At 46.5% G+C, this 124,384-nt stretch overlaps 8 protein-coding genes across 13 annotated transcripts; 4 read left to right on the top strand and 4 right to left on the bottom strand.

The window, feature by feature from the left end:
* Positions 1 to 12,231: 12,231 nt before the first annotated feature.
* Positions 12,232 to 26,235, top strand: tcf20 (transcription factor 20). 2 transcript variants are annotated; one of them, XM_062407664.1, is made up of 6 exons: positions 12,232 to 12,739; positions 15,249 to 23,485; positions 23,711 to 23,804; positions 23,916 to 23,965; positions 24,088 to 24,188; positions 24,629 to 26,235. In XM_062407664.1, exons 2-5 carry the CDS (start codon positions 16,415 to 16,417, stop codon positions 24,145 to 24,147), a joined length of 7,275 nt encoding a protein of 2,424 aa, XP_062263648.1. In that variant the 5' UTR covers positions 12,232 to 12,739; positions 15,249 to 16,414; the 3' UTR covers positions 24,148 to 24,188; positions 24,629 to 26,235. The 2 variants fall into 2 exon arrangements, with proteins under 2 accessions (XP_062263648.1, XP_062263647.1); XM_062407663.1 differs by having other exon boundaries at positions 12,233 to 12,739; positions 23,916 to 23,979.
* A 2,499-nt stretch (positions 26,236 to 28,734) lies between these two features.
* LOC133970755 (germ cell-specific gene 1-like protein) lies at positions 28,735 to 33,084 on the top strand. Its single transcript, XM_062407802.1, has 5 exons — positions 28,735 to 29,030; positions 30,839 to 30,886; positions 30,977 to 31,141; positions 31,240 to 31,351; positions 32,209 to 33,084. Exons 1-5 carry the CDS (start codon positions 28,739 to 28,741, stop codon positions 32,675 to 32,677), a joined length of 1,086 nt encoding a protein of 361 aa, XP_062263786.1. The 5' UTR covers positions 28,735 to 28,738; the 3' UTR covers positions 32,678 to 33,084.
* A 458-nt stretch (positions 33,085 to 33,542) lies between these two features.
* Positions 33,543 to 37,630, bottom strand: LOC133970788 (epithelial membrane protein 2-like). 2 transcript variants are annotated; one of them, XM_062407842.1, is made up of 5 exons: positions 37,507 to 37,630; positions 35,924 to 36,011; positions 35,137 to 35,245; positions 34,466 to 34,606; positions 33,543 to 34,361 (listed from the first exon to the last, which is right to left on the bottom strand). In XM_062407842.1, exons 2-5 carry the CDS (start codon positions 35,999 to 36,001, stop codon positions 34,201 to 34,203), a joined length of 489 nt encoding a protein of 162 aa, XP_062263826.1. In that variant the 5' UTR covers positions 36,002 to 36,011; positions 37,507 to 37,630; the 3' UTR covers positions 33,543 to 34,200. The 2 variants fall into 2 exon arrangements, with proteins under 2 accessions (XP_062263826.1, XP_062263827.1); XM_062407843.1 differs by lacking the exon at positions 37,507 to 37,630 and adding an exon at positions 37,449 to 37,467.
* An 8,579-nt stretch (positions 37,631 to 46,209) lies between these two features.
* On the top strand, positions 46,210 to 53,355 carry LOC133970684 (uncharacterized). Of its 2 annotated transcripts, none has more exons than XM_062407688.1 (14): positions 46,210 to 46,686; positions 47,402 to 47,557; positions 47,642 to 47,760; positions 48,012 to 48,183; positions 48,253 to 48,371; positions 48,586 to 50,188; positions 50,418 to 50,516; positions 50,768 to 50,883; positions 50,981 to 51,075; positions 51,324 to 51,478; positions 51,702 to 51,882; positions 52,243 to 52,390; positions 52,931 to 53,000; positions 53,303 to 53,355. In XM_062407688.1, the coding sequence occupies exons 1-14, from the start codon at positions 46,260 to 46,262 to the stop codon at positions 53,329 to 53,331; spliced, it is 3,489 nt and encodes a 1,162-aa protein (XP_062263672.1). In that variant the 5' UTR covers positions 46,210 to 46,259; the 3' UTR covers positions 53,332 to 53,355. The 2 variants fall into 2 exon arrangements, with proteins under 2 accessions (XP_062263672.1, XP_062263671.1); XM_062407687.1 differs by having other exon boundaries at positions 50,708 to 50,883.
* A 1-nt stretch (position 53,356) lies between these two features.
* Positions 53,357 to 57,784, bottom strand: LOC133970769 (CD9 antigen-like). The gene is made up of 9 exons (XM_062407820.1): positions 57,652 to 57,784; positions 57,458 to 57,533; positions 56,600 to 56,705; positions 56,201 to 56,298; positions 55,933 to 56,007; positions 55,746 to 55,844; positions 55,426 to 55,512; positions 54,843 to 54,923; positions 53,357 to 54,301 (listed from the first exon to the last, which is right to left on the bottom strand). The coding sequence occupies exons 2-9, from the start codon at positions 57,515 to 57,517 to the stop codon at positions 54,086 to 54,088; spliced, it is 822 nt and encodes a 273-aa protein (XP_062263804.1). The 5' UTR covers positions 57,518 to 57,533; positions 57,652 to 57,784; the 3' UTR covers positions 53,357 to 54,085.
* Positions 57,785 to 60,300: 2,516 nt separating this feature from the next.
* LOC133970738 (RNA binding protein fox-1 homolog 2-like) lies at positions 60,301 to 101,489 on the top strand. 3 transcript variants are annotated; one of them, XM_062407778.1, is made up of 13 exons: positions 60,301 to 61,332; positions 71,123 to 71,173; positions 82,731 to 82,937; positions 83,645 to 83,818; positions 84,157 to 84,210; positions 84,414 to 84,506; positions 93,032 to 93,119; positions 93,586 to 93,642; positions 93,854 to 94,001; positions 95,448 to 95,490; positions 96,972 to 97,078; positions 97,804 to 97,879; positions 98,053 to 101,489. In XM_062407778.1, the coding sequence occupies exons 1-13, from the start codon at positions 61,084 to 61,086 to the stop codon at positions 98,095 to 98,097; spliced, it is 1,392 nt and encodes a 463-aa protein (XP_062263762.1). In that variant the 5' UTR covers positions 60,301 to 61,083; the 3' UTR covers positions 98,098 to 101,489. The 3 variants fall into 3 exon arrangements, 2 of the variants coding, with proteins under 2 accessions (XP_062263762.1, XP_062263761.1); XM_062407777.1 differs by lacking the exon at positions 95,448 to 95,490 and adding an exon at positions 94,968 to 95,010 and having other exon boundaries at positions 60,303 to 61,332; XR_009924331.1 differs by lacking the exon at positions 95,448 to 95,490.
* A 1,497-nt stretch (positions 101,490 to 102,986) lies between these two features.
* LOC133970743 (retinoic acid-induced protein 3) lies at positions 102,987 to 106,706 on the bottom strand. The gene is made up of 4 exons (XM_062407786.1): positions 106,515 to 106,706; positions 104,741 to 105,945; positions 103,723 to 103,778; positions 102,987 to 103,564 (listed from the first exon to the last, which is right to left on the bottom strand). The coding sequence occupies exons 2-4, from the start codon at positions 105,870 to 105,872 to the stop codon at positions 103,478 to 103,480; spliced, it is 1,275 nt and encodes a 424-aa protein (XP_062263770.1). The 5' UTR covers positions 105,873 to 105,945; positions 106,515 to 106,706; the 3' UTR covers positions 102,987 to 103,477.
* Positions 106,707 to 108,237: 1,531 nt separating this feature from the next.
* LOC133970806 (retinal cone rhodopsin-sensitive cGMP 3',5'-cyclic phosphodiesterase subunit gamma-like) lies at positions 108,238 to 110,497 on the bottom strand. Its single transcript, XM_062407864.1, has 3 exons — positions 110,384 to 110,497; positions 109,253 to 109,410; positions 108,238 to 109,151 (listed from the first exon to the last, which is right to left on the bottom strand). The coding sequence occupies exons 2-3, from the start codon at positions 109,393 to 109,395 to the stop codon at positions 109,034 to 109,036; spliced, it is 261 nt and encodes an 86-aa protein (XP_062263848.1). The 5' UTR covers positions 109,396 to 109,410; positions 110,384 to 110,497; the 3' UTR covers positions 108,238 to 109,033.
* Positions 110,498 to 124,384: the final 13,887 nt, after the last annotated feature.

Here is a 124,384-nt window from a genome sequence, read left to right as displayed (position 1 = left end):
GATGTAAATATCACCTCAGCTGACTCGGTGTGTTTTTCTGTCAGGAGATCTGACACATGGGACCAAATACCAGCGTGACACGGTCGGCTGCAGCGTCCACACTACCGGACTCGTGAAAGTGGGTTTTTGTTTTGGTATTTGACACGTTTGTTCACGGTGACTGAGTCGAGCTGCTAATTTCTATCAATGAGTCACTGGTGTGATTTCATCTCATGCAGACAGGAGGAATTATACTGTGAATCTGATTGTTTTATTGTGAAGGGCAATGAAATTTAGCGGCGAACAACTTTCCAGCTCACTCTGATTCATTACGGAACTTGTTTACTAATATTTCAAAGGTTTTTCTGTGTGTTTGTGTATGGACATGTACCGATATCGCTTTATATTGATGCATTCAAACTTTTTATTAAATTGTGTACAGTTTTGTTTGTTAATATTTCTGTTTTCCATCTTTATCGTTCATAACTCCAATGGATTCATGGATTAACAACATAAGGGGTTGCTCCGAAATGTATTTCACCAGGTTGTGGAAACCGATTAACACTGAAACAGCCTGATTCAATTTACTGTGGGTTGACAAAAATGTAACATATGAATAGTATGAATTGTATACATAATGATATACATAATATTATTCTTGGCCATTCTTTTCTCTTTTTGTGGCCCTTTTCTTTGAAATAATACCAAACTTTTTACACCATACAAACAGAAAACCACACAAAAACAAATAATTGTACAGGATGTGTAAATACTGAATATTGGGGACAACATTTACCTTCTTTTTTTTGTATGGAAACGATCAACGTAATCTCAATAACTAAATTAACCACGTCATGACGAAAATTGCAAAAAAATCCCATCGTTAAGGTACTTCTAATAAGGATAATACGGATATCTGCAATTATAAGTGCTCAAATAAGATTATTCTTTCTCTTTGTACATGATGAACAAGATGAAGTGTTGAGTATTAATAATAAAAAACTATAAGTTTCACGCCGATGGTATTCAGAGTCTTTTTAATGGTTTGGAATCTTTGACACACGTCGACACACTTTCTCTGGACGGTGAGTTTATGTGTCCGAGAAGTTTCCTCCTTCTTGAGTCTCTGGTGCTTTTCTGCGTCTCAGTAGTTTTGATTGAGTGTCTGAACGCCCAGAACACACTGCCTGACTCTGAACCCGCATTCTCATGTTCCTCTCACTGAACACACACACACACACATAGACGAACACACACACACACACACACACCTTCGTAGGGTCTTCACTCGTGTGTGTCAAACATGTCCATTGTCATATCCTCAAATACAAGATCCGGCCGTCACACACGAGCTGCCTCCCTCCCTCCTGACTGGCACGAATTCTTGGGGGAGGAAGAGGAGGAGGAGGAGGAGGAGGAGGAGGTCTGCCTGAGAAGCCAGGGCCATATGGCGAGTGTATGGTGGAATGGTTGAGTCTGGGTCTGTCCCCTCCACAACCCATAATGCTACTGGCGCTGTACGCTCGTCCTCATGGCTTCCGGCCCCCTCAGGGTTCTCTCAGGCTGCTCTCTGAGGTTCAACCCGCCACACACACACACACACACACACACACACACACACACACACTAACACACACACACACACACAGCACCTTTACGCATCATCGCCACTCCTGCTGGATTGTGCAGCAGTACAGTGAACCTGCCTGAGACCTTGTCAAGTGAGATATCCCATTAGACTCTTCTTCTGCTGCGCCCTCAAGCACAACCGCTCCAAAATTGAAAAAGAGGGTTTGGATCAGGGAACTGTTTCCTGAGTTCAGCTGCGCTCGCTGCTCTTTATTCAAATCTGTATTTATCAGTGAGATTATGCATGATGGAGATCTGAGGTCAGGGAAGTGGCACAGGTTGGAAAAATCTGAATTTCGGTGTTAATGAAGAGAAGCCTCCCTTGTCAAAGCACTAGCCATCAAACGGTCACAGAGAAGGTCGTTCCTCTTCCAGCAGCTCCTGGAGTCCAATTATACTGCGCTTGAGCAAATGTATTCAAATGTATGGATAAAGAGCGGGTGGCACTGTAAAGGACCATTCAGGCAAATACTCATATCACAGGAAATCAAAGCTACAAATCATGTGCATTGTGTTTGACTGCTAACGTCACATAGAGCCGTTGTCTAGCAGGATTCCTGGTGGAAGTTGTGCACATACAAAAATCAGATCAGCTGAATCTGAATCACGAGGCCTCGCGGAGATGGAGGGCGAGAATCAATATGCAAATAATATTGTAGGCGTGTGATTAGCGTTTTTTTTTACCTCAAATCCACCAAACAGCTCCGTGTTGTTTTTCTCCCTGTTGCACTGAGCCGACCTGTGGAGGCTGTAACTTTTACATCTTGGCATTTTAACAAGCACATCTTCTCTGGATCGACTTAAAGACACATTAAGATTTACAGATTTACACCGGCCCATCGCACGAAATGAGAACAATATATCTGCAGGGGTTTGATGTGAGTTGTTGATCGAGACCGATGACTCAACGGTTCCTTGGCCAGGTCGACTCAGGAGACGCTCTCCTCCTGTGTCCCCATCACCCGGGAGCTGGCCTTATCAGAGAGGGACGACAGGGACATGGTTCTGAAAGACAGACGTGACCACGCTGACCATGCATCAGCGTAACGTCCTCCAGGCACAGCTTCCACCGACTGGAATGGGATGAGAGATCAGGTGTGGGAACCAGAACGTATGAACGTAGTCAACCCCTCAAGAAACCATGTTTAAATTCACTAGATCAGGATTTTTGTTTGCTTCTGCGGTCCCTTAAATATTCCTCGTTTTAAATCAAGATGCGTTAAAACATATTCTCTGGGAAATCAAGGACAAACGGATGCACCCGCTGCTCTGGATTTGCAGCTAAATTTAATGGGTTCCTCCTCGGCCCAGTTCACATCCTTCCACCAAGTTTAAGTAAGTAATAATCCCTCTGGAAGTTTTTTTGCATAATCCTGCTAAATAACAAACAACCAAACGCAGATGAAACCTGATGGGGCCTGTGGAGAGGAGAGAAGCAGGGAGTGGGGGGGGGGGGGGGGGGGGGGACTCGGAAGAGAGAGTCTTGACAGATAACAAGAGAAGTGAGAGATGAAGAGAGAGAGTCACCTCTAAGACCTTCAGCGTCACTTCAGCTACTTCACAGAACATTGACGATGAGGTGAAGTGAACGCTGCAGCTTCTCCTGCAGAGTCTCAGCTGCGCTCGGCAAACCCCCCCGGGGCCCGAGAACCAGCGGGTCGACCCAGTCAGAACCAGTCAGACCCAGTCAGACCCAGTCAGACGCTGTCAGAGCTGAGGGCAGAACCTGAGTCTGCAGGAGTTACACCTCAGTGCAACACGTTAACTGGCTCCTGCTCTGTATGCAAACTGTCTGAGCCTCTCCCCCTGTACCTGAACGCAGCGTCCCCTCCACCCAGCCAGGATGACACCCACCTCCTCATCCATCATCCATGGAACAGCACACACACACACACACACACACACACACACACACAAACACACACACACACACACACAAACGTCACATTAATTTTTCAGTCACACAGGCAAGGAAGACTTTTTAAATTATTGATGGAGGGAGTGAGGTGTGAGGAAGAAAGGATGAGATCTATTAGTAAGATGGAGGGTCGCGTGCAGTGACCTCTCCACCTCCACCTCCAGTGTGACATGCACTGTCAACGCCACTGGTTTGTTACTGTTCAGGTTTAACTGGATGATAATGGTTTCACTGGACAGGATCGAGACCAGTGGGAGCCTGAAACCTCGGACGACTCTGATTCACCAACTTTCAGAGGATAAATCTTTCCCTCCGTCTGCGTATCACCCTCTCTGTCTGCATCTCACCCTCTCTGTCTCACCCTCTCTGACTGTGTCTCACCCTCTCTGACTGTGTCTCACCCTCTAAATGTGTGCAGGGTCTGTCCAGCTCTCATTAACTGGACCTGAACACACACTCACAGACTGGCGAAGGACAAATGTGAAGCGAATGCTTCGGGTCAAAGTTCACCACAAGCTGAACTCCACGTGAAGCCACCCTGAGGATTTGCTCGGCCACAGGAAGCGAATGTTTTATTCACCTCCTCACTCACACATTCATGTGTGTGTGTGACTGGGTCCTGATGTAGTTCAGCTTGTTTAATACAGGCAGGTTAAGACGACTAAACTCAGGTGGAAGGCTCATGGAGAAAAGGTATGAAGCATAAACAGATGAGGAGCTGGTAGGTGGAAGCTCAGGCGCCTGCAGATGGGAAACAGGTGAGCGGGTGGAAGTGAAGCCAGGAAGACAGTCCAGGGACATCTGGTGGGCGGACTAAGAACGACAGGTGAGGCGACAACGAGGAGTGAGACGAGGGGCCGAGGAGCCGAGGAGCCGAAAGGACGAGGAGCCAAGGGGACGAGGAGCCGAGGGGAGCTGAGGGGACGAGGAGCCGAGGAGCCGAGGGGACGAGGAGCCAAGGGGACGAGGAGCCGAGGGGAGCTGAGGGGACGAGGAGCCAAGGAGCCAAGGGGACGAGGAGCCGAGGGGACGAGGAGCCGAGGGGAGCTGGGGTGCCGACTGTGACACTTATACTGTGCATCAAGTTGAATTATTGGGACGAAGGGAAAGGTGCGTGTGTGTGTGTGTGTGTGTGTGCGTGTGTGTGTGTGTGTGTGTGTGTGTGTGTGTGTGGGTGTGTGTGGGTGTGTGTGTGTGTGGGTGTGTGTGGGTGATAAAGGGCTCTGTGAGTTATGGATCAGAGTTCACTGGATTATGGAGAATGAGAGAGAGAGAGCGAGAGAGAGAGAGAGAGAAGGAGGGAGGGAGAGGACGAGTTAGAAGGACAGACGACAGAGAAGTGCTGCAGTTCTGTTTTTCCATGAATCCAATAAACTGATCTTTTTATTCTGTGGAACATTTCGCTCTGAGCTTGAGAGATGTGACCTTAAGAGACTCGTTGCCTGGCAGACAATTGCTCTGATATTTATTTTTTTACCGTCTGTCTGTTTCTAACCAACATTTACAGAAGCACTCACTTCTCTCTCTCTCCTGTCGACCCCCCCCCCCTCTGTTATCCCTACATTTTAACAATTAACAGTTACCTAGCAACAAGATATATATATATATCATGTCAGAACCATAGAGGCGGCGATGAAAGGTAAAGAATATATTTGACAGTACAGAGAAACAGTACCAATGCATTTTTTTCATTACATGTGAGAAAGGATTCAGCTGAATTATTTATTTTAATGCTTGGTTGAAATATAAGATGTGTGTTGGACACCTGCTGATGTTATACAGAGACGGATCCAGAAGGTGATCATAACCGAGTCAGGAGAAGATCTGGGTGGGCCTTGATTTTTATTAAAGCGTAGATATGTGAAAGAAAACGGAAGCAGTATTAAAGTGTGCTTACTGCTAATATCACAAAACCATGAAGTTATATATAGCCATGTTTCCTTCAAAGTAGGTAGCGAGCATTTGATGCTGCGTTCCAAAGCATCACACCGGAATAACCTGAGTTGATAGCGGAACACTAAGCCAGCTAACCCTCATTAGCAAAACCGGTTCATAATAACGCATTACGCCTCATTTCATGCATATCAACACGACCACATTGAAAACTACAGCTTTCACTTATCATCGTTACACGGAGCGGCAATCTTAGATTTCAAAGTTAGGGGGAGGAGAGGTTCCCTCTGACCTTCCGAACGTTCCAACTGCAACTTCCGACTCGGGGGGGTCGGTATCATCGAGCTCCTAGGAGGCGGTGGACTAGTGGCAGAAACTTGGACTATGGGCAGAAAAGGTCTCTGGTTCAACTCCATGGAGAAACAACAGTAAGACGAACCTGGATTGATCTGACGAAGAGGATTCTCCCTACCCTGTCTAGTGCCCCTGAGCAAGGCACCTTACTCCCCCAACATCTGCAGTGAGCGCCGTACATGGTCGCTCACTGGTCTGTGTGTCCTGCACCAGATGGGTTAAGGTTAAATTTCCCTTCCTGCATGAGTGTGCCTGGGCATGTGTTTGGGACTAATAAATGTATCTTAATCTTAATCTTAATCTTAATCTTAATGGAACCTGGCCTCTGCTTGGGCCAGTAGACACAAGTTGTGACACTGACACCTGACACATGTTTATGATACGATGATCTTAGTCAGCAAACGACATCGAGAACGTTGAGCTTGATATTATGATGACAAAGCGATTTGTCGTAGACTCGTCCTGCTGACACCACATGCTTTCCTCAGATGGACTGAACCCCCGAGCGTCATCAGGAAATAAAATGTAGACCGAGTGTAGAACCTCCATCTTCTGAATCACTGGAATCTGTGCTGGTTGTCGTGTTGTGTCACATTTTTGGAAATCATCATGTGTTTAGCACAAATTCTCTCTCACACAGAATGAATCAGAGCTAACAAAACACACGTGTGTAGACAGAACAACCGGTGAATAACCACGATGAGGCCGAGTTTTGTGATGTGAGGATGACGGACCACAGATGGAGTGACAGGACTGCAGCAAGTGAGAGAACGCTGCGATGGCTGAAGACTGGAGGTGGAGAGGAAGTGATGAGGAGGAGAAAGGGTTAAAGAGGAGAGGAGAGGAGAGATGGTTGCCTCGGCAACAGCAGCCAGCATTTTCTCTCTTTATCAATCCCTCTTGCATACACACACACACACACACACACACACACACATATGTTCTTTTCTCCTCTCCCTCCTTCATATCTTCTGTGGCTCAGAGATACAGTTTTGCAGACGTATATTAACGGACTGTTGTTCCTGGAATAGAATCTTCAAAGGATGATGTGTTTGTCTGATGCTGTGGCAGCGAAGCACAGGATGTTCATCACTTTAACCAAAGACTTGTGTCGTATCGTGTATTCATCTTATCGTATTGTTTTGTATCGTATGGTATCCTGTTGTTTTAACAGGTTATATAAATGTAGAGATGTAATCCAAACAGATTTTCTTTCGATACAATCTTCATTATTTGAATCTCCTTCTGAGATAAAGTCAAATGCTGGATTAGATGAACAGCTACCACCAGTTGTGTTTGATAATAACACAATCATAACAGTTTATTTGTGGAGCTTCAGGTTTTCTATTTCCAGTCACACACTTCAACACATGTTCTCAGTGACGTACACATCATGAACATTGAAGTGTGGTATTGTATCTGCTCCCATCAGCTCCCAGTCCACTGACTGCTGGTGTGTATCAACCTGCCCAGTTGTCCTGACTAAGCTCTGTCATGCACATTTCTGTTTGGCGCCTCCCTGCATGACAGCCGCCACGGGGGGGGGGGTCTGGTGTATAAGGTCACTGTCCCATTACACAGGGAGCATATGAAAGCTTGCATGTTGTGACTTTGAGTGACGAGTGTGTGTTTGTGTGTGTGTGTGTGTTGGTTCTACATACATGACAAAGAAGCCTATGTACACAGAACCTAATAGAGGCTTGTTGTGTGACGGGTGAGGCATCATACCGGCGTACATGTATGTGACACGTGTGTGATGTCATGTAGGATTAAGCTGTATATATAGAGAGAGAGATACGTGTGTGTACATTGTGTCCTGCGTGTGTGAGAGTAACACATATCACTGGGGAGAGGGGGAGCGAGCGCAGACCCCCGAGGAGGAGGAGAGGAGTAATAAAGCACCGCGGCCCGCCATGAGTCACAAGGACAGAGCAGAGATGATGATGGTACCATCAAATTTAATGGGCTGCAGGTATGGCTGGGTGAGAGTGGAAGGGGGGGAGGGGGGGTGGGGGGCATATGGGGACACTCACTCAAGACAGAAGGCCTTAACTCTCCTCTCCCTCCTTTTCACATTCCATCATACAGGCTGATTTGAATTATGATTGTAATATGTGCTCCTGGGAACCTTGGCTCCATGACCCCCCCCCCCCCCCCCCCCCCCCCCAAACACACACACACACACCGCCCGACATCATAAACCTCTTCGATCATCTTGTTACCAGTCCTGCTGTTAAAGATGCTGATGCTGAAGCCTCGTCAAGTCTCTCCTCCTCCTCCTCCTCCACCTCTTCCTCCCCCTCTACCTCTTTCACCCCCCCCCCCCATCCCTCCCGGTATCCGTAGTGATTGGAGGCAGGGTTCTGAGGTTGCTAGGAGACGGGAGGAGTGCGGTGTATGAGAGAGAGTGATGTGAGATGGGTGAGGGACATTAGGGGAGAGCGCCCCCTGCTGGCCATTGATACCTACAATCAAACTGGATCCGCTCAGTGCCTCATGCCACCTCTCATCTCTGGTGAACAGGCACAAGGATCACACACAGGTGAGTGTGTATGTGTTTGTGTGTTAGAGTGGGACAGTGTGCATAGAGCCGGAGTGCGTGGTGTGTGTTTTTTTGTCATGTGATATCCGGATCTGGTACATTCGGTCAATTCCTCTAACGATGGTGGACAGAGCAAATACTGATTACGTCCCTATGAGGAAAAAATACATCTTTAAATAATCACCGCTGAGGTCACAGATTCAGAGACGGAGCTGCTACAAGTGTATTTCAGCATAGCTACATCATGTCCTTTGATGTGTGAGAGTTTCACTGAGATTGGGAGAGAGGCGCCGCACCTAGTGGCAATCAAAGTTCAACATCTCATTTCTCCCATGTATTCACAATTACGTTTTCAAAGCTGCTGCCCTTCTACTGATCTAACACTCAATGTCCGTGGAACACTAATTGTGATATTGTAGGACACTGGAAGAAGAAGAAGGAGATCAAAGCCTGGGAAATTGTACCAAAGCACGAGTTTAGAAGAGCACACTTCAAAGGGACGGATTGATTGGGGGATTTCTGACAAAATAATATGAGGGTTATTTTTAATGCTTTAATGCCAAGGCAGATTCTGAGCAGTTCATCACTGAGGCACTGTTTGTTGTATGACTCTGACGCCCTGTGGTCATCAAGGAAACTGCAAATCACTGCTTCTTTATAGGCATGCCATCGGTTGTTGCTGTGTGAACTGGATGCTGCAGGATGCCAGCACCAAACAAATATGCCGAGCATTTCATTAAGGAAAGGGTTGTAAATATATATAGGAATATACTTATATGTCCTCCAACGAATATCAAGTTTAAACAATTGTGAGCATATCTATATGGTGTTTTTATACATTAGATCAAAGCCACATCATCTGCAAAATAAAGATACGTTATCTAAGTCAAAGCAGGTGATTGAGACCAAGCTTTATCTGACTAGTTTTGATATCTAGCTGAAGACTCATCTTATCTATTACTTCAACATCGATTTGTAGGCAATCCTGCACAATTAGCTCTCAGTCATCGTCTTCAGAGTCAGTCTCTTGTTCTGATTCGTCCGCCTGAACCTCTCCGACATTCCCAATGGCCATTGTGTAATGAACATTCGTAAGTAAACCAGAAAACAAGCAGAGGTTTGTGTGTTTGATGAACAAAGTAATAGCTAGGGGTCAGAGGCTGAAACAGTAGTTTTGTTTAAAGGTCCCTCTACATGTTTTTCTGGTCCCTGTTGCAGAGATGCATCAGATTCTGTGGATTCTGTAGATTCTCTGTCTCATAATGCAAACGGATTAGTCAGGCGTCTCTCTGAATTCCTTTCTGAGAAATGGCCGCATGTTAAAACCTGCTCTAATGTTCAAAACCTATTATTTTCAGACAGAAAAAACTGTGAACTTCTTCTTTGAGTGCCCATGTCCCCCCCAGTGGTGATTGTTCCTCTGTAGGAACAAGTGATTCATGGAAATGTTATCAAATCATCAGCACTCAGAATGGAGTCCTTATTGATTGTGTCCTCGGGTGTAATCAGGGACAGAAAGAGCCTCACACCTTCACACGAGAACGACTCCTTCACGGTGTATTGTGTTCAGAGTGAGCAGCGAGCGCCATGGAGCCACTTATCCAACGTTTCTCTCAACGCACTCAGGTTAGAGAACAAGGCTCCAGCTGAGTCTTAATTGCCCATTCACCTGCCTCTGTGACATGTAGCTCGCCTGCGTCTTGGACCTCTGGACATTCTGGACCTTTTGTGCATGAAAACAGATAGACACATTCAACATGTCGCAATTAATTCTATGTAAATGTTTGCACTGGTGTCCCCTCTTTCAGTTTTGGCACGTCAAGGACATTTTACATATTCACTGTCGGTACCCGGTGCAGATATTTGCGCAGATTTCTGTCTAATTGTCAAAATGGAAATGGCCTGGGCTCTCTCAAGCAATATCTCTTATCACAAATTTACATGGATTTTGTTGGGTATTATAAATATGAAGCTCTTTTACGTAAAGTAGTCGACACATCATTGTTATCATATTTATTCAAGGTAATGTCAAATGTAAATCCCTGTGAGCAGATGAGGTGGAGACAATATCTAACGTTACACAATGCAGTGCAGCCTTGTGTTTTCTCCTTTAATGAAAATATGGTGATTCTTTTATTTTATATTTCATAATTATCTAGAAACTGAAAAACTATCCAGGGCTGCATTGACATGCTCTTCAACTCTCTGCACACGGACAATAAAAACATGAACGAAGCTTGAATCCTTAAAAAAAACAATATTACACTAATAAATACAAAAATATGAACCGGCTGCCTCGAGGGGAAGAAAAACTCTTTTTTGATTTACATAAATGTACTTGTGTCAGTAGAGGAGGTCTATCTTTTGACTTTATGGTTGTATAACTGTAATTTAGGTGAACTGTAGGACACATAAGAGAAAGGACGTTGTGTTCATCTACCTGGTTGTGTGCGTGTCACATGCATGTGGAGCGAAGGATGTGTGTTAAAAAATGGCAGCTTCCTCGACAGCTGTGCGCTCTGAGCCTCCTCTGCTTGACGGTTTTTGTGACCTTGTCCGTGATGGAGAAGAGGACGTGTGTGTATCCCAGCAGGCGCCCCTGTTGATTGGACAAGCCTGGCTGGCTGACTTGCTGGCCCGGAGTATCAATGCCCTTTATCTCGCCTCTCAGCATTTTCACCTCAACTTTAGCGGCAACACAAGCACAACAAACCGCTGAAGACCGGCAAACACGAGCTCCAGTGTGAGATTGCACATGTAAAAAGCAGAATGTAGATATGAAGCCGTAGAATTATCCACAGTTAAGGCTCTGTGATGCAGTTGCTATGGCAACTATGATAGAAATAGACGTGTATCTGCCCGGGAATGAAACGTATTGAACTGTTGTTTAGAAACTGAGGGAGATTTTTTTTTTTTTTTACGCATGTGATTGACAGGGTAAGTGAGTGACTGAATGCAGATGTGCAGGATTGTGTGTTGACTTTGTGTCTGTGCACGTCAGACTGGATTTTTGTGAGGGTTGTTTTTTTTTGGTTGCTTGTGTGGTTTCGATGTACGCATGCATGTCCTGGAGAATGTGTGTGTGTTTGACTCACTGCAGTAAAGTGAAGCAGCATGCATGGGGGGGGGGGGGGGGGGGGGGGGCATAGGCCACATCATAATGATGGTGGGAGAGTGGGTCTGCGCTGAACTCACTGGCCCCTATGTGAGATCAGATAAGCTCCGGCAGAGACCGAGACAATGCATTTTAATGGGAAATAGATTCCGTTTGTGGCACCTCAATTGTTGTTGTGGCCGTGATGGGGTTGTGAGCATGTCCTGTCAAACATTAACTGATGACTGGGTATCAGCGGTGATGATTTAAGTGGCTTCTCTTTGTGCGGAGAGGACAAAAACAACAGAGCACCGGTGCAAACTCAAGCTTCATCCCTCCATTGCACCGCAGTCTTCCTCTGAGTCAGCCGGGTTGGCTCACAAATGGCCTTTTACACAAATCCCACTATTGCATTCAACCCTGTCTCCTCTCCATATTGCCTTTGTAACCCCCCCCGGTACAGCCTTCATTAGGCTTTTTCCACTTTCACTGGAGGGATGGAATAAGAACAAAGGGGCTGTGTCACCAAGGCTCGGCCCAATGCAGGCATTGAGAAAACTGCAATTTGCAACAGCCCCTCTGTAATCTGTGGACTTCTCCTCCTGTGCAGATGTAGGTGAAAATGAGAGAAATTGCAAAAGCTTGAAGGGGGAGAGAGGGAAAGGGAGAGGGAGGGGGAGATGGAGGGATGTGATGGAGAGAGAGGAGGAGGGGGTGCAGGAATATGAGTGTGTGTGCATTTTCAAGGCGGTCTCTCTCTCTCTCTCCCTGTGTGTGTGTGTATATGTGTGTGTGTATGTGTGTTGCAAAGAAGAAGAAGAAGAAAAACAGTAGTGGAACGAGGAGGTCGAGCTGCAGATGAAGACACATGTGAGCCAGTGACCGCAGCGGATTGTGAGTGGTTTCCAGCGGGAGATCTGTGGGATCACCTCAGCTGTGTGTGTGTGTCTGTGTGAGTGTGTGTGTGTGAGGGTGAGGGAACCGGAGGGTGAGGAGGGGGGCGGGGGTGTGTGTGGACCTCACCGCTGACGGGACCCACAGGCTCCCCCCGATCGCGCCGCTCCGCTCCCATCATTTTCTGGAGGTGAGGGACAATAGAGACGAGAAGCGAGAGAGAGGGGGGAATCGGAGAAGAAAGGCCCCGGGATCCGAGTGTCGTGACGGGCCCCCTCCTCCTCCTCCCTTCGCCGCCGCCGCTGCTCCGCGGTTGTCTGGACGCAGGAGGGCTGAAGACGGGGGAGAAAAGGCGGCGGAGCGCTGCACCCGAGGCGGCTGGGCTTGTCACAGGAACGCGGCTCCTCGACGGGGCCTTGTGTCGCGACGGTGTCAGGTACGTGTGTTAGCTAGCCTGCCCCCCCCTCCCCCGGATCTCCCCTCCGCACCGCCGCCGCTCCCCGCCGATCGCTAGCCGCTTATTCAACGCAGGAAAAAATTATTTATCCAGACTGCGTGATGATGAGTTTTTTCAGATGCGGCGCTGGGGAGCTAGGTACCGAGGCTAGCTAACCCCGCCGTGCCCCCCCCCCCCCCCCCCGCTGCCCCGGTGCATGTCCGAGGGGGGGAACATCTGTACCTAATCACCCCGCTTCGGTAGCTGCCCGCTGCCTTTAGCCCGCCGGAGCTACGTTGTCATGAAGTACCTGCAAATTAGCTTCCCCAGCTAAGATGCTAACTAGCCTGGCTAGCTAACCCCCAACTAGCTGGCATTTTTAATTAGCAGTACGTCGGGTGGAGGTAGTGCTGGTGTTGTGTGTTTTTTTTGTGGAGGGGTGCTAACGCTAAACCCCACAAGCTAACAGCAGCACGGAGCTAACTGTGATATTGCGTATGCTACACGCTAAATGTAGCTGCTGGGGCTATTGTACAGAAGCCCCGGTGTTGTTGTGTTCCGTGACAGATGAGGAGAAAACGAACCGGAGCCTCTCGTGTTGGCTGCGGGAGAAAAGGCTCCGTGCCGCGGACACACAAGCTGCATCGAGTCAGATCCCCTCCACCGCTGCACAGTGAGCTGCAGTGATTAATCAGGCATCAGGATCCGAGGCTCACGCACTGATGGAGATTAATTGTGTCCTGTGCATCCCCAGTACATTCCTCTGACTGGGACCAGCTCGCGAGGTGTGAGGTCTTACTGGTTTGTGTTGTGCTCCCAGTCCTGGTCTGGGTCTTCTCATCCAGATGCTCGTCACTCTCACTTATAGAAAAACACTCAATACACATGATAAATAACACAGGGTTGATGCTAACAACACAGGTAGCTGCGAGGAGGCTAAGGGACACAACTGCAGACACGTCCCTGACATCTGTTAACATCTGGTGGTAGGCTTTCATTAGTACAGAAGAATCTACAGGGGATGTTCTCCATCTTGTTCTGTGTTCTAAAAGAGGACATTGGCTATTTACCTCTTTGTCTTTTAAAATAAACAGTCAGATTCACCTTCAGACTCAAGTTCAGCCTGTATCATTGATCACAAGCCCTCACACACTTGATGACGCTGAAGACATGTCCCTAACATCCACTGCTGGTCACTAACATCTGGATTAATTAGTGCTGTTGAACATACAAGGGCTATTCTCCATTTTGTGCTACATTATTAAAGGGGACATTGTTTAGTGTAAAAAAGAAATAGAGGTAATTATGTCTGATCCACTGAGCGGCCACATGGTAATTGTATTACTTTCATATGAGCCAGATTTACCTTTATCCTCAGCTCACCCTCAAGTTCGGCCAGAGCACGAGGCTTAAAACACTCAATGACGCCAAGTTCCGCAACTGAGGTCATGTCCCTAAACCTCAACTGGTAGTTGGTAACTTAAATTGTGCCAAAGACCTTAAATTGTACACAGGAACGTTCACCGTCTTGTCCCAAAATAGAATAATCATAAACATTGTGGCTCAGATTACTTCTACATAAAAAGACCCGTCTCCCAAAGTTGTTGTCGTGTCATTAACCACTTTACAGTGTTTATGAAGCAGACAATAGAGGCTTGTGTCACACATGCTAATTATGGGCTCTGACCTCATAAAGCTGCCATCATCCCCTTTTAAGTGACACCCGTAACAATTAAAGACCATTAAAACAAGTTAAATGCTCCTTTAAGTTAACGGTTTAGTCTGATTGTAAAAAGAGGCGGGAGATGCCGATGCTCTGTGTCGGCTCCACATGGTTGTTTGTTTGTTTACAAGAGAGGAAGTGTTTGGGACCTTGTCTGCTCTGGTGCCGCTGCCAGCCCTCTTCTCTCTCCGTCATCGTTATCAGTCAGAAGAGGCAGCGTGGGCTTGTATTGTGAAAGGGCCGAACGCAGTAAAGGCTATGCTCACGGTGCATATTAAAAGAGGAGTGTTGAGATGAGGCCAGCAAACCTCTCAAGGTAGTGAAGCGAGGAGGGACTTGAGTAGTGAGGATTGTTAACGTCATTATTGGTTTGGTTTATGTATCTGTGATCGACCTGTGTGATTATTTTGATGTCGCAGTAAAGACTGGTGCACTGAAAGGCAGATTTAATACTCTTTTTTTTTTGCAGCGAGAGCAGCTGCAGTAATTTAGAACTGAAATGAAGGCCTGAACAAAGATTAAATAGTAATTGTGTTAATTTGGTTTGAAGCGGCATTGGTAAATATGTCACGTTTATGACTGAAATGTTTAAATCAATTTGATGAATAGAAAAAAAAATGGACCATTAAAACTGTCTTTATTCCAAAAGACATTTTAAACTACGGCTCATTTCTCTTGATAATTATTTAGCAAGGACGACAGAGCTTAAGCAAAATGTATGATAAACAAAAAAGGCCTTTTTATCTTTGCAAAGCAAAATTTCTAATTCATCTTTTGTGATTGCAGAGTTGCGAAGGCTTCTGGTCGGTGCCTCCCGGAGAACGAACGTATCCGCATGGAAATACGGACGAGAAAGAGAGAGAGAACTGAGCTTGAACCGACTCAGCTTGAAGAGGAATAAATGGATTACTCTCCTTTTGGACAATTGTTGCCATGGAACTTGCTAGAATTATATTATGGTTGACACAGAAAAACAAAACAAAGGTAAGACCGCTTCGTGCTGAAGGTACAGGAGTGCACCAAGAAGAATCTGAGGAGCAGAACGATCTCTGAATAGGGACCAACGACCTCTCCAGTCCAGGTGCACGCATGCAGCAGCAAAATAACTAACGAGAAAATGTTATTTAAGAGGGAATGACCAAGAAAAAAAAAACCTCTGTGAAAGAATTAGACTCTGCATCCACCAGTTAATGAGAATATCAATGGAGTGCTTGCCTCCGGGAGCGTTCAGTGAGGGTCTGTATCCAGACCTCTTGATTCTGGTACTGCAGGCTCACACAGCGGTGGGTCCGGTCACACACGTGGACAAACTGAAAGATCGCTCTGACGGAACACAGCCTCAATAGATTTCTGTTTTTCATTCAAGATGCTATTGGATTTTAACTCGGTTTGATCCAAACGTAGCTCTGCTTTGCTTGAGCTGTTGTAACAGCGGAGTGTGTGTTCATGTAAAGACATTCGAAGCACATCTCTCTCGCTGGTGTGTCAGTTGTCCGTGATATTGTTGCCTGCTTAGTGCCAAACTGTCTCAACGCCATGGGAATGACTGCATTCTTTTGATCTTGGACTCCTCTGCAGTAGAAACCTGCTTCACTACGCATATCTTTCTTTAAGACCCTCCTGTATGTAAACATTTTTAAGCAAAAAGGAACCACCACCTTGAAGAAGAAAGATTTTTACCTTTTTCTATATTGATAAAATCATCTATTCAACCTCCCGGGAACTCTCCGCAACAACAAAAGGGATTACAGCATCTGTGATATCTGCTGCAGCTCTTTGGTGGATTTCAAAAGCATTTCCTTGTTTTACTGCCAGGCCAGAGACTCTCTCTTTGTCATTTATGGTTACTGCCATAAGCCTTCCAGTTTCTGATCAGAAACATTCCCTGATATAGACAGTGACAGATATTTCAGTTTTTTTTTATTCCATAAAACCAAAAAAAAAAAAAGAAAATGCAGAATTTTCCGAACAGTCCAGCTCCTACTTCTCTCCCCCATGGGTTCAGTGGGAGGGGTGGAGGCGGACCCCCGTATCCCCCTCAGCCAGCAGAACCCCAGATCTCCCCAAGGATGACAGACGAGTATGCAGGCATGCAGCAACAGAGCCTGCTCAGAGGCCATCACCACCCCAGTCAAGCCAGCCACATGCTCGCTTACAGTGCTAGAAACAGAGCAGCTGTGGAGCAACCGCCAACACAGGGTAACATTCACAGTGGCAATAGTACCAACCCTTACAGGAAGGATGCCATGGACTATTATTTTTCAATGGGCGGGAAGGAGAGGCAGAGAAGGGGAGGTATTGGTTACGGGGCAGGCTTTGGTTACCCTAATATTGAAGGACATGTACCTCACCAGTACCGACACGCTGGATCTGGCTCTGCCCCATCATCTGGCCTGATGTCACCGTATCCAGTAGAATACGGCTCTAGTGCTGGTTCTGGTGGAGGTGCTGGTCCTGGAGCCTTCTCTCCTACCCAGCAGTACAATATGAACCAGAACCCTGCAATGCAGTCAGTGTCCGTCTCTCAGATGCAGCACCGGCAGCATGGGCAAACCTTCCCAGCTGTCCACCATGGACAGCAGCATCGGAGCTACCCCCTCTCTGGGCACAGAATGACCCCACAGTACGCACACTACTCGCCACAGAGTGGAGCATCCAGGGGGTCATCAGGAATGTACAGCCCTCCGCCGCAGAGATATCTTGATGGGGCTGCGAGCACTGGATTTGATCCCAAAGTCAACAGCTCTCCCAGTGTCAACCCCACTTCAAACTCGGTCTCCAGTTCAGTTGCTGCTAACAATGTGGGGCCAATGGAGAATGTTCAGCAGAGCTACCATGCTTCAAGTTATCCTGGATATTCCCCACAGACGCATTCTCTTCACAAGCAGTCCACACTACAGCACCGCAACTCGCAGCACAATTTAGGGGTCGGTTACGACAACTCTCTCAAGATGCAGCACCAGGGCCTGTCTCCAGGGTCTGTGTATGCTAAACAACCCTCCAATCCCAGTATACCTCAAGCAGCATCTCAAGAAATAGCCAAATCCCCAATGCACCCCAACGCTCAGCAAACTCAAATCAACCAAAACTTCAGCCCGATATCGAACCCCTCTCCCGCTGCCTCAGCAGTTCATTCTCCCAGCTGTAGCTCCTCTCCTTCCCCTTTGATGGGTGTATCAGAGGCACATGGAAACCCCTCAGGTCATGGTCCTTCACAACCTCCTCCATCAAACCCCCGTAGCAGCCATGGTCATGGCAGATTACTGCAGACTATGCCACAGTTAAGTCCCACTCCTAACTCAAATAGCAGCATCAGTAGTTGTGGAAGCAGCGGCAGTCATAAAGCTCACAGCATGAGTTCAGTTGCAGGTCGCAGCAAAACAGGTCTAGGAGCAGGAATTGGATCCCGAGAGGAAGCATCCTCTGTTTATTCATCTTCTCTGCTTGATAAGATGCAGGACGCCGGCCTGAATAGTCTTAATGCCTTGAGCTCACAAGTAGCCAATTTACCAAACACAGTTCAGCACATGCTCCTCACTGACACCGTACTTTCACACAAGAAGAGAGAAGCTGGACCGATGCAACAGGCTTTACACAACATGCCCCACTCACATCCTAGGAGTCGAAATGCAAGTGCAGCCTCAAGTACAAGCACGGTCAAAGATGGAAGTGCTGATGGTGCCAGTTTAGATGCTGGCGCAGATGAAGACTCCTCATTCATGTCAGTAGGAGGCTCATCAGGGACCAAGGTGGAGCGCGAGGAACAGTTTTCTGAGGGGGAACACGGCAGAGTGAGACAGATGAGTGGTGCAAGCAGTGGATCCGAAACAACAGGCTATCATCCTCCACCTCAGAATCAAACCCAACCACAGTCTGTACAAGCAGCAATTGCTAAAACAGTCTCAGATTCACTGGCAAAAGAGCAGCGTGTTTCCGAGCTAAAAGCAAATGAAGCTCGTGTTCCCTCCTTGTCATCATCTCCATCCTTGGGCTGTCAGTCATCAGACGCTGGCCCGATTTCACATTCAACGCCTCCAGTTTCCTCGTCCCCCTCCTCCAGCATTCCTCCTCCCCCGCCAAACTGTGTCTCAGAACCTGTTTTAACGTATAACGACAACAGAGGTGGTCGCAAGAAAACAACAGAGGTTAAAAATGAAGTAATCAAAAACGAAAGTGAAGGCGTAGTTGAAAAAAGAGAGAGAGGCAGTAGCCAGATGCAGCGAGATGTAGAAAACACACAAAATGGGCAGGACAAAGAAAATAAGTTGCACACTGCATCCAGATTACACAATAGTGAGAGGGAAGAGAAGCACATTTCAGAAGAACAGCTAAGTGGTGTTGGAGTGATTGTTTCAGCTCGATCTGAGGGAAGTCACAGTGAAAAAACCAAGCACCCCCAAGACAACTGTGGGGAAGAGAAACAGTCACACTCTTACCTAAGAGAGTCAAGCAGCCATAATGGAGAGGAGGGAATAGATCTCAGTCTGTATTCATCACAGAAATCAAATTTTGGACGGCCTCAGAATCCCCCCCAGTCTGCCTCACATAAATATGGCTACCCAGAATCGACATATGGCTCAGATTTGTCAGTGAAAAAGAGAGGGAGGGCTGGTGCTGCGAGTGTAATGGAATCAAATTCCAGATACTTAGGCTACCAACAATCTCAGTCTGGTTCTGTAGCTGAGGCTTTGGTGAAGCGAGGGCAAGGGGCAGGAGGTAAAGTTCACGAGGATAATTCTCAAATGCAGCAGTTTCCCAGCCTTTTACAAGAAGTCCTTCAAGGTTATAATTTAGATCGACGTTATGGCAGACCAGAGCAGGCATTTCCTGCCCATCTCCAAGCTCAACAACACATTCAAGGCAGAACCCCGTATGAAAACATGAGGATGCAGGGTGGAGGAACAGAGGCTGGAAAGCCCACACATCTGAGCCTGAGGCATGGAAGTGAGCAGGATTTCACCACGGATCCACAGATTGCAGTGAAGTCAGAGGTGTCCACTGCTAACATTTTGCAAAATGCTGACAAACTGGAATTAGGTGTGTCCCAGAGTCATTTACAACAGGCTACAGAGTCCCAGCAACGCCCACCCAAACACATCAACTTAGCTGACTACTCCCTGCCACAGAGAAAAGTGTTATCTAATGTGTCCACTCCATCATCTGCTGTTCAGGAGCTCCTTTTGCAAGAGCCAGAGCCGCTAACTGGCACCATTGGTCAAAGTGAGTCTCAAAAGTCATCAGGCTCCATATTGGCCCCATCAGAGCGGCGCTCCGTCATCTGTGATGTGTCGCCAAACCGGCGCGGTACTCCAGAGAGGGACAGGGAGAGTGACCGAGAGAGAGAGAAAAGTCAGATTGGAGCCTCTGTGATCCAACAGCCATTTTCCTCTCCAGCAGCAGCCCCTGATCTGAGTAAAAGAGACACGGGAGAGAAACAAGTGATGAAAATGGAAACAATATCAAAAGACCCTGGTCCAGACATTGTAAATTTACAAACTGATCGTCATGGCAGAGGTGGAGCAAACGAGGCAGATATGGAGTATCATCCCAAGTCTGTCCATTCATCTGTGGTCATGAATGCTGACCCCTATAGGCGTGGTAATGTGGACATGTCCCCCGTGCCTTCTCACCCCATGGGCACTAATCCTTTAGCGTCACCCTCAAGGCATCAGTCCTATCTTCACAGTGTTGATTTATCAGCTGGCAGCGGCAGCAGTTTTCCTGGTTATAGATATGGGGAAACGAGAGAAGGCAATACGATGCCCCGCGGCAATCCCCATTTCCCCTCCCACCATCCGTACCACAACTTAGCCCACCAGGCTCAGTCCACAAATAAGCTTCAAATGTATCCTCACCCTCGTCTCCCTCATCACCCGCATGAGATGAGTGACTGGGTGAAAGCCATGAACAGGTCATCCAAGGAGTTGATGATGCAGCCTGGTTCCTCCCCAGGAAGACACAAGGTCGGCCAATCAGAGCAGAGACAGAGGATGATCCCTCAAACTGACATGCCTGGTGAACAACACGCAGCCAAAACTTCGCTGCATCATCAAGGCGCCTACTTTGATATGAAAATGTGGGAGTCGGCGCACCCTGGAAGAGAAGGCCCGAGGATGATGGAGGGAGAGGCCTTCTACAGAACACAGCCGCCCCCTCCCCCTCCTCCAGTAGCCTCACATGGCCCTGCTCCCCCACAGATGATACATGGCCAAAATGCTGCTGAGCCCGAGGTCCCCAGAGGAGCCACAGGGGAAGCCAAGCACCCCGGCCCCCCTCCTCCATCCAACCCTGCTAAGCCACCTGCCGACATGAACTCCGGGCCCCCGAAGGTGCGTCAGTCTAAAGCTGGTGGTTCCGGAGACACGAATCCACTGATATTGAGGAGGAGGGTTCGTTCTTTTATCTCTCCAATTCCCGCCAAGAGGCAGCTCCAGGATGTGACCCAGCAGAGAGCTGCCACAAATTCACATCACTCCCCTGGGGCTCACTCTGAGTCAAGCCACCACAATGAAGAGGACTCCACCGGTTCAGATATCCCGTGTCCCAGGCTGTCATCGCCCATGTCCGGAGAGAACACGTACTCACAGCCCCAATCTCCATCAAGTGCTAATACCAAGGTTTTGCCTCCCAAGAAAGGAAGGGGTTTGAAACTAGAGGCAATCGTGCAGAAAATCACACCAAATATTAAAAAGCCAGGCGGCCATGTTGAGGATGAGTCGAATCATTACCCAGGATTCTCTCACTCAGATGCATTCAATGATTCACAGGACCAAGACCTAGTACACTTCCCCAGAGTCACAGGAGGGAATGATAGTTACATGGATGACAGTCACTCATTAAACAACATTAATCCCTTCAGAGGAGTTGATGAGACCGGACCTTTACCTCCATCTGCTTATCCATGTGATCCCCTTCAGACATCCCAGGCCCTCAAACAACAAGACTTTGACTTTGGATTGGGGTCTTCTGTGGCCTCAGCATCTGATGACAAGGAGGACTATGCCTTGCTCGGACCTTTGCCCCCTCCTCCTCCTCTTCCTCGTCCAGTCCAGGGTTCGCCACCTCCGTCCTCCTCAGCCCTATCAGATATTCAGCATTTCACCAACACTTACCAGGAGCTCGAGACAAGACGAGGAGAGCAATCTGCGGCTAATCTTCTCCGACAGAAACTTCAAGAATCTGGCATGGGATTCGATGATTATCCTGGAAGTGACTACTACGGAACCACCCCGCCCCATCACAGCCAGGGTCAAGGACATATGCTGAGCAGACATCAGATGTCCTCTGGGAGGTCCAGTCTGTCTCCAGATTCTAAGAACTCGGATAGTCTTGTGCCCAAAGGCTATTTCCCATCTGGCAAAAAGAAGGGCCGGCCCGTAGGGAGTGTGAACAAACAGAAACGGGCCCAGAACCAGGCCGGACTCCCGACCCAGGGCCAATCTCAAGGCCAGACACCGAACACAGCACTGAGTACTGCTCCATCCTCCCCCACTCCTTCTACAGGTGCTGCTTCAGCTCCACAGACAGAGCTGAGTCCCAGCAGCACACCAGCCCCTGCAGAGCATCCGCTGTCAGATGATAAAATCACCCCCCCACTCGACCCCCCAGTTTTAACCCAGGTAGTGAAAGTGGATGTGGAGAGTGAGGACACACAGCCAGAGACTGAGGTCAAACCTGTGAGACGGAGACGCCGAGGCGTCAAAGACGAAGACGGGCCCCTGGAAGCAAGAGGGAGACAGAGGAGGAGGAGAAGAGGGGGGGCAGCGGCGGCACCATCAGTGGCCAAAGATGACCCGGATACACCTTCAGGGGCAGGAGGGGGCAGAGCCTTCACAGATTCAAACAGAAAAGGCCCGTTTGCTCCACACATACACGTGGAGAATAAAGTTCCAGAGATTGGGGCGGTGTGCACCATCGTTAATGCTGAGGAGGAGAAGATGAAAGGGGAGCGAAGTGCTGCCGCAGGGAAAGCAGGCGGCAGTGGACTTGATTGTCTCCTGACCTCAGCTCTGTCCTCCCATGTATCTAAGAGAGACAAAGAATCTGAGAGAAGGTCGTCAGACGAGGAGGAAACGACACTTCAGTCAGGAAAAGCCCTTCCTCCTTCTGGCTTTGTTGTTTCAGGCCCCGTGATGACAGAGACCGATCACTCCGGACGCCTGCTCTGTTGCCTGTGTCAGAAATGGGCAAATTACAAACACCTCGGAGATCTCTACGGGCCTTTCTACCGGGCTGAGTACGCTGCAAAGCTCCCTAAGAACCAGCCTCAGGTCAGACAGGGTCAAGCCACCACAGGCACAAACAAAACAGGAGCAAATCCAGACATGAGCTCAAATTATCTGAGCACGATCCAAGACTCACAAACACCAGAGGCTCAGTTTCCCAAGCCTGTAACTGAGAGCGACTACACCATCAGCCTCGACTCGAACCCAGCGTCCCTCAGCACTCCAGTCAGAACTGCCTCCCCTGCTGGAAGAGAGGACATGATGATGCACGTGGCTGGAAAGCTCAGTAACGCCGCCTCCTCCTACTCCTGCTCCTCCTCTTCCTCCTCCTCCTACTCCTCCGCTACCACCACCACCACAACCAGTAAAACAAAATTTCTAACCTGGGACATGAATCCAGATACCCGACCTATTCCCCAGCTCAAGAGAGAGCTGGACCTTGAGACCGACCCGCAGCAGGTGCAGAAACAGCTGCAGCCGCCGCCCGACGAAGCTCTGCAGCGACCTCAACACAGAAAGCTGACCTCGCACCCCCGCTTCAAGAGGAGGCACAAATCCAGCGAGGACTCTCCCAGGATGGTGCCGTCCAACAGCAAGGCGTCTCTGCCCTTCCAGCCCCCTCCGCCGGCCCTGGACTCCCTGGGACCGTTGGCACAGCTCGCCCAGCTCCCTCAGATGCCCCTGGACCCGGAGGAGCTGTGGGTCCACGAATGTTGCATAGTCTGGACCAGTGGAGTGTACCTGGTCAATGGGAGGCTCTATGGCCTGCAGGAGGCACTAGATGGCGCCAGAGAAACAGTGAGTGTCTTTTTTTTCTGTTATGGGATGACTTCATGTTTGCAGTTTATTTCTGTCGTGGCGTGTTTTGAAAGGCAGTTTGTGAATCACGGTGCTACGCAGAGAGGTCTGTGCTTTAACAGAAGTTATGTGTTTATTGATTTTTACCATTTTTCCAGGCTCTCCACTGTCTTGCACAGTTTTGAGTTGTATTGATTTCTTTCTTTTTGCCGTCTCTGTGCTCAGAGCTGCTCTTACTGTGAGATGGTCGGCTCAACGCTGGGCTGCCACAGCAAAGGCTGCACACTGCGCTATCATTACATGTGTGCAATCGAAGCAGGTGAGTGGATGCATTGAATACAAGTTGTGAGTCGGTGTAAAAACAGTAATATTGTGTTTAGAATCTGTGTGGGAATCTGTGCAGTGTTGAAAGTTCCTCTCCTCCGTCCAGATTGCTCTCTGAATGAAGATAACTACTCCCTGCGGTGTCCGAAGCACAAGGTAAAGAAGGAGAGGTTGGTTTCCACTATATTTCTGAGGACATTTTCAGTCAGTGTGAAATCCCGTCTCCCTGTCAAACACAAACAAGCAGCTCAACAAGTGAATTCTCTCTCTTTCCTCAGTCTACCCAGAGCATCCGGCCCGCCAAGTCAGTTTACCTGGAGCAGTCAGAGAGAGGCTGAGAGAGACGGAGAGGAAGAGGAGACACAAGAGTCCGGGAGCTGTAAGTTCACACTCAGCTGTGTGTGTGTGCGTGTGTGTCTGTGTGTGTGTGTTTAATTTGTTTATGAAATGATTCACTGTTCCCCACATGATAAAGTCTTTCATGCAGTCTGTCCCGACCAAAAACATGTTGAATTTTATTTCATTATAAGTTTGGAATTATAACTTCGAGGTTTACATCAGAATATGTTGTTGTGCGGTGGATTAACCAACTTTTCCTCTCATAACAGTAGATTCCTGACTAGAACTAATATTTAACTGGTAACAGCTGTTTGTTTTGCTTTTGACTGAAGTAGAAACTAATCGGAAATGAGTTTTCAGGCCTCAACTACAGGCCTCTCCACTAATGAACAGAATGTTTATTCCTGCTCGGGCTGAAGACTGTGATCTAAAGTTGGTGATGAGTCTCACTTCCTGTGTGTCTGTGTTTTCCTTTCTCAGGTTAGTTTGGACAAAAGAAGACTTGAGAATCTTGTTTGTGAAGCAGCCCCCCCTGAATGTGAAAGGACAGAACTGGCGTCTGTGATGGAGAACAACAAAAGGGAATGTACAATTTCTCTACGGGAATCAGCATTATTTACATTTTAGACAATGGGGGGGGTTGGGGAATTATTGCTCTTTACTTTAAAGCAGAAAAAAAAGAAAAAAAACGTGGACATGCAACGTACGGGAGCAGAGCTGCAAGCAACATAAAAAAATTCACAGATGGAAGTGGAATAAAATGAGATGTCAGGACTGACGGAGGAACAAAAGGAACTTTACTTTCCAGAAGAACAGAAACGCTTCCTCCCCGGGCTCACTTTGATTTTTCCTCAGACACCGTCACAAGTGTTAAACATTTCTTTTTCATCCTTTGTATCATCATTTACCTTTTCATTTTCTTCCAGGTTTGTTTTATTGTTCTGTTTCCTTTGGAGACGCATATTGGGAGCAAGCTGGGCGTCGAACCCAGAACAGCAAATGTATCCTCTCGCAAGTAGTATTTTATCTTATGATATCAGGACGGCCACAGTTATTATTTTAGTCCTCATTATTATTTTCCTCGTTAGTATTTACTCATGAAAATGAAATGGATGTATCTCACTCTTTATTCAGTCAACGCATACTTTTTTTAATTTTGTTTTCCCATTCCTGGAGAGGGAGGATCCAGAGTGTTATGGTCTGGATTGTCAGGGTCGAGTTTGCCACAAAGACATTATTGCCTTGGAGAAACGGACATCTGTTGCCTTTCAAAGTCACGTGTATGAGTGAGACAGAGTGTGTGTGTGTGTGTGTGTGAGAGCGAGAGAGAGAAACTGAAAAATATGCCGATATCTGGGTCTTTGATTCCATTTTGGTCCTTTTGAAAAGTGTTCTTATTTTTCATCACTGGGGTTTTTACGGTACAGATAGTATTCATGAGAAATCAGATGGACAGTCTTATTTTTCAAGTACAAAAATGTTTGTAATGTGCAAAGAGGAGGTCAGAACAGAGGAGGAGGAGATAACACTACGGACTAATGCGTGTCTGCCATCTTTAACCGTGCTGACTGGAAGAAGATGAAGGACGGGACACGGAACTCTTTTCATTGCTGTGGGACTTTGTGCTGGGAGCACTGGTTTCGTATGTTCTACATAGGAAGTTCTGTTTGACTGACGGGGTGTCGGTTCCCCCCCGCACAGCGATGAAAAACATCGTATGGAACTATAAAACTTTGGAGAAGGTGTCACGCGAGTGGTTGTGATTGGCTGACTGTCCTGGCCATTGGGGGGATGGGGTGGGGTGGGTGGGGGGAGCGAGCCGAACCAAACCAAGTACTTCAGGATGGTTTCATCCTTGAGCAGCGATATGATCGGGAGATGCAAAATCCATTCAGAAGAAGCATTGCCATAAAATTCAGAAGTGAGTCGTACATGGTGTTGTCTTTATCATTTTTTATTGTTATTCTTGTAAAAAAAAAAAAAAAAAGTCAAACTGAGAAGAAGACAGTTACACTATCAGAACCATGCTGTATTAGAAACCTGTCAATATGTATATGAAATATGAATACACTTAAAAAATGCTTCAACTATGCTCCTCTGCTTATTACTGAGACACGTCTTTGTTACTTTCACTGGTTGATACCCCCCCCCCGCTCTCTATTCCTACACTCATTCAGCTTTTACCTTCACGTGTGCAACACTCTCTCCATTCTCCATCAAGACATTGGACCAGCTCAACGTGTCTTTAGATAAACAAACTGTGAACGGCATTAATATAAAAATGGAAAAGTTATAACCTAATTTTCAGATTTTAAATAGATGATGAAAGTTTGACGGTCGTAAACAATGAAAGCGGATTTTTCATACTGGTATTTACATGATCAGGGAAGATTTTATGCAAAAATGAAGCTGCTGGTTGCTTCTTGTTATCGACCAGAGTTTAATATATTGTGCTACAATGGCTCAAAATAGAAAACTAGTAGAGTAAAGCTTTATTAATGTATCACATTATGCTCCAGGTACAGGAACGAGTTACCCTGGAAAGTTGCTGCCACAAAACTGTTTTACAAAATGTAAAGATAAACATTTGACACAGATTCAAACAAAGGAATAATAATAAAATGTTAAATTAAAAGTAGTCTATAGACAGTCGCAGCTGAAAAGGAATGTTTTAAAACATACACACCATATTCACTGGGATTCTGTTCTTTTCATGGAGACTCTGGGAATAACCAGACGTCCTGTTTCATTAAATGCTTTTCATAAATATATTGATTCAGCCGAACACCATCTCTCTAAAGTATGAAAACTAGGCAATAATAAAATAGTATAAATAATTGTTTGGAATAGCAACATTTGTTAGTTTGTGGTAGGAAAAGTAATTGTTATACGTGTTTAAATAGTTGAGAAATTAACTTAAAGTAAAAAAAGTTGTTAATAAATGGTTGAAAATGTGATGTAATGTTTGAAAGAGTAGAACCAGTTTTATAGAAACAGATCAAATAGTCAGCTAAAGAAGAAACTGGTTCCTCTTAAGCCTCCAGGCCTTAACTTAACCAAATCCACTTAAACACTAACAGTACAATTTAAGGTTTTAAACCGAATCCAGATTAATTAAAAAAGGGACGGACAGAAAACATAAACACAGAGAAGATGGGACTCACTGGTTCAGGATTATCTTCCTCTGAAAACAACATGAAACCTTCACAGTGATTGCAGCCGACTTGAGTTATTAAATAACCCCATGCCCCCCCCCCCCCCATGGCCCCCTCTCGTAGGGCCACTGCTGCACATGCATGGGGCTGCAGAGCAATACTGTGGATGTAATAGTTTGCATCTGTCATGTTTATTCATCGTGTCAAGGTCACCTCGAGGTCGTTTACACATCTGATCAGAGCTGCTTGTTTTTTTTTTGTTCGGCTGAAGTCATTGGACGAGGGAGATAAAGAGGTGGAGAGATGAATAAGTCGAGGAATCAAAATGAAAACAGATGGAGCAGAGTTGCCTGTTTTGGATTTATACAGATGGATTAAAGAGGAGCAGTGTGTGTGTGTTTGTGTGTGTGTTTGTGTGACCGCTGGGGTCGGATCATAAAGACTGAGGTCAGTGTGGACGGCCCCAAATCCTCCGTCACTCCCGCCATCAGGAGGAGTGAGAGGGAGCAGCGGCGGCCGGAGGAGCAGGGTCGGAGGTTTCCCTTCCACCTGGAGGACGGAGCGGAGAACACAGTGAGACGTTGAACAGCCTGAGGGGGTGAGTGGAGGTTGGAGTCGTTCAAATTCATTTCACTTCCTGATGCCGAGTGTGGAGGTTTGAGTGAACGACTCGTGTGGAGTCAGTCGCTCACGTCTTCCTGGGATTTCACTTCCTCCCACTCATTATTATTAATTTGCTTATTTTCTAGCACAGTCTTTTTTTTTTGTTCTTTAAATGTGATTAGTCGTTTGGCTCCAGAGCTGCTTCTCCTGCTCGGAATGGAATAACGAGAGTGGAGGTGACGCCTGATGTCCGGCAGAGGAAGAAGGAAAAACTTGAGCTTATCATTTCATATTTAAAATACATAACTTTTTGTTTGTTTGAGTGTAGAAGCTCATATCCACCCTGGAGCATGACGGTTAAAAGGGAATATCAGTGTTTTTCTATAAATGAATGTAGATCACAGAGACTTTTGGCTGAAGTGTCATCTAATGGGGCAACTGCGACAACATTGTTATTCTGGGTCTTCTCATCGATTCTGACTCGTCCCTCGTCCTCCCTTCGTCTCTCGTTCTCTCTCTTTCGTTCGCTCTTCACTTTGTTGAAGCTCTTTGTTCAGATTCTCTGGATCAGACAAATATTAACGTCCCTCGACGTTGAATCCTTCATTGACATTCTCCTGATAAAGAAAGATTCATCCGTGACAGTTTCTCTCAGTGAAATTCAAACTCCTCTCTCGTGCAGTTGCCCCATGAGATTACATCGAACCCTCTGCTGGGGTCAATTCCCCTTTCAGAGTTTACACATTTGACCATTTCTCTCTGTCTCCTTCCCGTCCCTGCACCAGTCCATATCCTCCGTCAACCCCTCCCCCCCCCCCTCCCTGTCTGCAGGATGGAGCTGCTGCAGCGGATGCGTTCCCCTCGCCTGTCCTTCGTCCAGACGCTGGTGTCCCTCTTCCTGGGCGGCACGGCCCTCATGTCCTCCTACTGGTGCGAGGGGAAGCAGAAGGTGCCCAAGCCGCTGTGCACGGCCACCAAGCACACCAGCTGCATCCCGGTCCCCGGGGTCTCCAACTCCAACATCCAGTTCTCCTGGGAGACGGGGGACGACCGCTTCGTCTTCCCCACCTTCCACACGGGCCTGTTCGTCACCTGTGAGGAGAACATCTACGCAGACTCGTGGGGTGAGAGGACCAAAGACACATCTCAGTACACTCCGTGCTGTTTAGATGCAGCTGTGCCTAATAAACTGAAGATGTGAGTGTTCAGTGGTTTGTTTCTCGTGAAAGAATAAAAGCACCGACCCGTCCCCAGTGACCCTGAAGGGGATTGAGCAGATAGAGGAAACTAATAAGTGAGAGAACAGCACATGTGGCCACGGGTGGAATAAACAATCAGTATCATGGCAAAGGATTTCATGAGCATGCCTATGGTTGTGTGTGCGTGTCTGTGTGTGTCTGTTTGTGTGTGTGTGTGGTAGAGGATGAACCCAAGGTGAGATAAGGATCCACAGTCAAACAATTTGTGTCATAAGTGCGGCACTAGTGTGACAGACACAGAAATAGGCCACAGAGGGGAAGTGAGTTAATATCATGACTTCAGCTCTCAGGTGTGTTCATTTATATGTGTCTGTGAGTGTTTTTGTGAGTGTGTGTGTGCTTGTGTGTGTTTGTGTGTGTGGCCATGTGATCAGCCCAAAGAGGATTATCATCAGTGTGTGTTCGGCTGGCTGAGATTTAGACTCCAGCAGCATGACTCAATTAGGGATTAGAAACCCAGAGAGAAGGTTAATGGGATTCTCAAACATCAGCTGCTTTGCATCGTTTGCAGCTGATTTGAAGGATTTGTATTTAAATGTTGGTGACGTCCGTCCAAACGTTTTTAGAACTGACCCACGTGGTCAGTTCTAAAAAACACACAGAAAAACATCTAATGTCAATATTGGATTTGCTATAAAAGCATATTTTAATGTGTTGAATTCAAATATTCAACAAATATCCTTAAAGTGGCTTCAATAAAAAGAACTACAGCAATGAACCAGCTGCTCAGTTTCCCTTCAGCAAAGTTCATCTCTTTTCACACATTTTTCCCAATTTTCATTTAATTCTTTTAATTAATAGGGTTTTAAAAACAACTCTGACTAACCTGCTCAACACAAAGTTAGTAACAAATAAGCTCAAATTAACACAATAGAGAAGTTATAGGCTTTAAAGTTTCCTCAGGAGGAGGTGGAGAACAAAAACTGAGCTAAAAACGAGATGCATCAGTTGAACTTTCGCAGCCGGCCCAAAATGATTCCAGAGCAGCTTCTAGAGTCGTCCCTGAAAACGATTAATGACATGTTCATATTTTTCTGTAATTGTTAATTGTGGCGTTTCAAGTCATTTCCATAAGTCAGTCAGTGAAACTGTTTAAATCTCATCTGTGTCTTTTCTTCTGCTGCTGGTTCGTCTGTGCGATCCCGTCTCATGTGATGAGCTTCCTCTGTAACCCAGAGCCCAACAGGAAGCTCTGATTACTGCATCTGTCGTGTAAACACGCTGGTAAACAAGTCACAAAGAGGATTAACAGCAGAAACAGCTTCTTTCTGCTTTTTATCTCGTCCTTCTTTTTCAATACCGCTGGAAGCAGTGAGGCGAAATGAAGAAGTCTCATTTTGCCGTGGCACAGATTCGGTCCCTCCAGATCCTGATCTCCCATCAGGTCACTTCAGGCCACGTCAACTCTTTGTGTTACCTCCGGCTGCTTGTTCTCAGTAATCAGACGCAGTGTTCATTGAAATGTGCGACGTGCCCCTCGTGCACAGGCGGGAGGATTCCTGAACCCAGGGAGCAGATTGATGGGGGGTGCAGTGAAATGTCGCAGCTGTGGTTTGTTACTTTTACAAATCACAGACGACAAGATGCAAATAGACTCGTTTCCTGTTTCTGAGCTGATTAACTGTCATGGAGGAGATTCTCTAACCACCCTGATGATTCTGTTCTGTTCCCAGAGGAGAAGTGTCGAGGGTTTTACACTCTCACCCCCCGGTCGGAGAAAGGTGAGCGGCTCGATCACGTTCTGACTGATTTAAGTCTTCCTCTGTCTCTGTGCTCAGCCTCCTCCTCTTCCTCTTCTTCTTCCTCTGCAGCCATGATGTGGCTGTCTCTGTCCCTGGAGCTGCTGTACGTCGGCCTGCTGCTGATCAGCTGCACTCTGCTGTCGGTACAGCTGGGCATGAGGGCCTGGGGCCCCTCCACTCAGCGCTGGGGCCAGCTGCTCAACTCTTTTGCGGCTGTTTTCACAGTCCTGGGAGGTACCGCCGTTAATCAAAGATACATTAATATGACAATGACCTATCACAATCAGTGTTGGTGATTATTGAGCCAACACATCTGGTGTGTGTCTCCCCAGGTCTGCTCGGGATGGTGGGTCACATGATGTTCATGCAGGTGTTTCAGACGACGGCCACGATGGGACCCGAGGATTTCAAACCTCACAGCTACGGCTACTCCTGGGCGTTCTAGTGAGTTCACTGCACACACTCTCCTCTCACTTCATCTCACTGCATTCGAAGGAGCCCATGAATTCCGACAGTCTATAGTCATGTCACTGTGATGCAACCGGCTCCCAGACTTCACAGTGGTCAGCTCTGTTGCCTCAGACGGTTCCTGGTTCAGCTGTGCTCAGAGTTTGCCAGCTTCCCCCCCCCCCCCCCCCCCCGTTTCACCCCCAGTTTGAGGTGAGGTTGAGTGGAGACGTGAAATAGACCGAAGGTGTGGTCGTGAGTGTGAATGGTTGTTTGACCCTGTGTGCACTTGTGACACGTCCAGGATGTGACCCGCCTCTCACCCAGAGTCAGCTGGGATTAGCTCTAGCCCCCCCCCCCCCCCCCCCACCTCAGAGAATAAGCTGTACAGATGATGGAAGGATCGGCTTCACTCTCACACACACGCAGAGGGACTGAGTGAAGGATCCATGATCACTAATCCTCAGTCCACCGGGCTTCTCTCTTTCAGACCTGGACTTCATGATCTTACAGTTTCTCTTGTGCCTTCACTTGAAATGCGAATATATAAAAAAAAACGTCTTTTATGGTAAATTTACCTTCAGTCTGTTGCAAGAGAAGAATATCACACAGTTACAGATGATATCTCTCTGCTCACTTACGTTACGCTAGTTTGTTTCTTACAATCCAGATGATTCCACATGTGTACAGCTGTGTTCTCTTGAGTAAACTGGACTTGATGCATGTTTATGCCAATCATACTCTTTCCAGTTTTCTATGTTTGTGCTTTGTCCGTTAATTAAATGGAGAAACGAGCCGAACATATCATTTCTTGCACAAACACCTTCTGCTCCTCTGTTTCTGTCTGTCCCCAGCGTGGCCTGGTTTGCCTTCACCGTCTGCATGTCCGCCGGCGTCTCCACCCTCAACAACTACACCAAGAAGGTCCTGATGGAGGGCCCCCGGCCGCTCTTCAACGCCTGGACCTTCAGCTCTGTGGGGCTCCTGCCGCCGGCTCCTCACTACGCCCCCCCCAACGCCGCCATCACCCTGGCCTCCCCCCCGTCACCTCCCCGGATCTCCCACCTGTCTCCCTACTACGCGCCCGCCTCCACCAAGCTGCCGGCCTCCGTGTCGAGGCTCACGTACTCCCGCTCGCTTCCTCTCCCCCACTCTGAGTCCTTCCCTCCTCACCCCTCCAGCCCCGCCCCCGCGTCCCCGTTCCACCGCCTGTCCCTCCCGTCAACGTCTCCATCCCCCGTGGCGTCCGTCTCCGTGCGCATGGCGCTGCCGGCTCACAGGGAGCACCCCTTCGAGCCCGGGGACGACTACAGCCCGCTTTGACCTTGTGATCCAGGCTGACCTCTTCAGTCTTGGCATTGGAGGTCAATGTTTGTCATGGACTTGTCATGTGCTCTTGATCCACATTCCAGTCTCCAGACTCAACGAAGTAATTAGATTTGATCATAATCATCCTGATCTAATAAAGAAGGAGAATTATTGAAATGTGTTCTTTGTTAAATCCAGTGGAACCAAAGGGCTCAATATAACAACAACTCAAACTCATAAATAAAAGTATAATATTCTGAATCAGCGACTGAGTGATTGTTTTTCATCGTCTGAGGCTCTGCACTCGGCCCCAGAAAGGCTGGATACGCCCCTGCTGAAGAGAGACAATCAGACTGAACACTCTTCACAATTGATCAAATTAATATTAAATAAATGTGATCATCAGAACGATCTCATCTGACACTGGAGCCACTGTAACATTACAGAAGAATTAACTTTAAAATAGTCGAGTAAACGCTTCAGTAACTGGCTGAAAATCAAGTTTTTAATATCGGAAATTCATTGTCATTCACGTTGAGAAGTAACAGTCGCAGAAATTCAATTCAATTATTTGACATGTGGAACATCATATTAACACATTAAATCTCCCACTCTAAGAGTCGAAGCAGTTTTCTTTCTGCATCGAAAGGAGCTGGTTTGGCTGAAAGTGTCTGAAAGTGATATGTTACTGGTATGTTTGTATTTACTTCAAGTTTTGGTAATTTTATTTGTGTTAAATGTTGAGTTTCATACGTAAGCGTGTGTAAGTCGACACGTTTCATAAATGTATTGGTGTGAAAGGACCAGAGAGACATCATGGTGGATTATCTCACATTAAAACCAGTTTGTTTTCTTCCAGGATACAAATAAATAGAAGATATCATTTTGGGTTTTTTCACTTTATGTCATTGCATAGTTTCACGGTGAGGATACACACAGATCAGCACGTGACATGGAGATGGAACCAACACAGATTCACCGAGCATCGTGTGGTTTGTGAACTAGTGGCACGTTATACAAAGTCAGAACAGAGCAGGTAACAGTACGAACAATATAATATCCAAAGAAAAACAAAAACAAGATGCTAAAATCTTAAAGTCGCGTCTCTTTATCCAGCAGTCGTATCCATATATAAATGTACATTACTAAAAAAAGAAAGACCACAGATTTCACTCTCTGGCTTCTGATGCAAGCCAGACACAATGTTAGATTTTAATTTATCATCTTATAAACATCAAAGGCCTTTTTTTGTTCAGATAACTACAAAAATAATATTCTCGATCCTCAGACGCCCACAAGGAAAAACCGGCTCCAACTCTCAAATTGAAACAAAATCCTGATTATCTGGAACAGACTCAGTAAAACACCTGGTGTGAATCTGAGAGGATCCACACGTCTGTTCCGTCTGCAGCTGGATTTACACCCGCAGCTCAAATCTGCAAAAATCGAACGAAACCCAGATTTCAGCTGAAGGAGTCGATCCGGCCAAGAGGAGCAGGGGCCGGTTGGGGGGGGGGGGGGGGGCTCCAGTGTCCTTCTCATGCCGTCTTCTTGCGTAGCACAAAGTAAGTGATGGAGGAGATGAGCGTGAGCGCGAAGGAGATCCACGCCAGGATGAAGCAGTGGCCGTACCAGCCGTCCTGCTCGTCCAGGTGGAAGCGGTCTGTGTAGATGGAGGCAGCGATCATGATGCACAGGCCTGGAGGGAAGCAAAGGGTCAGTGAGGGGGAGTGGGCGAGGGAAGAGAGAGAAAAGATGGGATGATGTACAGAGAGAGAGAGAGAGAGAGAGAGAGAGACTCACAGGCGAGGAACTGGAAGACGCCGGAGATGGTGAACCTCTTCCCTTTGTCCAGGGTGAAGAGCTGAGCCACGAACACGAAGATGCCCAGGATGGAGAAGATGCAGGCGAGGATGGAGCTGGCCTGTACTGCCTGGAGGTAATCTGCAGGGGGAGCCAGAGGTGGAGCGACACAGTGAGTGTGTGTGTGTGTGGGGGGGGGGGGGGGGGTCGCAGTGACACTGAATCTGCTCATTTCTGAGCCGCAGGAATGTTTCGTTGAGTCATCCCAAATATTCAAAGGATTTGGAAAAATCTCGAAATCAGCTACTGTTTTCTGAAGATCACGTGTTGTGGTGATAGTACGAACAAAACCAGAAGCATCACTGTGCACGAGAAGAGAGATAAACACCAGGTGGTGCTTTCTGATTTCCTAAATACAGAGTTTAAACATAAAGACGGGATGTGAACCAAACTTTGTGGGTTTTCTGTCATTACAATATAGATTTTTAGAGTTTTTGTACACAACGCTTGATCGATTACTTCTAAAATTACCTTTTCTTTTACTCAGATTTATACATAACTATTTCACATGTTAAGAATGGTGGAAGTTTTATGGTTTGGCCGAAAATCGATGAAACATTTATGGCAAACTTCTGTTTTATTGGAAGTTAATCCGACCTGTCAGGTCTTACCTTGTGGGTAGTGTGATCCTACGGGAAGATCGGTGAAGTTCCATTTGCCACCTTGCAGGAGCCACCGGCCCCACACGTCGGTGGCCATGGTGTCAGTCATCCACCAGGCCTGGGGGGGGAGGGGGGAGGGGGGGGAGAGAGAGAGAGAGCAGTGAGATCAATCAACTGTTGTGTGAATATGAACGACACTCTTTGGAAAATGGACGAATCATTGAGAAATGGAAATGTGGGGAATTCAAACTATGTCCTGTTGTGAACACAGCAGAGTGTGTGTGTGTGTGTGTGTGTGTGTGTGTGTGTGTGTGCGTGTGTGTGTGTTATGGCATGATTGTGGAGGGGAGCTGCAGACAGAGCGAGGAGCGATCACAGGGAGGGAAACTGATCTTCTGGTCACTGAGGCATTCCACAACTCTCACTCAGGCACGCAGCAGGAATGCCACAGATGTGATTGTGCGTGTGCAGCATGTTGTCGTCTGTCCGTCTGACTGACACCTTGACTGCACACGCACACACACAGTGACACCCAGAAATGTGGAATATGCTGCACCCAAGAAGAACAGAGGACCGTTGACAGGCAGGTGGGGGAGGGGGCGGGGGGGATGACAGACAGGTGAGCAGCCCTCAACTGTCATCTAAATAAATGGGAGGAAGTCGGGGATTAGTTGTGCCTTCGGGTGTCGGGCCACAGATACCTGGGTTTATGGAAGTGTGTGTGTTTATGTATGTGTGTGTGTGTGTGTGTGTGTGTGTGCAAGGGGGGGGGGGGGTGATGCAGTGTCTCACTTACATTGTCGATAGTAGCCACCAGGAGGAGGACGATGCCAATGATGTGAACGGCAAAGATGCCAGCGAGGAGGATCAGCATGATGACTGTGCTGCAGGGAGAGAGAGAGAGAGAGGGAGAGAGAGGGGGGGAGGGACAAAGAGAAAACTTGTAACTCCACTTTTCAAACTTTTTTTACGCACTTTGGAGAAATGACTCACAAACACAGTGAGCAGTAAAAATGAAATATGGCTTTAAAACAAAGGCTCCCCACTTCCTGCCTGGTTTAACCCTGGAGACATTAATGAAAGCCCCCCCCCACCCCACACACACACACACACACACACACACCCATGCACACACACTCATGCACCAACACCCATCTTCATAAACACACTGAAAACAAAGCCAAACCCTGGCACCAGCTCAGGGCGTGGCTTCACAACTTCTAATTACTGTGAGTCCCACACTCTGCAGTGAAACTCCTGCAAACAGACGCCTCACATGTTCGCGCCCAAAGGGGGGGGGGGGGGGGGGTTCTGAGTATTAGCCCCCCCCGGATCAGTTCAACCCCGGCAGGGTGTCGGTGGGAGCACAGGGGAGCGTTCTGGTTCCTGGCAGGCAGATGGGTTCGGGCTTGTCTTGTGCTCACAACCCGCCACTCCTTAAAATAACTGTGGAGAGAAGCTGCTGCTCCTCCGCCGCCTGGAGAGATCTGCCTCGGAGCTCGTTCCTCTATATGAATCATTACTGTAACTGTACCTCGTCAGTGCAGGTGGCTCAGCCCTGAGATACCAGTCGGACCAGAGACCTACTGGTTCTCCTCAGTATTCACAGTGTGGAGGCTGCTGGGTGTGAACAGAAGAAGAGGAACATCTGGAATGTGCTGGTTCTCTCCACGTTAAAGGAGTGGTCAAGGGCTGGGTCCTCACAAACACAAAAAACACACACACACAAGCACACACACACACGCACTTGGCAGCTCCCTGACTCTCTCACACAAAACCACACTCGCACACAGACCCACAGCGCCAAGGGCATGCAGATACACATGTGACCCTGTCTGACACACAAAAAGTGTTTCCCTGTGTCACAGACACGCAGCTTCTGTTTCCTGCCACACGACCAAACTTCAATACACAACTTTCGGACGCTTTAATTCAAAACACACGCGTGGAACGGTTTCATTGAGTGTCCTCCGATGTCTCAAACGTGTCAAACGTCCCTGCTGGGATTCTGGAAGAGGCAAGTTTCCATCACAACTAATTAAAAAACATGTTGCTGAGGATGAAAAGGAAGAAAACAACACGAGAGCAGAGCGGAGACTAAACAGAGTTAAATCTAAAGATCACAAACTGCTGCAGGATCAGCCTCACCTGCCACAGAGCGGAGCGAGTGGAACTCAGAAGCAAAGCAGCTCAACAGGTATCAGGTGCACACACACAGACACACACACGCACACACAAACACACTGTTTCCAATGATTTGCCTTTTTCTTGTATATAAATCACACAACCCTGAAGTATACCTGGAGATTCACACATCTCACCGTGAACCCACCGACTGTGGAGAAGTAGAAACGACTGAAAGCAGAATGGGAGACTTACTGGTGACTGTGGTCCGGCTGTGTCTTCAAAGTGTAATTCCTCCTTCACTCAGGGACACTGGTTTCAAACCCAGCGTCTAAATGCACAAGCACCAGGAGCGAGCGGCCCCGCCCACTTCTGCCCTGCCCCTCTTTTTCGGAGTCCACACCCCAGACAAGCCTCCCTCCTGCCTGATCTCATAATCTCTGTCTCCCCCTCTCTCTCTCCTCCTCCCCCCCCCCCTTGCTCCAGACTTCCCTCCCAGTCCCACCCTCCTCTCTCTCTCTCTCTCTCTCTCTGTGTTTATTCAACAAATATGCAACAGGCTGACAACCGGCCACAGTTTCAACAGCTTCTGCGGCCGGGGCCTAGATTTCTCCTTGTGTGCTTTGGTGTCTCATGAGTTTGTCACCGGGCTGATGATGGTGATTCTCACCGGGAGGGCGGCCCGTGACTCACTGGTGTTTGAGGGGGAAACTCCCACAACACTGGGCCTTGTTGACTGGTTCTGCACACGCTGCCATGGAGACAGGCTTCAGCCGAGGCCCAGTCACCGAGCTGCTGCTGCCCGGTGCATCAACCACCACCCCCCACCACCACCACCACCACCACCACCAGCAGAGTGGCGTCTCTTTCCTGATCGCCACCCTGCGTCTTTTCCCGCCTTTGTTACGGAGGAAGAGGTTTCAGGATGAAGGAATGTTGTTGGCGGCGAGGGAAAGAGGGAGGTGGGGGCAAACGAGTACAAGCTTGAGTGAGAAAGGAGGAGGGGAAGAAGAGGGAGGGAGCGAGGATGGAAAGAGGCACGGAGGAGTAACTGTGGGGAGCTGGGGGGGGGAGGGGGGGTTGGAGCCATTTCTCAGTTCAGTTGTCGTTATTATTACTCACCGTCATTGTGTGATTGCTGCTCGTGATCGACGTGCTCCTCAAAGTCTGATCCGCTCTCTGTGGATTTGGTTTAGATTGAGAAAGAAGTTTTTCAAATCTGCCAATATCTCATCTCATAAACTCATAATGACACAATAACACATAATAACATTGAACTTGTTTGCTCATTTCTAATCACGTCGGATCATCTGAGATGTTCCAGTAACGATGTGAGACTGATTTGACTTTTCAACGCCTTTTAGAATCTTACTTAGTAATAATACTAAGACAAAGAGTCGACTGTGTCTCGATCCAGTTGCTGCAGCTGAAGGATCCGTTCATGTGATGACAACGGCAAACGAATCGCACACCTCAGCTGAACCACACAACAACAACGGCACACATATTAAAAAAACAAACACATTAATTAAAGCTTTATCGTCATGTCCAACCTCAGCTCTGTAACTAGGCAACAGCAGTGAGAGGCGGGACAAGCTGGTGACACCGATCACAGCATCCCCCCCCCCCCCCCCCCCGGCCCTGGATAGAGACGTTTTTCCAGACGCTCAGAAAACGATGTGGACACAAACAGTTAAAAACAAACTCATAGAACAGCAGGAAAGTATTTTGGGCACAAAGCAAATGTGTTTGATTTAAAGGTTATAGATATATGTATAAGGCACTTCAGGATATATATTTGGATTGTGCAGTATGTATATAATTTGCTCAGCCCACAGTTTGTAGTACAATAATATTTATAGTAAGCAGGGCCAAACCCGGGTAAAGGAAATACCTGCGATTATTGGAAAATCCAGAAAATCCAGCATTTTTTTAAGTCACAAGCTCACAGGTGAAAAATTGCGGCTGAAAAATGCGTGTTGTGAAGAACATGAAGCGTCAGGTTAAATCCAATCAGCCTGTTGAAACCAGCTGAGATCTTGGTTTAAGGATAAGAATTAAAAGAAGGAGAAGTTGTTGCATGTGTGCGTGTGGAAAGAGGGTGTGTCTTGAAGAGCGGGAGAGAAAAGCAGTTGAAGTGTCAATTATCATTTATTCCCTGAGAGAGTTTGCCGAGATGAGGAGTAAAAGATTACACGCAAATGTCAGTTAATGTGTTGGGGGGGGGGGGGGGGGGTCGTCTGACATTTCAGTCTAAGTGGAAATCAGTGTGAAGTGTAAAATGTAAGTGTCAGTGATTAAATCTCAGTTTAAAGCAGAAGTGAGGAAGCAGAAGTGAGGAAACTAAAACAGGTCATTTCCATTTTTTATAACATCTGTGAAGGGCCACACCCACACTGACCTGTGTGAGAGATGATGCCTCTGATGTCAGATGGTATTGATGATACTACTCTCAGCTCGTTGTAGCCAAAACAACTCGGTCAAACAAACTCTCGCCTCTGGTAAAGAGCCACGCATGAAGGCAACATTTCTCCCTCAAACCAAACTCAGCAGGGACACAACTCAAATATCTGGGACAGTTCTTCAAATCAAACTTTGTGGACTTTTGGTAAAACGTAAGTTTGTATGGTGGAAGCAGTGTTTAGAGCAAACATTAATATTACTGACTTAGTAACGTATATATCGTCAGATACAGAATAAGACTTCAAGCGTCATGAAATATCGGTGAAAGCAGTTTAAGTGTCTGTGAAATTTAAAGTATTCATGTCAAACCACTCTTTGTTTGAAAGAGAATAATAAAAAGGTGAACTTAAGTCTTATTACCTTGTCACATTTCAAGTCCCCAGGAATCAGTATGAGGAAGAGTCTGTGAGGAAGAGTCTGCGAGGAAGAGTCTGTGAGGGAGAGTCTGTGAGGAAGAGTCTGTGAGGAAGAGTCTGTGAGGGAGAGTCTGCGAGGAAGAGTCTGCGAGGAAGAGTCTGTGAGGAAGAGTCTGTGAGGGAGAGTCTGTGAGGAAGAGTCTGTGAGGAAGAGTCTGCGTAGAAGAGTCTGTGAGGAAGAGTCTGTGAGGAAGAGTCTGTGAGGAAGAGCCTGTGAGAGAGAGTCTGCGAGGAAGAGTCTGTGAGGAAGAGTCTGTGAGGAAGAGTCTGTGAGGAAGAGCCTGTGAGAGAGAGTCCTAGAGGAAGAGTCTGCGAAGAAGAGTCCTAGAGGAAGAGTCTGTGAGGAAGAGTCTGCGAAGAAGAGTCTGCGAGGAAGAGACTGCGATGAAGAGTCTGCGAGCAAGAGTCTGTGAGGAACTGTCCCTGAAGAAGAGTCCGTGAGGAAGAGTCTGTGAGGAAGAGTCCGTGAGGAAGAGTCTGTGAGGAAGAGTCTGCGAGGAAGAGTCTGCGAGGAAGAGACTGTGAGGAACTGTCCCTGAAGAAGAGTCTGTGAGGAAGAGTTTGTGAGAAAGTATCTGAGTTAAGAATTCTGTGAGGAAGAGTCTGGGTGAAAGACTCTGTGAGGAAGAGTCTGCGTGGAAGAGTCTGTGAGGAAGAGTCTGCGAGGGAGAATCTGTGAGGAAGAGTCTGTGAGGAAGAGTCTGTGAGGAAGAGTCTGTGAGGGAGAGTCTGTGAGGAAGAGTCTGTGAGGGAGAGTCTGCGAGGAAAAGTCTGTGAGGAAGAGTCTGAGGGAGAGTCTGCGAGGAAGAGTCTGTGAGGGAGAGTCTGCGAGGAAGAGTCTGTGAGGAAGAGTCTGTGAGGAAGAGTCTGTGAGGAAGAGTCTGTGAGGGAGAGTCTGCGAGGAAGAGTCTGTGAGGAAGAGTCTGTGAGGGAGAGTCTGCGAGGAAGAGTCTGTGAGGAAAAGTCTGTGTGGAAGAGTCCTAGAGGAAGAGTCTGCGAAGAAGAGTCTGCGAGGAAGAGTCTGCAAGGAAGAGTTTGCGTGGAAGAGTCTGTGTGGAAGAGTCTGTGAGGAAGAGTCTGTGAGGAAGAGTCTGTGTGGAGGAGTCCTAGAGGAAGAGTCCTAGAGGAAGAGTCTGTGAGGAAGAGTCCTAGAGGAAGAGTTTGTGAGGAAGAGTCTGTGAGGAAGAGTCTGTGAGGAAGAGTCTGTGAGGAAGAGGAAGCAGGATAACGAGAATAATAATAAGTATACGAGCGGCGGACAGCTCACTAGTAGAAACCAGGGAGGAAAGTCAGATACTCAGAAGTGGATAGACTGATAAACACTCCGGGTGTTGACTGGGACACTGAGGTCACTTGTTTTGCTCCTGGTGAGGATAAAAATAAGCCGACAGGCTCAGAGGAGAACCTGGTCACCTGGTCAGTGTCGTGTGGACCTGCCCCGGCCTCAGGTCCGAGATAATAACTGGCTTCACAGATCCTCCACCCGCTCGTGTTTGAAGCGCGGTGCCTCGTGTGGCCACATTCTGCCGGGGTCACGAGGTTACACACAAATCAAGGACACAAACTATTGTCTGACATCTGTCTTAGGAATGAACCTTCATCTTCATCTTCTTCTTTGATGAAACATTTCAGTGTTTCAATGCAGTTGTCATAATAAACCTTTTCATGTGTCGGCAGAGGGGCTGAGGAAAAGCAGGAATGCTAAACAGAGCCAGTGTTTATTTGGACGACTCTTCCGTCATGGTTAAAACTGATCATCACTTTTTTCCATGACAATCAGATCACAACTCCCCGGAGGAATCTGTAAACACACAACACGTCTCTCCACCGGGGGAAGGAGAGTCACACCTTCTTCCTAACGTCCTCAGCGTCCCACCCAAATCCCCATGGGAAAGAATGAGTCTATTGAAATTCTGCAATTCAGGTTTTGGAATAAACTTCCCTAATCTCCTCAGACTCTACACTGCATCCGTCACATGGAGCCAGAAACCTTTCACCATCACCCAAAGCTCCGCCCGAGCCGACGGGCACCTCCCACCGGGGCGAGTGGGGCAAAGATGGTGGACGTGATGGTATCAGGATCTGCACGGTTTGATTTGAGATCTACAGATAAACAGACGAGCGTTGATGCATCTGTGCAGAAGAACACAAGAGAGAGAGGCCTTAATGGAGAATGTGGTCGGACCTGATTCTGTTCAGGGCGCGGTGACCCCACCCTGCAGGTGAGGGAAGCCACGGTTTGTACTTTACCATTCAGCTGCACATGGCACTCCTTCCTTCCATATGCAGAATGCACGGAGGGTTTATGAGTGAAACCACCGTGCGGGCCTGAGGAGCAAAAAAAATGCGTTATGCAAGAATTTTGCCTATTTTTTCGGTTCCTGGTTTATTCTCAGGAGAGGAAATACCATGAGTCATGCATCAGTCATTCATCGTCTTTCAGAGTAAAATAAAAAAAGAGCGTGGGTTTGACCACGCCGCTGTCTACCGCTGTGTGTAGCACGTGTTGTGTTACCCACAACACGTTTTTTTATAAGATCCAAACACAAGCGCACTAATCACATGTCAGCGCAACTACGGGAGAGGACCAATCGGGAGGCTTGCTCAACAAACAGCTCTTTGTTGAGTGGCGGCCGCAGAAGATCAGTACTGGAAAAACCAGAGACAGGAAGGATCACTCAGAACAGTTGTGATATTGTCTGAGCGGCAAAGTGTGTGAACAAATACTAATGATGATTATGAAATACTTGCTGGGGTTTGGCTGGTTCCGGGTGGCTCTATTAGTTCCAGTGTGTAGTTTACTGTGCAAACGTTACACCTCTTACATGATGGAAACTTTTCTGATCACCTCTACCCCAGATGACTTGTTGCATCTTCTGAGTGTTGCCTGCGTCTCCTGGAGGTTTAAGTCGGTCATATTGGGCTTTAATCTGTCTGACACGTTAAATTCCCCTGAAGAAGAACAGGGGCTAAACGCCGCTCACGTAAAAGTGGTGCAATTAGAAGAACGAGGCTTTTATAGCCGGACAAATCGCTATTTCTGGTGGAGTCACGTCAAAATCTCTTAATTAGGGTGTTTGTGAGGTGAGGGAGCATTTCAACACGACTGTGTGAAACAGATCCAGCAGAGCGGTGCCAACATGCCGGAGGAGTGAGTCTCACCGCAACCAAGTCACTGCTGCTTTGCACAATAGTAAAGCTCCCCCGGTCGGTGGATGCCTGTCTCGCTCGGCTCATTCCATCTCTGCCTTACACAACGTGGCTCCCTGCCCTAGGATTTCTTAACCCCTGTAACGGAAACAGCCTGAATGTGAACTGTACTGTCAAAGACTTTGGATGTGAGTTTATCTTTGAAGGCAGACAAAGTCCACGAGTCGCACCAGGCTGCTTGGAAAGTTGAACCGTGGCCCACCTTCCTGCTGCTGGTGTCACTGGGGCTGGTTTTGATAATGAGACACAAACACACGTGGTTCACAGATAGACAGATAAATGTTCCTATCCTCATCTCAAAATGTCCAAAAACAAGAGAACCATGGTCTCGGTTTCTGGAGAAGAACAAACACACATTTACATAAATTCTGCATGCTCATCAACTTCTGAGGGAGTGACACATCGCCACGGGCGCATGAGACAAAAACATGTCCTCAGTTCCCCCCCGAAACAGACGATCATCAGTTTCTTTTTCTGGGAATGACCACTGCATTAGTGCGTGTCCCTGTTGTGCGTGTCTCTGGATACTGAGAGACGTGTCTTATTGAATATTCATCTGCACATTCAAAATGTTTTTGAAGTTGTGGATGTACAAGTCACATCATAGCAATGCTGCTGTCATGACGCCCACAACAGGTTCAACTTTTTTGTGTGTTTCAAATTCCTATAACATTCCGAATGTTGTTCCCCAGGGTGCAATACTCGGTTTCTACTTGTTTGAAACGTGTGTTTCTGCTCTGCTAAATTATACAACAACACACTAAACAACACACAACCGTACACATTGTTAGCATCCGATGAACCTAACATTTGATTTGAACAACCTTTTTTAAAATTCTTTAAATAATAACAAATTCTATTTGGATTTAATTCTGATTATTCTACCTCTCTGACGTGTAAATTCACATTTATTTAAATTTGTTCAAATATTTTGAATTGTTTTCATGTGAACTGTACAATTTGATGTAAATTACTTTATTTTGTTTAAATGCTAAACAAAGGATAACCTTATTTAAAAAAAGTACGTTCTTTATACACAAGCTACTATGAAAGAATAACATTTTTACATACAGTGTTTTTTGGAGTAAGTCAACATGGACTCACAACCATGTTGATTGAATGGTATACAGCGGTAAACGTATAGTAAAGGGCCAATCAAAATCAAATCAGGACTTTTAAACATAAGCCTGACAAGCAGACAAAGAGAGTTTCCCTCTAAATATTAGCATGTGTCCTGCTGCCGGCCTGCGGTTCAGCTTCAGGGGAATCGAACCAGACCCGGTGGATTCAGGCTCTTCTGAAGCTGCAGCCTCCAGCAGGGTTAGGGTTGTAGAGCCCTATCTACCGTAATACATGTAATAAAAGAAGATGTCCTCCTATTTAGTGGAGCCAGCCCGTCTCCATGGTCACTGGCCAGGTTTTTTTTTGTATTCTTGATTCACTTCCTCTCTCTCTCTCGCTCTCTCTCTCTTTCTCCCCCCCCCCCCCCCTTTCCTCGCTGACATTACTACATTTAATTCAAGTTTCTCTCCACGTGATTTCTTCTCCTCTCTGGAAACATTGCTCTGCTCCTCCTGTTTCCTGCTCGGAGCCGCCCCTGCATGCACGCCGCCCCCACAATGCCTTGCTCTCTCTCTCTCTCTCTCTCTCTCTCTCTCTCTCTCTCAATGAAATCCAGACGTACACACTGTACTCACGCTCGGGGTCGAAAGAAAACAACTCCAAGCTGTAGCTAGGCAACTCCAAATATGAGTCATCCCACTGCCGCGCCCATCATCAACTGATCAACCCCCCCCCCCCCCCCTTCCCCACACACACACACACGAAGTGCAATTGTTCATTCACACCGTGCAGATGTGTGGTTGATCTTCTAACCCAGAGGTGGATAAACCGGCCTGGTGAGTGAGCCACTGTGGGAAAATGACCGGTCTGGCCTCGGTTGATCCCATCACGACCACAGTGTGAAGACCGGTCACAGCCTGGCAGAGCTGCCTGGCTGACCCACTGGTTGTCAGCTGATGGAGCTGGCAGCAAACCAGTAGTGATCTTGTTTGTTGGTTAGTTAAATGCAGAGGTTCATAGATAATGTCACTTAAAAGCTCAATAAAAGATTAAACATATCCTATAATTATACTGATCTATTATTATAATCTGTATTGAATGTTGTTAGTCACGTTGAGGCCGGATGAGAAGAACGCTGCTAATTAGAGGTTTCATGTATTTAAGTAATATACATGACTTTATATTTATATAGATAGATAGATAGATAGATAGATAGATAGATAGATAGATAGATAGAGAGATAGAGAGATAGAGAGATAGAGATAGAGAGATAGAGAGATAGAGAGAGAGATAGTAGTATTCATTCTGAAAAAGTGTGCGCGCTCTTGCTGACTTTGTGCTATGCAGTAACGCCCTCTAGTGGACAGTAGCTGGAGCAAAGACGTCTGTTGCTCTGGCTAATACGACAATACAACTGACTAATTTATATATCACTACAATATAAAATAAATTAAAATACAGAGCCATTGCATTAGAAACACAATATTGTATTTCTGCATTCTTATGTAGAACATTATATAACTCATAACTTCATACTTATACATAGTTAGGTTTATGAAGAGCACATATCGATGTCTGTGTGTGTGCTTGTGTGTCATCTTCTAAGTATGATGCAGAAAAACAACAAAATAAAGTTATGATATCTTATTCTAAAGCTGAAACAACAGTAACAGAAGGAAACATTTCAAACCTGTGGTGAAATAAAAACTGATCATTTGATTAATCCTGCACCTTCTGATCACGTGTCACCTCAGTGCATTAGCCGGAAGTGTGTCCGTGCACAGGTGCTTTAGCCGGAAGTGTACAAAGACAGCACGTCGATTCAGTGTTCAAGTGCACGTGAGACTAACATTTAAAATGCATGTGAAACAAACAGCAAACTGGTTGAGTTTCCTCCTCAGCGTCACAATAATAACTTTACCTTCAGTGAGCTGGAGTGAAGCCGCTCATCCTGCAGGAGCACGACCCCCCGCGGCGCCTCGTGGGGCCGGGAGCCGCGCTGCGACCCCCCGGGGCCCGCAGCAGCTCCATCAGCAGCTCCTCCACCTCCTCCACAGCTCGGACCGGAGACCCGGAGCCGGGACCACTTCCCCGGACAAACGGTTCAGACCCACACCGACACAGAGCGAGGGGCCGCGGGTCTCCTCTTCACCTCGGGCCCGTGATGAAGACTGTGCCACTGCGCAGATACACCGCTCGGCTCCAGGGAGGTTTTCCATCGTTGGTCAGCTGGAAGCAAACATCCCCAGCGCGGGCTACCAGGCCGATTCTGCTGCTGCTGCAGGTACACGCGTGAGGCTGGAGCCCGAGGAGAGGAAGACAAATGAAATGTCTTTTCTTAAAATAACCTTTTTATAAGTTATAGGGTGTTTTGTGCACAAAGCTCAGTTAACTGTTTGTTTTTCTATTTGTTTTATTTTGTATGTAGTTGTTTTGGTTTTTAATGATTTTATATATGTTTCTATTATATGTTAATATTGTTGGGTCAGGTTTTTATATGATTTAATGATCCAGTTTTAATTCAGTTATTTATCCTTTAACTAGAAACATCACATCAAGGTGTAATATCTCTTCTGAGACCCACGAGTGACCAGGTTGAGAAATAAAGACGTATTAGATATACAGAAATCAATATCAGAAATAAATGATGAATGAGATAAAAAGCACATATTAAAAGCACTGACTTTGTTCTATGAAATCAGATGTTTAAAAATGTCCAGAAGAGACAGGAACATTTCCAAGTCTCTGATGACCTGCAGCTCAGATTCAAGCAGCTCTGGTTGAGTCAGTGGGCGTTGGCTGTGAAACAAGAGGCTGGACCCTGTATTTCAGAAGTTGTTCCCAAATGAATCCAATTGAACATTAAAATTCAAACCTCAACACGAGAAAACAAAGTTCCAGTCACTGAGACCCGATTTCTCAGGCACCATCCTCTAAAAACAGGATGTAGCTGGTCTGTCTTGACTCTCACTCTCTGGTGCTCTGTGTCTGTTAACCAGTCCAAGCTGAGGGAGACCAGGAGAAGGTCAGAGGTCAGGGGCTCAGCAGCTCAGAGGAGAGCTGGCAGAAGCTCTCGCCGGTGGTGGAGTGCGGGGACGATGCCATGTTCCTCGTTGTCCGGAGGAGACGAGCTGGAAATCTGCTGCTGGACCGAGGTGATGCTGCTGCTCCAGGGACACTGATTATGTCCTATCACGAGATGTATTCAAGTTTGCTCTTTGTGTTTGTTTGTGTCCCAGTGAACCAGTCGTCGGTGCCTCTGTCCCAGCTGAAGCCTCAGTGTGGTTACTCCGTTCAGACCACATGGAGAGACCTCAGTCTGATGGCCCAGTACGACGCCTGCCACGTCACACAGGAGGTATGGGATCATAGAACCACGTGCACAGGGAAAAACGTCCATTTAATCCACTTCTCTTCCAGCTGTGCTTCTTGTAGGCCTCGCTGATGTGACAGCTTCTTCCATGGAGTAAAGTACAAGTCAATTCCAGCAGCTGTGAACAGATGTTTTCCTTTTTATTTAGCTCAGTTGAACCGATTCGGCTGTAAAAATGCCTGAATCTTGAACCATGAAGTTATTTTTTGAAATGCTGTTAAAATGCGTGTGTTCAGGACGACAGCTACATGCTGCCTCTGCTGTGGAGGGGGGCCCCGGTCAAGATGTCCTGTCCCGTCCCTCAGGTTGAGCCTCATGCCCCGGGGCAGTACTCCGTGTGCTGCTCCCCCTATGGGATGACCATCAACCTGCAAGGGCCGACTCCGGCAGAGCAGCTGAGTATAAATGGTAAAAACACCAACTACTTCATTCGTGACCTTTGACCCTGACTCTACAGCTGAGGCCTTTTCCCCTCAGTGAGAGGAGAGTGGAGCCCCCTGGTGTCGTTGGCTGAGCAGTGCGGCTTCACCGTGGAAAGAGGTGATGCACAGATCGTCATCACTGCTCCATATCTGACATGTGGCATGACGGTGAAGGTGAGGTGAACTTCAGAAGAAACTGATCATATTATTATCAAGTCTCACTTTGCATGAGATATAATAAACACAATTGAACTCTACTGGAAGGAAGATGCTTCAAAAGATACTTGATGATTGTGGTGAAGAGCCAAAATCCAAAATCTGGTGTTTGTTTGAATTGAGATCTGGTGAATGTAAAGACCATCTCTTACTGGTCTTGTTTTATTTTCAGGATGGAAAATACACCCTTTATCTTCAAATAGGAGAAAACCGACTGTTGCTGTCCTGTCCTGTCTCGTCCCTCGAGGAGCAGCCGGGAGCCCGTCTGCTCGACGCTCATCATCTCAGCAGGATCAGGACAGAACCTCCATCAGAGCCTTTTCCATGGGCCGCCCCTTTTTACCTGGCCCCGCTTCACTACCCCCACCCCACATATCAGAAAGAGTTTGAACCTGATGCTCCTGATGCACACGACCCTCTTACTCCCTCGTTCCCCACCCCTGACCCCAAGTTTGGTCCACAGCCTCTCCCTACTGTTGATTCCCAGTATCAAGAATACTACTCCCACCAGATTCCTGACTGGGATTCCAATAATCCACAAGCCGTGCATGTTCCTCCATCATCTACACATCAAATGGAGGATTTAAGTCTGGTGCATCCAGACCAACAGCAAAAACAGGGACCTCCTGTCTGGGATCTCTCTGAGACTCACGCTCCCTCCACAGCTGCAGCTTCTCCATCTCAAGCCGAAGCTCCCTCTCTCCAGCCTCCTAACCACGCCTTCAACCCGTACTACCATTACTACCATCACCCAAAAATCCCTCTTTCACACCCACCTCAAGACCCTGATGCAGCTCCTGAGGTTCCTGAACAACCGTCTCCAACAAATACCTACGAGTTCCTGGTGTGGCCCCCCAAAGTGCAGCAGACCGAGGCTACGTCAGACCCCGCTCCTCCGCCTCAGGTTACCTCTCATCCTTACATCCCTCCAAGTCCTGAGGTTGATCAGAAAGCCCTTGTATCTTACCCGTACCCTTATCCCCACCACTACTTTCATTACTTTCCACATATGGCGAGGGGTGAGGCGAAAAGGTTGACGCCTCCACATGGCGACATGGAAACAGATGTGCCTGATGCTCCGCCTCTTCCTGAGTCCTCGGAGCGTCCGGTCCACGAAGAACACAACGTGAAACCCTATGATACTGAAACCTACAGACCAGACTGGATCAGAAATCCACTTCTGTCTGAGGATGATGGTGTTAATGAAGAGCTGAATGATGAAGAGGGACACTCTGCACCTGCGACTCCTGCTCCCCCACCCAGTAACACTCCAGAACCAGACCCGGTTCCCCCTCCTCCCCCTCACCTCTACGCCCCTTACTATCACTACTATCAGATGTATTCGGGACCTGATGAAGACCGTGCGTCTCCGACTTCCTCCAAAGACGCTGCAGACCCTCTGCTTCAGGCCTCCTCCTCTCCAGCGCAGCATCAATCCACTTCACCCACCGAATCCACCTATCCTGCTCCAAATGGCCACTTGAATCCTTACTACTACTATTACCACCACCTGTACCAGCCTGAAGAGTCCAAAGACGAGCAGGAACAGCATCCTGCAGGCAGCAAGGACCAACCCACCTCAGAGCCAGAATCTCTGCTTCCCTCGGACTCCGACCACAGCAGGACGGATCTTAACCATGAAGCAGGAAATCCCAGTGTCCCTCAGCCAACGCACAGACCAGTCCACGACTTGTACTCCCAGCAACATCTGTACTATGCTGTGGGGCCTCCTGGTGGAGGGGAAGCAGAGGAGACGCTGGATTCTGACACGACGGGTAAAGGGTTTTATATTTCTGTCGCTGTGGATTGGCTGATATGTGCCATGTTGGTGTCTGGACCTCAGATCACCACGGGGGGGCAGAAAGCTCAGTCCTGGCTCTCGATGTAACCAGACACCTCTACGGCAGATCGACTGACTCATCGCCAGATTGATCCAAAGTCTCTCACGCTGCTGAACTGAAACAAGCCTAACTGTCGTCTCTTTTGTTTACTCCACGACCTCAGATCACCCCGAGGCCAACACGCCCTCGCCCTGTGGCCTCCGCCCTGCCTCTACCACCAACTGCACTCACTCTCTGGGCTGCTGCTCGTACCCTGTGGAGGGTGAGCCTCTCCGAACAGAAAGCGTGTCAGCACTTGTCGGAGATAGATTAATTCACATTTAAGACAAATCTGAAGCCTACGCCCCAGCCACAGGATTTAAGAAAGTAAATCCTACTCATCTTGAGGGTTGATTTTAAACTCTGATCTTTGTGTGTTTGTGTTTTTGTGTGTTTTTATGTGTGAGCCTACAGATTGTACAATGGGGCAACATTTTGTGTTTGTGGTGCCTGACTGTGTGTTGGAGCCCACAGTGCCCCCTGATGCTCATCCCTCTGAGGACAGTGAGGCCTCCTGCGTCCTGCGGAGGTTGACCTCTGACCCCGATGTCTACCTGGTGCCCCTGGACGGCTGCGGAGTAAACAAACTTGTGAGGCTCACTTGTGTGTCTACGACTCGCCTGGAGGAGTTTTGCTTTGTGTAAAGACGAAACCTAAACTGTGAACTCTTCATCACTTCCTCGTTAGATGTTTGGTCAGACCGTGGTTCATCTGTTGGAGGTCCAGGGAATCTATTCTCCTCCAGACGACCACACCTCGGACACTGAGGACAATCCTGTCAGGTTTGTGAAATTCAATTTGTGAAATTGAATTCAATGGGACTGTTGGGGCCTTGGTGGAGGTGTGCTCTCTACTGGAGTGTCCTTCTGGTTTCAGGACAGGCGTCCACCCCAGGGCAAGTGAAGAAAGAACAGCTACAACGCTCAGATGCACCATTTACACAATAAAACAAGTTCAGTTGTTCAGTTTGTTTATTTGCTCCACACACTCCACTGTGTTGATATACTGTATCTATGGTGTTGATCTGCAGGTTGATGGTGGAGTGCAGCTCCTCCCCAGGTTCTCCAGATGAGGTGAGGCTGCATGTGATGGATCAACCTCCTCCACCTCCTCCTCCTCCACCTCCTCCACCTCCCGTGCAGTCGTCAGCAGCCACAGTCTCAGTGCAGCTGAGGCTCTCAACAGGTGAGCAGTTCTGTGTCTTCATCCAGAGCCACACATGGCCACGTTGAAGGAGCATCTACTCAAACATGGTGGTAACAGCCCTCCGAAGTTTTACTGAGCTTCTTTTCTTTAAACGTCATTTTGACCTCGACTTTTCAACAATCTGTGAGGCATTAAACCCTCTCATGTAGACGTCTGAGAAACAGTGGAAAAGGAACAACATCTTTCTTCTTCCTCTTTTCAGACGAGTCGTTCAGCAGCTTCCACCCCGAGGCTAACCTGCCTCTCAGCCTGGTGCGAGGCAGACCTCTTTACCTGGAGGTGAGTCTGCTGGAGCCTCCGCAGGAGAACCTGGTGCTGCTGGTTCAGTCCTGCGTGGCTCACACTGCAGCTCCGTCCACCGGCTGGATGCACATCTACGACGGGTTCGTTTCACACAGAGATAATGGAGATAAATGCAGTTGACAGAATCTAATGTAGATGTTTGTATTGTACTGTCTTGGCAGATTGACTGTGGGTGTTAAGTGAATCTGTACAGATTCCATGTCACTGCAGCTGCAGGAGGAAACTGGACATATCTGCATATCATCATCTGTTCTTCATATATTTGTTTTCATTGACTCTAAATTAAATCTGTATTTAATATCATGGACAAATTTTACACTTGTACGACCTTTGCACTTTTTAGTCCTAAATCCTCAACATCCCATGATGCAAATGACGATTCCCCCCTGTAGGAATGTTCTGATGTAACGTTCCTCTCACTACTACTGTGTGTTGTCTAGCTGCCCCGGCCGCCATGATTCACAGCTGCTTCCTTCTCCTGAGCCGCAGCGGACCCGGAGGATCATGATCTCCAGCTTCCTCTTCCTGCCCTCACACAGCCCCTCGTACATGGCTGCAGGAGGACACTCTCTCCTGGGCGATCCAGAGGTACGTCCCACTTAACAGACCCACTCCAATGTAAACACCTTCATTTTCTGAATAGAGGTTTTTATTGAGGAAGCCACAGGTCAGATAAATATCTACTGGCTATTGAGAAAAAACTATTTTATTCGTGATGTCAAGGATAAAATACTCTACTACCCACAATCCTCAGATGATGGAGAGTCCAAAGGGGAAAATCAACACAAAGTTAAAATCAGGAATAAGCGTCTGGAAGTCACTGGAAAGGATCATTTGCAATGGTTTATGGGATGTCGAGTTCCTTCACTCTTAGAGAAATATGTATAGTCTTTTAACTTTGAGTTTTTTCCACCTTTTTCAACATTTGTTTTGCTCTGAATCAAATGTTTTATGATCATGATTAATCTCATACCTGGATCCAAAATTAAAACTGTTTTATAATGATTTTCAATGTCACTGGAGAAAATGAAATTGGCTAAGACATTTTAAAAGTGGTGCAAACAAGGATTCCAACTTTAAACTAAAATAATCTATGTTTTTCCCGTTTCTATTTTTTGGCTCCCTCAGATCTTCATCTTCTGCTGGACAGAGGTTTGCTCTGCTGCAGATGGTGACTGCACATCTGGCTGCATCAACAGTAAGTTGAACACGGCACAAACACACCAGAGGATCAGGAGCTCAGCGTGACGCTAACACACGGTTGTCGTTTATCTGTTTTTATAATGTGAAGATATGAGGGTTAGAGATTTGAGGTCTGTCTCTGCCTCACACAAACCTCACACACAACCAACAACAATCCAACTGTTATGATCCTTCCCAGTTTTCCAGTCTGAGAGCTTTAATAACTAATGCTTGGAAACAAGACAACGTGTGGGTAGAATTTGATTTAATCTGTTTTGTGTGTGTCATCACTGAATTAACTTGTGTGTTTCCTTACAGGTCCCAACGGTGGCATGTGGGCAATGTAATAAAGACAAGTTTACAACACTGCACTCCACTTTAGTCGTTTTATTGCAAAGACATTAGCAACACATTTCTAGCTTTGTGAACATTAAAAAAATATACATATATAATGAAATGTAATATTTACCGAGACATCGAAAAACAGAGAATTCCAAGAAGCTTTTGATAGGAAAAGGAATTAGGGATTTAAAGTACACAAATATTTATATTAATACTAAGGTGTTTATCTCTGGTATCAAACTGCCATTCAAAGGAAGGCTTAATGCTATACGCCATTGGAAATTTTTAAAGAGTCGGTTTTACAAAAGAAATAAAAAACACACAGCTTCAATGGATTTAAAAGAAAATGATCCCTTTTACATTGGTACATATATTTTTAACACAGCAGATATTTTTCACATGAAAGATAAAAAAAACACAAAACCTAAAGTATCAGAGCTGCTTTCAATCTGTAACATGGACAAAGTCTCCCGTCCTCTTCCCAGCTGAATTAAATGTGAAGTGGATTTGTTGGTTACTTCTCACACGCCCACTCTTTGGCCTGTTTCTCAGGCATCTTAATATGGGCGGCTATTAAATCTGAATTGAACCCAAAACTCTCACGTCAAAGATGTTTTCTGACTTTATCGTCTGAATGGAGCCTTAATGTGACGGTGTGTTTGTCCGTATACGGTAACCCTTTAATAACCAGGCTGAGGAACACATGTATTTGAATTCTCCATGGCAAAGCGCAGAGGACCAAAATCAAGACTGAGTAAACTAGGCCTTGACCACAGGGGCCTCAGGGACAGGGATGAGGGGGAAAAGGTCCGGGTCCGGGTTGGGGTTGGGGTAGGAGCAGGAGGCGGGGACAAATCCCTGCTGTAATGGTTGAGGGGTCGCCAGGGCGTAGTTAGTCATGACGGTGTACTGAGGGGGGGAAACGGGCGCCCGGACCTTCTTGCAGAGGATACTGCTGCAGATCATAGGTATGATCTTTAGGAAGCATTTGAGAGATGAGAGGAGGAGGAGAGGGAATGCAAAAGAGAGGCAAGGGGAGAAAAATTGATTATGTGAGACAAAAAAGTGATTAGAAAATGGTCATCGACTTTATGATCAATAAGAGCCGAGGACAACATTTGAAAACAAACATCAGTGTCACATGAAAGACCTGAAACTGACAGAAACCCTATGATATTGTGTATTTTGACTTTAGTTTAACAGCCACAGAGGAGATGAATCACTGCGGTTGATAATCTGATTTAGACTCTTTTGTTATCGTGGTTTCAAACATTTTATAATATTTTTTTAAACAAATTTTTTGGAATCTAGAAAATAATCCTAAAACACTAAACTGTGACCTTTCTTACTGCGACCCAATAAAAGCAAAGGCTCTGTGTTTGTTCCCTGGATGGCAGCTTGAGTTGGTGCCTCTACACAATTCAAGAAAATCAATAACAAAATGTCTTTTATAGCACTTCCTTACGATCTTAAGTGACACACAAGAGTTTGATTATTTTTATTTGCACGCACTTACCAGAATAAAAGCAGATGCAGTGAAGAAACCTATCACAGGAGCTCTTCTGTTAAAGAAGTCTGCGATCACCAAAGGACAATTCTGTGGGAGACGGAAGAAACTGTGAGAACTTTACTGTAGATGATCCAGAGTCTCCAGCAGTGGTTCTCAAACTATGGAACTTGTACCAACAGTAGTTAAGAAGCTCCCTGTATTGATACAAGGAGGAATCACAGAAGTATAAAACAAAATGGACTGTTCAAAACCACCGTCATGACCCCGAGAAGACCGTTACCAGCCTGGTATTTCCATTCTTCCACAGCAGGTCCACGTTCCATCATTATTGCTTTGTTTTTATTTTTTCCATCTCTTAAGACAAAGCTATAACTTGTATCTATACACCAGTGTGTGTGTGGAAGTGTTTAAGTGCCAGTTGTAGTTATACACCTTTGTACAACAGTCAACAATAAATCATTCTCCTATTAGGAATAAACCTTCCTCTTGCGTGATCTGTCTGTAGCTGAATAGGTTCGGCCCATGGAACTTGGAAACATTTTGAGAACCACTTGTCTTCAGAATACAGAAGGTCCAGTCACCAACTTACAGGCATGACCAAGTGCTCCAGAAATCCACTTGGCTTGGGACAGGTCGTCTCTATCATCCGGACGCCCGTCACTCCACAGCAGTGAAGCTACAGAGCAGGAGAGGAAGGTCAACGACAATCAAAGACGCCTCAAATTGAATTAATTAACAATGAAAATAACATTTGGTATTTCTTACTATATCTTAAATATATATTTATGATCAACACCTGTTTCGAGCCACCAACTCTAAATCATTGAAAACAAACACATCAAGGCCGAGAGATAAACATTAAAACCTTTTATAAAATTAGAGGGAAGCAAAAAGTCAGGTGGTGCTCACCGAGTAGTGGATGAATCTGAGGGCGGTGCCAACGATTGGATCTGCTCCATCGTACAGAGCATACATGCTGATGTAGAACTCCATGATGTTCCTTCCAACCTAAACGTTGAAAATTAAAAACATGACATGGCTACACACGAGGAAGGCAGTTACAGATTTGTCATCTCCCCGCTCGCTCTTCACTCACCGCAGCGCTGTTCCCAATAGTGAGACCCAGTAGGCCCAGTACTACAAATAAAAGAAGGCTCAGGAATACAGTGTACTGATAGGGGGGGAGAAGATCAACATTAATTACAACATGTTGGTGAAACAACTTTTTCATCTGATAAACGCACAACACTGCTCCTGGATCAGTGATATAAGCTGTATTTTAACCAGTAAGTCAACCTTTAAAGATTTATTCATTTTGCACTTCAGTCGAAGAGGCACTCTAACCATTGTGAGACACTTCTTACCATCTGCAGAGACGATCTTTTCTTAGAGCTGCCGGCGGAGAATCCAAACAGCGCCGTGAACAACATGAACGTACCCAGCACGATGATAATCTTCACATCTGATGCAGGAAATGCAGAAACACACTGTTACTGCAGCGGTTCCCAAACTAGGGTTCAGGGCCCCTCAGGGGTCTAAATACAACTAAATAAAGTTTCATTTAAAATAAAACCATACAAAGACAAATATGTAGAAACATGACCCCTGTGGTGATGATCAGTATCATCTAACTTGCCAACGAGGTTAAAACAATATCCTTCGTATGCTTCATTCACTTGAGGAGATTTATTTTTGGGGTCAGGATCTGAAAAGTCAACATCTCTAAGATTTAAAATTGTCACAAAGTCAAAGTGCGAACTCACCCATAACGAACACCCATGATTGGAGGTCCTCGATTTCAAAGACGACCCTGGTATTACCGTTGAACCTGAGCCACAGGCCGAGACCCAAAAAGGAAGAGCCCACCAGCTGCCAAACAGGAAATACAATGTGAACATGTGATATATCAACAGTCCAGGTCACCTCTTCAAATATTCAAAAATACATTTTATTTTACATTGTATAGGACAAACTGAACCCCCCCCCCCCCCCCCCCAGATGGCCCGTCTAGATGTTGAATGCACTAATGTAAGTTGCTTTGAGTAAAAGCTTCCTCCATATGACACGTGATGCAATGTAATGTTAACGAGATCGAATGATCGAGAGCTCCAAATGCACAAGATGGCAGAGGGACTATCTGGGGTATTTAAGTTTCATTTGTGAAGATCAAAGGAGGTTGAGATGCAGGAAGTGCCTGAGACATCCTGTTACACTACCTGCAAAACATAAGCAACTGTTTTCATCATTAAACGCGACGAAATACACATAAAGACGACACAACCGTTGGCATGAAGAAGAGGAAGAAGAATAAACTGCTAGAGAATAAATCTCACTCTTTGTTGTTTTCTCTAATATTCCTGAGTTCTATGAGACACCAGAGGTTGATTTGCGGTGGCTCTGAAGCTCAAAACCCAACAAAACATTACAAAACGAAATATACAAAATTAAACCACAATAAATAAGAACACAAGACAAACCACAAAGCACGTTGAGAAACAAAAAACACAACAAATGACATGATTTTCCATAGTTTTTACTTATTTGACAAAGAAAAAGCAGATGTTGAAATTGGTTTCTTATAAATAACACAGTTAATACTAATACAAGAAAAAGAGACTTACAGTAAGGCTGATGTTGAAAAGGATGAGGATAAAAAGGCACGCGATGCCACATCCGTTCATGATGACTGTGTACAAACTGATTTAACAAAGACAAAATGCACAATAGAAAACGTCTTAGCTACGAGGAATATACTGTGTTCTAGCGGTAGATTCAGGTTTACAATTCAATAATCATCTGCAGATGTTATAAATACCTGTATCGGTAGAAAGCGTTTCACAGCTCGAACTCTTCAGCAGGAGATGAGGAGGAGGAGGAAAGAAGACGAACAACGTGTTATATTAAAATGTTTAACGTGATGTCCCGCCTCTTTGATGTCGCACAGTCCTGTGATTGGCTGGCACGGTTGATTGACACGAGGCAGCGCCTATGACGCTAGAGAGGGGCTGGGGGCTGAGCACCTAGGAACATGCTCCAACAAAAGGAAATGAATGTGAAAAGAGGAATCGAAAGTTAAGGAATCGAAAGTTAAGGGATACAAAAACAATGAGAATGAACTAAATCATCAGTAAATAAACATGTAATTACATATTTTGTGTACTGAATAAGTACTTTTACATATATAGAGATTTATATTACTTTGTGAAACTAAAATGTTAGAAAAATAAACAGTACATTCTAAATGGTGAACAGTTTAAAATTAAAATGTGAAAAAAATTCTGTACAAACCATGAAATATGAATTACTCTTAAGGACTTGTAGTACCAATGTGTATTAATCAATACGTGCAATGTAGGACAACATGCAGCAATGGGGAGACTGGGGATAATCCATCATATACCAGGGTGTAGTTTTCTTTACTGGTTTCATTTCATAACCCTGTGAGGTCTGGGCCTGGATTAAGGGAGTGGCTGCTCCTGCAGGCTCTAGGGTGGGTGTAGCAGGAGCAGGCCGCTGTGTGCACCATCACTGAAGGTTCAGTGGGTGGCAGAGGGACAGGATGGTTGATGGAGTGAGCCACAGAGAGAGAGAGAGAAATAAAACACACACACACACACACACACACATGCAAACAGTCCCACATGGTACACACCGGCAGTTGGCCTGAAGTGACAGCAATCATCTGTTCGGAGGCTGGCAGGCAGGTGAAGTGAGGAATCGGTGCAGATTTGATCACATTGGTGTGTGTCTGTGTGTGTGTGCTTGCTTGTGTGTGTCTGTGTGTGTGTGTGTGTGTGTGTCTGTGTGTGAGTATTTCTCTTTTTAATGAATCCCTCTTCTCTCGGGTTATTGCAGCTCTGCCACTATGAACCTCCCCACACCACACAGCACTCACATATGATGAGTGTTACTTTTGTATGAATATTGTGAGAGCAGTTTCTCCAGGGGAGGGTTTGGGAATTTGTATTCTATTCTGAGACGCTCTGTCACTGTAGACCCACCAGGGGGCGCAAACACCCTAAAAAAGACGAGTGTACAGTAAATCTTTCTTTCACAAATAATCCAACTCAAGAGACTGCAGGTGCGGCTCCTTTTATTTGTGTCTATACTTTTCTTATTGCCTTTGCTACTTGTGGTTATCAGGGTGGGGGGGGGGGGTGGGGGGGTATTGTCTGAGTTTAATCAAACATCCTTTCAATACAAACAGCAGCTGTTAATACATCTGCGTTTATAGAGAGAATTCCCCAAAGACAGCAAATACGTTACATAATTAAAAATGTGTTTTTGAATCGAGAGACGTGTGTTGTGTGCTGCAGACATCGACTCCTCCTCTATTGATGGACACACACTTTAAGATGTAAGAACAGTAAGGATCACATTTATATTTATATCATAGGCCTTCTGGCTGCTATTTACCTTTTATTGTTACTGTTGACATTTTCGAAGTATATTAGTGTATATGAAATAAAGCCAAATTTAGGCATCTATATTTATGTGGTGTTTGTGGGCGTTGATCTAATCAATGGTGTATTATAAGGGTTCAAGAAAGACATTAATAAAGGATTATTATACTTGTGACACTAGATGGTGAGGTACTGTAAATAAAGGAGTAGTATTCTCTTACAGGGTTTGCCGTTTTCGCTTCTATTGAATTGTATATATCAGTGTTTTATATCATGACAAAGGTAATATTGCATAACCACTACATTTATTTTTGATATCTGTAATATTATATGATCACTATTTTTATGTATACTAACTTTTGATATCTATAATGTAACATATTTATAATGTAACGTATGTTTTAAATGTTTGATATTGGTATTTAATGTTTGATATCTGTATGTTATGTATGTCTTAAATGTGGACCCCACTAAAAGTAGCTCTGTCGTAGGGTAGAGCTAATGGGGATCCTTCTAAATAAACAAAATTAGTAGTGGCGGTATTGTTTGTATTATTATTATTAGTAGTAGTATTATTGTTGTTGTTTTTGTTCATGTTAATTATTATATATAATAAAGATGTGTCATTAGGGTCTGACAATACAAATCGTGTGGAAAGTCATCAAATGAGCAAAAAGAAGTCATCATCATCATTATCATTATTATCATTATTATTAGTAGTACTACACTATATGTCTATATATATAATCTATGTCTTTCTACTGAAATAAACTATTTTGATTTAGCTTTCCAGCTAAAACTAATCATAACTGGAAATGATCGTTATTATGATAATAGAAGATGTTGAATCTTGAACCTCTGACATCAGCTCGACCTTTCCCCTCCGTCCTCTTGACCCTTGATCTTTTAATTGTTCTCCATTGTGAGTCTTCCTCCTCCGACGTGTTTCCAGGTGAAAGCATCTTCTTCATTTTGAATTTGGGAGAAGTGAGGGCAGAGGAGGCGGGGAGCAGGGAGGAGGAGGAGGAGGAGGAGGAAGGAGAAGAGGAAGAACAAGGAGGAGGACCGTGTACAGACCTCAGACCAGCCCACCTCACCTCCTTGTCGGTCGCACCTCAGACCGGTGCCCTTGGAAAAATCCGACCGTAGATCAGCTCCCTCCACACACACGCACACACACGCACACCCTCACACCGACCGGGACTCAGCCCAGAGGAAAGCGTGATCCTCGGCAGCAGTAGACGTCTCCTCACCGGCGGAACAAGACGCGTCCACAACGGAGCAGCACGGCGAGCGAGCGGACGGAGCGAGGACACAGACCCCGCGACTGAAACCTGGAGCGAGCGAGGGGGCTTTCCGTAAAAAACCCGAACCGACGAGAGCCACCGCTTCCCCGACATTTATCCACAATTACCCCGAGGAGCGAGCTCCCAGAGCCGCGTTTACACCCGAGAGCTAGCGGAATGTATTGCTAGCGAGCCGGCTAACGTTAGCTAGCTAATTAGCTCGTCAGGGGATCCAGAAGTCGGACGTGTGGTCTTTATTAGAAACGGGGAAAGGGAGGGGGAGGTCCCGGTTCACTTTGTTTCTTTAGGTGGTGGTGGGGGGAAAGTGTTCCCGTTACCGTGCCCGGTGCTGACTCCCGCTTTGGGGCCAGGATGGTTTTTAGCTCGAACCCGCTAAAGCTAAGTTAAACAATTAACTGTGAATCTGAGGAGAGTCTCCGACGCGTCCGGATCCATTGTGAGCACCGACAGGGACGGACCGAGGAAAACGAGGACGCGAATTCACCAAGAAATACTTTTTCCCCCTTTTTTCCCTGACTGGTGACTGTCCGTCGTCCGATGTTAATGTCGACCGACGTTGCCTCCATAATGCTGCCCGTTAGTCGGGGGATCCTGGACCGGGAGCTGGACGCGGCCGCCGGACCCCTCGCGATCGCGCCCGGGGGTCCAGCAGCTGTCCGGGCAATGAAGCGAGGGGACCCGGAGCCCGACGCGCAGACAGCCGCCGCACTCACCGAACTGCCCGGGGCGGAGTGCAAGAGACCGAGGATCGACGGCACCGGAGCTGTTGTTGCTGACATTGGCCAGGTAGGAACAAATATGCAAAGTATAAACACACATGTTCGATTCCCTCCAGCTCCTCTGTGAAGTCTCCACTGAAAGCTTTTGTTGCCAGGCTCCTGCTGGGGAAGATGGGGATGTTTTGACAGGCCCCCTTTTCCCCCTCATCAACAACATAATCATGCATCTTTGCAGCAAACAGAGAAATATCTATATTTGTGGATCCCACTAACAAAGTGTAGTGGGGGGGAGGAAGTGTGTTGCTGAAGGGCCGAGCTGCCTGGAGCTGCTCAGTGAGCAAGCATGACCGAGCCAGACAAAGGTAATATGATACAGACTCCATTGCTATGACAGACAGCAGCACAGCTAAGATCAGAGCCACTCATCATGCCTGTCTCCCAGTGAGTGAACCAGTGCTCTGTCACATGTCGCCTGCCTCGGCCTCGTTTTCCATTCACGCACATGGATGAATTCTGCTCATACCTGGGCTGATAATTCACAGTGAGTCACCACATCAAATCCTCATACACATGGCGTGTGCCATTAATCGCCCTTTCTCCCCCCTCCTCAAATTGTGGCTAGGTGTTAAGAGAGGAGGCAGACGACGATTGGGGGAGGGGTCAGCACCGAGAAAGACAAAGAAAGGAGCCTTTTGGTGGAGGCTGAAGGAGCGAGGGGGCTCAGGGGGGCCCCTCTTCAACCCCAGGTCTTCCCTGCTCTCATGACTCGGCTGCTGAGACAGCAGAGTATCAACAACCACCCCTGCCTGTGCCAGACTAATCTGTGTATGTTACCGTAAACCAGGGCAACACCGAGGCACGGGGGTGCCCCGCGCTCACTTACTCTCCCCGGATCCATTACTGTTTATTTCACCGTCTCCAAATGCTCATGCACTACCCATCATTCTTACATTGCACAAATATGCTTTTGAAGTGCCTGTTTACCGACGGCTCAGGACTGTTTCAGCTGACGCACGCTGTCCGAGCAGCACTAACGGCAGGCGGACATGGGCTGAGGTCATCGGCAGGTAATTGAATCCCAGGGAACTGGTGGAGTACTTAAATTGGCTGCGCGGCCGACCTGCTACAATGACAAATATGGCCCCCGCATGTTGTTGTGATGCCGGGCGAGCTTCACAATGGATGGATGTTGATGACGGGGAAAGGTTATAGCCCGCCGGCAAAGATGATGTGGCGTGCCGAGGCTTCTGGCTGCCCATCAGTTGTATTGATTGCCGGGCACGGGTGGGGGTCAGGCCGGAAAAAAGGGTGGGGTGGAGGGTGAGCTGATGGATGGATGGATGGAAGTGGAGGCTTTGGGAAGTGATTGGTGGATTGATGGGGAGAGAAGCTGGCACGGCTTGAGGGAGAGGAGTCTAAACAGGCTAAATGTTTGGGTGTGAGGCAGGAGAGATAGACGTGGCCTGGCTGATGGATGTAGAGGGAAATAAAGGATGGAGGCAAGGAGAGAGAGAGAAAGGACAGAAAGGAAATCAGAGCCATTAGCCTGCACCCATCAGGGAGCCTGATAATGGATGAGAGGGAAGTGATGGATGGCAGGATGACTTGATAAGTTGGAGAGGAGGGGGGGGGGGGTAGAGATAAGCAGGAGGATGCACTCTGAATTGAGATGAAAACATTCTGTGTAAAGGGTAAATAAGAGAAATTGACATGGAGGCATGTCAGTGGGGGGAGTCAACCGGCGGTGGCGTGCCGTGGCAGCGTGCATGCCCAGGCCGGGGTAGAGGAGGAGTTCAGAGGACGACCCTATAACTAAACACACCCAACCATTACCATAGTCTCCCTATTGGGCGCTCGGGCCGGGAGACGGCTGACCTTCCCGGCTGACTGTAAATCAGCGGTGTGATAATGAACGGGAGTGCAGCCGTCTCTCTCCCCTTTGTTGCTCCTGCTCTCCTCCCCCGCTCAGGCAATCTCTCTCTCTCTCCCCCCCCCCCATTTCACCCCACTCTCCCCTCTAGCTGTCCTCTGATTTCCCCCGCCCTCTCATCACTCCCCCCCCAGGCATATTTCCAGATTGCTAATTGACTCCTGCTTCACAGGCTTTTTCAATGTGCCAGTGAGGCAAACCACTCCGACCCTAGCCCCCCCCCCCCCCCTCCACTATCTACTGTCCCACCTCCCCCTCCCTGACCCCCTTTTTCAACACAGCACTCAAATCCATGTCACATCTATCAATTTTTATTTCCAGTTTCACATCCTTTCCCCTCGTTCTCTCATCTTCATTGTTTCTCTGTCTCAACCTTTTTTTTTCCTCTTTCTCTTCTCTTTTCTAAATGTATCTCTCCTCTAAGTAACATTGATCCCCCCCCCCACCCCCCTTGAGGCGGTGCTGTGGTCCACTCGGATGCAGTGGGAGTATGGTTTCTATAACTCTCTCCGTGTTTCAAGCAAGCCGATTTGTCCTATCGTTGGCAGTAAAGAGGCTTTGTGTCGTGCTAACGAGATCAAAGCTCATTTAGGAGAGGGCATTAAGCAGACTGATCGCTTTAACGGGCCACAGCAAAGGGAGGGGGGCCTGGAAAAGCAGGGGGGGGGTGGTTATGAACCCACAGATCACTGAGATTTATTACTGATAGCGAGCAGTTATTGTCTCAGAATCTCCACTCCACGCGATGTTCATTACACCGAGCGCTGATGGCTTTTTGTCGAGCGACTGCACTTATGTAAACTTTGTATTTTTTTTTGTGTGCCCGGGAGTCTAATGAGAAATCGAGTCTGTTACATTGGTTGCTAATGAAAATATATATTGCTGCCAACCGTCGGCTCCTGACTTCCTCCGACAGCAAAGGATCCCTGGAGGTGTCTTTCCTTAACGATTCAACTTTAAACTGAACTGATAAATATTCTCTAGGATTTTCCGCTTGTTGGTATTTTATTTAAGAGGTTTTTCAGACATGCAAATCACCGGGAAATTGGGTCCAGATATTTTTCGGAGGTTTGATCACACGTGGAGGACGCAGCGGGAGGTTCTCTGGGTCAGACACTTTCACAACAACAGAGGAATCGAGGGCAGAGGTGGAGCCTCGTTTTCATCCTGAGATATTTGTATAATTTCCTTTTCAGTTTTCCGTCCGTCACATGTTTGAAACGTTATTAACGCGCCCATTCGGCCGCTGTGAATTTTCCAAACATTATCCGACTGTATTCTCACGTGTGGCTCATGGACCTATCCACACATTTAACTGGGGGGGCTAGCAGGAGACAGTTGTGCTTTCACATGCAGCCCCGGCAGAAGGTTTCAGTGCAGGTCTGAGAGCAGCTTTAGAGTCAGTTACTGTGATTAACGAGTTTCAGCAAAGATAAGCCTCTAATCATTTCAGCCACATTTCAAACGTCACTGCTCCTTTGCTGTGATACATTCAGTAAAAAGGATCAGTGGGGATAATGGACACCTTCTGTTAAATCTAAGCTCCCACACTATTTGTTTTAGTTTGACCTCCAAATTAACATAAGCCATTTACATTTTAACAATCTGTGTGAATTACTCAACCCACTCAACTAAATACATCAAACATTTAGCTGGATGGAAATTTTAGTTTCATGTATTTGTAAATTACTTAACCTTCATTTGACTTTTCAGATAAACAATTTGAACACAGTAGTAATTTAGTAGAATTGCCTTGGATTTTTCTTTTTGTCATTGTTTTTTTTACATTTGGTTGAATTACAAAATTTTAAACAGATGAATTGATTGTGTAAGAAATCTCTGATTTGTGCCTCAATTCAGCGACAATTCTTTTGCAAGAGAAAGAGTCTGTTGCTGGCTCGACTAATAACCTCCAGTAGGCCCAGTGGTTGCATAGCTACAGAGGTAACTAGTTGTTCATGTTCCCACAGAGCTTGTGTGTAACTGTAGACTAAAAGTGTGAGTGTCCTTCAGAAGTCAGCCACCTGAATTATTCACAGAAAAGAAGAAATGCCCACAGAGGGGGAACAGTATCACAGGGAGGCCGAGGAGGAGGAGGAGGGTGAAGTCGCGTGTTGGACTCGTACCGACGCGTGTTGTTAGTATGTGCTGCAGGAGGGTCGTGCACAGAATCCTGCCGGGTCGCACATTATGCACACCGCGGCTGTTTAATGATTGTTGTTAAACTTTGAGCTGTAGCACAGCGGCGGAGGCACCCTTGACTTTTGAACTGGCAACGATAAGGGGAATATTCCCCAGACGAAGTTGCGCAAATCACAAAGACACAAACACACACACCCTCCCTCGTACCGTGTGTGTGTGTTCAGTTCAAGTCACCACGTTTCATAAAGGAATAAGAGCACTGAAGAAAGTGGAGGAATTGCTCCATTCAAAAAAAAAAAAGAGGTTAGATAATTCTCCCCCTCCCCCCTCTCTCTCCCTCTACTGTTTCAGTCCCTTAACATGACACTCGCATGTTAACTCTCCCTCTATGGTCATCATGTCACCACTCCCCCCCCCACCCTGCATGCCTCCCCCTCCGCATTGCTGCCCCCAAACTGTCAGATGTGCTCCCATCTCCACCCACACGGAGCCAAATGTCAATTCCGTGTTTCCCTTACATGGCGTCGCCTGTGATGCCGATGCAGCTACACGGCCATGTCGCACCTTCCTCCGTGTCGTACACAATGACAAGTTTACAGTCCCACGATCCGTTGTGTACTTATGTTTGTGTGCGTTTGAGGCTTTTTTGTCCTCTTTAGGTTCAGCCATTAAATAAATATATCACTTGAGGCTGAATGTGGAACCGAGATGTCATTAAAATAAGTATAGCAGTAAAAAAATAAAGAAATAGACACGTGTTCCACTTTGGTCTGCGAGCCGCTGTAACATAATGCATGCCCTTGGTGCATTTCAAGTGAAATAATTACATCTGACTGAAAACAATGAAGCGGCCTGTGCAGCACATTGGTGGAAAAACACAGCATCTACAGTATATTAAATTAAATCAAACTTAAAATACTGTGAAATTCTGGTGACTTTGAACATATTAAAGTGTCACGTTGCAAGTACTTTCCCTCGCAGTGAAGGGTGTTGAATCTACTTTGGGGCGGGGGGGGGGGGGGGGGGGGGTTTAAGTATCTGAAATAGGCAGATTTATTTTAGCGGTGACTTCTGTGAATACTAAGGAGCTCTGATTGTTTTCCATCAGTGGAACGCTGCATTTTAAGATGGCACTTGTATTGTTTCTGTTATGTATTTCAAATTTTGTATGTGGCAGGAGAAAAATATAAATTGTACTTTTTTCTTAAGTTGTTATTGTCAGGACTGGGGGGTTGAAAAACCTGCATGCAGTTCATATTAGAGGTTTTCCAGGACTCCTGCTCAGATAGAAAATAGAAAAACTCATAACCACCCGTGCTTCGGTCACATTTTGGGCTTTATGATCTGAAAACGTTGACGTCATAGGAAACTTCTCTCTGAGGCAAACTTGCAATTCACCCCCTCTTTCTATTCTACCTCTGTGTTGTCTCTGTGTTGTCTCTGTGTTGTCTCTGTGTTGTCTCTGTGTGTGTCTGTGTGTGTCCACATACATCAACAGACTCTGTGTCATTTGTCATCTTCGGCTCCGTCTCTCGGCTGTGATATACGTCTCAGAGTGCGGCGCAGTGACAGAGCACATCCATCACTTCCTGTCCTCTGCCCCGCGGAGTGTTTCTGTTAATTACTTCTCCTCCAGTTTTGTGCGTTGTGCGGTGGCACAGTTTGATCCTCTCACAAGTCACGCTCATCTCCAGTTGTGCTCCTCGCTCGTGATGTGTTGACTTTGCGGAGTCTTGAGTTTGCTCATGAATTGATCGAGGATAACACTCGATGAATGACTGAAATCCACACATCATTGTTTTCCAGATCTTGAACTGAGATGATAATGTCCTGATGAGTTTTAGGGGGAAGACGCTTTTATCTTTTTAATTATTTGTGAGAGTTAATTTGACTGGTGATGATTCTGGATCCTGGGACGCTGTGAGACTTGTTTTCATACAGCCACCGAACTCTGCACGTTTTCCTAAAATATTCCATCAGGGCTGTTCGTGAGAATGCAAATGTCTGAACCAGTTGCTCTGGATTTTTTTCCAGAACTTCTCCTGCCAGTTAAATGTCTGGAAAATGTCATAGTGAGCCCATGTGAGAATATGGCATGAAAAATGTCTGAGGGAAAGAAAAGGAAATAAAACAAATATCACGGCCGTACAAGTAGAAGATTCTTGGAAAGACGATATTCGAGAGCTAATGGTGATCAGGGCCAAACCAAGATGTGGATTTGCTTTAAATAAAAACATGTGATGTCTGCTGGAGAATTCGAACGTTATGTCCTTTCACCCCTCGACTGAATGTTCTGGAAATGTTCCTGCTGAGTTCTTCTCATGTGACACAGAAACTCAGACCCAATGTTCTGGTGTTCACATCTGAAAAGGTGAATCCGAGCGCTCCACAGTAAAATGCTCCTTTTCTTGTTTATGCTGTGGATGTATTGGTAGCAGGTGGGGCTATTTAACATTTGGTGAACTGATTGCGACCATGAAGCCGAACGCTGGCACAGTGCACCTCTTCAGGCTGTTCCAGGGACTGGCTGCCTGCAGCAGCCCCCTTAATTACCCCGCTCCCCTCCACTCCCAGTCCTCCCTCCCCTCTCACCATCTGTTGACCTCATGTCATTTTGCCTTCCTCCACCACGGCTGCTCCTTTTTCTTCCCCTGCTCCGTCGCTTTCGCTCCCAACAACTCCCCAACTTCTTTCCCTCTCCTAAAATAGCCAGTCAGAGAGGGAGAGAGAAAATAAACAGGAGAGACGCCCTTTAGCGTTGCCCTCCGAGAGGCGGGACAGGAGAGAGAGAGAGAGTGTGAGTGTGTGTGTGTGTGTGTGACTGCTTTTCTGTTCTTTTGCTGATCCCTGCCAGTGCCGTCTGAATCCCTCACAGTCAGCCAGGCGGCGCCTTCAAAGGCTCCTCCTGCCTCACAAACTGTATGGAATTAACTTAATGGAAAAAAGTTGTGAAAAGTGCAGCACGAAAAAAGCTTTGAACCCGAACGGGCTCAGCTGACTGCTCCGTGTTAATTTTTATTTATTTATTTTAAAAAGACCATGGCAGGCATATATATATAAGTGCCTTTTGTATACCTTTCAAAATGCACACAGGCATGTGATTTACTGAGGAGCAATGCCATATGGGAAAGGGAGCATGTGTGTCTGTGTGTGTGCTCGAGTGTGAGTAAACGAGTGTGTCCGAAAAGTAGGTATCAAGTTCAGGCTCCCCTCCCCCACCCTTTAAGAAAATACGAATCCCATGGCATTCTTCACTTATGACTCATTGTCTCCGTTTTGCAAACGTTTTTCTGCTTTATATTTCTCTGCCCTTTCTTGGCTTTGGCCACACGTTTCTCCTCCTTGTGTGTGTGTGTGTGTGTCTCTGTGTGTGTGTGTGTGTGTCTGCCCTTATTTTCATCTCATTCTGTTCTTTCTTTTCGTCTTTCTTCCCCCCCGCTCCTCCCTCCAGCTCGCTCCCTCCCTCTTCTCCTGCTGACAGATTGATTCCAGATGTTGCTAAACACTACTCCCCCCCCCCATCCCCCAACCCTTCTACCCCTGTTCTTAAACTCCTCCTCTTCGTCCTCGTCTTTCTTCTTCTTCTTTTCCACTCTATCCACTCTAGAACAACACTGAGTCTATAATTTGACGGTTTGGGATAATTTGGGTTTAGATTTCACTTGCGCTCTAGTTTCCCTCCCAGTTTCTGGGGCCTGTTCTATGCTAACACCAGTACTTTGACTGGCAATGTGATAAAAACACATTCTCGGCATTTGAATCACACGTAGTTGTGTGTATTTTGCGGTGATATAGCAAAATTATCACATTTCTTGAGTTGCTTTGGAGGCCCTGAGAAAGTAAAGAGCAAAAAAATAAACACAATCCTGACTTTTTGATGCACTCAAACCACAGTGAATTGCAGTGCAGTGTTGGAAACTCCCAACATGCATCTGTTTTTTTAACATTTAAAATAGGAATCAGCTTCTCATTCCTCTCCACATCGCCCTGGGCTCTGTAGACTTGAGTTTCTGCTCTGAACAGCCCCTCTTACTGCATCAGGGCCGTGTGGAGCACCAGCAGCTTCCACGCAGCCAGTGTGCTGCTGAATACGAGCCAGTCCATGCCGCTGTAAATGTGGCGCACCGAGGAGAGTGTTCCCCCCTGGGGACGAGGCACGAGGGGGAAATTGGTTCCAGATGAAACAGGAAGTGGAGAGCGGAGACAAAGAAAGGGTTGTTTCAGACAAGGACGTGCCCCGAGTGTGGACGCAAACACACACATGTGGACGCAGCCCGAGTTAAGCACAAGCATCAAAAGGAAAATGTTTCTCCCTCATTCGTTCCTATTCTTTACATCTGGTCTGTTCTTTTTAAGCTCATACTTTCCTTCCCCCTCGAGTTCCTCCGCTCTGTCTAGACGCTCTCTCTCCTCCACTCATACATCACAACCACATCTGCTGTAGGACTTGGCCTTGAAGATAGAGTCTCACAAAGGGTTGCACTGCCGCATTAGAAGCTAGCTCTCCTGGATCCGCTTCTAATGGCCGTCGTGACAAACTGTGTGTCGGGTCTGCTGTCCCTGTCTCTGACTCCTGCCCCCTGATTGGCTGAAAGAACGCAATCAGGAAGTGATTCCCACGGCAGGCGTCTCGAGGTCAGGGCCACGAGGTTAAATCTGTGGACACTCTAGAGACGCCGAATCTGCCGCTCTCCTCACCGCGCCATTACACGTGCCGCACTCGAAGCCGCTCGCTGAATGGAGGATCGCTTTCACGCCGAGTGGCAGCAGCACATGGATTTGAAGCTTCTTTTTTTTTTTGTGTCCCAGCCACAGTCCTGCAGATTAAATGCAATGAATACATCAGCAGACCCCATCCCCCAACACACACACACACTAACACATCTTTCTTTCTTTTTACCCCCTCAGACCTTCTCTCGTTCTCTCCTCCCCCCCCCTTCCCCTCCCCCCTGTTCTCCCCTCGTCGAGTGAGACACATGCCTCCGAGTCTCACTAGGTGGTCGTGTTTTCTCTGTGAGCCATGCCAGCAGGCAAGATGGTGCCGGTGTCATCTCTCTCACTGCTGTCAAAATATCATCGTTTGGCAAACTCTCCTCATTGTTCCAGCCCTCCTCCGCCTGCTCCCTCCTTTCGTCTCTTTGTCTTTCTTTTTTCTTTCCTCCTTTTCACCTTGACCCTGCAGCAAACAATGGCTGCTCTCGCCAGGGCAAAATAACACGGAGGAGAAACTAATGGCCACGGAGAACAGAGAGGGGAGAGAGACAGAAATAATCTAATTAAAGTAATTACGGCACAATTAACCACAACACTGGTTTCTGGGGCAGGGTCAATGAGGGGCACGGGGGGGGGGATGACACCGCTCGTGGGCTTTGATTAGTTAGCTGGATGTGAGAGCATGGTAAGCTGCACTTCACCAGTCCAGACATCCTCCCATCAACTGTTAACTTAATTTGTTGTCTTGTGTCCTTGTTTGAACTTTGCTCTCATGCCGACTGACCATTATTATTATTCTTTCTTTAATCGTGGGCGTTGGAGAAACAACCGCCTGCTAATGTTTGTACGACTCTCAAGCCGTTAAAATACTTTGAGTAGCCGTAAAAAAAAAAAAATCCAGTCATGCAGACTTATCCACTTTGATTTGTGTTTCTGGTTGAGGTTTTTCGTCTGAGAGCGCATTTCACCTCGAATGTACAAAAAAGTTTCTGAGTGCTCTCTGATTCGTGCACTCGTTTTTCAAAGGCCCGCCCACTTACTCTTCTCTTTTCTCTCTTCTTCTCTTTTGCAGAACAATGAGCCTTTAAACCCTGGTTTCCATGGATACCCACCTCTCACTCAGGTAAGAGATTAGCGTCCGCTCGCAAAACCCCTGTAACAATAAATTAAAAATAATGTAAAACACAATCTGCACTAGTTTGCAGCCACACAATCGCCTTTGAAGAAGCTTCAAAGCTCTGAGACAACATGTCAAGTTTATTGGATCTAATGGTGCTCAGTCAAAAGGAGGCATCCACTGAAACTAGCATTGCTGCACTCTGCTCCCTCTCAGTTTAAGAATAAAAGTGAGATACCTTTCCTCATACAGTTTAGTTTCATCTCATACACCAGCCCTTTGAAGCTCCTCAGCCAGGTGAGCCCAGTGTGTTTATCACCCAGTTCTATTGGGTTCTGCTGCACTGACACTTCCTTATCGAGACAATTATGAAGTTCCTCCTGCTGCAGCCCGTGGCAGCTTATAAATGATGGCCATTAGAAGAATTGATAAAACCTGGTAGTGACTGAGGAGATGTCTCCTGAAGGCTTGACCCGGAGAGGAATTATGCAGCAGCGTCTTTAAAACCAAGCTCTGCACGCTCCATGTGCAGCGCCGTCTCACAACCATTTGATCCTCTCACACTTTTCTCTCTCCCTTTCATGCCTCTGTCATTCTCTCAGTGTCGTTCTAGTTCTGCGTGGCTCTCCGTGCATATTGCTCTCAGTAATGAGTTCCTGACGTGTGCAGCGTAGCCAACTATTTTCTTATCTACCTCCAAGCAGCAGGGCACATAGAGCGGCTCAAACCAGCTCTGTGCTTGTGTGTGTGTGTGTGTGTGTGTGTGTTAGTGAATATGCAAACCTCATTTGAGTGTGTTTGGGAGAAAGGCCTCTGTAGCGTGCACCTTTTGTCTTTGTGTGTGTGTGTGTATGTGTGCGTGCATTTCCAGTGTTTGGGATGTGCAGCTCTCTGCCAGTGCCACAGGAGGGGAGTGTTGGTCTGTGAGTCCGCTTGCCCCCCTGCCTCCCTCCCCTTATTATTTATGTGATATTCTCACAGGCATCACCCCCCTCCTCTCTTGTATTCATCCTTTTTTGTACTCCTTACTTTTGTACTCCTGCTGTAACCTGCAGTGTCTCCTTTCTTGTGAATACATCTTTCTGCGAGTGTGAGGAGGTGGTTGACAGTTTAGAGTTGATTTTATGTAGATTCAAATTTCTCTCTCTTTCTTCCGTGTATTTAGTTCATGCCTGTTTTGCGCTAACAACAAAAATAAAGATGCACTATAGACGTAAAGCAAGTGAGGGATGAGATCATGAGGCAGAGAAGTGGGGCAGCGATGAGACAGAAATGGAAGAGAGTTATTTAAGATGGCTTGCCTGCAGGGCACAATATCATACAATAGTCCGCGGCTCGGTTAGAGCAGACTAATATTTTCTGTCCTGGCCCTGGCCTGCCTGGGTTTACCTGCTCGTAAGACAAACATCTGGGCGGGGAACACTTGTGATCTGCAGTAAATCCTCCTTTTCATCTTTTAAACTCAGAGTCAACTGCTGACTTTGTTTTTATAAATGATTTAAGAGTCGTCCCTGTTCATGTATTCTGCCCTCGAGCTCACATATTGGGAGTCTGGAGCGCACTAGCTGCTGGTTATCATGCAAATGGAGCTAACCAAGCTTAGCTTAGCCAGATTGGCTTGTTCATTGCTGCAGTACATTAGCCCCCCCCCCCCCCCCCCCCCGTCTTACGTTATGTATGCATGTTAGAACTGCCGGTAGGTCTCACAGTCAGACTCATGAGGGCTACTGCAGTGTGCGTGTCTGTGCGCATGTGTGAGTTCATGTGTGTATTCGGTGTGAGGGTGTGCAAGGCCATTTAAACCTTTGGGGCCATGCATGTTAGTCTTTTGCTGCATTGATCAGGGCTAACAACATGCGCACACACACACTCAAACACACACACACACAAATAAATCTGCCATGGAGACTGCACACCTAAGCATTCTAGCAATAAATCAAGTCCTAACCTTCTCATTAGAAACTGCAGTTCTCCTGACCGTGCTGGATGTGGATTAATATGTGGAATAGTTAATGTTGAACTATTGATGATCTGTCGATGGTGTGTTTGAAGAAGCAGTACTTTGTTTGCTGTAGCTGATGAGTGTGGGAGGGGTAGAGCCTTTTGTTTGAGTCCATGTATGTGTGGATGTGTGGATGTCAGCCAAGGTGCAGCCGCCGCATGAATATGATCACAGCATCTGTGTGTACATTCAGAGCGTGTGTGTTTGTGTGTTTATCTCTGTGTTCAGTCAGTGTGCCTAATCCTTAGATCATCCCCTATTCATCCTCTCATCCTCCTCACTTACAGCCCTAATCCTGTCATCCCTGGCTCCTCTTTTCACCCAAACCTTTATCCACTTATCTCCCTATCCCGTTATCTCTCGCTCCCATCCACTGTCCCTCTGCCCCTCGCCCCCCCTCTCCAGCCCAGCTCCCCTCGTTTGCCCCCTCCCTTTCCCCCTACCTCTTCCAATCACTTACGCTGCAACCCCCACCCCCCCTCCATCCCTCTGGACCTACTTCTAGCCAGACTCAGCAGATGTCTGAAAGCTTGGCATCAGGGCTTTTTTTCCGCAGAGTTCAGTCCCTCCCATATGAAAATGCAGTGCAAGGAACTGCACTCTCATCTCTGCAAATTAAGCGCCTCCTAACAATACAGTGGTGGGAAGTGAGGGAACTGAGCCCGAGCCAGAAGGAAAAGGCGCACTGCAGCACGATACAGATTCATGTTGAGGTTGGGGTTTAGATACTGGATCAGTAGCAGGAGCTCCCTCCGCTTTGTGAGACGTCCACCTGGGTGATGAAGGCAGCTGCAGCAGAGAGAGGCTGATCTTGGAGCCTACCCCACGCAGCTAGCTACCGAGCTGTCTCCCGACTGGCCTGCCTACCACTGTTCTTTGGAGCTGACAGGCTGCCACGCAATAAATAACTCATCAAAAAAAGCTGCAATGCAGTGGGGGTCGCGCTCGTGCTCTTTACTTTGAGGCAGTCAGCTCGTGGATGGAAGACAGCATCTTATCCCTGCCTGTTCCCTTTTCTCTCTCCAGGGGTTTGAGGAGACGGCTACAGCAGCTTTCTGACTCCATCCAGACACAGGGTTAGATGGCTTCATGGAAGGATGGATGCTTTGATGAATAGGAGGGACTGAGGCTGAGAGGGAGGGAAAGTTTTAAAAGAGGGGCGGGAACAAGAGGAGGCAGGGGGAGCACCGGGACGTGTAGCGCGAGTATGTGAATGACAGACGCAGAGCAGAGAAGAAGAAGTAGAAGAAGAAGAGAGAGAGAGAGGAGAGTAGAGACTCAGGCTGTCAGGAGGAGAGAGACGTAAAGGCCCTGGGGGGGAGGGGGGGTCAGAGCAGCAGGACCGGGGAGACGAAGAAAAGGGAGGCAGAGAGTGACAGGGAGAGAGGGTTGTGTGCTGGAGAAGTGCAAGAAGGGACACCGGCGAAGAGAGGGAGGAGGAAGAGGGAGTGAACGAGGGAGAATTTGAATGTGTGAGACACGGACGTGGACTCAAACCATCGTCGGCTCATGGTCCTAGAGCGCAGACACTGGAGAGGAGGAACTGGAGGAGAAATAGAGACACAAGGAGAAGGGGAGAACAGGAGAATAGTGGAGAGCTGGTCACCAGTTGTTCCTCTAGATCAGACCATGATGGGGCTTTACTACCCAGCAATGCTGCCGGTAAGTTCAGCTTCTTTCCATAAACTACTTTGTGCACACGTTGAGAACTGCAGGACCAGAACCAGACAAACCAGAGATCGTTAATGATTTTTCTTTTTTTCCATTTGGCTCAGTTAAAAATCGTTGTGCTGTTCATGGTTAGGCCTGTTATGGTTTGCAGTGTCTTGGCCCAGGTGAGGCCTTTTTCAGATAGTTGGCCGGGCGTCGGGCTAACAGCAGGGCTTGTCCCTGCAGCTCTGCTCCTTTCACTTATTAACTCTTTGTGCACAAGAATCTCACATTCTTTTGGTAGAGAAACCATGGCTTTAGCGGCGTCTTACCAAACTGCAAATATGCAACATTTTGCAGTGGAGGTGACAGCGCGGTTTCATTATGATTGTTACTAAAACCAGAATGTAGTGGATGTTGTGTGCTAGGCTGCACTTAGCATATGGTGGGCGTGTCTGTGCCATTTTAGCTGAGAGACAGCCCGAGGATGAGAGCTGTTCACTGGCTCTGTTCTAGCATGTCCTGCTCTCTGGTCTTCGGTTCCTCTGGGCCTAGAGGGGTGGGGGAGGTGGCAGGGAGGTGCAAGCATGCAAACATGTGGCAGCAGCCGCAGCTTGCACTGCTGGCGTTGACAGGCATGCACAGGGTACTACATGCTTTTGCTATGCTGACTGCACACAGTGCACAGTGTCATGTTATATCTGCCATGTATGTAGGCGTGTGTCTTGTTGTCACGTCATGTGCATGGAGGGTGGAGGCTGAGATTTTGTCAAGCGATTCAATGTTGTCATCCAAGCTGTCGATGCAGTTTAGACCTCATCTGTCCCCAGATTGACAGAGACAGGTGCCAAGGCACAGTTGTTTCTTCACACACACACACACACGCACGCGCGCACACACACACACACACACACACACACACACACACACACACACACACACACACATACAAAAGACAGTAGTCCTTTACAACCCCCACCCCACTTTCTGGCGCCACAAACTGAGACATACTTATTTGTTAATAAAAATAATGAATACAGGAACCGGCCTATTCTGTGGTAACCCACCCACTGGAGACTCTGCAGTGTTTATCGTGGAGTACATGGACATTATGGTTGAGGCTATGAAACTATAACAGTTCTGCAGTTCCTCTTTAGTTACTGTACAAATTGCTCTTCACCCATTCAGATGCATTTATGCTCAATCAGATTGACCCTCGAGCGTTTGAATCTTAATCGAATATCCGTTTTTCCTACATGAGCTTTCACTCTCTCCATTTCCTCTGCAGTTTGATACTGGACTTTTTGGACCAATGCCAATATACGTTTTTTAAAGGAGTAAAAACATCCGATATTCTTATTTTACCAAATATACTTAAGTGTTTTTTCCGTGTTTTGATGTTTCTGTTCCTCGGCCCACCTACTTCAAATGGAATGTAGCTAGTAGCTAAATTTGGTTCAAAGCCTTTTCTCTTTGAAACCAATTTATTCATGTGTTTCTACCATTTCTAACTCGATTCCTGTTTCTATACTGGACAACTTAAAAGCTGATACCCCCCCCCCACCCCCCCCCCCACCCTCTATCTGTTTGTTTCCTCCTCTGTTCTCCTCCCCCAGCGTGTTAGTGCATCGCCAAGCTAAACACATTACTGCTCTTCAAAGAGACTGGTGCCAAATGGAGGATGGTGGTAATAGCTACGAGGGTGTGGGGGCTTGGTTCCATGTGGGATTTCACTTTAAAGGTGACCAACCACCACTCACACGTCCTGTGTGAGGTTAATGGTGCGATTCTCTTGTTGTGGTTAACACATCCAGTGGTGGAGAGTATCTAAGTACATAAACTCAAGACATTCCACACCACAACATTTGTTCCTGTTGTTTTCTCAACAGCATTGGTTCCCAGTCACCTTTTTAAGAGGATGTTTCACACTGGATAACTTGAATGCAACAAATTGGCACTAAATACCTTTAGCCTCATTGAATAAGCTTTATTTCTAAACGTACTTATGACGACCCTTCCAGTTTTGCAAGTTTGGACGCAAAATCTATATTGAAATAAAGAGGAAAAAATGTAATTCTCAGTCTTTCAGCATTTTCCAGAAAAAATATTATCTAAAGTTATGCAATATCTCTAAAAGATTACATATTTCTTTTAAGGCCACATTCCAAAGCCTTGAAGTTTTATCATATTCAGAGAAACGAATCAGTTTAATCTGCAAATTACTTGGCAACATTTTTTCTGGTAAAAACATCCAAAACTGTGATTACACTTGAAAGGCTCCGGCCCGGACGGGATCTTGTGACAGCGTGGACAGTGTCACAGTCGGGTCGGACATGGCTGCTGGGCATGGGTCTGCTGACATGCCATCTAAAAACACGTCTATTTGATTCTCTGCTGTTCCTTAGTGCAGAATATGACTTTATAAAATTTTGCACATGTTATATATTTTATATTTCACAGTTCAAACCAAAGGTGCGTCAGTTTAACTGGTTGTGGGGAAATAGGTGAGCACATTTCGTGTTTCTCTTGGTTTGTGTATGAAGGTGTCCAGAGGTATTGCATCAACCCCCCCCCATATTATCTCCATAGGACTGTAGTTAGCATCAGAGTCCTTTTGTGTACGTGTGTTTGTGGATCTGCGCCGGTGAGGTAACCTCTCTTTGGATTTTGCGCAGTGGAAATGACAGACGGACTACCTGTGTGTCAGTGCTGCTTTCAGTTTCCGGAAGCAGCCTACATGTGAGAAAGGAAATGTCCGAGTCAGTTGCTGCGGACCTTTTCCTGCTTGTCCCCTCGCGATATGTCCCCTAACATGTCCAAGTGAGCCCCTAGAAGAAGACAGCAGGAAAACGCCAGGAAAAACCAACAGCAACAGATTTTTAGTTTAATGCATTATAGTTGTGCTGTGGAATGTCTGTGTGTGTGTGTGTGTGTAGCGGCTCCCACATTAGAAAGTGACAAATAATACTGACACGACCCGAACGCCTCTTACCACGGATTAAACCCTCAACCCGTGTTCAGAGTTCTTTCTATTGGTGGCGTAATGCACTGTGTGATATTTCTCTACCTCGGGGTCAACTGTTCTCACACTGCCCATGTAGCCACCATGATATTGTCCTCGCACTAATGCTGCTCTAACTGCCGCTGCCTGAGGCTGCGTGCAGCCGATCAAGGTGTGAAAACACACTGTGTGTTATCTCAACACAGAGGCCACATACATACACATACGCACACACACACACAGGAGGCATATTGCAAGCAAAGCACAGATGTGGTGCAGTAGAGCCCTAAATGTATGCAGCATCTCCTGGGTTACCTACTCCTGCATGATAAACAGCCCTGTGCACATACTACCCCGGCTCACACTGCAGCAGTACGTCAGCACCGCCGGGTTTTTACAGTTGGACTCGATCTGCAGAGGATACGACGGCAGTATGCAAATAGCCCGTCTCCCTGCATCGGCTCAGAATTATCGATGCAAGGTTTTAGTAAACATTCCAGGCATTTAGAGTCAGCTCGGGCTTTTATAAAAACAGATTTTCATTGATCCATCACGGTTGGTTTTATGGATTGTTGGTGGTTTAGGTTGAAAAGCTCATTCTACTGCAACATCCTCTGTAAACCAGTGAGGTTTGAACGTGGTAGAGATGCACCTGTCTTCTACCTATGCACAAAAGACAGACTGGATTCCAGAGAGAGGTTAGTTGGGTTTGAAATGACTTCTGCTTTTCTCCTCATTTAGCAGAAACGTAAAAGAGACGTCAACATGTTTTATTTGAGGTTTCTTGTCTTAACCTGCGATACTGGTTCTCTAAGAGCTTCTCATCCGCTCCTGTACTCAACCTCACTCAAATATACTATAAGGTGACTGAATTAAGCATAATTATAAAGGAAACCATTTTCCTGCTGTCAAATTTAATTGCATTTCTGTTTTACTTTGGATTTATTTAAGTTTTATGTTTTATTTTAAATTGGCCTGAATTAATTTCTTCCCGGCTTCACTTGTCATTAACATCAAGTACATTTTTTCTTTTAAGAAATGGTGAATAATGACTTTACAAGCCTGAGGTGTTTCCTAACCAAATAACCCAAATACACTCGGGTCACTTTCATTTATCACCAGGAAAATTATCAAATCCTCACATTTCAGAAGCATGAACCATCAGAAGTTTGTTACCTTTACTTGACATAATTTATATTTGATGAACTAAATAGATTTTTTTCTGTCGATTAGAATACGTCTCGGAAAATGTATTAGGTGTATTCACCCTTATTGTTTTTGGTTGTCGACTAAATCCATTGAGACAACAACAGACTCTGAAGTGGTTCTGTTGTTTTGTTATTGTTTGTTTGTTACCTTTGACAAGAAAGTTTTTATTCCTGTTCATTTCTTTGTTGGTTGTTGTTTTTTAGGCTTTCTTTAATATTGCAGTATTGACATTCACATTTTCATGGATCGGGGGGGCTGGAATTAGGCACATTAGTGAGGCCTGGTATTTATGAGTGTGTTCCATGCGGTTTAACTTGATTGAATTTAAAGGACCTTTTAGTGCTGTTCTAATTTCATTTGCAAAGATCAGTGTCTGGATGTTTTGGTCTGTTGTACTTTGTCAACAACAAGAAGAAGAATCTAAATCTTTCAAAGGGTTTTTGATTTATTAAAAAACCTCTGCCTCTGCCTGAGGTTAGCGAGAGTGTTGGAGAGAAGCCTGTCAGTGTGATTATGATAATGATCCTGATGTCGACGATGATCGGAACTGTCAAAATTGAGACCCGTTGCATGTCGGGGATCTCAGCCCGGGCACGAAGCTGCTGACAGTGACGGACATCACCACGTCGGCAAAACGTTGACCATGTCTGTGCCACGAGTTTCTCTCTTTACGGCCCTCGGCTAAAAGTTCCCTGATTATTTTTCTTGGCAAACAAAAATCCATGTGTCCTCTGGATCGGTTCCAGTCGACTATAGATTCACCTCTGAAGGGAACTTTGTGCAACCTGTGTGTGTTTGTGATCTGATTGGCTCTCGCTCAGGAAGGAGAGACAGAAGCTCCTGCAAACGGGCGGCCGTATAAGGAGATGGGCTGTAACCTGAGATGTTGATGGACACCAGTGCAGTAAAAGCCTTGAGTGACTGGAGGGGCGGGTGTTGTCGGGTTTATGAGACAAAAAAAAAAACTCCCTCTGGCTTCCATCAAGCGTGGCAGGCGATGAAGAAGGGGGAAGACAGAGGGGGCGGGGGGGGCACCAAGAGAGACATACTTACTCCTCCAACCACAGGGAAATCTGAAGAAAAGAGCCTTTCTGTCCTCAATCAGGCGTCTTTGGCTAAATAGCTTCAATAGGAATGATTTTGCACGATTGATGAGCTCCAGGAGCATCACCACCCGGCCGCTCAGGCTGAGCTTCGGCTCCAGCTCGGTGGTTAGAGGTATGAAGTGAGCAGACAGACACAGGCGGTGCACACTCGAAAGGCTTTTGCCGTGAAAAGCCCCCCCGCCCCCCACCCCCTTCATCGTTTCCCCGTGTATGGAAAAACATATGGTGTCTCAGGTAACACAACTGCTGTGTGCACGGAGTGAGAGTGAAACGGCTTCGGTTGAATGGGCCCCACTCCAGATGGTTCCCTTTCTGAAGTTTGTGATATCAGATTGAAGAGGGGAGGGGAAAAGGAAAAACAAATCTCATCTGATATGTTTTGATATATCGTTTTAATTTGCAGTGAAGCCAGTTTTCAAATCTTATCTCTCACTGTCAAATTTTAGTCTGGAAAGTTTGCTTCGAGACCAGACACTGTAAAAAAGAAAAAAGGGGGCTGTCATTATTTCCCATAATCCCCTTCCCCCTCCTGTTAACCCCCCCCCCCCCTTTACTTTTTTCCATTATTTCTTTTTTCCTATCTCCCTCTCTCCCTTTGAATATATGATGCAGCCATGTAGGGAAGTGCTGCTCCTTAGTCAACGGGTCAGGAATGCATGCCTGGACTTAAGGTTGCTCTGTTTTCCGCTCTGATCCTAATCCACTGACAGCTCTCATCCTTCTCTCCATTTATTAGTCCATCGATAGCATGCGTTGCACATCCGCTGGCACGGCAAACCCCCGAATGATGCAACAACGCACAATCGCTGCCGAAATAGGATTCTTAACAATTGTAAAAACCTTAAAATGTTCCTATTTTTACTGGTCTACTCATGTGAGAGCGTTGTGGAATGATATCCTTCAGGCTTTATTCAGCTAGAAACATGGCGTAGCAGGAAAAACAATGTTGTTGCTTTTATAAACCATGACGCAGCTTCTGCCCTGAAGCCGTGTCTGTAAGAAAAAACATGATGCGTTCCTAAAAAGAAATCCTTGTTAATGAAATATCTCGGCTGCAGGAGAACCCCGGCACCGCCCGGCAGCTTTTACTTTTCTCACTGAAAACATCCTGTTAAAACGCAGTTAGGCCTGATTCCCACTCTGCACGATCAGAAGCTGTAATTCTCTTCATTTGTTATTTGTGTGACTTTGCTTTAGGCTGTCATTAGACTACAGGACACACCCTTGTGTGGCTGAGTGCAGGCTACTGCATGTTTACATACCTGCATGTCCTAACAAGTACATTTAGGCTCTAGGATTTAACCTAGGTAAAGTAGACCCAAGCCTAACCGTTGAATTCTTATATCTTCTAAAAGGTTTCTGATGGTTCCTCTTTAATCAGAGGCGACAGAGACCGTAGCGGACGCAGTAACACAATCAGTTTGCACACGTTCTTTCCAGACACACAATTAGCCATACCACTGTGAGCGTGGCAGTGAACAAGTTCCCCAGATTTTTCCATCCAGCCTTCTCTCTCTGTCTGTTGGGCCCAGGCCCCAGAAGCTGTCTGTCTTGCAGACAGGCCTTTTTAGCATCAGCTGGCTGTTTTTCAGCCAGTGAGACAGTCACTGCGGATGAACAATGAGCAATCAGGCTAAAGGATTAGAGAAGGAAAGAGGGGAAAGAGCCTGTTTGCTGTGCGGCATCTTAGTTGCTCTGGCTAATTAAAAAAGGCTTTCTGGAGACTGTGTGTCTCTAGGCGTGACCCAGTCTACATCCAGACCACCGCACAGACCAGACCAGTGGTTAACGGTGTCGGATGCTCCGTGTAATCCTGTCCGGCCTCGTGTGGAAGAAGGAGCCCTGACTCCAAAGCCACCGGCCTTTTTATCCCCTTTTCTCACTCCGTCTTTATCCATCCTCTCATTTTCTTTCACTCTGTGACTTTGCCATAAAGGGATTTTTGTTGAACACTGTCTGCAGAGTCACCGCACACACACCTACACACACACACACGTATAATAATTCACTGCAGCAGCTGCACAGCCATAAAGAATCTGTAGATAATCCTGCTGCTCATATAGTTGAAACGGCAGAGAGGAAAAAAAGCACCCGAGGCAATGAAGTCCCAGCTGATACACAGTTAATCTGAATTATAGATGACCTCTAAAACACAGCCAGAAATTCAGGAAACCAGTGTTCCCACAGTTCACCAGTAGCTGTAAACGTGTCACAGTTAACGCGTCATGGTTCATATATCTAACTTTCTGTATGGCCAACCATTACATAAGCATCGTTGTGTCTCCAACTGTGTATCAAATTTTCTGAGTCTTAATAATAGATGTGTTTTCTGTAAATATTTCATGGTCGGCTGACTGAAAACACATGCCTGTCAGAGATATGGAGGTGGAGGGAGGGGATGGGGGGAGGGGGGGGGACATCGCATGCAGGGAACGGAGTGAGAGAGAGAGAGTGAAATTTAATAGGCTGGATTTGCACCCCCTCATTGTGCCTTCATGGGGACGCAGCAGCAGCCACTGCAAAGAGCCTCACCGGGTACATATGTTAAATCGTCTCCTTCTCCTCTCCCCTCCCCCCACCTCCCCGCTCCCGCAGGGCTCTCAGGATTCGACAGGAGGACAGGAGGGTCTGGTGGCCCCACCCTTCGCAGCATTCCCCCCTCCACCCCCACCTCAGAACGGGCTCCCGGGGACGGAGTTTGTTCCGGGGGCCATGTTTGGCGCTGGGGGCCCAGGAACAGCAGAGGTGGGGGTGGGTGTTGATGGAGCAGCCACTGCAGCCATCATCAACAGCAGCAACAGCGTAAGTCTAGATCCACTCAGCTTCAACCAGTAGTTCAGTGGAATCTCAATGGGATTATTTTTTATGATAATCAAAGACATACAGTATTTGTTGGGAAAAGAAACATCCTCCCCTCTATATTTTGAAGTTGTGAAAAATAAATTATAATCTGCAATTTTATCAAATTTAATGTGTTGTTACAATATTAAATATCTCAGCTATATCGAATAACCCGGAGGATAAATACTAATCCAACACTCTCCAAGATAATAAAAGTAGTTTTACTGTGGTGATGCATTCAAGTGATTCTATTAACATAGTAATTTTCAACGATATATTATATAACTTAATCATTATAGCAGTGTCACTAACATGGCTGCAGAGTCTTATTGTTATCATTTAGGATGCAGCTGAGGTTGTGTTTTATTTCTTGCTCATGATGAAGATGATGTTTTTCTGCACCCATCAACTCAGTGTGTTTCCATTAAGATTACATAAATAAGAGGTGTGGCACAGGGTTGTACCAAAGAAAAGATAAATACACTGAGCGCTTAATGTGAAAATACACACAACCACAGGGATAAATTGCCATAATTAGTGAAACATCAGATCATAATGAATAAAAAATTAATAGATATTATAAAGAACTTAAAATAAAGATCATAACATAAAAACAACTTCTTTTGAACTTCCTCGTCACGTTCTCTCGTCTCTCTTCCCCCCCACAGGTAAAAGGAGATGAGGAGTCACTGGGCGAGGCGGGGGTGCAGTGTGGTTCAGGCAGCACCGGAGCGGGCGGCTCCATCGACGACCCCTCGGAGGCCAAAGGGACCCCCAAGCGCCTCCACGTCTCAAACATCCCCTTCCGCTTCCGGGACCCAGATCTCAGGCAGATGTTTGGGGTAAGAAGTTGAGAAGGTTGTGGGGCTGAGGGGCTGCCTCTAGGCGGGTGGGGGGTGCAGAGACAGACCAGAGAGTAAGCAGTGGGTCCCTATGTGTGTCAGTGTGTTAGTATAAGTGTCCAACTCAGAGCTGGGCGACATAGGCCTGGCAGAAACACACAGTGGAGGAAGTTGTCTTTTTGTATAACAGTGACCCCTAGTGCAAACTAACTGTAAGTTACACAAAGCGTCTGACTCTGCAGTAAATCCAGATCTGAACCAAACCTCTAACAAATCAAAGATTACATTTTGATATTACATCTTGACTAATTTATTTTTTCCACCCAATTTCCTTGCAGCAATACGGGAAGATTCTGGATGTGGAGATCATTTTCAATGAGAGGGGTTCAAAGGTAAGATCAAAGACACCCTCTCCTGAAACGACTGTGGACTGTTGATAAGTCTTCCTGCCGTGCATGCCCCCCCCCGACTCTGTGATGGCCCACTACTAATTGTGCAGCTTCAGTCATCGTTACACGTCCTCACAATGGAGCCCTCGTGCTCAGATCTGCAGTGCTCTCTGTGGCTTCCCTCTAACCTCCGCTCTGCACCACAGGGCTTTGGCTTTGTGACGTTTGAGACCAGCGCAGACGCAGAGAACGCCCGGGGAAAGCTCCACGGCACGTTGGTGGAAGGTCGTAAGATTGAGGTAATTTTCCCCCCTCTCTCTCTCCCTCTGTCTCTCTCTCTCTCTCTACTGTCTTCTGTCTGTACTCCCATCGTAAATTCTGCTTGAGCACTCACTGCTAGCTAGCTCCCATCCTCCCTTTAGTGACATGCTCTGATGCAGCCCACTGGTAATCCCACTCCCTGGTCCTCTGCAATGTGTTTTTTGAATTTTAAAAAGATTTGTTTCCTCCTTTTTTTGTTTTGTTATTGTTGTGGTGAGAATGATTGGGGGTGCAAGAACACTATACAAGGCATGCTGGGTATTTCTCCTCTGCAGCATTTCTTTTTTTTGTTTCCACATTACGCTGTTGCCTCTTCAGCTTTTTTGTTTTCCACTGATTCGCAACTTATAGCCACACTGATTTAAAAAAAACCTCTTCTGCAACAATTGGAATGATGTTTGTGTATTTTGCACCGGGGGGGCACAAGAGGAACGCAGTGAAAGGATGATGCATGGCAGATTGCCGTCAGATGCTCTTTTTTTTGTTTTGTTTCCTTCCCTAGTGTAGAAATCCTTCTGTGTTCCCCTCTCCCCCGGTGTTGTGGCTAAGTGGTTGTGACAAGCTTATGGCTCCTGGTGCAACAGCAGCATGCCGGGAATCACACTGACGCATGTTCACTTTATGAAAGTCTGGGTTCTTGACAAAGATCTGTTCACTTCTCTTCATGTGTGTCGAGTCCCTGTGTGTCCAGGTCTTTTATTTTGATATGATTCTGTATTATTTTCAATATGTGACATGAGCATGTGCTGAGTTTTTGATAATTTCATCTGGGTTTTCAATCAGCCAGTCGTTTGTTTCGGATCTCCTAATGCTCGCCACTGTAAGCCGGGATCTCTGCATGGGCTTACTGTGGTGATCTCCTCGTGCTGTGTGTGTGTGTGGGGGTGTGTGTGGGTTCTTGCATGATGGATGAGGCTGGCTGGACCCCCTTTTTTGAGTTCTGTACTCTTGAGTTCTGCTGCAGTGTGGTGGAGAATGAAAGACCGCCACCTGCATCCACTGGTACAACATACTCCCTCCACCACCACCTCCCCCCTCAGTCAATCAGCAAGCTGAATGGATACTGATGGAGCCAATAATAAAACCCTGCATCAGTCAACAACCTGTGTCGTCCCTGACATTGCTTTAATCTTGATTCTGTGTTTCTTCCCAAGTTCTGCATGAAGTCAGTCACTTTTTCTCGATGGGCGAGCAGTCTGTGTGTTCAGTCGTCACTCTGCATGCACTCTGTTGTACTCCAGTAGTGGTGTTGGGCTGTAGCAGCTCACGTGGCGGCTGCATGGTGGGCCAGCAGCAGGAGTCCGTGGAGTGTGTTTCTCTCTCTGTCTGTTTATGGTGCATGGGCTTGAAGAGACAAAAGGCTGGGGCAGGACAAACGGTGGATTTGTGTTTATACATTCTTCCAAGCGAGGAGAAAGGGCCGGACATTTCTATTTGAGGTGATGCTCCCTGGCAGTTCTCCCTCCTTGCAGACGTTGCAGCAGTAACTCTGGCTCTAATTGGTCGTATCATTTCAGAGTTTGTTGAACTATGTTTTCAGAGATGAAGCAAAGACAACCGGAGCAATTCAGAAACTCTGAAATATAGGCCTATTGTATACCATTGTTATACATAAATATTGTGTTTATTGTGTGTGAGTTCACTGCTTTCCACTGGCATGGGTTTAGTTGTCGAAGCCTAAGTGTGCATGACTGGTATTTGAGCGTGGAAGTCTGCGTCCTCGCTGAGGCAGCTCTGCAGACGGCTGGATGTTTTTTTTCTTGCATGTTCATTCTGTACGGCTCTGTAGTCGATTTAGTTTTGGTGATGGGACTGGTTCAGTCGGCATGGAATCAGCTGCACCGGAGTGCCTCATTGACCAAACGCTGAAAGCTGAATCCTTAGTTTTAATCAACGTTTGCTGTTCTCAACCTCGAGTGCTGACATTTCTTGTTCTTGGTGCATGCCAATGGGAGTAGTCAGTAGTTCTGTCAGTAGCTTAGCCGGCCATAGTGTGCATGTGTAGTCCATGTGAAACAGAAAGATAATTGTTGTGTTTAAAGTTACACTGTACTTCTCTTTGTCTGGAATAAAACTCTGCGCTTTGAAGAAGTCAGTTTCCTGTGCGCTTCCAATGTATCCATGTAAGTGGCTCAACTACAGTTCACTTTGTCTCTACCTGCTTCTCTGTGACCCACCCCATCACTATTAATTCTATATATAGCGTCCTATAGGCCTATATATAGGAGTCAGTGTGCATCACCTACATTTACACCTCAATGCATCTCCACCCTGGCTGTCACTGTGATTGTGTGTACGCTCCATGTCCTCACCCATAACGTCTTGTCTGCCACAGGCCCTAACATGTGTCACACACGCCTCACTTTGACTGGAGGACACCCGACAAAGCTAAGGATAGAAAAAACATATAGTCACAAAAAGTGTAGTCGCATACGTGCACACGTTTTCCTTCTTTTGCCGCAATTACTGGCTGCACAGGAAGTGTTAACAGGTCTCTGCATGGTCTCCAGTGGAGCAGCTGTTAACCTTGATCTAACATCCTCGATTTTTACTGTGATCACACAAAACAACATCTCTTTTTTTCCAGGCGACAGGTGACAGTCTGAAGGTCCAAAAAGCAAAGATGTAAAAGAGTAAGGTGTACGTTGGCTAAATGATATCTAGTTGAACTGTTCCATATCTGGGAGTGGCAGACTGTCAAGATGGAGTTTAATATACAGGGAGAGGGGTGAACTCAGGATTTATATTTACACACAATCGGAATAATCGCTGTCGTGCAAAAGAATCCGCTGCTTCACTTCGTTTGTCTTCTTGATTTGTCCACGTTGCAAACAACGCTGTGGAAGGACGATGTAACACACTGTGCTCACACAACCGCAGAGGAGAAGGCACGCAGGCCGAGACCATGCAGAACCTCCTACGCACCCCTTCACTCACTGCTGCGCCAAAGTTGTGTGTCCGTGGTTGACCTCTTGTGGCCGGAGATTTACGGGAAGTGACAGCTCTTCCTCCTCCTCTTCCTTTTCCTCATCCGCAGCGCAGAGTTTTAGTCAGACAACACAACACAAGAATAGCGGCGAATAGAAATAAAGTTGTCGGCCTGTAAAAGTGGTGCAGCTCTGCATGCGGGGGGGGTATATTATATAAAGAGTGTCATCATCTGTGGTGAAGAGGATGAGGAGAAAGTTGTGGATGTGGTTCTGCATGCCCGACCATGCACACTCTCACCCATCGATGCTGCTGCCATACACTGGTCCATGGGACACAACTGGCTTCAACTCATTCTGGCCCCGTTTCCATAAACATTCAGAAACATGTCGACTGGTTCACTGCAGCTGTGTCATCGCAGTGTGAGAGCTGGAAATCGATAAAAGCTTGTTGTCGAACTGGCGACGGCCTGAAGCGAAGGATTACCAGTGCATTGTGTCCCAGTTTCACAGATGAGCCCCTCCAACCTCCCCCGCCCTCCCCCAGTTTGCTTTGGATTTGACCAGTCCTCTTTTTGTTTTGTCGCTGTCAGAACATCTGTTACTGCATGATATGGCTCCGGAAAAGACGAATCAATGAATGACACGTGCGAGTGTCCGTGTGTGTGTGTGTGTGTTTGCTTTGTACAGGAGTGAAACGTAGATAAGGTTTGTAAGAAAGGGGGAAAGAGAGTTTGTACTTTGCCCTTTCCGAACCCTTCTGCCGTCTTTTTGTGTTCTTGGCTCCGTTCTTTCTCTTTCTCATCCCTTCATTCTCACATCGCCAGTCGTGTTTGTCTCTGTCACTTTGTCTATGACTGCTTCTTCTAACTATAACATTCTTTTTGCCATCTTCTGTCTGCCGTACCTAGTCTCCACCTCTGTTCATCTGTTTTTCAGTTTTCTGTCTTGTTTTCATGGTTTGACTCTTTTTGTGGTGACTGGTAGAAATTAGAGCCTCTCTCTCTCTAGCCACAGACATTTCTTCAAACACACATACTTCTCTTGTGGCCTAACTCCACCACATAAGAATGAGTCTTGCAACATCTAACCTAAATACAGACCTTGACAGCATCGAATCAACTTCTTCCATTCTGCTCTTGTGATGGAGGCTGGTGGGGATTTGTTTCTGCTCCTCCTCCACATCCTGGGAGGTGTTTCTCAGTCCCTCATTGGACTCACTAGACTAGTTTTTGGGGGGTTTAAAGCCAAGGTGGCCCCATATCTCCATTCTCCTGTACCATGTCTTCTGTTTCTGTAGAGCACCAAATCCTGTCACTGTTCTGATTGTTGTGCTGATGCTCAGAGCATCTTCCTCCTCCTCCTCCTCCTCCTCCTCCTCCTCCTCCCTCTTCTTTCTCCTAAACTCTGTTCTGAGCTGTGACACTGCTGCTCTCAATTTTTTTATTTCACATGACGGGCGGGCGGGGGGGGGGGGGGGGCATTCAGGTTTAATTTGTTACTCGGATTATTTGTTTATTTATTATATTTTTTCTGTTTCCCTGACGACTTCTGTGTGTTGTTGTCAGTCTCCACGGTAGCCACTCGCTGTTTCTACGGCAACGGTAAGTTGTGTTCAAACATCTATCACTGAACTGATCCCCCTTCCCAACCCCCCCCAACCCCCCCCCACCCCTGAAACGGGCCTTTTGATACAGTACCATGCACAATCTACAATATTAGCCTTTGCATTCCTATATTAACCAAATGTAACCGGCCCAGTGTAACGCCCTGGGAAACTCTGGGCATTGTGTAATTCCCAGTAGTGCAGGCACACACAGACAGACGGGCACAGCGTCTCTCAACACGTTGGGTCATTTAGCCACATGCCCCTCCCCCCCCTCCCCCCCACACACGACATTAACACCTCACCGGGAATGAACGAATGTAATCACCCTCCTCTGTGCAATCACACGGCTTCTATCCACAAGACATCTGATTAATTCCCCGTTGGACTCCATGTATGAAGTTTCCTCCTCCTAATGAATTAAAATCAACAGAAATGACACGAAGCTTTGCTGCCTACGATTGCTTTGAGTGAATGCCCCCCCTCTCCCCCCCGAGCTGCAGGGCAGATAACGCTGCTCTGGTTCTGAATCTCTTCACTTCACTGACCCGCCTGCTTTGAGCCTCGCACTTTGTCAAAGGTTAGCCAACTGGATTCAAAGTGCATTTGAAAAACAGACGAGAACTGTGTCTAATAACAGGAAAGATGTTTAGGAGCCATGTTGATGAAGATGTGGATTGAGTTGCACCAGCTATTCATAAATCCATTGCTACGTGAGAATATAAAGTTCTTCCTAACTTCTTGGGAACTAGTTTTAAACTAGTTATCTACTGTTGAACTTTGAACACTTCTTGGCTTGTAAAGAAGCTAGAAACGTATAAATTGGTCACTAATATAAACAGGAAGTCAGGCTGAATTCCAAAGGAGGCAGAATTAGAAGCGTAAGCATTTTGTTAACTCTTTTATTTGTGCTTGTGTACGTGGAAAAATGTGTTTCAGTGTTTGACATAATATTATAGTTTAGAAACTATCATTTACTAAATAAATCAGAATGTTATTGCCATAATATTGTTATTTGAGGTATTTAGTAATTAAGTCAATTACCATTCTTCTAAACTTGCTTATTTTGGCCCGTTAGCTGCACTTAGCTGCTGCATCACTTCCACTTGAAAGTGGATGTAAATATTTAGGATGCCTCGTCCACAGGAAAGTATCAGTTTGTTTTTTAATTCAGTGACGTGTAAAAAAAAAACTCAGGTCCAGAACAGGAAGTTTAAACTTTTATGAGCCGCTGGTGCAACTTGCTGCTCACGTATCAAATCAGTCAGACCTGGTCCCAGATCAGTCCCCCGTTTAAAACTCCATCAAAACGAAAAATGATAAGTGCCTGTTTGCATGTGTCGTGCCTCATGTTAACAATCCCACAATGCATTGCTGTTGGACAAATGACTGTTGCGCGGCTCAACCGCTGACAGGGGGTAATAAACATGATTAATGACAATCGTCTCAAAGCACTGCTCCCTGCTCAGGGTCTGTTAAACCGGGAGACGTGAAAGAGGGAGCGGGCGTGGACACGGCCTCTGTGTCGTCGTGTCACCATATGCATCTCTAAACCGATGATGGGGTTTACCTCCCAGTGTCCCTTTGGGTCTCTATGACGCTGCCATTTTGTTTCTCTCTCTCTTTTGGTTTGTTTTCCTCGTAGTGGATTGTCTGTGTAGTCGTAGTGGTAGTCGCAGTGTACTGGTCTCAGTTTGTGACACACAGTTCTAATGCCTGGCAAAGTGACTCATGTTTATTTAATTTCTCTCCTTTTTTGGGAATGAGGATTGCTCTCTCTCTCACGCTCTCACTCTCACATGGTCTCTCTCCCTCTCTCTCTATCCCCATCTCTCTCTCTCTCTCTCTATTCCCTCCATCCTTTGGTGCTCTGTTTCTCAACCCACCACATATAATGATATTTTCAGGAGAATGGTCCCCAAATCTAATTGCTTTATTTGAATGATGCACCTTGGTATATATATGTGTTGTGTTTTTTAAACAGTAATTGTTCTTGGTTATTTTTTTTTTGTGTTGCTCATGTGAACTCTCTCTCTCTCCCTGTTTCCTCTGTCTCTTCACTCCATCTCGACATCCCTCTTGTTTTCATGTATATACGGACTGGCTCTGTCTCTTTCCCTCTCACCTGCATCCCGTCCTCTTAACGTCCCCGTCCCATCTCCGTCTCGTACATGTTTGTATGTGGGAGTTCTGCGATTGTTTTTTTTGATTGGTCTCTATGCTGCATCCAACGCTTGCTGATTGGCTGATTTTTTTATTTACTCTTTTTTGATTTGTTACTCACTCTTGGTCATGTTATTCGCCCATATTTGGCTGCGTGTAATCTCAGTGTTATATGATTATTAATTTTGTCAAACAAATGTTTTTGCACCCCCTCTTTCTCTCCCTCTCCCTTGTATTTATTTTTGAATATTTCTTTTTTTTAGGTATGTAAACCCCACGAGTTTGGTTTCATATGGAAATGTGACTTGATTTTGTCCAGGTTTATTGTTCTGGACTGGGAGGGCAAAAATGGGATGAGAGGCTGAATGTTTTATTAATTATTAACCCTTTGAGATTGGCCTTCCATATACTCTCCTGATTTGCATGTGTTACTGTCAACCATTCACCTAATTTCATTTAATGTGCATCACACGAACACAGGTACAAGCACTGTCCAGACACAGCTGATTGCCCAGTGTCATCTAAGATATGATAGAGATGCTTAACTCAATCCCGTCAGTGGGGGAACCCGGCTCTTCACTGTCATCACTTGTTTCAAGTCAACACAATTAATCTGTGGGACACAAAGAAAATCTTTGGACGTTAATTTGATCGTTATCTCGATCCACGTTTTTGAAATGTCTCCGCCCGGATGTCGTATCCGACAGCTCGCCAGGCTAAGTGAATCGTTTGCCGCTGACCTCGTCATTTGCAATGATGGAAAAATTAGGCAAACCTCATTTCCATCTGAATGAAGCTCGGCAGATTAAGAACATGAGGCGATGCGTGTGGCAGTCGAGAGTCTAATGCTCTTCTGAATGAGGGTGCTGCTGTGGGTATGCACACACACACACAGACGCACACACCCTCCCTCCCCTCATCTTGCAAAAAGGTCAATAATCTTTAGCTTGTCACACAGTCGGATGTGGAGCTGCACCAGCTCACTCGGACGGTCTGAGCTACAGCCTCCTTCTCGTAAAGCCCATCAAAGGAAGATGAGGATAGATCGAGGCGCCGCGAGTTTGAGCCTTTGAAGCTCAGAAAGGAGATTAGCAGCCATCTTGAAATGAAGGGGCCTCAGCATTAGTCGGAAATGTCAGTCAGCGTGAACGGAATACACACACACACATGAAATCTTTCACCTGCACATGGCAAAAAAGAAAAGAACAGCTAAGTTTGCTTTGCTGTGCCTCCAACACATTAATGTGCAGGTCCCTGCAGCATCATAACCACATCGCTCCTGGCAGCTCCACTGTGATCCACCAAATCTCTACTGGGCAATTAGTTTTTAATTGCATGATGAATAAAAAATAATCCCCTTAACAGCCTCCGTCCACTATAACATTTACACAAATGGACATGTAGCATTAAAAAACACACACAGACACAGATGTGTTGTCATCCACATTGAAACCAAGAACATGCCGGTTCCTCGTCACATCCACGTTATTGGTCAGCTTTAACTTTAAAATCAGCTTTTACACCATCAAGTTGAAAGCTTAATGAAAGGGAGTCGGTTAAGTTATGAAGAAATTGGACCATAACATAAAAAAACACCACCAGCGTTCTCCTCTAATAAACCAGTAGGAATAAATGAAAACACAATATCAAGATATATATAAATAAAACCCAGCACATCACAGCTGTAAATCACTATTTACCAGCCTCGGCCTTGTTATCTAGTGAACATGGAGTTTATGTGCTGCTTGACTTTCCTCTGCTGTGAAGTTGTGTGTGTGTGTTTGACCGTCTGCTCCTCCGTCCCCAGGTGAATAACGCCACCGCCAGGGTGATGACAAACAAGAAGATGGTCAGCCCGTACCCTAACGGAGAGGCTCTCAGCACACTGCCTTACGGTAACGACCACACTGACACACACACTAACGATGCACCGCGTCCCCACTAATAATTCAGCACGGGGGGGGCAGGGGCCGTCAGCCAAACTCCTGCATCTTCTTTTAGGCTCATTATTTTTGCTACCAGCTACCAGCCGTGATGTCAGCTGACTTTGAAATTCCGCTCACAGCTGGTTCCAGACTCTACACAACAGTGTGCATGGGCGGGGGGGGGTTGATGTTGAATGCTCAATAATAATCTTCCATTTAAAGGGCCGGTTACACAGCTAGCCTGATTTAAATTAAAGGGCAATTAAATAGGAATAATCTTGTGAACCATGAATATCAAGAGTAGAGATGAATAAATGTTTTATTGTAATGTACTAAATGTGTTTGTATTTAAAACACTGTGTTGCATGTTGAGGAGTATATGCGCCCATGCTCCCTTATTCATTCTCTCCCCCCCCCCTCTCTATGTGACTGTCAGCGGGGTGGAAACTGAGTCCAATGGTGAGCGCCATGTACGCACCCGAGCTGTACGCAGGTAAGAGCCCCTCCTCTTCTGTCCCCCCCCCCCACTTACAACTGCCTCTATAACCCATTTTACATTTGAGTCACGTTCCAATCTTTTATCATATTAATGAATTCATCGTTCTTTTCTAATTCCTTCCCTGTCACTCCACCTCCCTCTCCTATCCTCCACCTTCTTGCTTACCCTTTTTATCTTCCTCCTCCTCCTCCTCCTCCTCCTCCAGTCCCCGGGTTCCCCTACTCTCAAGCAGCAGCGGCAGCCACCACAGCGGCGGCAGCGTTCCGCGGGGCCCACCTCAGGGGCCGGGGTCGACCCGTCTACAGCACCGTACGGGCCGCTGTGCCTCAGCAGGCCCTCCCTGCCTACCCTGGGTAAGAAGAGCAAGAGTCAACAGCTGACTTTACACACTGGTACCGAAAAACCCAGTGGAGAGGAACCAGTTAAAGTCAGTGGTCGTGTTCACTGCCTGGTGAATCCGCAGAGGGAACACCTCATGAATGCATTTTTCTAAATCTGTTTGACCAGGTCTGTGGTGAATACAGCTGTGCTCACACACCTCTCCTGCTCAAACATTACTCACACCGGGCTCTGCCGCGGTCCAGCTGGCACATTGTCAGTCAGTTCACAAGCTATTCAGTCGAGTGTGACACACTGATGGGATTGCAACCATTCAAGGGATCATTTGAATAAACACACAGATACCCACCCTCGGCAGATTTGCATAAACACACGCAAACCGCACTCAGTCGCCCTGCTCACAGATTTGAGACAAATTATTCACATTTACAGTGATGTGTGTTTTTCCTGTGCCTTCACTTCTTGAACTGTGCATGTCAGTGCTGTGATGATTGGCTAGTGGGGTTAGGACTGCCGCGGTATTCACAACGACTCTGAAATCGAAGGTAAACAAGGTGAAATTGGGTGGGGGGCTGGGGCTGTCGGAAATACCCTCTCCAGATCTGCTCCGCGGAGAACTGCTCCTCTCAGACATCATGCCATTACGATAACGATCCGCTACCTCGATGTTCTGGGAGCGGGGGGGAATAAAAAGCACTTTATGATCTCAGTCACAGGACGATGAACTTTATCTCTCGTCCCCTCGACTTCATTGTTAAATGTTTTCAGGAGCTTGAATGGAAACTGTATTTCCTCTGCATGCTGCATGGGTGTGAAATAATCTGCCTCTCTCTCTCTCTCTCTCTCTCTCTCTCTCTCTCTCTCGCTCTCTTCATTTTGATTTTGCTGTGACCTCATCCACTCTCTTTTTTTTGGGACTGTGCACCACTCCATTTGCACCCCACCCCCCTCCTCTCTCCACCGGTTTCCTCTTCTCTCAGCGTGGTGTATCAGGATGGGTTTTACGGAGCTGCGGACTTGTATGTAAGTAAACTCACCTCCCGGCGACACACCCCTCCCCCCCCCACCCCCACCCCCCACACCTCTCTCTCCTCCTGCTCCTCTTCTTCTTTTCCTCTGGGGGTGATTCTGCATGTGCCCTGCACAGAGCTGCCTGCATAAAGGTGAATGAGCCCAACACACCACAAAGATTCCTTTTTGATACAAGGTGTTTTTGTTGTTGTTTGTGTTGTTTGTTGTGTTCATTGTCATGCAGGTTGGAACAGGTTGATTTAAAAGTGAGGCTGACTGTGAGGGACCGAGGGTCTCACCACTACACAGGCTGCTCTGTGGGCAGAGAGTAACAGTGTGTGCATCAGTGAGGAGTGTGCGACCATATGAACAGAAGTGTGTGTGTGTGTGTGAGTGTGTGTGTGTGTGTGTATCCAGGTTGACGCCGGTTGTTTCTGTTCTCTCTATAGACTAGTGTTTCAGGACTCAGTCCTTAGTCCCAGTTTGCCTCAGGTAGGCCCAACTCGACCCGAAGCCACAGTGTGACTGGTTTCACTGCTTCCTCTGGTCTTTAAATCATCTGCTGATCTGATCTGGAACATCTTGTGTTTTTGTTGTTAAAAACAAAAGTACCACTACTTCTTTGTTTTCTTTCTACTAACTCACTGAAGTGTGTTTTTGTTCCTGATTGTTCGGGAAAGGCCTTGTTTGTTTGTTTGTTTCTTTCTTTGTTTGTTTGTTTGTTTGTTTACCAAACTACTAAATGGCTCTTGAGTGTGCATTGGTCTGTCCAGTGGGTTCAAAGAGAGCCTGGTCTCTTCTGTCTGTTTTTGGAGAAATACGACACCCATCCTTATTTTGACAACCAACACAGAATACTGCAGCATTTGATAAATATAAATCAGAAAAGAAAAAACTTAATTCTTAAAATTGGACGCCACCATTCTGCAGCAAAGGGCCGGTTTGTGTCGGCCCCGGGTGCGAGATGCTCTCAAATCCTTAATAACTGAAAGGGAGAACATGGTCTCTTCCTGAATAACCCCCACCCCCCCCCCCCACCCCACTGACCCCTCCTGGGATGATCACTGTAGCATGTGCTGATCAGCTGCTGCATGCAGACCTTCTCCACTCACCCAGAAGGCCTTGCTCCCCCTGATGGGGGGGGGATCTGTTGTGCTTTGCTGTGCTCTGTTCTGATCAGGTGCAGATGCAGTGGTGTTGTGGTGATTTGGGGCGTGCATGTTGTGCAGGTGACTTTTAGTGTCAGTACAGGCCTGTGTAGGCGTGTTTGTTTGTGTGACACTCCCCCCCCCCCCCCCCCCCCCCTACATCTTCCTCTCTGTTTTCTACCTCCTGAATTTTAAGAACACAATAACACAAATAATAATTCTGCTGTATATGTCATAAACACGTCAGACTCCAGCTTCCCTCGGTGTCCTCTGACACTCTCCCTTCATTACTCAAGTCCTGAGGCGTCTCTACGACCTCAGCCGGGAGGACATTTTGTCTTCCATGGTTTCTAACCCCCCCACCTCCCCCTACCTGCAGTGATAATAACACAATCTTAACTCCACCTCTGCAGCTTTCCCTCTCCCTCTCTCTCTCCTAATCTCACATGCAGCACCACACCACCTCCTTCTCTCACCACACATAAATGCAATATACTGTATTCTGTTTCTTAAAAATATGATATAATGTAAACATGGTATTTTTGCAATAGACCTGGGTTAATAAATCAAATATATGTTAAAATATACAGTAGACAATGTGTAATATCCACAGAATTCATTTAAGTTGTGTTTAGTTATGTACATATTTTTGACAGTAGTCATGTTATGTTTCCATATGATTAGTATGAAATGTCAGTTTATTGCATCTTTATATTACCCCCCCCCCCACACACACACACACAGCAACGTGTCATCTACATCTCAGCCCAGGTGTGTTGTCCCCCGGAGACATGTGTCTGAGCTCTGTTGTGTGTTTGTCTCTAGGGAGGTTACCCGGCTGCTGCTGCCGCCGCCGCCGCCGCCGCTTACCGCTACGCTCAGCCGGCAGCCGTAGCTGGAGCAGCCCCCGGTGCTACCGCCTACAGTGACGGGTGAGGTTCACCCCAGACACACACACTCACACACACACACACACACACACACACAGACACACACTGTACAACAGAGACGCTGAGGTGCAGACTGTTAGTGGATTCAGTTTCTCTAGAGATCCTAAAGAAAAATCTAAAGGTGAGTCAAAGGCTGCAGGTTTAATCGATTTAACAGTTTGCAGTGGTTCTTTGATAACAGGGAGAAAGCACTGGTCACAGATTCCAGTGACATATGAGGAAATTAATTCATCATTGAAGATAATTATATATGCAGTGTGTAAAATGTACCTAGATTAATAATAGCGACAAACTCTGTGTTTTATGTACACACTGTAGATTGACTTATTTAGACTTTGTACCAGAGAGAACTGTCGTCTTATTTTGAAATGAACCTGAGAAGCAAAGAAGTGTTTACACATGTAACCGGCTCAGTGCGGACACACACTCTTTGTGTTTCCTCGAGCTCTAACACACACGTTCAATGTGTTTCCTTCCCTCGCACAATATTTGCAAAACCTGATTCTGTTTAATTGCCGGCAGTTATCTTCCTCCCTGCTTGTGCCAGTGGACGAGTGCTGCAGTGTTAACACGTGTGTTCTCGTGCTCGTGAGGAAACAGATCAGGGACCTGTCACAAAATCAGTGTAAAAGCACAGATTACTTATCTCCTTTGTGTTGACTTGTCGCCTTTGTGTTGACTTATCTCCTTTGTGTTTGTGTTGCTAGCTACGGCCGGGTTTACACTACAGATCCATACCACGGGTTAAGTCCAGCTGCTGCTGCTTACGGAGTCGGAGCCATGGTGAGAAAACTGACTCAAGCTCTACAACACAACTCAAACTAACTAACCTGTGCATCCCTTGATTATCACTTTCTGTTGTGCTACATCCACACACTCTAGAAACAAACACCTACAGCTGCAGTCTCATATTTGTTCCCTCCTAACGACTCTGCTGTTCCTCTTTTCTCTCGCAGGCCAGTTTGTACCGGGCAGGATACAGTCGGTTCGCTCCGTACTAGAAACCACAAATCACACCCGAGGAATTCCACATCGCTCCAAAACACTTCTTCAAGCTCTTCGTTTGGCCGGAGCTCCCCTCCAGTCCTCTGCAGGCGGACGATCGTGACAACTCATGTGTGTTTTTTTTTTTGTGTGTGTGTCTTTTCGTGGCGAGAGAGGTCAACGCCACATCATCAACTCCAACTCTGTTTCCACTGTCTGTCGCTCACATGGAGACAATGAAAAAAAAGAAAAAGAAATAGAAACCAGGAGCGTCTCCATCATAACAAGCTGGAGCCTTCGACTCTGATCTACGTGGCACAATTTAGAAACACTACAGGACCCGGAGGGAGACGACTGCTTCCTGTGGGAATCCTGAACTCTACACACCCTTTCCCCTCTGAACTCTCAGTATATCCACTGCCCTATAAGACCTGATCCCTCCTATATACACATACTTTACATTTACACTCAACACCAAGTATACAGCTTCCTCTAGTTTACATTTTCCTTTTTTCTTTTTTTACGTTGACCTGCACAGAACGAGAGAACTGCCACGGCATCACTATAAAAAGGTACTTCTGTTTTTAAACACTACGTCCATGTAAAAGCTCTCGGAGAAGAGGCGTCCCTCTGGTTTCACTTTGTGGAAGAAGAAAGAAATATTGTTTTGTAGATCTGGAGAAGCAGATTCCAGCTGGAGGGAACCAGTGGAGTGTCCGAGTGACAGAAACCACTCTCATTTCCCAACTTCCCCATCAAATGTAAAAGGAAATTAAAAATAAACACACAAAATAATGTAAAAAAAAAAAAGGAATTTAAAAAAAAACGTGAAAAAGGACAAGGGAAAAAAAACCAAGTGACTTTTGTTTATTCTGCAATACCTCAGTTTTTCTTTGGATCATGTTTTCGCCGCCATCGATTTATTAAATATCTACATCACGAGGACATGTTGGATCTGTCCATCATGTTCAGTGACAGACTCACACACCTCAATCATCTAATCACTACAAGTGCAAAACACTAAGACGGGAACCGACCCCGTGTCTGTTTCTGTCCATGTTAAGAATCCGGTGCACTCCCCCCCCCCCCCACAACCACTCCCCTCAGTGGTTCGACCTTGATCTGCTTGTAGTACTTCTTCCAAAAAAGGACTCGCTGCCTCTCTCTCTCTCTCTCTCTCTCTCTCTCTCCCTGTATCTCTCTCTCTCTCGTCCCTGTTAGACGGACCAAGATCCGTCGAAACACAAACAAACTAGATTTAGCAGATCTGAAGCTCGGGGTGGGGTGGGGGGGGGAACCCACATGGGAAAGTAAATCATCTGCCAGTCAGCCAACTGGGAACCCCTCCTGGCCAACGGAGATATTTAAGCCCACAGACTGCTCCCTGTGTGTGTCTGTGTGTGATCTCCACTCAGCAGAACAGTAGATCCCTGTAGAAGCGCCCAGATAGGAACACAGCGAGCCGTGTGATAGAGTCTTGAAGTAATGAGAAGTTTCTATTTATATCCGTTGTTTTCACTCGTCCACAATCATTTTTAAATCCATCACGCTCTCTGAGAGTTTCTGCTCTGAATGCTTTTAAAGTTCTCTAGACCCGGTCTGTCACTTCACAGACCCGGTCCCTGTCCTATGTATTACATCTCCATATAATCTTACTATGTTGTTATTGATATGATTTCTGCCTTTTTTTGGTTCCAAAGATTTTACTGAAGAAGCACATTTTTGGTCCTGATGTATTTCATATTTTTGTGGTTGCCTTTTTGTTGTTTTTTTTGCCTTGACCTGTATGTTATGTTGTGTATCTGTGGGTAGAAGCTGTATCTTTCAGTACAGTGTCGAAACAGCACCCAGGGAAAAGTCACTGACGCTCCAAAAAGACAGAGGAAATGTCGGAAGTATTGCAGCAAATAGGGAATTCTGAACGTTGGATTTGCTCCGGACACTAATTTATTGTCTCTCTTACTCTCTGTTATTGTTTTAAAATGAAACACATGAAAACCGCTGTAGCTAGACAAGAGGAATCAGAGCAGATGGAGACTTGAGGGATTTTGCAGAGGTAGACACACACGAGGATGTTTTGCGTTGGGGTTTGGAAACCGGGAGGAATTACAGGCAAAGCAAATGTGGGAGAAGCGTCCGCACAATGAGGAACGGGCCCTGTTCCCCGGCAGTGGCCATCTTTTAGAACAATGGAACAATGCGGTGGGTCCGGGGTGGGCAATGTGGCAGTGAAGGTGAGAAGCTGAGCCATTTATCATTAGCTGACAGGACAACAACATCCCTTCCTTTTGAGAGGTTCCAGGGGGATACAGTGCGCTCAGGGCGGAGCGGACAGTGGGAGGAGGGCTAATGTTGTTTTGTATGATTGTGAACTGTGTGCAGTAGGTCCAATAAGTATTTTCAATGCCCATTACCTCTTCTTTTTTTTGTGTTATTCTCCCTTACAAGTATTATCATACGTGTTGCTATGCATGCTTTTTCTGAGAGAGGAAGAGAATCGTTTCATTTGTGCATGAATTCAAATCATAGAGCTGGAGGAGGACTGGTGTGGTGTTTACAGAGCAGGAGGGAGGTGACGGGGGTGATGGAGGAATCTCAGTGAAGGTCCAGCACGGTGTCTGGGTGGGTGAGGGGGGGGGGGGCAAGCCCCTGCAGTTGCTTTATGGAACTCGATTTGATCCATTCAAATAATCGGGGTTATCTCCGCTCTGCCCCTCTGTGGGCGTCGTGATTATCACCAGTCGTGGCAGATGTGTAAGGTTTAATTTGGTGTGTCCCCCCCCCGTGGTTCACTTTTTATAACGAATTAAAACGATGACAACATCGAGCATCGAACCCATCAAACCAGGATCCTGCCTGAAGCTTGTCTGTTAAAAAAAAATGTTTGTGCACCGAGACGAGGAATCACTGAGAACGTGACAGTGGAGAGAAGCTCATTTAGCAACGACTCCACCTCACTTTGCCCAGTCGGCAGAAGCTGGTGTGGAGGGGGGGGGGGTGTACTGGTTATCCTCTGCTTGGGTTTGCCTCCTCTAACTGGAGTGAATCTTCTTTGCAAGGCTGCGGAAAGACAGGCGGTGCAGAGTTGTGCTGGAGCGCCACAGAGGTCAGGCGTCCTCCTCAGCCCCCCCCCCCCCCCCCCGCTCGCCTCACCGAGCGGGAGTCGACCCAGTGGGAGTTTTTGTACAGGGATTTAATAAATGGGTTTGAATTGCATGTGGAGGCTTTTTTTTAAATGTCACATGCTCTTAAAAGCTCATTTATCCAAGTGATTATTTTCTTTTTCTTTCAATAAGTGACATGTATTTTTCTCACAATGTTTTATTTTGCCATCCTTGTGTCTGCCCTCTGTTTATTCTCTTCATTATTATTGAATGTATATAATAATAAATAAACTGTTTGGTTTTTACTCTAGTGTCCGGACACTTTATTACCCGTGTGGCTCTTGTGCATTGTCCAGATGTTTGTGGGAGGTGACAGGTTCGATTCCAGCTGGTCACCATCAGGTTCTTTCCCTCCCAGGATTGTTTGGGTCTTATCATCCTCTGCAGCGTTTGGCTGGATGGAGCCGGTTCAGTCGGGGCAGCAGAGGCGGTTGTAGATATTCGATGGTGTTTCTGAAGCGTCCGGCTGGAGGGACGAGGACGAAACAACAACCCGAGTGTCCTCAGACTCTCTGCATCGGCTTGTGTGAGTCACAGGACCAATCAGGGCCACACCGCTCCGCTGGGGCCTGCTGTGGTGTCCACTCTTGACTTCTGTTCCCTCCGGACGGAATCTGCCACTCATATCGCTGCCTGGGGGGGGTGGGGGGGGCACTAGCAATCTGGAACAATCTTTAATTGCATCTGCAGTTAATGGCCGTAAATGTGACGGGAAAACCTCATATCCCTGCTAATGGCTCTAATCCTCGAGGGGCCAATTGGCAATTTAATGGAACGCTCTCTGTGAGTAATTGAAGTCGGGCTAATTGGAAGAATAGATTGAAGGCTGTGAGATAAGAGGAGGGGGGGGGTTGTATCTGTTGGAGTGAGGGAGTGACCTCAGTGGATCAGAGGATACAGGTCGACGTGGGAGGAGCATTAATACCAGAAAGTGAACATTTACTTTAACAACATGACTTATTAATTTAGAGTTTTAAATATTAAAGGTGAAATCTAATGATTTCCTGTAACGACGCCGTAAATCACCTGGAAAGAACTTTGACTGCTTCTGTTCAGATTCCCTCTCACCCGACTCCATACGCCCCGACATTGCCCCCTGGTGGTTTAACTCTGCCACTGCTCTGGAGGTGTAGGCTCCAGTTTGCTGCAGGCGTCTGGTTGAGAAGTTAATTATCCCAATATCTTTCAATCCTAAAGGTTGAGTATGTATTAATATGTGTATATATAGTATTATTAGTAAGTGTGAGAGGTTCAATACACAACTGATCTGAGATTTGTTAAAGGTTTTGCTCTTCCTCAAATGTTTTGAACCAAAGATATTTAATTTATAACTTCTATACAAACTTTGGAGCCAGAGAACATTTGGAGAAAAGGTTAAACTAATCAATTAACAGTCAATTAAGCTAATTGATTTTCTTCTGATTGAACATTTGATTATCATACGTGTCCTTTTAGCTCTGCAAAAGCTCCAGAGGTAGAATAAATGACAACTCAAGCTCAAACCTCCTCTGAGGCCCAACAGTCACTTCAAATTCTCCAGCTGCACCAAACTGTCCTCTACATGTGCCGGATTCTTTTAAATCTGTGAATTAAATCATTGGAAAACTATATTTCATGTTGTTATTTCAGGATCCGCCCCCTGATCCTGATTCCCTGACCTGTAACACATCTGTCCACCAGGTTTCATGCTAACTGGTCCGGAGAGCTTTGTGTAAAATTGGTGGACGATAATAATTCCAGGCTTTTACAGATTAATGTTTTATTGTCGTCACACAATTGTATAAAAGTCGTACTCCTCATATATTTATATACACACTGAACATGTGTGCTGATGATGCTGCAGCACAGTGACTTTGGATGTGTCTCCTCCTCTGCTAAGCTCCTTCTCTCCACCTCCTTTCTGCTCCTCTCAGCAGTTTGGCACCTTCACAGCGACAGTTTCACGCCTCCTCCACCACCTCGGGGCTTTTCATATACACACACACCTTCTCAGCCGGACTCACAACGTGCACAACGTGAACATCCACTTCTGCTGAGTTTCTGTCGTGTGGATTTCCCACCCGGAGCAAACTAAGACAATCTGACCCCGTCCGGCCTCGGGGAAGAAACTCAGACGAGCCGCCTGCTGCTGAGTCTTCTTCCACGTGGGTTTGAAATAACAGTCGTTTGAACACGATGCAGAAATATTTACATTGGCACGAGAAAGAGGTTCAAGGCGTTTGTGGCGAGTTGTTTATTCTTCCTCGGAAAATTCATCAGAAGGTTCCCTGTAGTCGGTCTGCGGGCGAGGGATGGTGTAATCCTTGTTAGGGTCGATATCCTGAAACAGACACACACACACACACAGTTTGTCACTGCAGTAAATGTTCCGGTTAAATTGTGCGTTTGTTAACCTCACAATGCAACGTGGCTATAATCGTCTCCGGTGGAGGAAAGGTCACGGGGCCCTAATGGCAGAGTGTGTGGATTATTACTCACTGTCATGGAGAATCCAGACTCGTAGGGCGAGCGCAGGGAGGCGTCGGTTCTCCTGCCTGGAGGAGGAGGAGGAGGAGGAGGAGGAGGAGGAGGAGGAGGAGGAGGAGGAGGAGGAGGAGGAGGAGGAGGAGGAGGAGGAGACGCATGATGCAGTTAATTATCGGTTCATTACAGACGATTCATCACAGACTGACTCACGGTTGTGTTGTGGATGTGAATGTGTCATCATGATAATGTTTCTCCGACTCTGTTGTTGTTTGTACAGGAAATAAAAACAAACAACACTTTCCTCTGCAGAGGCAAATAAATCACACCCCTGTTCCGTTTGTTTAAACCTTTGTCATTCGACCAGCAGCTTGGTTGTGTGTGTGTTGTGTGTTGTGTGTTTGCAGAGTCTCGTCAGGTGGAACTGTTGCTACACTTTGTGCGGCTGCTGCTTCATTATTTACCGTGACTACACTGTTGCCACCACCAGGGACGTTGTGTTTTCGCCCTTGTTTACGTTTCTGTGTTTGTTCGGGTCAGAGGACGGATCCAGGAAGTTTTTTCACTTTCTTTCACATTGTGAGACGAGATGATTTTCTCAGGGAAAAGTTTGTGGATCTTCACAACTGATATCTTTGAATCTTTGACTTTCTAGTCTGATGAAGTTTAATAGTCTCAGTTAATGTCATTTAATCTGTAGAGAAAACTGTGACTTGATGGATTTGATGGCTCCTGCTATTAGGATATTTATGGTAATAGGATAAATTATTAATTGATCACAGGAAAATCAATCAGCTTCGTTTCTGGAACTAATCATTCAAGATATTTTTGCCAAACTGTTAAAAAATGATGATGATGAATGTTTCATTATTCTCTATTTGAAGGATTGAGTCTTGTTCCTGATTGAAGGTTGTGTTTTAAATTCTTTATTACAATTAAACATGATGTAGATTCATTTCCACTGGGTTCGCACTCTGCTTTAGAAGTGTACCAGATTAAAAAGTGAACTTCTTCCTCTTGTTCTTCTTCTTACCTCTCCTGTTCTCTCCATCCGACTCATAGCTTCCGTTCTCTCGTCCCTCCTTCGGACTCCTCAGCTCTGGGACTTCGGCGCTGGGGCTGGTCCAGCCGGCGAAGCTCAGCGGGAGCTCCTGTGACTTGGCCTCGCCCCGGCAGAGGAAGGACACCTGGGACAACCCGTGTCCCATCAGCAAGACCCAGCCGTTGGCCACCAGCACGATGCTCAGCACCGGGTCGTCCCACTGAGGCCGGCGGTCCAGCCTCGGGTTCCCTTTGGTGAGCATGGTGATCCACACCAACCAGATGCCGGCGGACAGCAGCAGTGTGAGGAAGACCATGGCGGCCTGCTGTCTGCCCTGCTGGTTCGTGGGCCCGGTGTAGCTGAAGCTGTGCGTGGAGCAGGAGCGGCACAGGAAGTGCATGGAGAGGATGAAGCTGATGGCCAGGAGGCACAGCACGTAGATCTGCAGCATCACAAACTCCTCCTGGCTGTAATCGCACGGCCTCTCGTCCCGCACCAGCACCAGGATCAGCCACTGGGTGGAGATGATGACCTGCACGGTGAAGAGCCCCAGGGCCACGGCGGGCTCCCCCCAGCCCCGGGCCGCCGCGAAGCCCAGCAGGGCGAGACAGCGAGCCAGCAGGCAGGAGAAGGCCAGGGAGAAGAGCACGCTGAAGAGGAAGATCCTGGTGGGGCAGGTCTGAGAGGTCAGGCGGATGATGAAGGCGAAGGTCAGGCCGAAGATCCCGGCCGTGGCGAACAGGAACATGGACATGCAGGCCACCGTGCCCCCGATGCTGCTGCGCTGGGTTTTAGCTGAGACACAGATCCAGAGGGACCAGAGCAGCAGGCCCAGCAGGAGGCCCATGCTGAAGAGGAAGCCCGAGGAGGCCAGGGTCTCCAGGACGATCCCCCATGCCGCCCGGCGGTCACACAGGTACCTGTAGACGGGGTGCAGTCCTGTGCGGCAGCCGGGCACACCCTTCAGGGAGGTGTCGTTGGAGGAACCCGAGGATGTGTCTGTGCTGTTGATCGAGGGACCGGTTGAGCTGCTGTTGGCCGACTGGCTCAGGCAGGTGAGGTAGAGGAGGAGGAGGAGCGACAGAAGGGATTTGGGCTCCACAGATAAAAAGGCCATGTTCATCTCGGTGATCCACGCAGGGATTCAGTCCTTCCTCTAAACCCCTCTTTGATGAGGCAGCTGGTTTTTTACTCCGCTGGAACAAAACAGCACAAAGTGAATTGAAGTACAAGTTTCACAGGAACAATGAAAAAGAGGGTTTGACAGTGACGGTGCAGAGAACAGGAGGAGGGAGTGTGGTGACATGTCAGAACAAGGCGGAGGAGAGCGTGAGCCAAGAGGCCGAGTGGAGGAGGAGAAGCATGAGGTTCAGGTCGGGACAGAGCGTGAACGCTGGCAGATGAAAGTTCACATGTGACAGATAGAGATGTCCCCCCCCCCCCCGATAAGTCGACTGTCACTTCCTCTAGTCGCTGACAGAGCTGTTGTTTCGGCCTCGGAGATTCAAAGATAAACATCTGTAGGTTTGAATATGAACCAGGTCTGAAAAACTGTGTGAAACAATGGCTGCTCTTCTATTTAGTCTTATTTCCATAACTTCTATAATAGAATCGTGGACTTGAGGCTCTGGATGTGATTGTTGTCTCGTTATAAAAGCTGCTATAACTCAAGAACTCTATAAAGAACACATCTATAACTGAGTGGTGACTATGACATAAACAAGAGGCCGAGTTCCAAACCCTCCATTAGAAAACAGCCACTTACCTTGTTTGTCCTCTGGGATGTGAGTCTTTAATTTGACACCTTGCTCGCTGTCTCTATCCCGACGGTGTGTCCATGTCTCGGCCAGGAGGAGGGAAGAGGAAGAGCTCGGGAGGAGGAAGAGCTCGGGAGGAGGAAGAGCCAACGGGGAGAGAGGACTGTTCTCACCTCACGTCAACAGGTTGGGCAGGAGCAAGAGAAACCTGCATCCCTTACTCATACCTTCCGTTCAGACCCCTCCTGCTCCTCCTTCTCCCCTGTGCCCCTCCCTCAGAGGATAGGTGGGGCACACACACCTTCAGGTTATGATCCACACACACACACCTACACACACACACACACACACACACACCCACACCCAGGCAGGGAGGGATCACTCCTCCCACTAGTTTATGGATCCAATTTCCCACAAGAATTTGCAGAGATGTTCCGTCATGTGAAAACAAAGGGGTGAGGAGCAGGCTGTGAGGGAGGCGGGGGCGGGGGGGGGGGGAGCAGGGTGAGCCCAGGTGACTCAACAGAACAGGACCGGGCCTTCACCTTAGTTACCGGTGAATCACAGCAACAACAGAGTGACACTCGGTGTGTTTAGCTGCAGGGGGGGGAGAAGCGTCAGGAGTCGAGAGTGTTTTCCAACCGTTTGTCGTTTTTTTTTTTTTTGTACAAGTCCACACACAACGCCTCGACTCGTGCCTGCACACGCACACAGGCTGGAGGCTGCGCTCACTTCCATCTGAAGTCCACACTCGGGTGGTGCAGCAGCAGCCACGAGGCACGCAGCTCCTCCATCTCTGTTAAACAAACACAAACACGGGTTTTCTACGGGATATTCTAAAAGCACTGACGTCTCCCCGGTGTGTGCCGGTTTGACGAGCTGGAGGAATTCAAGCATGACGGGGAAACATTCGGGTTGAGACTCCCAGTCGCCCCAGTGCAGATAGGGGATTGTTATTTTGCTGGGAAACCATGGCAGCCTGGTTGGGAAGGATGCTGTTGGACGATAGCAGCGTTGAGGGACAGGGACAGACGCCATGTGGCTTCAGGGGTTTGACGAATGTCTTGTTTTCGGGGCCACAGCGTTTACAGATGGTAAAGTTCGTCCCTTGTCAGTCTTCAGATGATAAACCAAACTGGTTTCATAGACTGGTGCCACTGGTAACTACAAATCCTCATGCAAAGCTCACCAGGTGATTTGTTAATTCACGATCCGGCCTCTTGAAGATGGTAACATCTTTACGGGTGTTTTAACAACCCCTGTTAGCTGAGACAGGTCGTGAAGCTCCGACCTGATCTGTCTCCGGCTGGGACGCACCTGTGACACCTCCCTCTTCTTGTGTCCTACCAATGTCTTACATCCATTAAATCCTTATATCAAACCTAACTACTATTTAATGTCAAGATGATTTACTTTCAACAGATAACGTCATGAAGCCTGGAGGCTGGAGTCGGGTCTTCATTCCACTGCACTGTGTGATTTGTGAGTTAGATCTGAGATGATGAAGAACTGTTTCCTGTTTCCATCAAAGAGCTTAGAGTCATCAGCAGTGGTTATTATTAGTTCTCAGAAAGTACAGTAAATAAGACGTGGAAGAAGCAGAGTTAATCTAAGATTAGTGATATCGTTGTGTTAATATTTTCATCCTCTTAATTCAGATTTATTTAAAACCCAACGTGTTTTATGTATTTATGTATTTAGGTACTTGAGAAATAAAGAGGGACGACATGATTACTAAAAATAGACACATTTTACTGCAGCTATCAGAACAAGTCACAGAACAACTCGTGTGTTATCGTGATTGAAATACAAAACCTACAGAATCTACCTTTTATTTCATTTGTTCTCTAAGGAGGGATTCAAACAGGAGCAAGGAGAGAGGGAGGTGCGGGGGGGGGGGGGGGGCTGAAGGGGAGTTCCTCCTCCGTGATCATGTGAAAGTGCATTGTGTAGTTTTTGTTCATCTCGTGGTGTTTACAGGAGCCGTGTGCACAAGGAGTAGAAACATAATGCAAAGACTAAAAGAGGGAGGAAGTACAAAAGGTGAGACGGGTGAACCAGGTCAGAAGGTTCAAGAAAGCACAAAAATATTTACATTTTATAGACGTCTAGAAGCAAATACAGTTTACAGTGTTAACTTGTGTTTTGCTTGCGTCCATTGCCGAGGAATAGGGGGGGGGGGGGGGTGAGGAGAGAACACTCGTAGATGGACGAAGGGGGATCGGGTGCGTGGAGGTTTTTTTCTCGTCTTCTCATTTCAAGTATATTTATATAGTCATATATATATATAAATACATACTGTACACAGTATCATATCATAATAATATCAATAATGATGATATAAAAATAAGAGCATTATTATTATCCACTCAGTGGAGTAAACATGAGGTAGACAGACGAGAGGGCGCTAGGGGGTTCGCCGGCGGCCTTATCGCGGCGTGGCCAGCCGAGGCGGAGAGAAGGCCGGGTCACGAGGACCAGGCGGAGGACAGGTGCAGGCGGGCGAGGAAGGCAGGAGGCAGCAGGTTTAGATGATCCCGTATTTGGCCAAGTCGCTGAGCTCCATGTCGCCGAAGGCTTCCCATGGGCACACCACGGTGATGTCTGTGCCGAGGCCCTCCATGCCGGGGATGTCGTCCCCGAAGCTGGAAAAGAGCGAAGGGACACGTGAGGACGGACAGAGACTCGACAACACTCCAGTAAATATCAAGGTTTGTGAATGTAAGTGAGGCTGAAGGGTGGTTACCCCTTCTGGCCGGGCTTGGGGGCCTTGCTCTTGAATGTACGAGCCGCCCTCTGCTTGAACTTGGGGGGCCCCTTCTTGGGTGTAGTGGGGCCGGTTGTTGCGCCGGGGGCCAGGGCGCTTCCTGCTGGGGGGTTGGCGTTCATTTCTGCTGAGGGTCTCTGAAACACAGGGGGTCATCTTTGAGCTTTCTATCGTCACACATGAGCTTTAGTCCCCCCCCACCCCACCACCACTCTCTCTCTCTCTCCCTCTGTTAATCCGGTTTCCTCTCAGCTCTCAATGCCAATCAGTGGAGATTAGCCTGAGCGGACAGATTAGCTCTAATCCCGCTCCGATCCTCACCGGACAAATTGCCCTTCTCGAACAACGGGGGGGGGGGGCTTCTGTTCTGTACTTTGTTCCCGTCGATATTCAAATCCAGCTGCCGACATGTGACGTGGTGGAAATCAAACACTCAGTTTAGGATTATGACTGAATCGTGAAGCGCTGCAGTGACGTGATGGAGGACGACCATGTTGCCTAATCTCCACTTCTCCCCCCCCCCACTCCTCTGACGGCTGACACTGTTAATCCCAATCAGGTAGTCCTGTCCGAGGTGGCAGCAGCAGATCTACGCTCCGAGGTCAACTGGGTCTTTCCTGAGTGACCATGAGTGATCGACCATCTGCTGCAGATTGACGCCCTCGGTGTCAATCCTCTTTCCTTCAGGAGTTAGAAAACACTCACACCTGTTCTCCTCTTCAGTTTCTCTTAAACTATTCACTCAATCTGGATAAATCCCCTCAGGATGCATGAAGACTGGGGGGAGTTCTCCTTCTCCTCCCTGTTGTGTTGTTGTATTTAGCGTTTGAACCATGCAACTTTCTTTGTTGTAATATCAAACACAAATTAAAAAAACAGAAGTAAATCATTTATCTTTTGTAAAAAAAAACACAGGCTGCAAATGGAAAGAAAATTAAAATCACAGAAAAAGTTTGCTCATCTTCGTCATCAGGCTCAAACTCGTCCTCATCAGTCAGTCATGTCTCACTTAGTGGTTTCTATAATGAATCCAGCACCTTGAACATTATATATATAAATATAAATACACATGTAGGTCGTTCAGGTGGAAGCAGCAGAATCAGTTCTCACCTGTTGTCACAGATTTCCCGCGAGGCCGACGCCGATCTCTACTCACAGCTGCTTCAGTCCGAGTGTGTGAAGACGAGCTGCCTCCACCGGCCTTTTATATCTTCATCGGTAATCTCTCCCCCCCCCCCTCCCCTCGACCTCCTCTTACCAGTCACATGGAGCCAGAACTTTCCACCAGGCCAACGCCCCCCCCCCCCTCAGTGTCCATCAGATGTCAGAGATCAGACTGGGAGGGTTTTATTGGGCTTATCCATGTGAAGCTCAGCGAGCCTGCGTGGAGCCGAGGAGCCGACCTGCTGCTTCACGTCCATGTGAGACGAGGATCTCACATGTGCCCTCGCTTGTTGTTGTTGTTCTGATGAGACGAGGACAAACGTGCGTTCAGGGGGACAAAGGGACAACCGTGATAAGAGACAAATATAGTTTGATATAACCCTGATTAATAGTGGCTTCTTCTTTCTGCATCAGAAGTTGGATGTTTAACTACTCAACTTATAACCCAAGTTATCTCAGGTTCTTGATTTTGTTGTCAGTAGATGTTCAAATGATGATGAAGGAATCTCCCTCATCATCCTCGTGATATGACAGACAGCCTGGAGGACGTGGAAAGAGAACCGCCCTTAACCGGTTTAACGATTGGAACTGGATTGTTAAATGGAGACCTCTGCAAAGATCATCAGTTTATGTTCACTTCATTTCCCTTCAACACATTTCTTTCAATTCAGAGTTAATCATGTGTCGATTTATAATTTCCTCCAAGCCTCAGAGTTTGTCAGCGTCACTGTGGGAGAGCGGACCAGTGGTGTCATGTTATCAAACTGAGAAACACAAGTCACGTGTTTGACACGTTTTCACGGACGATGATATTCTGACATTAACTCGATTAAAACAATAATCTGAAGAAGAGAAACAGACATTTCCTATAATGATCAATAATCAACAAACAAAAAGCAGGTTCGGACTTCGGACAGATGTTCTTCACTCAGTCCAACTCGTCCTTTTCATCATGAGGAAAATGAAATGATGATAAATATAAAGGTTCTTTGTCGACAGTCGTGTGAAGCAACAACTCAAAATGTGTCTTCACATGTGGAGGATGCTGAGGGAGGATCCTGGATTAGCCCGTCTGGCAGCCGGACAAATACTGACACAACCGTCTCTATTGTTAGACTTTCTTATACACGCAATACTTTATGCCGCTCTATCTTGAATTCTTAACTGAAATATATTTAAATGTTGTAGAAATGTGAAGAGGAAGAAATCAAATGTCAACTCATCCCTGATTCATACGTCTCTTTATGATGTGTTTGACTCTAAATGACCTGGTGGTGGCGCTACAGGGATAATTCGATTATAATCTAAATCCGTAGATGCAAAAAACATCAACATCTATAAACCAAACTTCACGACAGCCAACTGACCGATCAACTGACGCTCGCTCTGGCCCGGCGACAAAGATTTATCTTCTGACGAACGTCCACTCCGGCACGTCATGGATTAACCTGCAGATAAGATTCATTAGAGCTAAAGCTGTGATTAACAGTCTCAGTATAGATCTGTTTGTAGCTTCTGTGGCCCAATATTCCTCCAACTCATTAAATTAACATTCTATCAACAAAAGTTTAAAGTATATACTTGATTTTAGCTTTTTAAAATGACAAGCGATTACATTTTTATTACGATTTGATAGATTTGACGTATGAGTTTGGTTTTTGGGGCGTTGGGTTGATAAGCTGAGGTTCTGGGGTCAGTTCTTAAGCGCAGGTCAACATGTCCGACCCCAGAACCTGCACATGGAGAACCAGAGTCACCGCCTCAGATCCAGAAGAGCTGCGTCAGAGTCTGAACACCTGATGGTCGGTTTTGTATCAGAGCAAAAAAGACTGAAGCAGAATTCACAGTTCCTGTTTGCAGATCACTAACTAAACCGACTCCTCAGTTCAAATGAATAACAATGACCTGGGTTGATATCTGTGCATATTCAGGTCAATGTGTCAAACCTCAGATTTCACCCCCTCCTGCGTTGGACCCACTAATTCTTCCTCTAACAGGATCAACAGCTCGGTTCAGAGGAACCGGAGCAGGAAGCTGGCGTCAGGCGTCTTTCACCCGAGGAGCCGAGTGACAGAGGAATGTGTTCGGCTTTTTAAACAGCTCATCAAATCCATGTTAACATCTGCAAAACACAACTCTGTCCTTCCATGAACTGTGTGTGTGTGTGTGTGTGTGTGTGTGTGTGTGTGTGTGTGTGTGTGTGTGTGTGTGTGTGTGTGTGTGTGTGTGTGTATGTGTGTGTCATATTAACGTCTTTGTGAGGACATTGTGAGAAGGTGGGGACATTTTTCAAAGGGTTGTTTGAGGGTTAAGACATTTACGTTAGGTTTAGGCTTGTAGTTGTGATGGGAACACATTGTGCTGATGAGTGTCATCACTGAGATGAAAGAATGTGTGTCTCATTATGTCGGGAGGATCTTTGTCAGGACCAGTAGACGTCATGGGGACAGAAGCAAAGTCCTAATGAGGCTCAACACCAGTGCCAGGCTCCTGGTGGAGGTTAATGGTAAGATGTGAACTGTGGTCAGCTTCAGGTGAGAGTCAGAGTATGGCCAGTATTAATAACATTATGCAAAGGAAAGCTGTGAAACCAGACTCTCTCTCTCTCTCTCTCTCTCTCTCTCTCTGGACAGGCTTCATACACAGAGCTCTCATCCAGGACATGTGATCTGTGGGATGTATGGAGGTCTGTGTCCGGTCCACCTGAAGCTCAAAGAAACCTCCAGCTTCTATTCACAGGAACATAAACATAACTTTCTGTCTCACTGTCGGGTCCAGACCAGACCAGACCAGACCAGACCAGACCAGACCAGACCACTGTCTCCTCAGCGTCACTCAGGAGCTGAACCCCCCCCCCCCCCCTCCGCCGAAGAGTATTGAGACAGAATCGGGGACGAGGTGTTTTGCCTTTCTTTACTCTCAAGGCTGAAATATAAAATAAGCTGTACACTCCCTGAAGCCTTGCACGTAAACATAATGACTCCTATCCCAGTTCGGTCTGGTTTCAAGATTTCATCGGGGGAATGGTCTCCATGAAGAGAACTATGGAGACTTGTTATTTCTGCAAAGACTAAAGACGAGGCTTCTATCAGGGGTTTAAGGACAGCTGAGCTGCACTTAGATGTACTGGACAGAAGTGGATTGTGATGGAGGAGGAAGGAGTCGGTGCCCCAGAGCAAGACGGTTCCTGGTTTGAATCCCAGTCTCTCTGTTTTGAGTTTGCATGATCTCCCTGTAGGTTCTCTCCAGGTTCTCCGGCTTCCCCCCACTGTCCAAACTCTGCTGGGGACCTCTCCAGGATATGCTGGGAGAGGGATCCCTCACCTGTTTCTCTCTCTGAGGTCTCTATGTTTCTAAATAGGTCTTTGTTATAGTTTATCATCTCTTAAGTTTAATAACAGAGGAAGTTGCTCCTTTCTAAACCCAATGAGACAAACTGTGATTTGTGATTATCGTCTATATGTTGAAACAGAGAAGTTTCCAAACGCTACTGGTCCCATTGGAGTCCGGTGCAGCGTTTAAATCTGGACGAGCAGAAACAGAAATGTTTGGGAACAGTAGCGCTCACAGCTGACCTCTGATCGGCCGTTTTTGGTGACCACGTAGTCTTCACTGATTCATCAGGCTCCTGTCACATGACCACCTTCCAAGAGAAAAACAACATGCATCAGATCCTAATTGGATAATTAATCCCGAGCGTCACTGGACTCTGTTGACATGTGTAGGAGACGAGCTGTTATCAGGTGACTGAACTGTTTCCTCCGACACACACTCATGAGAACATGGAAGTGAATATGGATCCGTCCTCCATCTTGTCACCGGCAGTGACTGTGTCGCCCGGTCCGAGCGGGTGGGGGGGTGGGGGGGGGGGGGTCGCCGGCTTCAGTCACAAGTTCAGTGTCGACAGAGATCGATACACAACAGATTACACACAACCTGCTTCGAACAGGCGACACTTCCTAATCCCATCTGAACACATGCTGACCTCTGACCTCTGACCTCAGCTGCACTCGTATGATGACTGAGGGATTATTATCCTGAGACGTAGACACAGTGCCGTCAGATTACGATTATCGATGTTTCTATTAATTTTAATGAGGCTGTTTACTTCCCTACATTCTACTTCTAGTTCCCAAAACTATAAGAGAATCGAATCGATTGTGGCTAAGATATAAATGATATTTCAGTGGTGAAAACTTTATATTATGATATTATTCTATGACTTTCAGACGCTGGCGGGCGGGGACGTAGGATTCAAGCGTTTCTCCTGAGCCTCAGCTCGGGTTTATATGTGTGAACGTTTGATTCCAGATGTTCTGACTGCTGAAGCTAATCAAGCTTCTTTTTTAAAAACCAAAGAATCATCTCTTACAGTCTATTTTTAAAATCTTCTTTAGTTTCTGTTTCTGTTTGATCCGCCTTTGTCCCAGTACACAATATAAAATAGAATAAAACAATAATGCAGACACGTTGTTTATTCTATTCTTTATTGTGTACCTTGTTATTACGTCTGCCTCCTGTTTTATGTCTCTTGATGAAGAAGAATCTTTTCAGTTGGTGCTGCATGAATATGATATTAATTAAGAGATAAACTTTTGTTTCTGTGACTCGACACCAAAACACCTCTGATTCGTGTTTTGCAGAAATTCACTTCAAATGCAACTAACGTGTTTTTTTTCTCATTCATGCAAAAACATTATGCATTTCCATTCATGCTGCTTTAAACTTTAAAGAGCAGAATCCCTTCCGTCTCACCGGCTCCAAATCTTTCACTTTTACAGCAACTGGCAAATTCCCTCGGACTTGGATTTATGTGCAGTAAATAAACAGGATTCTTTTTTCATACACTACATATTTCCATTTTGAATTATCTCTCTGCTGCTGAACGAGCTTGTAACGAGTATTTTCTCACACGTCATCATATTGTCGTGTTTGTAACACAATGACCGAGGTGACTGCTTTGTTTTCAGGAACTTTCATCCGCTCGTGTGTTTCGCGTTTTCCTTTGTGTGCCACTGTTACGCAAGAAGCGAAGACGCCATCGTGCAGAACTAATTGGACCCTGGGTAGAATTCTCTGGAAGCCAAATTGACCTGATTCTCACTTCACAGGTTTACACACGCTCTGTCGTCACGAGCGTCTCTCAAAACATGTTCAGGAACCGTTTAAGTCGTCGCTGAGCACAGATCCTTAACCAGGGAACAGACCCAGAGGATGTTTGTGGAATTATTTCATTCATTCCAACCTAAATACAATAAAATCCTTTATCTATAAATACGTTTGGCTGCCGAGTTTTGGACGAGCTGGAGTTTCTGTCCACTCCGGTGGATCAGGAGTGAAACTGGTTGTTGACATGGAGCCTCGTTTCAGTTCAAGACACAAACATCTCACCCATCAACACACTTTGTCTTTTAGAATTCGCTGCAGGCTCCTCTCCACTCGAGGCCAAAAGATTCTCGCAGTGCAGCAGTGCATTGTGGGTGTACAGCTCCTCCCTGGCTGGTTCATCCTTCTCCCTCTTTCCTCTAAAAAACTCTGATTTCAGTGCAACGCTGCAGAACTTTTTCCACAGAGGAGTTAAAGCAAGGTCCCCTCGGCCATGAAAGCCGGTTCTTCTTCCCCTCACACACACACCGAGCTGTGAGCTACATGTGTAGCAGCAAGAACGTGGGCGTGCAATTATTAATCTGCCATATTTCATTTGAAGCAGGAATGAAAACTCTGATGGAGAGCGAGGCGGCGGTGGCCGGCAGTTCAGAAATAACCATAACGGCAAAGTCAGAATACAAAACAGGGAAATAAACATTCCTGCTGCTCAGAATTGGCTTTTCGTTGAAACCCGACCTTGACTTCGATGTTGTATATGAATCAGAAATGAAAGCAAGGACAAAATGAGACACAGTTGACAAAATGAGACTTTCTCTGGAGGAGAACTTACACTTCAGTGGTTTTACAAACTCGTCCACACAGTTACTGTCGGTACAACCTGTTGTTCTGATCTGGGATCTGACCGAGGATGCTTGGTTTCATTCTCGGCAAAGAGAAAGAATATTAAACAGGAGACAGAACTTTGCAGAAGTTTTACCCATCGCCTACACGTCATCTGTTCTTTTATTTCATTTTATCAATCAATCAATCAATCAAATTTTATTTGTATAGCCCATATTCACAAATTACAATTCGTCTCATAGGGCTTTAACTTGGTGAGACATCCTCTGTCCTTCACCCTCAGTAAAAATACGTAGAAACCTCAGAGAGAGCCACATGTGAGGGATCCCTCTCCCAGGACGGACAGAAGTGCAACAGATGCCACGTGTAGGAAAACATCATCAATAATCAATAATCAAAGTCTCTAGCAGCATTTGATGAGGGTAGACATCCCAAACTAGAAGATCTTCTAGAAGCTGCAGGTGAAGAGTCTCAGTGACTCTGTGGAGAATCTCACCGAGTACAGAAACTTACATTTGAATAGATTCCCCCGTGAGGACTCATCAGACTGTGACTCTGCTGCAGTGAGAAGCTTCTAAACCTGTTTTATTTATATATGTATGTATATGTAACACTGTGCTAATGAGACGTGAGGAGACGGAGAAAGGCCCAAATTTAGTTATGAGGAGAGGAGAGAGAGAAAGGGACACGTTTGGTTCTCCCTCCTCTCTCTCTCTCTCTCTCTCTCTCTCTCTCTCTCTCTCTCTCTCTCTCTCTCTCTCTCTCTCTCTCTCTCTCTCTCTCTTCACACTTTGCCCACATGCTGATAGCAGTCGAGCCAAATGCTGCGAGTGGGCGTCGAGCAGCCGAGGAAGCTCCAGAGCGACGACAGAGGTACAGTGGACGGGGAAAGGGCGGCGGGCAGGTCGGAATGGGTGGAGTCTAAACGATGGAGCGGCTGGAGCTATAATCTGGGCTTTAAGGCTTCCGATGGTATTAAGCGGAGGACACTTATTAGATTGGGGCCCTTTCTCCTCAGAGGCAGAGACTAATTGGATATCACCAAATCAGAGAGCTTGACATTGTCGTGACGCAGGCCGGGAGGTGGATGACGCTCGAGTGCGATGGAGCCGCTTTACAGGTGGTTGACGGAGGCTGATGGAGCCGAGCCAGTCGAACATGCAGAGGCCTCTGTGCTGGTAGCATGACGTGGTGAGAAACATGCAGCCCAGCGACACGTCAACATCCTGAGGGAGGACCGGGGGGGAACAAGCTCAGGGATGCTTGCATGAACATGAGAAGAACAAATGTAATTAGATGCCTCCATATCAGGCATGTCTCGAGGAAGAGGAGCTGCCAATCAGATCCCTACACGGCTATAAATAACAGAAAGGGTTATAGAACAAGAAAGATGAGAGATTAAAGAAGAGGAAGTTGAGTGGGGGTGAAATAAAGCAGTAGAAGGTTGTTCATAGCAAGCGCTGGGAGGCGTCCCTCAGAGAGAGACACAGCTCAGTCCCGCTGAGGGACACGAGTCTTCTGAGCTGATGGGATGTGATTCTACATTCTGCTCTGTCACTCACACAGCTTCCCTGCATCTCTCTGCAGCCCTGCTTCACTTCACACGTGTTTCTCTCTCTCTCCGCCGGCAGACCTGATTAAAGCTGCACGCATTTCTGGATCAAAATGAAAAGGAACGAGGCGTTAAAAAGAAAAGCTTATTTATGAGTGGGTTTTTTTTATTCGCTGGATAAAACATAAGCTTTGAAAAACACCGATGAGTGTGTCGGGTTCCCTGGGAAATAAATGCAGGGGTGAAATAATTAGTTGTTTTACTGCTGCACTCGTCTTTTAACAGGAACATCTGGAACATCAGGATCATCCCTCTGGATAAATACACATGTGTGACACAGGTACAAACATAAAAACAACACACACATTTCTTCCACATCAGATAATGAACATGATTAATCCATTTCTTCATGGCTGTGTCTTTGACTGCAGCCTGTTAATTCACATTCGGTTCAGTTTTATTTTTCAGTCCCGTGTTTCGCTCCAGGCCGGTTTCTGCCTCGGCTAACGGAACATCCATCTCCAGCACACAGTGTGCTCATTAATACTTAACGCACTCTGCAACAAAGCCATGTTGTGATCATTAAATCCCAGAGTACACGTTATAGATCGTGTATGTTTTAGAGCGGCTGTGAATAATAAAAACTGACGGCACGCTGAGCATCTTTTAAAAACAAACCTTGTGACCCCGAGAAAACAACAACTGGATTCTGGTCCCGGACGTTTTCACTCCAGTTCCACAGAAACCTGGTTTCCTGGATAGGATCAGAAACATTGACCTTGTGGACGGATCAGTGAACAGGCCCGAGGTCGAGTGGCTCAAAGGCCGAGAGGTTCCATGGACCAGAGCCTCTGGTGTAAGGGACATTTCTTATTGGAAAGTGACAGAGTTTATTTAAAAGTACTTTTTTTTATCTTCTGACCCTCATCAGAGTTTTTTTACATCTCCAGAGAGAATTAAAAGTTCAGCTGCAGATTCATGAAGCTACAGAATAGAGACAAAGGAAGACGACAAAGACACAAAAACATAAAATAACTACAATCACAAAAAAACAACACAAGAGATGCAAAACAACGACAAACAAAGCAGTGTGTCTGTCGATGTCTCGCTCATCAGAGACCTCCTGCTCATCAGAGACCTCCTGCTGCTTCTCCACAAGGTGACTCCTCATGAAATCCTGATGATGAAAAATAATCAGTTCCAGATCAGTGTGTAACAAGTGTGCAGTTTGTTCATGTGTGTGTCCACTTGTGTATCCGTGCAGTGTGTTTAATGTGTCACACAGTTTCTTGAGTTTCGTAAGCAGCACGCTGAACAGCCTCATCTTTACCGGAGGTGGAGGTTTCACTTTACTCTGCTGCAACGTGCACACACATCATAGCAGAGGACGACTGTGTGAGGAGAGTGGTCCCTGGGAGGATGAAGGGGGGGGGGGGGGGGGGGGGGGGGAGAGAGAAAGAGGAGGACAGTACAGAGTGAGGAAGAGTTTGCAGAGAAGAATAGAGGAGACGAGGGAACAGTTCTTTCCTCCCCCTCCCGAGTTTCCCCTGTCAGGCCTCATATCTCATTAGCAGTGCTTGGTGGCGTCTCTCCTTCTGAGGAGGAGGACAGAAGCTCCAGAGAGACGGACTCACTGAGAGACGCTCAGTGTGTCCTTAATAACATAAAAGTCCAGAGACGTGGAGAGACTCAGAGGAAGCGTCTCCCTCCAAAGAGCTTTCATGAGGAGACGCTTCCATGGAGCTAATTGTCAGAGCTCAGCATCAATGTGTGTATTCAGAGGGGAGGAGAGGACAGAGGAGGAGGAGACAAAAGGAGAGGAGGAGGAGACAAGAGGAAGAGAGGACAGAGGATTGAGGACAGAGGATAGAGGACAGAGGACAGAGGAGGAGGAGACGAAAGGAGGAGGAGACAAGAGGAGGAGAGGACAGGGGAGGATAAGAGGAGACGAGAAGGAGGAGACAATGAGAAAAATGACAGAGGAAAGGACAGAGGAGGAGGAGACAAGAAGAGGAGAGGATAGAGGATAGAGGACAGAGGAAGAAAAGAGAGGAGACAGGAGGATGAGGAGAGGAAGGGACAGAAGAAGGAGGGGAGAGAAAGACGAGTGGATGGGATAGGAGAGGAAGAAAAGAACAGAATACAAGAGGAGGAAGAGAGGAGAGGAGAGGACAGAGGAGGAAAGAGAGAAGAAGGTGAGAGGACAGAAGAGAAAAAGAGCGGAGGAAAACAGAAAAGGATGAGGAGAGAAGAGGAAGGTAGAGGAGAGAAGAAGATTAAAGGCCCATATAGTTGTTTTCATTGTCTCTTGAACAACATATGAAAATACGAAGGAAACAAAAATAGATTTGTTGAAGTATCATTATTCTACAGTGGGGTCATCCCTCTTTTCCACCAGCAGGGGGCAGATGAGTGTCACTCAGCAGAGTTCAAACCTTCTTGTTCAGTAGCTGAGACCCAGAGGATGAACGATGGTTTCACACTGAAGTCTCTATATCTATATATAGATGGTCTATACATATATTTTTATATATATATATATATATATGGTCTATATATATATATCTCAGCATCAAACACACTTACAAGCGTCAGATAATAAAGTGTGTTTCTTGTGTGTCTTGTGTGTATTGAACTCAGTGGACGTGAGTCTTCTGCAACTTTATTTTCTCAGGTAAAAGTATTTCTTGCCACGCTACTACAACTACTACTGACAATAATAATAATAAACTTTATTGATTCTGCACCTTTCATATAATTCTTGCAGCTCATAAAATCAAAGACATGAGATAAGATGGATCAATAAGAGCAAGTCAGCAATGAACCAAAACTTAAAGCATAAAACTAGTATTAAAATGAGTTTCATATAAAGGCACTGGTGGTTAAAATAAGATCAAATTAATTATAAGTAAGATGGAAATTGGATGGAAGTTTGTCTGATGTGTGGTGGAAGTTTGTTCCAAAACGTTCCCAAACTTTTTGTGCTTGATTTTTTGGGGATATTTAACGAGCTGGCAGGAGGAGACCTGAGGTCGGGACCAAACTTCCATCAATGATCAGAAATGTACGAGGCTGCTTCACCGTTAAGAGACTTAAACACAAGTTAAATCCTTTTAAAAGCCATCCTCAGGGACACAGGACATCAAACTGCAGAGATGTGATGATACAACCGTCCATCGTGTCCCCGGTCATCCAGGGACACGGCTCCTCTGTCGGGGGTTTGGACCTTTTCTCTCTTTTTCTTACCATCCTAAAAATAAAATAACACGGCTGAGAGGACGTGAGTCTGAGAGAAGCTGAAGAGGTCGTCGGGTGCAGCCGCTCGTCCCCGTCGCTCCTGCCTTCGTGTCACCAGTCGGTTCCAGGCACTGGTTCACTGCTCGGCCTGGTGCGCTGGTGGCTGCGTGCATGTGATTACACTGACCGCCACTGACAACCGCAGAGAGAGAGAGAGAGAGAGATAGAGGGATGGAGCGAGAGAGAGGGAGAAAACTGATAAAGAGAAGGAGTCAGACACGAGAGGAGATGGAGGCTGTTATGTTAGAGGAGGAAGAGGAGGAGGAAGAAAGGAGGTGAGGTAACTAGATGAAGGTTAAGGAGGAAAATACCTTTAAATGTAGATTAAAAACAGTGTTTTAATATAAAGTCAAAACAAACCAGACATTTGACCTTTAACCTTTGGCCTTCAACCACTCTTTTTCAAGTCCGGGGTCATTTTCTGGTTCATTTTTGGTCAAAGTTCATGAATTTGAAATTCCCAGTTCGTCCAGGTTGAACTCAACACGTAAAACTTATAGTTCAGATTTATTGAGCCTGTAAATAAATTAACTACTTGTGGCTTTTTCATTGGAATGAACTGAATCTGCCACAAACTTTTATTGTTTTACCGCTTCTGTGACCAAACCTTCGAACAGAGGCTATAAAGATAAGTGAAGTAAATGTATACATATCCACGATATTTATAGATAAAGCCAAATATATACATCCATACAGTCTATCGATGAAGTAAATATAAACATATACATACAGAGTACAGCCATGTGTGGATGTTTACATTCTTCTCTATACTTTTATATACTTTCATAAACTTTGTCTGCTCGTGCAGCGTCAGCTTGAATTCCAGCTGTAAAGTTTAGAAAAAAATCCCTAAAAAGAGCTGATGTGGATTCCAAGGATTTGGATAATTAGCAGGAGTGTGAGGCCAAGAGGAAAAGCTGCAGAGCAACCGAGGAGAGAGCTGCACGGCTCACTTTAACCAAACAAAGGAGGGATGGAGGGATGGAGGGATGGAGAGATGGAGGGATGGAGGGATGGAGAGTGATCGATGATAAGAAACGATGGAGAAGAGGAATGAGGGACTTCATGAGAGGACAGAGATAGAAGGAAAGAAGGTGCAGAACAGATTGTGGCAGCGTGATTGTGGTCGAGCACAACAATCATGTGAGGATGCTGGGGGTAGGGGGGGGGGGGGGGTTGAATTCCTGGTCGGCACATCTCACAGGGAAGAGCTGGATCCGGCTGTTCCTTCATAGTGTTGCACCCGTTGGCCTCTTGTGATCCGTGCCTGCTTGTTTGAGTTTGTGTGTTTGTGAATGTTATCTGATGTTTGAGTCAGTTTGTGTGTCTGTGTGTGTATGTGTTGGAGATTCCTGTCAGGGCTGGGTGTGTGTGTGTGTGTGTGTGTGTGGGTCAGTTTGTTGGAGTTGGCTCCTCAGAGGAGCAGCGAGGCACCAAAGTAAACACAACATGAAACGATCCAGTTGGATGAAGCTCTCGTGAGAAATAGAAGCAGGTCGTACCGAGCGGCAACACGCACACACACACACACACACACAAACACACACACACACACACACACACACACACACACACACACACAGACACACACACACACACACGCAGGGAAGTCTCCTCAATTGAACCCGATCATCAACAAGCTGAAGACATGCTTAAATCATCTAGACTTTAAATTGAACAGCTCACGTCCCTAAAGCCCAGATCCTTCACCGAGCAGGATTAGAACCAAACTCTGAGATTAAACTCAAAATGAAGCGAGACTCAACTTGATAAACGATTTCCTAATTGGGATTAAGTGTGTTTACGTGATCCCTGCGTAATGACAGGTTTGGGCTGCAGGAGGGAGAGGAGTGAGACTCGGCAGCAGCTTCTCTGTGGAGCTCAGTCTTCAGGTGGGAGATCCAGACGAGAGGCTCATGTTCACGCAGTTCAATCTTTAACCTTCACTTCACTGTAGATATGAAGATCTCTCCAATCTCAACCTCATCATCTTTAACGTTACGTGAATAAAGCTTCAACATGTTACCTCAGCCGTGGACATGATTTGTGCCTCAGTCCCGTCCGGAAGATTTGAGCTATCGGAGTTGAATATTTGACCTTTAATTTATTAAACCAAATATTTACATATCTATGGTTTCTTGACATTTTTGTGAGGTGTTGTTTGAAAACTTGCTACACAGAGTTATTAAAGTTGAATAATAATATTTCATGACATATCTGTTTCTATCCTCCAAAGGAACTCATTTATAAAATGGCACTGAAATCAGGAAATTCCAGCTTCCTCTGGTTCCATGTGAGGGTTTTTTTTATATGTGGGGGTGTTGCATGATTAAATCAGAGATTATTATTTCTGATAGAGAACCCCCCCCCCATCCTGGCGCCATGCAGGTCTGCAGTGGAGACGAGGATGATGAGTCACTCGTGCTGGAGGATCCACCTGCAAACACTGAGGAGGATTAACTGATCCAGAACCAGTTCCTGTATCAGCAGAACTCTCGTTCCTTCATTGATCGTCACAGTGGAAGTTCTTCTTCACGATCTGGATCTGTAAAAAGTGTCTGATCGGGGGGGGGGGGGGGGGGGGGGGTGATGTGAGTTCTTCTCCACTCTCTGCTTCACCTTCGTGAAGCAGAGAGTTGTTTAGGTTCAGATTAGATCAGAACGATAAGAGACAGAGAGTTTGAGAGTTTTTTCCATTTCAGGTCCAGGATCAGCTGTTTTCAGTGTTTGGGCCGAACTGAGATAAAGGACTGCTCGTACACTACAGACTGTGGGAGGGGGTGTTGTCAGGAAATGTGAATTCAAATGAGTTTTTTTGGGGGAGAAAATATTTATAACACAAGAGGAAGCTCCGCCCCTCTCCCCACCTCAGGAATGGTCCCTGACAACAAGCTTCATGTTTATCGTTCAGACGGGAAAGTGGAATCAAACTTCATCATCTTACTTCTGCAAAAGAACATGTCTGCAAACTTTTAAACCTGCAGCTTCTCCTGAGGCAGAAACTCCCAGTTACACAGAGGTCACTTCTAAACTGAACAGGCCGACTTTTATATTCTCTAACTCCCCCCCCCCCAATCTCTCAAATAAGTTTGGTTTCCTGGAAGTTTCATGAATTACCTTTTGTTCTCCATATTTCAGACTAGTGCAAC

Source organism: Platichthys flesus, chromosome 16 (assembly GCF_949316205.1).
Source record: "Platichthys flesus chromosome 16, fPlaFle2.1, whole genome shotgun sequence".
NCBI lineage: Eukaryota > Metazoa > Chordata > Actinopteri > Pleuronectiformes > Pleuronectidae > Platichthys > Platichthys flesus.
Note: the sequence above shows the minus strand (reverse complement) of the source record. Positions and strands in the feature narration are given on the sequence as shown.

Bases quoted from the DNA above. Each gene is read 5' to 3' on its own strand.
- tcf20 (XM_062407663.1), top strand. From the start codon at position 16,415: ATGCAGAATTTTCCGAACAGTCCAGCTCCTACTTCTCTCCCCCATGGG. The intron at 23,486-23,710 runs GTGAGTGTCTTT...CTCTGTGCTCAG, and splicing joins TAGATGGCGCCAGAGAAACA to AGCTGCTCTTACTGTGAGAT. The intron at 23,980-24,087 runs GTTGGTTTCCAC...CTCTTTCCTCAG, and splicing joins CACAAGGTAAAGAAGGAGAG to TCTACCCAGAGCATCCGGCC.
- LOC133970755 (XM_062407802.1), top strand. From the start codon at position 28,739: ATGGAGCTGCTGCAGCGGATGCGTTCCCCTCGCCTGTCCTTCGTCCAG. The intron at 31,142-31,239 runs GTACCGCCGTTA...GTGTCTCCCCAG, and splicing joins TGTTTTCACAGTCCTGGGAG to GTCTGCTCGGGATGGTGGGT. The intron at 31,352-32,208 runs GTGAGTTCACTG...GTCTGTCCCCAG, and splicing joins GGCTACTCCTGGGCGTTCTA to CGTGGCCTGGTTTGCCTTCA.
- LOC133970788 (XM_062407842.1), bottom strand. From the start codon at position 36,001: ATGCTGATCCTCCTCGCTGGCATCTTTGCCGTTCACATCATTGGCATC. The intron at 35,246-35,923 runs GTAAGTGAGACA...CTCCCCCCCCAG, and splicing joins TGGTGGCTACTATCGACAAT to GCCTGGTGGATGACTGACAC. The intron at 34,607-35,136 runs GTAAGACCTGAC...CTCCCCCTGCAG, and splicing joins AGGATCACACTACCCACAAG to ATTACCTCCAGGCAGTACAG.
- LOC133970684 (XM_062407687.1), top strand. From the start codon at position 46,260: ATGCATGTGAAACAAACAGCAAACTGGTTGAGTTTCCTCCTCAGCGTC. The intron at 50,884-50,980 runs GTGAGGCTCACT...CTTCCTCGTTAG, and splicing joins GCTGCGGAGTAAACAAACTT to ATGTTTGGTCAGACCGTGGT. The intron at 51,076-51,323 runs GTTTGTGAAATT...GTTGATCTGCAG, and splicing joins ACTGAGGACAATCCTGTCAG to GTTGATGGTGGAGTGCAGCT.
- LOC133970769 (XM_062407820.1), bottom strand. From the start codon at position 57,517: ATGAACGGATGTGGCATCGCGTGCCTTTTTATCCTCATCCTTTTCAAC. The intron at 55,845-55,932 runs GTGAGTGAAGAG...TTCAACGTTTAG, and splicing joins CTATTGGGAACAGCGCTGCG to GTTGGAAGGAACATCATGGA. The intron at 55,513-55,745 runs GTGAGCACCACC...CCTGCTCTGTAG, and splicing joins TCAGATTCATCCACTACTCG to CTTCACTGCTGTGGAGTGAC.
- LOC133970738 (XM_062407778.1), top strand. From the start codon at position 61,084: ATGTTAATGTCGACCGACGTTGCCTCCATAATGCTGCCCGTTAGTCGG. The intron at 71,174-82,730 runs GTAAGAGATTAG...CCGCTCCCGCAG, and splicing joins GATACCCACCTCTCACTCAG to GGCTCTCAGGATTCGACAGG. The intron at 82,938-83,644 runs GTAAGTCTAGAT...TCCCCCCCACAG, and splicing joins TCATCAACAGCAGCAACAGC to GTAAAAGGAGATGAGGAGTC.
- LOC133970743 (XM_062407786.1), bottom strand. From the start codon at position 105,872: ATGAACATGGCCTTTTTATCTGTGGAGCCCAAATCCCTTCTGTCGCTC. The intron at 103,779-104,740 runs GTAAGAAGAAGA...CTCCTCCTCCAG, and splicing joins GGATGGAGAGAACAGGAGAG to GCAGGAGAACCGACGCCTCC. The intron at 103,565-103,722 runs GTGAGTAATAAT...TGTCTGTTTCAG, and splicing joins AGTCTGGATTCTCCATGACA to GATATCGACCCTAACAAGGA.
- LOC133970806 (XM_062407864.1), bottom strand. From the start codon at position 109,395: ATGAACGCCAACCCCCCAGCAGGAAGCGCCCTGGCCCCCGGCGCAACA. The intron at 109,152-109,252 runs GTAACCACCCTT...GCTCTTTTCCAG, and splicing joins CCCAAGCCCGGCCAGAAGGG to CTTCGGGGACGACATCCCCG.